At 37.1% G+C, this 131,592-nt stretch overlaps 3 protein-coding genes across 5 annotated transcripts; 1 reads left to right on the forward strand and 2 right to left on the reverse strand.

Annotated features, from left to right (window-relative positions):
* Window positions 1–8,545: 8,545 nt before the first annotated feature.
* On the forward strand, window positions 8,546–43,355 carry APCDD1 (APC down-regulated 1). Its single transcript, XM_081324229.1, has 5 exons — window positions 8,546–9,215; window positions 20,899–21,076; window positions 22,213–22,744; window positions 34,438–34,759; window positions 39,668–43,355. Exons 1-5 carry the CDS (start codon window positions 9,158–9,160, stop codon window positions 40,117–40,119), a joined length of 1,542 nt encoding a protein of 513 aa, XP_081180355.1. The 5' UTR covers window positions 8,546–9,157; the 3' UTR covers window positions 40,120–43,355.
* A 5,688-nt stretch (window positions 43,356–49,043) lies between these two features.
* VAPA (VAMP associated protein A) lies at window positions 49,044–83,892 on the reverse strand. Of its 3 annotated transcripts, XM_081325275.1 has the most exons (8): window positions 83,396–83,891; window positions 83,202–83,363; window positions 62,476–62,628; window positions 58,373–58,476; window positions 56,534–56,614; window positions 52,630–52,758; window positions 50,535–50,711; window positions 49,044–49,811 (listed from the first exon to the last, which is right to left on the reverse strand). In XM_081325275.1, exons 2-8 carry the CDS (start codon window positions 83,275–83,277, stop codon window positions 49,656–49,658), a joined length of 876 nt encoding a protein of 291 aa, XP_081181401.1. In that variant the 5' UTR covers window positions 83,278–83,363; window positions 83,396–83,891; the 3' UTR covers window positions 49,044–49,655. The 3 variants fall into 3 exon arrangements, with proteins under 3 accessions (XP_081181401.1, XP_081181402.1, XP_081181403.1); XM_081325276.1 differs by having other exon boundaries at window positions 83,202–83,892; XM_081325277.1 differs by lacking the exon at window positions 52,630–52,758 and having other exon boundaries at window positions 83,396–83,771.
* Window positions 83,893–92,000: 8,108 nt separating this feature from the next.
* RAB31 (RAB31, member RAS oncogene family) lies at window positions 92,001–120,721 on the reverse strand. Its single transcript, XM_081322775.1, has 7 exons — window positions 120,452–120,721; window positions 110,426–110,505; window positions 109,319–109,400; window positions 105,136–105,207; window positions 102,103–102,209; window positions 97,627–97,736; window positions 92,001–96,045 (listed from the first exon to the last, which is right to left on the reverse strand). The coding sequence occupies exons 1-7, from the start codon at window positions 120,488–120,490 to the stop codon at window positions 95,948–95,950; spliced, it is 588 nt and encodes a 195-aa protein (XP_081178901.1). The 5' UTR covers window positions 120,491–120,721; the 3' UTR covers window positions 92,001–95,947.
* Window positions 120,722–131,592: the final 10,871 nt, after the last annotated feature.

A 131,592-nucleotide genomic window follows, 5' to 3' on the forward strand; every position in this document is an offset into this window, starting at 1 on the left:
TGCCTTGGATTATAATTCTCAGACTCCACCTCTTCCTTGAAAAGTAGAAAATTTAAAGGGATAGGACTTCGGTCTAGAGGCTATTATTCATCACCCTTGTCTCTATGAAGGGCCTACTTGAAGAAAGGCAGAACAGAAATTGGGTAAGTCACTAATAATTTTCTCTACTTTTAATGATAAGAAAACTTGAACATATCATCCCAACAATTATTAGCCTATAATAATAATCATATGGCAGCATAACATTATGGACCAGTAATTCACTATGTTCCTTTGAGGATCTAAGGAATATTCATCATTCAGTTTTCTGGATGTGTTTCTTCCAGCCATTTTGTCTGATGGGGATTTTGTGAATGCTGAACATTTGTACCATTTTTGAAAGTAGATACGGTAGCTTAGTTAATATAGGCTTGGAAGTTTTATTGTCATGATTAATCCACTTACTGTTTATTTTGCATAACCAGAGAATCTAATTTAATTAATAGTGAAAAACTACGCCAAGTGAAACATATGGATATCCTTTAGTCTGAGACTATCTGCCCTTCTAGTGCCAGGAAATGTTATGTTATCTGATTTGGCTTTTATTAATTCATAGTTTTTACTAATAAATCTCTGTGGCCTACAACCAGTTCATGAGAGATTAAAATCCAGGGAAAACTTCCTTAGGTTGACGGTAGACTTTGAAGAATTTGAAAGCAGAGTGGGCCTATGGAAAGCTACAAAGAATCAACACTGGATGGAGTCAACAGAGGAGCTAGGTCTTGGGTCTGGCAAAAGCTTGGAAGTATGGAAATTATTGAACAGACTGCGCACAGGTATAACAAGATCCAAAGACACTCTGAACAAATGGGGCTACCTGGTGGCTTTCTCCTTTGCGATTGTGGTGATATGCAGACAACAACACATATGTATACCTGCCCTTTGCATCCTGATCCTTATATACTTGACGACTTAATGACAGTGTGACAGAATGCAATTTAAATTGCTAGTCTCTGGGCAAGATCTGTTTAACTTGCACATGTTTTCATCTTACATATTGTATTTTAAATTTTATGTCATATAATATGCCTTATTTTAATTGTGCTGCTTCTGACATGAATAAATAAACTAATAAAACTCTGTCCTGCTTTGTTAATATAATAACTAATTTGCTATTCATTTGTTTTCCTGAGGGATCTGAATGCCTAACTCAGATAGAAATAGATGTAACTTTAACAATGGTAATTTGTATTTCCAAATATGAGGAACAACAGCTATGGTTTGTTTCTTTATTCCTGAAGTTCTAGGAGTATATTATTTCAGCTAATGCCATATTTGCACATGACTGGAGGTAATCTGTATCTTTGCAGATTACTCCTTCATTTTACTTAAGATTCTAATCCCGTCTTTCAAGTTACCGGTACATCAAGTTAGGAAATAGACACCACAAAAATTACTGGATCTCTACGGCACTGTCGAAGCGGATAATAAGAGAATCTGGAAAACTTGGCAGAGGTTCCCTTTGCCTTTCTTATAGTGTACTGAATCAAATGTTATGTTATGTTCTTTTCCATGTTTCCTTCTTTCCAAGGATTGAGTTGTCTTTTCCTAGTTTATTATTCCTTAATGATTCTGATAACCATCAATATTATCTCTCCATTCCTCTCTCTATACAGTGATGTCCCTTTAACACTGCCTGTATTTATGCCTTCCATTTTTCTGCTTTTGTACCACTTTGATGAAGAGTTCTTTAAACTATAATGTCATTAAAGGGCTTATGAAAGTACTAGCCTTTATTATGGATTTTTGAGAAATTAAAACGCCTTGAAGGAATCAAGGCATTTATTTTTGACTATCTAAACCTATCATAGATCAAATTTATTAGCTGACTCAGGAATCTGTTCCTTTTATTTGTATTTGTATTATCAATCCATGAAGGGCAAGATATGAAAAACAACAGAGACAGCTTGAAAAATGTATTTTTAAAATGATCACCTCTAGCAATAATTAATATATAAGCTCAAAGTACTGAAATACAGCCAAGGATGAATTGGGAACTATGCCTTCAGAGAAATAAGTGTTAATCCACTATTACCTTTCATCTTCAGGAAGATGAAATATACATTGATGTTTTAAAAAAACAACTGGAGCCAAGCATATTAAGCAAGCTTCAGCCTGCAAATCTATCTAATTTTTATTTTCAGCTGTTTATTTTGGTTTTTAATTATTTTCATGCAGAAAAGATGCAACTTCATGATAAAGGAATCATTATTTCAATTTCTATCCTGAAATCTATGAATATCTGTTATGCTCTGGGTTTTACCTTATTTAAAACTTTCATAAGATCCTCCTGTCATTAGAAAACTGAAAGTCATGTTACAGCAAATTGCTGGTTTCTGGCAAAATTGAACATTGCTGAGTGCAATGTGGAACTGTCTGACTCATGTTCAAATGGTCAAAATATTTGCAATAGTTCCTTATCAGGAGTTCTAGCACTAGCATACCATTTTTCCTGCAAATAAGCCTGACCAGGTACTGCTTCAATTGGTCTGGTAATTTGTAGTGGCACTAATGATACTTGTGGCCAATGGTTTGCCAATACAATACATTATCTGGCTATTGTAGAGACTGAGGCTGGGTAGAGGTCTGACATCCTCAACTAGAAGAGAAAAATAATATATCAATGAAATCAGTACTGCAACTCCTTTATTCAAAGGATAATAAAAAAGCAAACATTAAAATACTTAAAATGTAGATTTTACGTATTCTCAGCAGATGCTTTTGTGTTCAGATTATTGGTTGGGCTGAATTTGAAGCCATTTATTTAAAATGAAGCAACTTTCCATCTGGTAAAGAATATTTGGGAGAGCTCTGCATATTCAGTGTGTGAACATTTCAGATTCATGGAATATCTGTACATTTGAATATCCTAAAAGAAGTAACAAAAATGAAGCTTTTAAACAGAAAGGTAACTATATTTTAATGCTCTTATTTGAGACTATACAACCCATGCCCAAGAGGTATTTCCTCTACCAAAATAGAGAAACAGAATGACCACTGGTGGACAAAAAAACAATGGGAACAGGAACAACTTTAAATTTCCTGTTATGTAGTGGGTTCTTTGGTGCAGGAAAGAAGGCGAGGCAAGTGAGTTCAGGCAAACTCATGGTTTATTGCTTGCAGAATGTGAACTAAGAACTGGGCTGTAACTAGCCGCAATTTATAGTCTAGCCCCTAGGCGGCAGCCAATAGGTTTGAAGCAACCATTGCTGCCTAGGGACAGTCAATAGCAGCACTGGAGACTTGTAGTCTGGGTTGCTGGAGAGCCTTTAGCTGCTCTAGCTACCCACGTGGTATTACATTTGAGCCCAATACATAACATTTCCTACCAGCTTCCCCATTAAATAAACCTACCTTCTTTCTTCCTTCCTTCCTTCCTTCCTTCCTTCCTTCCTTCCTTCCTTCCTTCCTTCCTTCCTTCCCTCCCCTGCCCTCCCTTCCCCTCCCCTGTCATTCTATCATTATTTTCCCCCATCACTCGGATTCCTGCCAGCTTGCCTATTTACTTTGCTTCTGAGAAGCTTGCCAGGAGAGTCAATGGGAATTCAGCAGGTGGTGCAACTATAGGGCCAGAATGGCTGCTGCTGGGGGACAGAGAGGCGGGGGTGATATAAGGGTCAGAAATGGTACATATGAGAAACCTGCTGTATAGTTTCGGAAGAGTGTGTGGTTGTATACCAGAGATGCTGCATAGATTGGGGAAGGAATTTGAGGGGTGGTATAGCTCAGTAAGGATACCTGGGGTGTGCAAGAGGTGCCTGCTGGTTGAGTAAGGGGGGGAATTAAGGTGCATGGGGGTCCCAGGGGTGTATAAGAGATGCTGTACAAGTCAGATAGGGTGTGTGTGGGCGGGAGGTCAAGCAGGGTGTGTGGAGGTTACAGGGATGTACGAGAGGTACCACACTAGTAAAATGTGGTGTGCGAGGGGGCTGGATGGGTTGTAAGGATGCTTGGGCGATGCTCGCAAGTGTGCAAGAGGTGCCATGCAGAACAGCATACGTGAGTGGCCAAGAGATGCTGCATTGTCAGGGAAGGTTGTTGGGGGATGGCACAGATAAGGAAAGGTGCATAGGGTGCACAAGAAATACTGTGGGGGTTAGGAAAGCCACATGGTGGTGGCACAGTTCAGTGAACAGGTGCAGGAAGCAGCATAGGTTGGGGGAGTGCACAAAGAAGTGGCATGGGCTGGGAAGGGTTCTCAGGATTCCTTCCTCCTTTTTTTTCCTTCCTTCCTCCCCCTCCTCTTTGCAACAGGCAAATAAATGGCTGCTGATGGGTGTGGAAGGCAGCAAGGGATTGCAAGCTTGGCTAGTCATAAAGTCACTTTTTCAGTGCCATTGTAATTTCAAATATTTGCTAAACAGGATAGTTGTTAAGCAAGGATTGTTCGTGATAATTCAACAAGCTTTATTCATTCCAATTTTCTCCTCCACATTATTCTAAAAGAAAGGGGCCCATGAAACAGTTCATATGAACTAGTCAGATTTAATTCAAAACAGTTCCACCTAAATCCTACCAATATAAAGCCCAATATTTGAACTTTAATTAAACTCAATTAAATGTTCAACCTCAATCCTACCAAATCAGCTTAAATATTTAACTTATTTATGGACCAAATAAATAAAATAAAATAGCCTTAAACTATGGGTTTATCTCCTTAGCCTTGTTCTGCAAAATTATGTCTCATCTAGTCTAATTTGGAAATTTCTCAGTGAGACTTGTTAAATGGGTTGACTGTTCCCAGGTCAATCCTTCATTAAGTTTCCATACCAAAAGTGCTCTTTAATCACTTTAATTCAATTAAATTTTAAGTGAGTCAAAGAACATGGTATAGAAATTCAAAATTATAATGAATATCTGCACAGATTATCCCAGTATCAGCATGGACCGTTAACCAGTTCTTGAAGGTAGGAAAGAACAGTGTCCTCTCTAATTGTGCCCAGCTTACTGAGAAGACAACCTCCACTCATCATTTCCTATTACACATCAGAAGTTGTACCTTCCAACTTGTACCAGCACAGGTGAGGCTGTCTGGTTCACCTTTTGCATTTCATTTTATTATAGGCAACACCTCTACTCTACTTGGTTTCTGTGCATTGTGGCAGGAGCACTTTCTACCCCAATACTTGCTGCCCTCCATTTTGTTCTAGTAGGCTGCCTAAGCTTTTTTTGTTTCAGCCATGGAGATTTTTTTAATGTGTAAAAAAGACTTTCCATACCCTGTTTTTTAAGCAGATGAAATTGTCAAGATTTCTGCCAGTTTCCCCTTCTTTCTACCCCATGTAATAGAAAGAGCCTTAAAACTCTTAAACAAAACAACAACAACAACAACACTCTATCTATCAGATAGAAATGTGTCAACTACAAGGGGAAACAATGGAGGAGCCAGATCTCCTATAAAAGATCTATCAATATAAACTACATGTCTTAAAAGATCCATTTTGAAAAAAGCAATTGATACTTGCTTTCCTGGCACAGGTGGGACAGGTGGAATCCACCAAACAGGTGTGATAAGTGGTATGTCCATTAAGAATCCAATGCCACCATTTTGGCCAATGCAAAGAGGGGGTTGAGAAGTGGAGATTTCTTATGCTGGCTCCATTTCCATTTGGTTTGTATACAGGTGTCAAGTAGCTTAAAGCTGCAGGCAGGACACAGGTAATTTACTGTATATTCCCAATGCTTCTAACGCAAAATTAATGATGCTGCTAGCCAAAAAAACAACAACCCACTTATGTCCCACCAGCTAAGGAAATTCAACACTTGGAGTATATTGTGTTACAACCATACAATATGGGCGACATATGCAAGCGGGTAGTGTTGGTTTTATGACACCTCAGGGTGATCATATTTTCTCACCATTGCCCACATTCTCTCAACATGTTGATGCAAGTGCTTCTCAACAACAATTTTAGTTGTTTTCTGTATGTTTTGGATGTAATAATAAATGTGGTCATAGTGTAAATCCTGAGTTTTTCTTAATAGTTTCTCAATGCAACTACACAGTGGCAAACTCACTGCCTCGGTCCACTTCAGAAATCTACCCCAGTCCCTTTTATAACCTGATTACAAAAGTTCTTTTTTTCCTCTTCAGTCAGCTTCACAAGCAGACTTGAAACCACAGTTTACTTGATAAGAACGGAAGATTCCTTCCCCCCAAATATTTTTTTCCTTTGAGTTGGGGAAAGATGTCATCTTACATTTGCTGAAAAAAATAGAAGGCATTGTTGAAAATAAGGGACTAAAGTGAAGATTTAAATGGCTACAGACATTATTGCTGAAAAATGTGACTGCGCCTTTTCAAGATTAATTATTGTTTGGCATGGGATATTTGCAGAGTGATTTTTTTAAAAATTCTATATGCAATGTACAAACTTTTATTCCTGCTGAGTTTCTTCTCCTTAATCTTCGTTCAGTTTTGTTGCCTGTTTTCTGTTTTTCTTCATTCCTACTAGTTTGTCACATGTTTATCCCAAAAGAGAAAAGGAATGCACAGGTGGACTTTCATATTTCACTACAGTAGTATATAATTACTGTGTGTAAATTAATTTTTTAACTGGTTTGTTTTGTTTTATAGTTAATTTTAATCAATAATGATACATTTAATCAATATTTGCATTTCTGCTATGAATCTATCCTTCTGCAATGTGATCTCTGGAATCTATGCAATACATGCATATATTGATGAATAGATAAAAAATAATTACACTGACCCCTATATTCTATTGCTATGCTTATAAATAAAAATAATAAAAATAAAAAAATGTATCACTTGTATACATTTATGGCAGAGGGGAATCTTATTATTGGGTTCAACTAGAATTGGCAATCTTAAATTAACCAGTGGTAAGCTTGTCGATCGGAAGGTCGGCAGTTTGGCGGGTCGAATCCCGAGTGCCGCGTAACAGAGTGAGCGCCTGTTACTCGTCCCAGCTTCTGCCAACCTAGCAGTTCGAAAGCACGTAAAAATGCAAGTAGAAAAATAGGGACCACTACGGTGGGAAGGTAACAGCGTTCCGTGCGCCTTTGGCGTTTAGTCATGCCGGCCACATGACCACAGAGATGTCCTCGGACAAGCGCTGGCTCTTCGGCTTTGAAACGGAGATGAGCACCGGCCCCTAGAGTCGGAAACGACTAGCACGCATGTGCGGGGGAAACTTTACCTTTACCTAAGGTTGGACATTGAACAAAGATTTCCCTCTCTCTCTCTCATACAGGGCATCCAATTAATGTGACCTATCTGTAGATAAAGAAATATGGTGGGAAGATATTTAGCTTTAATTACCTGTCATGTTGCATGTACTACTATAATCCATTATCTAGAGCTTGGTTTGTTTTGAACTGCTAAGGAAGTTTGGAACTGGTTAATGCCTGATGGATTGAGAAGTTGAAAAAACAGTTCAGAAGATTAGAGTAGCAAATCATTTCTGTACTTTCTTCATACCCATGGAGATGGGTATGAATTCACCAGGAGTAAAGCTCAACTCCAAATAAGCTTCATCTATAATCTTGGGGCAAAATGTGGGTTTTCCCGCTATAACACACGAGTGGCTTATGGAATTTCTTTTAAGAATTATGTATTTATTATATTTCTACCTAACACAACCAATTCTCAGTGCGGTGCAAATAAGCGTTTATTCAACAATGCACATCTGGTACTCTGAGGCAATACTGGGCTACATATAACCCTCTAAGACTTGCTCATTCACCTCTGTGGCAACAAGAAAAAAAATTGCTTTCATTCCTTCTCAGAGGTTGGGATGATGGAAGATTGCTTCGCTAGCCAGAAACTCGGTAGGTCCATGCCCCCTGCAGACATAGTGCTCAAATTAGGGAACAATGGACCCCACCGCTGCTTGCACACTTTTCTATGTTCTCTATACGTGACACAACTCCCAGGGCAGACAGGACAGGGAAAAGCTGGAGTTTCCCGAGACCCTTCCTCTCTCCTGAACGGGCAAGGGAAAAGGAACAGAGACCGAGATTTAGTTTTATTCTCAGTAGGCGTGCGTGAAGCAAGCAAGGCACAGGGCTGTCTTTTTTTCCCCCAGGAGTATAGTAAAATTTATTAGCTTAAAGATGCCACAGCACCCCCGCTGTTGTTCTTTTGCAGCAAAAGGACTACTACCTCTCTGGAGGAAGGGGGACCCCTCCTTTTCAAAATCTGGCTCTAACGTCATCCGCTGTTAGGCCCCGACTTGTTTGGTACCCACGATCAAAGGAGGGCTGGAAGCGGGAACGCAGCCTGGGCAGGAACTGCCGGATCCTCCCTTCGAAGCCTCTCCGCTCTTTGTAGTCTCCTTTCAAGTCAACCGGTGTCCGGTTTCAGGCGGCAAGCAGTTCGCCCCGCCCGGCCCCGCCCCGGGCCACCCAGACCCCTCCTTCTGGGGTTGCGGCTGGGAAGGGAAATATGAAGGGGAGTAGTTGTTGGTGCCGCCGCCGCCGCCGCCGCCGCTGCAGCGCTTCAGATAAAAGCCGCAGGAGGAGACGCGGAGGGAAAACCGCCTGGAAAAAAAAGGCGGCGGCGGGCGCCCCAGGCGCGATCTGAGCCTGAGCAGGCAGCGGCGGCGGCGGCTTCGGAAGGCCAAGGACTGGGAAAGCCTTGGGAGCTTTGGCGCGCGCCCGAAGCTCGCCGCCTCGGCCGGCACGAGGCGGACCGCCTCCCTTGAAAAGTTTTGGTCGGCGGGTGGGTGGGAGAGCTGGAAGACTGAAGCCCAAGGGCGGCAGCTGCCTGAAGACGCCGGAGCCTCGCGCTACTTTCTGCAGTTGGAGTTCGCCCCGAGTTGGGAGGGAGAGGTGCGAGGGCTTGGGGAGCGGGGGGGGGGAGAGGTTGGATCCCGCCAGGTGGGTTGCGCGCGGGTCTGGACTTCATCCTTTGCGCAGGACCTTCGCTCGCTCTTGCGCTGGGTTTTGCCTTTTTTACGATTAATATTGCTTTTAGCGCGTGTTTCGAGCTTAGTGTGCGTGAGAGGACTTGGGGGATTTGGAGGAACTTCAGCGGTGCGGAAGAAAGGGATTAAAGCAAAAAAAAAAGAAGAGAAGATTTTTTTTTAATTTTTTATTTTTAAGGGCGCAAAAAAAAAAAGTTCAGAATAGAGAAGCTGTTGAAAAGCTGGAAATGTCCTGTCCCTGCTGCATCTTGGTTGGGTACCTGTTCCTAGTCCTGCTCTTGCATGGTGAGTACTCAAGAAAGAAACAGAAGTGCATTTGCAATAATCTTTTACATTATTCTGATAACAAGAGTAATGCCTCAACTTCAAACTCCTATGTGTTGCTAACGCTGTTCTTAATGGATAACAAATAATTTTCCCTTTAACGATGGGTTGTCTTCTGTCATTTCAAGCCTTTTGTATTGTAGTGGAAAACAATATTTTATTTTAATATTTTTTTTTGCTGTACAAATGGTTAGAGACGTTAGCCTAGTATTTATTGGCAGTATTCTCATGACAGCCAGGTCTCTTATTTCCCTGGAAAAATTGAAAGAGGCATATTGGTGAACAATTTAAATGTGCAACATTTGGGAGGCTGATTTTTTTTAATCAAAAATGTCAGCTCCAAAAGCAGGAATTGCTGTATAGATGCATTCATGTTTTTTATCAGTTGCATATTTGATATATAAAATCCTGAATGATCTAACACAATATTTAGGTAGAGAGAAATGTGAGATTTTGCTTTGTTATCCATATTAATATAGTCCCATTTTTGCCTGTTTAGAAGTTTCATAAAAGAACTTCCCACTTTTATTTTCTTAAATGCCTACCTTAATATCACCATGGGCTTAATAGAGAGGCCAAGTTGACTTCTACATCCAAGAAGACCTTAGAAAAAAGGGTCTTAGGCCATTGACCTAAACCAGTTTTTGCTTCAGATGCATTGTTCACTAATAAAATGATGGTACATTACAGTCACAGTTCTTTTCCACTTAATGATGAAATGCCAAGATGTATTTTAATTGGGGGGTGGGGGTGGTTTAAAAGTTATATACATAAAAGTAACAACAGGATCACCCCAAGCATTTGTAGAATTTACATTCTGTTCCCAGCACTCCACAAACAAGTAAGGAGACCCATACTGGTCTTTTGTAGTTTTGACCCCAAAATTGGTATCCAAGAGTACTGAAAACTGTGTTTAAACATATACTTTCTACTTAGTCATTGCCAAATCTTTTAAATTCATCTTAAAACAGAGGCATAATCTCATACTGTAGTAATGGATTCTAGAAAAGTACATGCTATGTAAGAAAATACATTTCTTGGCCTGCCTTGACTTTAGTGTTCATTAATGTGCATTGCAATGTTATCCCACACTATTAGTGATGTAATGTACCTCTGTCATGATCCCTTTTCACTTTTCTTATTTTCTACTGTCAAGTCCATTATTTTAGTCTTTTCTCAAATGGAAGATAATAACTGCATCATTTTCGTGCCCTTTCCATTGCTCTAATGTCATTTTAGAGATCCGATAGCTATCTAGAACTGCAACTAAATTTGCAGATAACGTAATATTGTACATGTCTATAAAAGTGTTATGATATAGTTATCTTATTTTCAGTCTTTTAAAAGGTTTTTACTGTTGCTGCAAAATCTGGTATTCATATTCCCCTGATAAAATTCCAGTGTCTTCCAATAATCATAGCTGCTTCATTTGTCATCATTACTATATTATTATTTGACAGGTGATTTTCACATTTAATATTCTGTTTGTGATTTTATTGTCTATGTCTTCAATATGAGGAGAGTGTCTTCAGTGTTCAGGAGTCCTTCATAATCTGTGTTGTATTTCCCTATTCTGAATAATTTGTTTACAACTGCAGCCTGATTTTATCTAGTTTTTTTCCATCTATTACCGCCCACAGAACAATTTTTTTTCTGTTGCTTCCCTTTTGCACTAAAGCAAATTTCAGAGAGTTTGAATCAGTGAGAGGAATGTAAGGGAAAATTCAACTGTGCAGAAAGCCCATTTATTTGTTGCATTCAATTCCAGATCACTACACATGCACAGGGGAATATTCTTTAGTTATTAATCTACAAGAGGGCTTTTAAGTTTATATAGGAGCTTATGTTTATATAGAAGCTTATTAAAAACAGCTATAAACTAAAAATTGTTAAGAACATTGCTAATATTCTGCAGCAAGGCTTTTGTTCTTTCATAACATTTTTGCTTTGGTGATCTCCAATTTAAAATGTTCATAAAAGTTTGTAATATTTTAGATTATAGCTGAGAAACCTCTTATAGACACTTATGGAGTCTATTTTCAACTAGGATAAATGAATGATTGGAATTCTAGTACACTAACATTATGTTTTCCACTTTGCCCTAAATGTTATTTGATAGAAATGTTTATTCATTGGATGAATGAGTATCTGAATAGCTGTCCAGTATCTGTTAAATTAATAGAAATTAGTTTAACATCAGCATTTGAACACACCTGTATTTTTATACAGGTGTTTTAAACACATAGATGTTACCTTTCCATCTCTTTGGGACTCTCAAATGCTGAAATGCCACACATCATGATTAAAAAAATCTGTACCTTCTAGGTAACTTGTCATTTCATAGATAAAAGGCCTGCTTTTAAAAAAAGTACCGGTACTTATTTTCCTCCAATAACTCAGCACAACATATACAGACTATATAAATATGTCTGGTTGAAACAGACCGGCATGAACGCCAAGGTGTACTTTAAAATTCTCTGGTCTGGGAGTCTAGAAATCAGAACAGAAGATTTGAAGTTAGAGGCTAAGTAAGGAGAGAAGGTGTAATTATAGGGTTAGACTCATAGGCTCATCTGCTTAGAATTACCAAGCTGTTTTAAACTTTGGCTGAAATATGAAACAAATCAAGGCCAGTAGTCAGATCAAAACAGCCGCTGCCAAAAGAATTTGAAATGGGGAGTTTTGCTTGTCCCTCCTTCAGAGTACTATCAAATTGGTAACATGAAAAAAGGGAGGAGAAAGAATCAATTGTTGAGGCTACAGTAAACATAGAGGTGAAGAACATAATAGAAAATCATAACCCTTTTGCATTCAAGTAAGAACAGATAATTGGATGGGCAGTGCTGGCTGGCCTCTTCTGTGTGATTTTTTTTGTTGCTAAATTTATGTAACATTCATAATGTTGACCTTCGTTTATGAATAAAGGAATCTATAGAGTAAGGCAACTGCCACCTCTTTTTTATACAATGCAGGTAACTTAAGAATCTGTCAGTTTCTGGTATGTATCTTAAGCCTTTTGTTACTGTCATTAAAGGTCTAAACTCATTTTTTTCCCCTTGAACTAATATCCCTTAGATCAGGGGTCCCCAACCCTCGCCCGGTCTATGGACTGGTACTGGGCCGCAGCATGCCAGCAATCGGTCCGCACAAACAAGCAAAGCCCCATTCATGGGATGGAGGCAGCACACAAAACCATGCACTCTCCAATCCAGGTGGAAAAACCTCTCTCCATGGAGCCGGTCCCTGGTTGGGGATCTCTGCCTTAGATTGCGGGTTCTCAATCTGGTTTTCCCTTTCTCTCTCTCTCTTTCTCTCTCTCTCTCTCTCTCTCTCTCTCTGTGTGTGCGCATGTGTGATACAGCAAACATAGTATTAAAGGTCCTGAGGTCCAGCTTGGGAGAAATAAAAGAATATTTTAATGCTAATATATATTATGTCATTACATTTATAATTTACTGTCTCAGCAACTTTAGTCCTCGACTTGCAACCACAATTGGGACCAGAATTTCCATTGCTGAAGGCAGTTGTTAAGTGAGTCACACACGATTTTATGACCTTTTTTGCCATTGTTGTTAAGCAAACCACTGCAGTTGTTATGTGAATCACATCACATGATTGTTAAGCAAATCCAACCTTCCCGATTGACTTTGCTTGACAGAAGCCGGCTAGGAAGGTCACCAAATGGTGATCATTAGACTCGGAGTGTCATTAAAAAACATGCTGGTTGACAAGTTGACAAGATTTTGATCATGTGACCATCATGTGAGTACCAGTTGTAAGTCACTTTTTCAGTGCCATTGTAACTTTAAGCAGTTGCTAAATGAATGGTTGTAAGTTGAAGACTACCTGCATTCTGTTCTCTTTTGAGACTCATCTGTGGTACAACTATTGCTAGTGGAGAATAAGTGCTTTATTATCCATCGTATTGGCTTGAGGTGAGTTTTATACAACAGAGGTCCCCAACCTTTTGGGCACCAGGGACCGGTTACATGGAGAGAGGTTTTTCATGGACCGGAGGGGGCGTGATTTTGTGTGCTGCCTGTATTCTGCAGATGGGGCTTTCCTTGTTTGTGTAGACTGGTTGCTGGCATGCTGTGGCCCGGTACTGGTCCACAGACCGGGGGTTGGGACCCCTGTTATACAACATTTAGAATCAATTTGCAAAAGTTGAAGTCAATGTGGCTGCATAGAACAAGGCTTCTTTACTAAACTTGTCATGTACTGCTCCAAACAATCCCATTTACTATACTGTCACTTGCAAAATGTTGAATCAAATAATTTCTGAAAAAGGTAATGGGCCTGAGTTCAGTTGGTTTTATAAGCAATTCTGTTACTTTTATTATAACCCAATATATGTGATATCTGATGCAAATTTTTCAAACGCTGCTGATTGGGTGAGATATAAATTTAGGATTACCTGATTAATTAATTTAGGACAGAAGATATAAATATTACATATAATTAATTTAACAATTTTTGTTGCCTTAAGATGTGATGGATTTGTTGAATTAATTGGAGACTAGATTTATCAGACTATTAACCCTAATAATCATGTGGGAGTTTGCATATTCAGAAACAGTACATTTCCGAACTTCAGTTTCTTGCATGCAAACACACACATTGCCTCCCGTGTCTTTTTTGTGGGTTTCCTATAAGCATCTGGCAGGCCATTGTTGGAAGCAGATGGTAGAGATAATCTAAATGGACTTCTGATGTCTTTGATTTTTGTTCTAAACATGGAGAGTCTTTGTCTTTTATTTCTATGACTCATACTCTCTGAATCTTTTCCGATTCCACCATTGGTCAAAATCTTGTCTGGAAGATTATATCCGTTGCAGCTGCATAGCATCCCAGCCTTAGGATTTTGCTTTTTCTATGGAAGATTCAAGCTAAATTATTTCTTCAAGTCAACTATTAAAATTGACATTTATCATTAATGACTGATAAAACTGAAAAAAATCTTATCAAGATACTAGATTACATAGTTGTATCGAACCAGTGGGACTATATGTGGCAATTCATAATTTATTATACATTTTATGTCAAACATACAGAAACTCTACTATATATTTAAAAATTGAATCAATTTCCTTATCTACTGACATTATGTAATGGAATAAAATGTAAATTGAAAAAATTCACTGTATAGACTAAGGAAAGGAGAAAAAAGGGAGAGAGAGAGCATCATCTCAGTAACTTAGAAAAAGACTTAAAATCTTACATTTATTACTTGTTAAAGGCTTGCATCATAGGACAGAATTTTTCTGTTACAAAGATTCTGAATTCATTTTACTGCTCATTTTAATCTGAATTTCTGGAACAGAAAAAATTTGTCACATGATGCAAACTTATTATTTTATTTTGCTTACTTTATATTTCCTTTCTCAAAATAAAATTGATATTGTTATATTGAGTCTGTAGTTAGTTAACATGAAATACCGGACTGTACGGCAAATACATACAGTATATGATACCTATTGTAATTGCTTTTAAAATATATCTTTGTGAACATTGTGGATATTGTTATGAATGTTGCTTTTCTTTTCTTTATAAAGCTAGTGTATATATAACAAGTTACACAATCTAAAGTTGTCTGGGCAGCTATATATACATACATATATATAGTGTTTTCAAGTTAGTCTTGACTGTTGACTACATGGAGAAGTTCATGCAGTTTTCTTGGCAGGATTTTTCAAAGTGGTTTGCCATTACCTTCTTAGTAGGGCTGAGAGAGAATGACTGGCCCAAAGTCTTTCAGCTGGCTTCATGCCTGAAGCCGCATTAGAATGCAGTCTCCTAGTATCTAGCTCACTACTTTAACCATTTCATCAAGCCGGGTCCCCCCCCCTCTCTTTTTTTTCTTTAACAAAACATTAAAATGTATCCAGTATTAAGAATTAGAATTTGGGCTGTGGAGGCATCAAAGTAAGGACCACTCTTGAATTTTCAGTAAAATTATCATTTCAGACAGCCATTCATCCTAGAAAGTAACTTATGTTAAACTATATTAAATGTCATAATTATAATACATTCTGTCAAATTTGTTTTTTATGTTTATTATTTATGCAGTCTTGTAAGTATATAAACATCCTTGTTGATTGAAGACATTCCTATATAATATAAAAATGTGACTTAACATCTTTTTAGTTGTATACTAAGGCTGCAGGCTGTAGAAAAGCTTTTGTCTTTTGGTGATAAAATATGTGTCAACTAAATATTTGAATAATTGAAATTAAAGAATTTTCAACTACATTATTTAAACTTAAATTACTTAATTACTTTAGTAAATTACTGAATTACCTAACAAATTCTGTTACAGACTTTCATGGGACATAGTAAACTGTTGCATTCTGTTCATTTACTTAGCTGTTTATTATTATGGTTGGTCACACAGCCAGATGTTTAGACAGGATTTGGAATTTTATCAACCTATTAAGTCTTTTCCAAAGACCTGGGGTAGGCGGATGTTATTTGATGGTGTTATAGTTAAAGCTGTTCCAAGCAAAGCTGCCTTTTGCAATTGACTGTTGATGGTTTTGTCAACACAATAGTGGTACTCTAGCTATTTTGGGATTGTACCCAATGTGTCTATCACCATTGATGCTATCTTTGCTTTGCTGACTTACCACAGCCCATCTTTTCAGGCCAGATATTTTTATAATCCTTCTAGGGGTTAAATTTAAGACCTTTTACATACAGAACAAATGCTCTATCACTGTGTTATAGCTCCTCCCCTTTTATAATCTTTTTTTCCTTTAGTAAGTTTGCATCACAATCACAGATTTAAACATAAGCAAGAAAACAAGAATATAGTCATTGCTCAGCAAAAAATAACATATTTAGCCATTCTCCAGTATCTTGCAGTTTTTCCATTTTATATTAAGTCCTTGCGAAAGGACACATATTTTTTAAGGGATGTATACTAATATATATACTGAGCCACATAGGGAAAATAGGTACAGAATTTCAGAAGAGCATTAAAGAAGATTATCCTTTAATAATTTGGCTTTCATAAGTTACTGTCATTAGAGCTCCATGAAACTTTCATTAACTAGCTCCAGATGGAAAACATTTGTCCCAACATTGTGCAATCTCCCTTCTTTCTGGTTTAAGTAGGAAGAGTTACTATGTTATTAATAATTTACTAATCAATTTGTATGGCCATCCAACTCACAATTGTGACTCTCAGCAGCTAGCATCAGCTGAAAAACACATAAACAAAAGGCAATAAAATACATTTTAAAAAGGACATCTATTGTTAAGCACAACCAGTTTTAACTCAACAAGCTTGTCTAACATCCTAGTCCAATGCCTCGAAAGTAGAGCCCCTCAAGCTAACCACAATACTTCATTCTGGACCAGTTGTTGCTTCCAGGTGGTCTTCAAGGATACTTATGTATAGTTTGCATTGTAGTAGTCCAAACAGGAGGTGATCAAGTTTGAGGGATCGTGAACAGAGCTTCTCAATTCAGGAGCTGGTGCAATTAGTGCATAACTTAAGTTTGTTCAAAGACTTTCCTAGCCTTAGCAACCATTTGCTGTTCAAATAGGAACTGAATCCAAGAAGATCCCAAATGTGTAACAGTACTGTTTAGGGAAACACTATTCCATTAAAAAAAAGGTTGGAAAGTCCTCAGATCTCAGGGGCCCTAAAACCCACAATCACTTGGTTTTGAAATCTGTTCTTCCTCCAGACCCTCACAGCCTTCAACACTGGGGAAAAATCTAGGTGGAATCACTTGGTTGGCCAGGGATAAAGATGAGCAACCGAGCAGCATATTGATGTTGCTTAATCCTTTACCAATGAACCACCTCATCTAGAGGCTTCAGATACTGTAATGTGAAATAAAAGTGGGGACAGAGTTGAGCTCTAAGGAACCTCACAAAGCAAAGGCCTAAAACTAGACCTCTCTCCCTACCAATATGATTGGAATCAGCCCCAAAGGGAGGAGGAAAACTACTGTAACATCATTCCCCAGCATTCTAATATCCTATGCTGATCCAGAAGGATACCATGATTAATGACACTTATTTTACTTACTTACTTACTTACTCACTTACTCACTCACTTACTCACTTACTTACTCACTTACTCCGGGTGGCTGTATTGAAGATTTTTGACAGATGAGAGAGATGGCTAGCCAAAATTATGAACAAATGCAATATAGCAACAAATATTCTAAAGCAAGTCATTTCAGCAATGATTTAGGATGCAGGGGAAAGAAAAGCATGCATGTAGCTCAGACTTTTTTAAAACTTCTGAAAAGTTTCTGCTCCAAAAAGCATGTTGCGAAAGATAAAGCTTTATTTCAATACTGTCATAACAAAGTGAATATTCACAGGTTACATGTTTTCCTTATTTATTTATATCCTATTTGTATTAATTGTATAAATAACTCAAAGTGGTGAACCTACATAATATTACTTCCTCCTCCTGTTTTTCTGACAACCATCCTGTGAGATGGGGGGGGCTGAAAGAAAGTGACTGGCCCAGTGTCTCATCCAGCTAGCTCTCTGGCCTAAGGCGGACTAGAACTCCCAGTCTCCTGCTTTCTGGCATGGTGCCTTAACTACTAGACCAGGGGTAGGGAATCTTGACTCTTTTATGACTCATGGACTTCAACTCCCAGAATTCCTGAGCCAGCATTGCTGGCTCAGGAATTCTGGGAGTTGAAGTCCACGAATCATAAAAGAGCCAAGGTTGCCTACCCATGTACTAGATCAAACTGGTTATGTGCTAAACCTATCGAACCATGGAATCAAATAGGCCAAGTCTTGATTTCCCTTCGTGAAAATATTTGCTAATGATTGCACAGTGTCATCTTATACATAGTTATCCAGATGTTCCTTGCATAAATATTTGTAACCTCAGTGGGTATAATCTTGAGATCTATGCATATATTGGGTGTGAATATATAATATAATTTTTGTATAATTGTATCACTTCGGATATCCCTCAGTTTCAGAATTTTAGAACTGAAGTAGAAAAAAAATTAAATGGCAGTTCTATAGCTTAACTTTGAAAGGCATTTATATTTTTTTAAAATGTATTGCAGTATGAAGTGTTTTCATGGGATATTGTATTCTGTATATAAAATATATAATAGAGCATAAAGACTTGGTTTTCCTTTTACAATGATTAACAGACCAGTGCTACCTAGAAAGTAAGCTAATCTTGCTATAAATTGTCCAAATATATATGAAAGCTAATTTCTAAATACATTCTAGCATAAACAAGACATTTAAATATAAACAGAGAAAGAAATTGGGATCTGCAATCAAAAACAATTTGATAGTTTAAAAAACACTCCTGTAGAATGAGAACAAAAGAGGGTGTTGAAAATAAAGGAATTACCTCCAGAATAAGAGGCTACTTGATTTAGAAGGCCATAACTTAAGATTCGGATGGCACAGTTATTTATGGTATGACAAGGTTAAAGTAAATGTTGACTTTAGCAATCACTTTGTTAGATGTGCCATTCTAAGAGTCTGGAACAAATATAAAATAAGGTATTGGTGTCCCCCCAAGAAGCTTTTTTTTAGAAAAGTAATGGTGACGAAGCTGGACTGGTGAACTTATGGTAAAATAATAACTTTTAACTTTGGTGATTCCATCCTCAAATCTAAGGAGGAACTAGAATCAGAAGTACATGTCTGCCACTAGTTTACATATTTACAACTGAAAGAAAGATTTAAACTAGACAAGGCGGCTAGCCAATGGGGTTGGCCCTAGGTTTCCCGCCGAAACTGGGTTTCCCGCCAAAACCGTCCAGGCCAACGCCCCCTGGTGGCTGTTGCTACGCAGATGCCTGCACTTGGATACATAACAAAAAGAGCTATGGGTTTGACTCTGTTAAAAATGAATTCGAAACCCTATTGTGTGGCAGTGATGAATGTATTTCTAGGGTCTACAAAGTGTTATTGAGTTTAATTTTGGAAAGTAGATACGATACTTAAAACATGGTATGATTCACTGGGCAAGGAACTTTGGATGTAATATAAAGCTTAAACAATGGGAGAATATGTGGATGAAAGCTTTAAAATTAGAATTTAAAAGAATTTTTTTACAAAATGATGTATTGGTATTTAACAACAGATAAGCTATCAAGACTGTAGAAAGGTATTTCAAATAAATGGAAATGAAAAGAAAGGACTTTTTATCATTTATGGTGGACATGTGATAAAGCAAAGAAATACTGGAGTACGATTCATATTCTAATACAGAAAATTCTGAAAGTGAATATAAAGATAAAACTAGAAAATTTCTCTTGGGTTTAATAGAAAAAAGACTTCGATTTTTTATTATTATTTTTTTGGAACTTTGATGTTATATATGTGGACGGCAGCAAGATTACTCTATGCACAAAAATGAAGGACACTTTGATCCCCACAATAGACAAATGGTTGCAAAAGCTGATGGAGTTAGCCGAGATGGCTAAATTGACTGCTTTGATAAAAGAAAAAAAACACAAGTACTTTTGTTTCTACTTGGAAACCACTTCTGGAACTTGTGCTTGAGATGGGAAAAAAAATAAAACTTTGATTTTGGGTTTTACTGATTAGATAGTTCTATTGTTATAGAAATGGCTAGTTTATACTGTTATGTAAAAGTAAAAAGTTGAGGTTTGATGTTACTTCTTATTCTACTGCACCAAAGGGAGTTGGAAGTCAGTGCCTTTTTTTCTTTTTCTTTTCCCTTTTTCCTCCCCTACTTTTCCTATTATTTGCTTTCGTATTTTTGTATTTTATATTATAAACTAATTTTTAAAAATGTGGCAAAAAAAAGAATTACTATGAAGTGCAAAAGGCCCAGCAGATGCTCCTGATGCCTTTGAAGATTATTTTGTAACTTGGAAGGGCTGTTTGCCTATGAAATTTAACCCTTTTTAAAAGGCATAAGCAGGTGTCTCTTTTCTTTCCTCGCTGTTTCTCTTCCTTCTTTTTTCATTTCTTCTTCATTTTGCTGTTTCTGCCAGGAATGAGGGTGTGTGTGTGTGTGTGTGTGTGTGTGTGTGTACGCACGCATGTGTGTGTAATGTGTAATATTGATTTGTGCATGACAAAAAATAGTTGGAATATACAGGTAAGCTTTCATTACTTTTGTAAAAAGGGTAATTTATTTTACTGGTAATTAATTTGATTTAATAGCCATTAATTTAGTCAATATTTACTCCTTTCATCACAGCTCTACAAAATGCTTGGGAAGCAGGAATTATAGCTGTTGGCAGGTATCCATATTTGCATACATAAAATCAAATATGACACTTGTACTCATTTATTGACAAAAGGGATTTTTTAGAATAGGCTTCAGCTGAATTTGGCAACCCCAAGTTGATAAATTTGGAAGCTAGGCATTGCACAAAGCTTTTTTTTCAGTGTAGTGATAGCATGCATGTAATTCCTTGTATGTAGGGTCCAAGGATTAAAATCTGTCAGTCAATTAACTTTTTGTAATATCTCTACAGTCTTTTAAAATTTGCACTCATCATAATCTCCATTTCAAGCAGATGGTCAGCTTCTAGAGGCCTGCATTCACACGTGAAGATGTCTCTCATTGCCAACAAGTGGAATTTATTTTTTATACATTTATTTTTTATTAATCTAAATTCCCCAGAATGTTTATGTTTCATCTTTCATTATCCAGGGCTGGGAGAAGGTTCTGCACTTCACGACAGCAGGATTTCTCCTCAAACATTAGAAAAGAACGCATGGCGAACTTTCAAGGAATCACAGTGTCATCATATGCTGAAACATCTTCACAATGGCGCTCGGATTACTGTACAGATGCCACCCATAATTGAGGGACATTGGGTCTCGACTGGGTAAGTTTATAGGCAGACAAAATGATCCTATTGGAAAACACTACAGGCTAAAATAACTTGCAATCAGTTAAAGGATTTGGGAACATTACTTTTTTTCTTCCCCTTAATGATAATAGCGTCTGCCTCTCTCTCTCTCTCTCTCTCCCTCCCACCCACCCCTTCCCTCCCTTTCTCCCTGCCTCCCTCCCTCTCTCTCTCTCCATAAGTATCAAAGTCAGTTCTTATTGTAACGTGGCTGTAGTGATTGGCTGCAGAATTTTGTGACCACAATCTGTGTTTAAGCCATTTTAAATATTTTCTATTGTCCTTACTTGGAACCTGCAGCATAGCATAAAATTGTTCATGTGCTGTTCTCTTGTTGGAACTTAAGTATTATAGGATCTGGTGAATAAATTCGTGATTTCATGTTTTGTCTTCTGACATCTATACAAATTCATTAATAAATTGAAATTACCAACTTTCAGTTGACAACCCAAGCACGTGTAAATGTTTAATTGACACTATAGATGTTCTTTTAGAGTAAGATTTATTTTATAGTCTTCTTTTATGGGGTACCCTAAATTATGTATTTAGGATTACAGCTCCTTCAAGGCTAATCCAGCTGTCCTTATTCAGACAAAAGCCACAGTTAAACTTAATAGGACAATTACTTTCAAAAATACCAGTCTTCATTCAAGTCCGTAAAAGATTCTGATAGAAGCTACAGAAGCTCATTTCTTAGGTGAATTATTTCTTATTTATAATTGGCAAACAGGCAAGTTGGTTCATTTCATACATCATGTTTTGCATTTATAGTCTGTATACAACTATTTGATACAGGTGCTTGTTTAATATATTAGTGTAGCATATGTTACATTATTAATCTAGAATACATTTAAGCTACTGATCTAAAATTTGGAAGATGGTTCAGTATTTTGATAGGAATGTGGATGAAGCATCTTTACAGAAATTCCATTAAAATATCTCCATACAGCATACCATGAATTCTTTATATATAAAAAAGGAGAAAAAACAACAAATAAAGAGAAATAAAAGGCTCTTATCAGAAGGGTTCTGTTAAGAAATCAATTTTGACAGTAACTAAGTTGTATAATTTCATTCTTTAACGATGTGTTTTTTTTCCTGTTTGACTATAGTTGTGAAGTTAGAGCAGGTCCAGAATTCATCACAAGATCCTACAGATTCTACCATAACAATACTTTTAAAGCCTATCAGTTTTACTATGGAAGCAATCGATGTACCACCCCAATCTATACCTTAGTTATCCGTGGTAAAGTCCGCCTTCGCCAAGCATCCTGGATTATCAGAGGAGGGACCGAAGCGGATTATCAATTGCATAACATTCAGATCATCTGCCACAATGAGGCAGTAGCTGATAAACTAAATCAGTTGGTGAATCGTACCTGTCCTGGATTTGTAGCAGAAGCTAAACCTTGGGAGCAGAATGTGAGCTATGATTTATGGAGAGAAGAGAATGGCTACGAGTGCACAAAGGCACTGAATTTTGCTATGCATGAACTTCAGCTGATTCGAGTAGAGAAACAGTACCTGCACCATAATTTAGATCACTTAGTAGAAGAACTGTTTCTTGGAGACATCCACACAGATCCTGCTCAAAGGATGTATTATCGCCCATCCAGTTATCAACCTCCACTCCAAAATGCCAAGGTATGTGAACATTTCAGTTGTATTTCCAAGACATGTAAATGAAGTATGTTTTTAAATTACTTAGCCCAAAACTTAAGTCCAGATCCCATGCAGGCTTTGTCTGTTTCCACTCGTATTCCTTATCAGGGTTGCTTATCTTGTCTGTCAGTTATGCCTTCTAGACTTTATTATCCTCACTGTTACATCTTCTTATCTGACATTCAAAGTGCTATTTTCTGTTTGCTGGCTTATCACCCGTGTTGCCACTTTTTCATGTCTTTCTAATTTGCACCTTGGATGCAGACTTGTAAGAACAAATCTGTTTTATGTTTTTAATGTTTTAATTGGAAAGAATGTTGCAATGTATCATTTTTTTTCAATATATTTACAGCAGTGGCATCTAGAGAGGGAAGTGGGGTTCAAAATATTAAAAGCAGTATCATGACATAGGCCCTGAGTCTTTAATAGATGTAGTGCAGAGTACTACATACATGTACAAAAGAGATGGAGCTTGCTGACAGAATGCAATAATATTGCTTTTGTCATTTTGATGAAAACAGCAAGATACTGAAGACATTGCTGCTTGGCAAAATAATTTCCTTGGTGGCAAGGAAGCATTGATTCATACTCTCAAAAGTTTCTGCTCTTTAAAATCTGTCTGATAGTTACAAGGGAATACATTGCAAAGTTTCCTGAATAATTGAAAAATATACTGTGTGGCCACCCACCCACCCAAAAGGCAATTTCATATTTTATATTTTATTAAAAGTGAGGTATTTTATATGTATAGGAAAGATAAAAGTAGAATAAAGATAATGACAAACTTGTTTTCTATAGATTTTCATAATGATTGCGAAAAAGAAACAGTAAATAATGTTCATTGCTTTTCAATATTTTTAAAGTACATTTCATAAGATTTTTTCAAGGCCTAACTTTTTTTCACTTTTATGTACTTTATATATTTAATTTGCTTTATAATATTTTCTCCTTGCTCTTTATCCAAAATATATTCAGAATGGCTTAAGTGTGATTAGTAACTGTCTCCACTCTGCCCCCTCCTCCCCCCCCCCCCGAAAGGAAGAAGCAAAGCAGGGGAAGCAACTCAGGCACAATTTGTTAAAATGTATTAAACATTAATCTGCCAGCACAGCTGATAGTATCTTTTCCCTCAAAATTGTAAAAAATATGGAAATTATTAAACGGAAACTCCAGTGCTTTCATTTTGAAAGGGATTAATGTTACAAAGCAGCAGAATATGGGCAATCCTCCTCAATGGACAGCATTTGTTTGTATCGGGTGGGGAAGGATGGCCCCTTTATGACTGGTGGACTTCAATTCCTGCTGGCTCAGGAATTCTGGGAGTTGAAGTCCACAATTCATAAAAGGGCCATTGGTTCCCACCTCTGATTTATATTTATTTTATTTATTTATTTATTTATTTAGTTATATTTATATACCGCCCTATTCCCTGAGGACTCAGGGCGGTTTACAGGGAATTAAAAATCCAAAATACAAAAATTAAGAACCAAATTAAAAAATATTAAATTAACCCTGTAGTCAGTTAAAAAGAACCCCAAATTAAAAATTCCTCCTCAGTCTGGGCCCGAGAGCTCGAAGAGCCAGGTCTTCAGGCCCCGGCGGAATGATCGAAGGTCGGGGGCAGTTCTCAGCTCCACCGGCAGCTGGTTCCAGAGGGCAGGCGCTCCCACCGAGAAGGCCCTATCCCTGGGTGTCACCCGCCGGCAGTCTCTTACCGGCGGGACCCTGAGCAGACCCTCCCTGTGGGAGCGCACTGGGCGAAGGGCATTTGATGCCGGCAGCAGGTGTTCCCTCAGATATCCCGGACTCAGGATATATTATATAATCTTCAAGCATGTTTGGGTCTCGATCATTTCATTGGAGGGAAATGGCATCCATTTAGAACAGGGGTGAGGAACTATGGCCCTTTTATGACTTGTGGACCAACTCCCATGACTGGCTCAGGAATTCTCGGAATTGAAGTCCACAGGTCATAAAGGGGCCATGGTTCCCCACCTCTGATTTAGAAGATCATAAGTCACAATGAAAAAAACCCAATTATAGCAGCTAGAATTAAAGGGGCAACTGTTTATAACAGAATGGAATAATACAGATTTAGGATAAGCATATCCCCGTGTGAATCAAAGAATAAAATTCTTGTCTTACAAGTCTTGACCGAAATGTAGCATCCAAGACTGAGAAGAATAAAAAATTAATGAAAGCAATTCCTGAAAATATTTAATAGCATTTTCTCTCACATTTGACCAGCTACTCTTTGCTATCAATTTTTTTCTTTTTGCCTTTCGTTAATACTGTAATAATTACTACAATGCCCACATTACAGTGCAGTAACACAATAGGTTTTGATATTTGGATGAAGTGTGATTATAATTAAAGCCCCAGAAAGGTTCCTGCTAATGGGGAAGATTTTTACTGAAAGAAATAAAAAAACATGCCTGAGAAAACAGAAATGGAGGGAGAGAATGATGGCAATCAACAACAGGGACAAAAGCTTAGAGTTCCTCAAATGGTGTACATGTGTCCTTCAAAATAACATGAGGATCATTCCAGCATACTGGCAGTTTGGCTTATTGATCAGGAGGATCAGAAGGACCATGCAGGAGGAATGTACTTCCGTACTACAGCTAGGGTAAAGAGGCCTACCAGTTGCCTAGTTTGATATCTATTTGAGGGAGAAGGGAACTTGGGAGGTGCTGACAAGAATACAGAGAGTGGTACTGATGGTCATGAGATTAAGACTGTATAGAGTAGTGTTTCTCGACTTTAGAAATGCTAAACTATCTGGACTTCCCAGCTAGATGGAGGATTTACTTTTCTTTTGAGTACGGTGTTACAAAAAGCTTCTCTAATATTTATTATGATTATGTCTAATAATCATTATTATGACACCTTTCCTAGTAATATTTTTTCTTATCTTGGAGTTTTACAGCAGGAAAAACTATTTTATATACATATATACATACATGCATGCATATATACATGCATGCATACATACATACATACATAGATACATTTTGGAAAGCCTGATGTCCAAAGAAGTCCACTAAGAGTATTAAGGTAGTAACTCAGTATTAACCTATGCGTGATCCTGGAATTGGATGACTCTTTCTTGCAGAATGTGCTTCATAAAAAAGATGACAACTGAAGAGTTAACAATAGGTTTAAAGAGGCATTTAAACATTTTAGCTGTAGTGAAAACTGAAGCCACAGCCCCTCAGTGAGCTATTCACAAGACATACATAGAAATGAGAATATATTGTTAAAGTTTCACAGTAGAGCTGTACATCTTTTCTGATGACATCTCAAAGGAATGTACATTGCAATTGTAACCACATTTGAGATCAGAGTTGTCATCAGCTAATTCCAGCAGAATCTTTCAGGGTTACTTCAAGTTTACTCTTTAAACATTTTCATATCATGAAAATATGATCATAATCAAAGTGTGATTGAATGAACTTATAAAATATTGATAAACAAAGCAATGTTTTTTCCTTGGTTGAACTCAGTGGTGGGATTCAAATATGTGAACAACCAGTTCTCTGTGTGGATGCCGCTTCCGGAAGTCCATTCTGGGCCTGGGCAACAAAAAATTAGCTACCGGTTCTGCCGAAGTGGTGCGAACCGGCTGAATCCCACCACTGGTTGAACTGTATTAATCCTTCTGAATGTTTTCTAGTATAAATTTGGACAGTGCATACTTAAGTGAAGCATATGGTATTATTTTAGACCATATAATTTTATTGTATGAAGTGTTACAAATTGTTTTATTTTTATGAATATGCAATAAGAGAACAGAGGAACTGGCTGTCTGGCTCAGATCCAGAGCCCTTTGATGTAATGTTCCATTTCAAGCAAAAGTGCAGATAAAGTCTTTGGGTCAGACTGTGCAATTAAGTCAAAGGGGGGGGGCTTATTGGGCAGCTTTCCCCAACAAAGCATCTTCCAGACATTTAACTACAAGAATGCTTAGCCAGCGTAGCTAATGGGAAAATTGGGAATGCTGTGATAAGACTTAAACAAAAGTAGAACATCTATTTGAAGTAAAATTGCAGTTTGAAGAAAGAATTCATGTGGCTGCAAAGTGCATCTATTACTTTACCCATGTCCTACTTTTTAAAATATTAAACTTGCCTCTAGGATGTTTTTACCCCAACAGTTATGAACATATATCTTTTATGTATATTCTTCTTATTGGAGGTAATTATTTTGAAAGCATATATGACACTGTTTCATGGAAATGTGTCATATTCCAGTACCTCTTCTTGTAAAAGAAATAAAATAAAATAACCTTTGCAGAAATATTTATCAAGTGAACAACTGCACTTTGATTACTTATGAGGTAAGCATAAAACGAGACTAATGTTAAATATAAAATGGCTTGCATAATTATTATCCTTCTGTCTTGAATTTCTTTTTCTCATTACCCACAGCAACACTGGTGAAAATCAACTCTAAATACTAGACTATATTTAAAAGTTCTAACCTTAGTTGCTTCTGGAATTTGAAAACAAAGACATTAAATCAACTTCTTACATCAGGTTTTTGGCCATCAAACACAAAAGCAAGAATGTCTAGTAAAGCTTGCTTGATAATCTGTTTTTAAATTTTAAATATAAATATTAGCTTACTTATATAATAAAGAAGAGAATTTAGAAAATTTTACAATTGAGGGGTTCCATAGCCCAGTTGCCATAAAACAGCTGGAAATCGGTCTTGAAATAGGATCAGAACTACCATGGTACAGGGTCTTCACCTCTTCAGATGGTCTGTCCAACAAAATGCTATGTTCAATATTGATAGATTGAGGAGAACCAACAGGATTTCTATCTGTCTTTTTCCTGACACAGATCATTCCACCAGGTGACCAAAATGAATTCTTTTTGATAGCTGAGTCTGAAACCAGTTTGAAAGGAATCTAGAAATCATTTTTACCCAAGAGAATCTGTAACTGATCAGTTACCACCTACACAAACGCCTAGCCTAGCAAGAGGGTATTGACTATTAGAGTATGGAACTGTTTTCATCTACTGGGTCCAGGTTATGTTTCTTCAGGAATAGCTTGATCACTGTCTCTTAAACAGATGGACGTCACACTCTGTCTGAACGAGGCATTTACAACTCCCTGCATCCATCAATCTTGAGCTACTTTAAATGAACTTTTTGGATTATTCATTTTGTATTATTTTCTATTGGTTAGTAAATGCAAGGGCCTTGTTAATAAGGGACTTTCTCTAGGGGATGCTGATGTTTCTTTCCAAGATTGGCAAATGCTTCACTGTTGATACTTTAGATTTATTTAATTTGAGTTGTTCCTGACCTTTTTGGTTCTCTGTTTCCTATATTGGTGATTCCCCACAATCAGCAGCCCAACATAATGGCCAAGTCATCTGTTTTACTTTTAAAAATGGAGAACAAAGTTTGAGGGTCTACATGTATTCCCACTGAAAGGTATACTGATCTCTTGATTTCCCATATCTTCTAAGACATTGATATCCCAAGACATAAACAAATAAATAAATATTAAATATGGAATAATAAAACTGACAGCCTGAACATCTTCCTTTCTGCCATTTAATTAGGACTGAGTAATTGGTTTTCTTCACCAGTAGGACTTCAGGGAATTCAATCACTACTTTAAACCTGTCCTAATTTACACTTTATGAAGTCAGCAACCCTGAGTGGCTGTGCTTGTAAAACATGATAAAAATAGTCTGTGGGAGCAGCACTTATATCAACATTGTTTCAAGCTTGGGAAGGGAGCACATTAATGTGTTGTAAAGAAGAGCCCTAAAGTGTAGGGTGTACTCTATGAAAGTAACTTAGGTCTTTGTCATGTTTGTCTTTGCACAATTTGCTCAGCAATTTGAAACGGACAAGGAATTAGTAACCAGTTCAGCTACTTCTGTATAGAACTAATATAGCACTTTTATGAAGTGCCACATCATCCTACTGCTTTCTGGACCAGTTGAGTTTCTGGACCCTGTTCAAATGAGTAAACTGCAGTAATCCAATATTAAACTTATTGGCTATGGAGCATCAGCTCAAGTTATTAAAAATGCCATTTATATAACACAATTGCTAAGTATCAGTGTCAAATTTAGATGGAACACCAGGCAGAAAACTTGATTCTCAGGGGAAAGAGTCAGGGGCATCTTCCCAATTTCAAAATTCGGCTCCCAGAATCAGCAACAGCAGGTCTTGCCTCGTCTGAATTCAGCTTCAGCTTTTTCTCCAACATCCAGGTCCCTTTTAGCCTAAAGATATTATAGAACATAGGAGATAAGATTTGGTGGAGCCCACAGATTGAGTCCCAAGGAGCCAAGCAAGAGTATTGCAACAACACATTTCAATACCTCTTGGAATAGTATGTTGGAGAGAGATATGCAAAATAAATTGTTCAGGACAAAGCAACTCAGGTAAATCAAATGTTGCCATTTAGTTTTCTCATTTGAAACATTATTTTATATTAGGTATGGAAATTTGTATTAACAAACATATCTGGTATTATGTTAACTATTAAATAACTAAGTGGATAAGATAGATGATCATTTGCCATAGAACTCTAGAGATGTTATTGTTTTCAGGCAGTGATTGGGTAAGCAAGAGATTACACCTAATAAGGTGATTACAAAGCAAATTGGCAAATAAGCAAATAATTAGATGGTGACAAAAAATCTCCTGATAAACTATTGTTACTGCACAGATCAAAATATTGTAATTCACCAATATATTGTTTCAGGTGACAGTATATTTTTAATCTCACAAATTAGTTGTGCTTAAAGCTGTGCTGTAGTCTGTAATAGTACGTTAGCATTTCGAACTATTAAAGTATACTGAGGATCTAAAGGAATGTTTTTTTAAAAATACCCTGCTCAAAATTAAGTGAATCTACCCCCAAAATAATTCTATAATGGAGTAGTATTGGCTACTCCCAAATGTCTCATAAAGCTAAAGCTTATCATTTGTATTATATAAAATACAAAATATAGAGTAATTCTGACCTGGCATATCCTTTTTCTTCAATTTTTGTAACTCAACATTTTATGAGCTTCAAGGTTCACAAGCAAGTACTTATTTTAAAGCAAATCAAAGTCAGCTCAAATTAAAACCATTCTCTTATTTCTCTTACCTGTTTGTAATTCTTTAGCTTTTTAACTAAAATACAAATCAATTCCTAGTCAACAAACTGGAACTTGACATAGGTTATTGGATAAAAGCTGATATACATCAGAGCATCTGGACATTTTTATTGAAGCATGCTGAGATGTAGATAAAAGGACAGGAAAAATAATTCCTGAAACATTTTGTCTCACTGAATCTGAGCAAGGCATTTATTATTATTAACCGGGATAATATTGTCTAAAATAGAAAAGTTATGAAAAAAGCAAATTACATGTATATTTTTATTTAAAGTGCTGGTCTTACAACAGATATTTTTAAAAAATTGGTTAAACTCTGCAATTCTTGAACTGCATTTTAATTTCACTGTTTCATCAATTAAAGGAGAAAGTATAAGCATAGAGTGAAAGGGGATAGGAATAAAAAAGAGTTGGCTTCCGGTTTGCCGACAGCCATAAATGGACGCCTGGAGGACGGCTCCCGTCTTCCACGTCCAGATTTGCATCGCTGGGGGATCCTAAAAGGACCGAAGAGTCACCCTGGAGGGGTGTCCAGACAGAAGGGGCTTTTGCAGAAATGCGGGGGGGCAGCAACCCCCTCATTAGTGCCTGCATTCCCTTTGTACCGGCGGACAAAAGACTGACCATAGGAATATGGCCAGCTCCTAGGCTGTAGACAGCCCAAGTCGAAGCTACCATCAGGCAACATTAAAGCAGCATGGAAGAGACGAGAGTAAGATTCCTCTCTTGTACCTTAATCATCTTCTTTTCACCTAATTAAGCTGCTAAGTACTTTTCCCCCTGTGAAGAGGGAGGGGGAATTTAACCCTCCCTTCAGAAGGCGGCAAACAAACTCAGGGGTGTTTTTTTTTAAACAAAGAACGTTTAAGAAAGAAATAACAAAAGAAAAGAACTCTTAAAGTACTTGGGGGACACCCAGTGGCTAAATGTGAAATTGCAATTCTGACTTTCTCTTTTAAAAAAAACAACCAAGAAAATATTTAAGAAAATAAGATAAAGAGTAACCTTGAACATCAGATGTGAAAGCTTACAATGGAAGAGTTTCAAACACAAATTCATGCTCTGTGGGAAATATCTTACCAAACTTATCAACTCCTTTCTACAGCTGGCGATGAAATAAGAGATTTTGGGAAAGAATTAGAAAGTATCTCGATGAAACAAACTCAAATTCAAACTGTGACTACAACTAATATTTTACTGGGACAGAATTCAATAGAAGAAATTGAACAATCAAATACACTGACATAAGAATTAAATAGTCAACAAATACAGGTTTTTGAAGATGGTGATGGAGAAAATATGGAAGGAAGTTTATTTGAACCAGGGCAATTGTTCCAAGAGGTGAAAATAATAAGATTTGGTGCTGTTGGCAGATTCTTTAATTCTTCAATGGTGGAGTCTGGAGGTCCACTTCAATATGAAATAGTAATACAAGAATGCTTTGATGACCCTGAGGCAAAGAAGTGTAAAATGGCATGGCAAAGGAAGAAAGCAAGAATACGAGTGAAGAAATATGAACATTTTTAGGAGGCCAAATAGATAATATTAAAATAGACAGGATGGTACTGGGACCAAGAGAATGTTTTGATGAGTAGATAAAAATATTGATTAACTAATAAAAAATAATAATAAAAATAAAAAATAAAATACAAATGTATGAATATTAACATTGAAATATTGAGTTTTTCTAAATGATATGGGTTAAGATGTATACATGCTAAAATGATAGAATATAACTAATATATTTGGATGCAGAGACATGGATGTTTTGAATGTTAAAATGGAACAAATTTTGGTTAATTTTTAATATGTGGAAACTATAAATGAGAAATAAGAATATCTTATTGCCCTCCTTTTCTTTTTCTTTTTTCTTTCCTTTTTTTCTGTTTTTGTTTTTTCTCTCTTTTTTCTTTTTTTTTCTCCTCATGATATGTATTTTAGTGACTACTATTTTAAATATTCTATAATTGTTATAGATATGGAAATGAGGTAAATGAGAACTGGATTATACTACTAGATATTGAAGAGAATTGTATAAAGGAAAAAGAGATTTTTTAGTGATATGAAATTGAGAAATCTTAAACGTTTTAATTTTAATACCAATGTAAAATTAAGCTAGAAAAAATAGATAAGGTGTTTGATGTTTTTAAGATGGAATGTTAAAATATGAAATATACTAAAAGATTGATGGATATATATTCAAAAAATAAAATAAAATAAACTATTAAATGTTTTATGAATAGCAATAAGAAATATGTTAATCTAGATAAGAGATAGTATATATCGAACAAAAAAGAGAGGAAGTATTGGTTATAATAATGTGGAGATCTGTAGTAATATGTATTTGTTTGAAATGGAAATATTGTAACTCGGATACCACGTTGCTTCTTAAAGATATTATTGTAAATGTTGGAAAACTAATAAAATATTATTAAAAAAAGGAATAAAAAAGAGTTTACTTTTGTTCCAACTACTTAAAACTAAATTGCATTTCTTAAGCCTTTTGAAAATGATTCATAGACCATATAATTTCAGATTGCGTGCATCAGAGCTACAAAATACAATAATTCTCCTTTTTTTGTCAAAATATTAATTCCTGATGCATATTTTCATTTAGCAGTTTATTCATCATTTTCAAATTAGTAGGCTGATAAGAATGTATGTTATGAAGAAGTGGCTTTGAGTAAGATTTGGGATTTAACATAGTATTTCATTTTATAATCTATATTAAATACAAGAAACTAATACTTTGCATTTAGGATAATTAACTATAGAAAAAGGAGGATCATTCTCCATATGTAAAATGCTATATTATTCATCTGTGAAATGGGAAAATGCAGATGAATAAAACAGGATTAATGACATAATTAAGAGTAAGAACTATATAAAGTATTAATCAAGTGATAAGTTTCGATTTTTGTACTAGAATATAAATTTTGCTTAATAAGACTTTATAGATTTCAGATTCTCATGCTTTTCCAGATTCCATATACTTAATATAGCAATACATTCAGTTTCAAATGCAGAATCTAAGCAGTTTCACGTAAATCAAATGGATTGCCTAAAATAGGTTTTGAGGGGGGTTTTTTGTTTTGTTTTTTTGTTTTTGAGAATGGATTCTTGACCTTTATCCTCACATTTCAGTAAAAGGAACAAAATTACAGAGTAGCATTTTTAACAGCCATCAGAGAATAAACAATTTTAATTTACATTTTAAAAAATCCATTAAATTAAAGTTATCAATCATAGCCTGGTTTTCTTGAAGGTTGACTTAGAAAAGGCACAGAATAAGTTTGGGAGAGAATTTAGCAGTTGTTAAACAAACAAGCAGTGTTTTCTTGAATTGAGGTACAGTTTTGGCAAAAAAAACCCAACCCTTGTTTTCGCTTAGGCTTATTTCCCTAACCTAACCCTATGCAATTTTACATGTATCAAGGAATTTGGATTACATAACTTTGTTCTATAGAGATGGACCACTATAAGGAAGAAAATACATCTCTTGCGTAGTTGTAAGAAAGATCAGAATGTTTATTTTCACCACTATTAACATACTAAGGCTTGTGAATGCTCAAAGGGATTTTTTTTAATAAAAAAAGTCTAAAGATTTATTTCCAGCATGAAATAGTTTTCTTTTTTAAAAAATTTATTAAATTTATTATTTAAATTTATTGGACACGGTACAAACGGAGACATACCTTCTTGTCTACAATATTCATATATGTATATATACACATAAAATACACTTAAGATACATATCAATTATATATAATAATACAATACTTAGAACAATTAACCAATCTATAAATTCTAATAGAGACCTTCCTTTTGTTCCCGCCAAAAATAAAACTTATTCCAAATTTTGTAGTAACCTGATTGATCCTTATTTTTAATTTCCAAAGTTAATTTATCCATTTCTGCGCATTCCCAAATTTTCCTTATTACCTCGTTTTCTACTGGAATTTCACTCCTTTTCCAATTCTGGGCAAATGACATTCTTGCTGCTGTAATAATATGAATCATCAGATACAACTCTTCTTTGGGGTATTTCTCTTTTGTTATACCCAATAGGAAAAATTCTGGACTAAACTCAACTTCTTGTCTTAGTATTTCTTTTAGCCAGGTCCAAATCATTTGCCAAAATCTTTGTGACTTGCTACAGGACCACCACGTATGAAAATATGTACCTAATTCTTCGGAGCATTTCCAACATTTGGGAGATACTGTCTTATACATTTTGGCTAAACGTGCTGGGGGAAGATGCCATCGGTAGAACATTTTGAATAGGTTTTCTTTGTAAGATGAAGCCAGTGTTATTCTTTTATTTCTGTCCCAGAGCGTTTGCCATGTATCAAGATCAATGCCACAGCATGAAATAGTTTTCAAGCACCTTGATCTCTTAAGCAGGCAAAGCTAGTATTGTCTCATTTTTTATTCTAGCCACATTTAAGCACATGACTCATATGATAGGCAAAGGTTATGAGCATTACAAAATGAATTGTATTTCATACAATTACCAATTTTTTATTTTTTTTCCAGAACCACGACCATTCATGCATAGCTTGTAGGATCATCTATCGATCAGATGAACACCATCCTCCAATTTTGCCTCCAAAGGCTGATTTGACTATTGGATTACATGGGGAATGGGTGAGCCAGCGCTGTGAAGTACGTCCTGAAGTGCTCTTTCTTACTAGACACTTTGTTTTCCACGACAACAATAACACCTGGGAAGGTCACTACTATCATTACTCTGATCCAATCTGCAAGCATCCAACCTTCACTATTTATGCAAAAGGCCGTTACAGCAGGGGTGTACATTCATCCAAAGTGATGGGAGGGACAGAATTTGTCTTTAAAGGTAAGATTCTGTTCTCTTCAGGTTCAGATTCTTTCAGCCTGAGAGGGTGATGTAATAAGGTCTACTGCAGGGATGACAAACTGCCGACCCGCAGGCCAGATGCGTCATCTGGAAGTCGCACCCACCCCATTGCTGGCAATGGCAAAACTGTCCTGATACATTGCGCAATGTCACGTGACATCACGGGTTTGACATGTCTGGTCTACTGGAAGAGATGGAATGTGTGAGGCGTGTGTTTCTTCCTTTTGGTTGTGGGCAATGATTTTAAACCTCATGAGGGGCTTCATGCACTAGTGGATTTTTGTTTTTGTTTTGTGTCAAAAAATATCAGGAAGTTACACTGCTTCTGTTTGCCCATTTGTATTGTTGTAATTTAATTACAGTCTTGGAGGGTGTGCAAGTTAAGGCAGTTAATGAAGAAAAGTTAAGATATGCATGTTATTAAAGGGAAAAGATAGCAAGGGCTTATTTATGTTTTAGGTAACAAGAAAAGTAGGAAGGAAATAGTGGTTTCAGGCAGTTTTCCTAATCCCCTGCCTTTAGCTGTATTGTGTTTATAACTGCTAGAATTATGTTTCTGTGTTGGCTGGGGAATTCTGGGAATTGTAGTTCACATATTCTAAAGTCGCTAGCTAAGGTTGAGAAACACTGTAGAGTTTTCAGGCAGAATTGTAAGCCCAATATATTTGAAGGGCACCGAATTAGAGAAGGCTGGCATAATAAAGAGAGATCTTTGGAAGCAACTTTCACAGTGTAAGTGTAGAGCTCAATACAGTCCTTGTTTAGTATGGTTGAGCAAAGTTTAGCCCCTTGATTTCAGACTGTGTGCAGGTAACTTCCTGTCAGCTCCTTAACCCATACATATCCTTTCCTAGCATTGTGCTGTCATTCTGCAGGGCAGCTACACAATCCTGAAAAAGGCAAATTTGACTTCAGGCATTTCCAACAGGTGCTGTCTAAAAGCTTAAGCACATACTTGAAAATCTTCTTCCCTTTGAATCAAAAGTGCTCCCCCACCATATTGCTTGAGATGTTGGCTTTGGGCCAGGCAAACACATTATAACACTAAGTCTACAGAGCTGATTAACAGACTTTTGTTTTCTTTTCTTTTTTTAAAAAAATCAGGTGACATGACAAAATTTAAAATGTACCTTTTGCAGGTTAATTATAGAACAGCTTCCCTGGCTAAATGGTCAGTTAACTGGCATAAAGTAAAAGTAAAACTAAACTTTTAAAATGAAATTACTTGTATATTGGTAATGGCAGGGAAAAATAAAACTTTTTGCTGGAGTTTGAATTTTTATATATGACATTGACCCAGAATTGAAATGGAACCAATGTCTGTCTGCTTGATAATTCTTTTGAGGGAGACTATTCAGTTCAGTTGCAAGTCAAAACTAAAATCATTTATATTACATCTAGTCGTTCTTCTCAGGATCAAAATAACTTGGTTCATATAAAGCAAGTTTGTTTTTCCACAAACTGGTGTTTATAGATTATCATTCCTCAGGAAATTATGCTAGATGAAGTCTCAAAAGAAGGTAATACGTTAATGGCCACCATTCTATCTGAAGCTTAATTCCCATTTGGCAGCTACAGAACAATATTTAATATTTAATTGAAGTTTTGCATCATTCTCTCTCCACAATATTTCCATAAATACTAGTTTATAAGCTTGGCTGGCCAAGAGCATTAAGAAACAAAAACATTTATCTTCAATTTTCCATCCAAGAAATTAATTTTTCAAATGGAGCATTATTTTTAATGGGATGTTATGTGCAAACACAGAGTTGTGTAGTTTGTGGAATGCATTTAGAAAGGTTTGCATTGTTTTAAAAATTAGTAGATGACTTGATCTTAACTGATCCAAAAATAAGTCAAAAATTGTAAATATAATGACCTTTAATGAGTAGATATATTCTACACTTAGTACGTATATTTCATGATCTAATTCTAAAATTGTGAAAGGTATGAATTTGTTAAATTACATTTCTATTTTAGAAAAAAAATAGGATTACACAATATGAAAACATTAATGTCTACATACTGATTATTTATAGGTAATGGGGGAAGGAAAATAAATTTATCCCACTTTGCTCTTCTTGCCAGCAAATAATAAATAATAATAAACCTTTATTGTCAAAGTACAACATGTGTACATTGAGATTAGCTGAGCCTCCCCCGTGCTCTCTCCCCCCAACACACAGTGACAACAAACCCTCCATCCCACCACACTATGTGAACCAACTACACCACACACCGGCCTCCCAAGTCAATTCTGCATAAGATTATGTCCCATTTAAAAGCCTAACAGCCCACGGATAAAAGCTATTTTTCAGCCTGTTGGTACGGCTGGCTATATTCCTATATCTCCTACCGGATGGTAGGAGAGTAAAGAGATACCGTCCAGGGTGTGAGTCATCCCTGAGAATCTTCCTCACTCTTCCAAGGCAACGAGCCCTGGCAATGTCATGAGATAAATGATAGGATTTCTGCATTTCTAAGACTTTCATATGCACAATTGTTAAAACCAAACTGCAAATTACATTTATCACATTTTTTTAAATAAAAGCTTTTTTCCTGCTACTTTGTTCTAATAAAAGAAACCATAAGGCTTTGTTCCTGATCCAATTTTACAAGAAATAACCTGCATTCTCCTTCTAAGTAGTGTTTGCAATAAATATGTATTAAAAGTGTAATAAAATTTTCAGCAAAATAACTGTATGAGATCCACACAGAAGATATGAATCCCTTATTTTTCAAAATAATAAATTTTACCTGTATTTTTAAGATTTTATTACTATAGTTCAAGCATCAGATCAAAACTAATAGCTCTAGCAATTTCAGAGTTTAATCGCCTGAGTAAGTTATCCAGAAGTTATTTGTACCTAGGTTAAAGAAAATGAGAAAATTTGGGCAATATTGCTCATGGCTTCACTCCAAGGTCTCTTTAAGATGAGTTACATTAATGTGTACTAGTCTCATCCTTGTTAAAATTGTCAGATGTGGGTAGCTAAATGTCATTCTGAGGTACAGGCCCTCTGTTGGGAATTATTGGGAATTGAACTCAAGAACCTTGCAGATGGATGACTACAGTACAATATAACATCTGTTTCTCTCTCCTCTGAGACCTTAAGGCAGGGGTGTCAAACTGCCGGCCCACGGGCCGGATGCATCATGCCAAAACCGCGCCCACCCCATTGCTGGCAATGGAAAAAAAGTCATGATACATTGAGACACGTCACGTGATGTTGCAAGTTTGACATCCCTGCCTTAAGGAAGGTGGACTTTATATACTATTCTGATGGCCTGTGAAAGATATATTTTGCCCATAAAATGTTATTGTAACATTTTATCCTAAAAGCTTACCTATTTCTATATTTCACTCAGCTCCCTCCACTGAAATCAAATGCAACTACCCACATAAAGTTTCAGGTGTCCACTCACAAAACCTTGGCAGTAATAAGCAACACAATTACGTATTTGTAAACTATGCATTCTAAAATTGTAAAAAAATGCATTGTTGAAATACTATTTGTGAACAAAGCCCATTCAAAACTGCCAGCTCATTGCTTTTCTGGTTGCACAATATCCACATATATTGGATGCAAGATGATGACCTCTGGAAACATTTGGATTCAGCAGAACACAGCTACAACAAAAATTATTATATTGTGTTTGAGGGATATCATTTATTATTCACAGATCAGTAGACAACTTTAATACTGCAAACATAGTTATGCCACTTGTTTGCATCTTAGAAAACTAGAGTATTAATCCAGTACTGTCACAAGCAGAAACTAATTCTTTTGAGTGTTTTTATATTTTTCTGCACAGCATATTTTCTATGTATATACTCAGTAGCTACAATGTGAAAATACTTTGAGGGACACAATGAAGATGGAGCTAAAACGAATACTATCTTTAGCTGCATGAAATGCATTCTGTCCCCACTGCATCAGTTTTTCAACAGTTATTCAGGGAAGGGCAATAAAGCACTTTTCTACTTGGTTGGGATTGCCCTGCTGTGGAAGCACTGCCATCACTCAGATCAGCTGTTTGTTCTTAGTCAAGTCTGCATTGATTACAGCAACCCTAACTACAATAATAGAGGCAGAAACAAACAATAATGTCCAGACATAAAGATGGACAGATGACATTTTAGGTTCTCTCAAAGCATTATTTTAAGCCTATTTCTAAAGACCGAGCATATATTGAGAATATCCATATAAGATTAATTTTAATAATTTTAATTTTAATTTTAATCTTAATTTTACTTAATAACAGGTAACATAAGTGGATTTTGCTTTTATGATATCTGAGATATTTTCACTCAGTGGATAAAAATCTTGCAAGATGTGGTAGATCAGGGGTGTCAAACTGCCGGCCCGCAGGCCAGACGCATCATCTGGAAGCCGCGCCCACCCCATTGCCGGCAATGGCAAAACTGTCCCGATACATTGCGCGACATCACGTGATGTTGCGAGTTTGACATGTCTGTGATAGGTGGTAACTTAGACACCTTTAAATATTAGCCACATTGATAGAGGATATATCTGTTAACATGTTAGTCATGAATTCTAATGGAATCTCTAAGTCTAAAAAGTGGTAACGGAAAATCAATGGTTTAAAAGGAAATAAAAAGGAATAGTTGTTTTTTGAAAGGATCTTGCTGAATACCATTGGAAATAGAATGCTGGAGCAGATGGGCAAGTGTTGGAATACCTTTGAAGCAAATTAATTTTAGGCCTGTTACAGTTACATCACTTTTAATGTATAAAAGCACAGTTTAAAGGAAAACCATAATTTAAATATAAGGATTTTGATAATGTTCACAGAATAGCATCAAGTAACGACTGGACTATTGTTATTCTTCAAAACATAATGAGCAGTTTCTTCTTTTTGCAGTGAATCATATGAAAGTTACCCCCATGGATATAGCTACAGCCTCTCTACTGAATGTTTTCAATGGAAATGAGTGTGGAGCAGAAGGATCCTGGCAAGTTGGGGTGCAGCAAGATGTGACTCACACAAATGGATGTATTGCTTTGGGAATCCGTCTGCCTCACACAGAATATGAGATCTTCAAAATGGAGCAGGATGCCAGGGGGAAATACTTGCTATATAATGGCCAAAGGCCTAGTGATGGATCCAGCCCAGACAGACCAGAAAAAAGAGCAACCTCCTATCAAATGCCCTTAATTCAGTGCACATCAGCAGCCCCAAGAATAGAAGGAACATTAAAAGAAAACATTTTAGGATGGTATAATAGTGGAGCATCAGCAAGGAATTCCTGTGCATTTGTGCTAGCCACAATAGTGGCTGTTTATACTGTGCCACACTTGGACCTTCTCAGCTAGAACATTTTGAAATTTCTCAGATCAGGGCAATATAAGAATTGGGATTCATGAGAATGGCATTTTAAAGACAAAAAAGAATATTTTCTTGATGCACTTGAATGCCCAAAACTTTTTGTTATTTCTTCATGCTTTCCTGTATTTGAATCATGAACAGCACTCATTTCTTTGAGCTTCATCCAGTCTGATCTACAGTCTGACATGACTGCACAATAGTAATTGCACTTTAAGACTGCAGTTTCTTTATTTCATGTTAAAAATTCTGTTACAACCAGAACATATTCTGCAACTTTTCTTCCATCAGCTTTGCTGTTGCAGTCCATTGAATTAAAACAAAAATCTTCACTGATTTTAATTATCAGGTATTATATTATACCTTTATCGTGCCAATACTAGAAAACTGCATCTTTAAGCTACAGTGTACATATGTATATACAAAAAAATTCAAACCATGGATGTATCTAAATATACTTTTATAGATTTTACATATTAAATGCTTAGAATAAAAAAAACTGACATGAACTTCTCAAAAATTGAAAATTTATAGATTTTGTGAAATTCAGTGATGCAGAATAACACATGACACTTTTTATATTGTTGCTCAATACATGATAAATTAATGATTTTCTGATTTCCATTAACTTGTAATTAAAATTTTAAAGTAAAATGGGGGAGGAAAGATCACAAGACTTCTCATTTAACAGCTAAGGTATTTTTTAAATGTATTTTCATGAAGAAATGTTGCTATATTCATTGCACAAACCTTGAATTTCATTTTATCAATCTGGAAAATTCATTAAAACAGCTAAGTTCTAATAAATGTCATTCTTTACAAGGAAGCTTTTAAAACTAAAAACATGTAGCAATTTCCTGAACAGTTTATAAGCAACTGGAGTCAAATTGCAAACTTGTATTGGTTGAGCAAAGTAGAGGCATTTTAGATGAAGTGTAACTTCATCTTTATTATTAGTAATGGAAAAGAATACACTACAAATATGTATCATTGTTCTTTTTAGGGTCACAGCTCCTTCACCAAATATGAGAAGTCCATAAAACACAGTATTCTCCAGATTATGTTGTTTTCTACAGGTGTGCATTTGTGTGTACCTATGCACTCACAAATGCCTACATGGTTGCCATTTACTAGTATGCATGCCAACTACTACTGTGCAGAAAAAAATAGTAATGGAACAGAGCATATGGATAAGCTAAACAACCATTATATCACAAAATATAAGAACTAGATAAATCTTACATATCTTATAGAAAAGAGTGCAGCATATAGATTATGATTTAGCCATTTTATAACTTCCTTAACTTTAGAAGTCTAACGAATTAAAAATACAAAGGGAAACTTATCCTTTGAAATAAAACTTTTAATATAATGTCATGTCAAATTGAATTTTACAAATTAACATTGTAACTTATAGTTTATTCCCTTTTTAATAAAAATGGATTATTGAAAACATTGCAAAGAATTGAATATGAAATTAAGAAAATTATCTATTTTTTTTCCAGGAATTATGTCCAAAGCTGAATAGCAATTCTGTTTTTTTTTATTAATGTTATTTTTGAATCTTTACAGCTAGCAATATATGTAGATAAATCAAAAGTACAGTAGTACATCATGATCTTTATTATTTTTCAAATGTTTCTAAATATGATTTAAAGATGTTATCACCTACCGACTTCACTTTGGAAGACAAATGTATAATTCTGCAGTAATGACAGTTGTATTTAAACCCCATTATTTTTGAGTTTTTAAACTGATAAGGTAACAAGTTAGTTTTATTTTAACTGTGAGAAATAGAAGTTAAGACTTAATGTGCTCGAACTTCCAGTCAGGCCTCTATACCAGGGGTCCCCAATCCCCGGTTCATGGATCAGTAGCGGGCCACAGCATGGCAGCAACCGTACCGCACAAACAAGCAAAGCCCCATCTGCAGGATGCAGGCAGCACACAACACCACACCCCTTCTGTCTGCAGAAAAACCTCTCTCCACATAATTGGTCCCTGGTGACCAAAAGGTTGGGGACCTCTGCTCTATACTGTATTCACTTACGTGTACTTCCCGCATAGTATTTGAGGATTTATGTGCATGTTTATTGACACAATTTCACTCTCAAAATTTCAGTTTACATACTAAGCTGATTGGCAAAACTGTTCCACTTTGACATTTAATAGGGAAGATGAAGATATCACATGTTTTTAAACTGAATCTTGCATAATGCATGTTATTGTTTAATGCTAATAAAGGGACTGAGATCTGAAATTTCCATCTCCTTCTGGTACCTGGGTATGTTTTTGAAATTTACACTGGTGCTGGCTTAAATAATTTCCTTCTGATTGTTTAGGAAAGAAACAAAATATACTAAAATCAAAGGCAGATGAAACTATAAGCTTCCATTAAAATAAAACAAAAAACAAAAAGAACCTAGAAATGAACATTCACAAGATGTATAAAAGCCACAGAGACATTCTTAAAAGCAAGCAAATTAGTATCATTTGAAATATTCCATTATTGATACTCTGGCCACATATTAATTTCCAGAAAGAAAATTCATTTATACTAAAGGCATTCGTTTAAGTAATGAAATGCAAGTAATCAGGTGTATTTTCTGGTGTTGACAGGCAAATGGATTTACACGTGTGCAAAAACTACACCTACTGTATTAAAACCAATACAGTAATCAGCAAAACTTTGGGGATTAGGTTGTAAACTGTTTTATATTTATGTATGTGCCCAGAAATTATAAGATAACACTTTTTTCTAATATTTTATCCCTATTCATTTTCTAAATTTAAAGTGCTTGGGAAACTTGAGCCCGTTATGTTAACTATTTAATTATGTTAATTCTATATTAATATCCTAAATACATGAAACTATTTATTAAAAGATTAATAATTATTCTAACTAGAACATATTTTTCTCAACTACAGCTGTCTCTCATTTGTTGCTATCCAGATGTGTTGAGATTGAAACTCCAAGCATTCCCTTAGAAATCACGATTGCCAAACCTCTTTAAGGGTGTAAGTCTATGAAAATTGTTCCGTTAGATTGCAAAATGAAACATTTTGCTGTTTTACAAAAAAGTGACATGCTATAGTGAACTAACATTAAATACATTCTAGTACGAATTAACCAATTCACCTAGAAAAAAAGGTGCATATAAAGTAATTCTGGTAGAAATTAGCTTTATCTTATTTACAGTTGAAATTATTTATATCCAACTATCTTAACTTTTAAAATAGCAGGAAATGCTCACAAATAACTTGGCATGACATTGCAGCTAACATTTAAAATTTTCTTTTTGCTCTTATATTCTTTCTGATGGGAGATATAAAACCATTTAATATTTCCTAACCCACTTTTTTTTTGGCAAAAGTTACAGAGCAAATCTGAGTTTTATAGTCATTAATCTACTACTATGCATATTGGTTATTCTGTAATGTGTAAAAAAAAGCAATATGGTGTAAGCATTGTTTTAAAATGAACACAAGAAGACGATTTATGTAAAACAACTATTAGCACGTCTGTACTAGAAACCAAAGCTACGCAGAAAAATGTTCCAGTGCTTCCAACAAGAATTAAAATGTTGCCATCTAGTGGTAGCATTTTGCCTCAAAAGATGGATAGATTTCATAGTAGTAATTATATTTATCTATCAATACTAGTCATTTATTTACAAGTCAGGGGCAGACAGCCAAACACTGTGGTAAAGGTAGAATAAAGTGGAATAAATAAAAATGCAATAAAATGTGATAAAAGGGGAAAAAATCCTCTGATCTAGCCAACTATTAGATAAAACACCAACATCTCAAAGCCATTAAAACAAAAACCTAGCTCTGGTCTAAATTTCATTTGGGCATCTGGTTTTCAAAAACATGTTGAAAGCAAATTATTCAATTTATTGTACAATTCACCTAATCTATTTTAGGACTATAATGCTGCATTAAAAAAAGATTGTGCACAAATTAGGTTTCATCAGAAAATAGAGATTGTTAGAATTATGTTCTAGGCCCGACACAGTCCTTAAGACACGTATTTTGCCTATTCTGTTCATGCAACTCCCTGGTGTATATCTAAAAAAATGTTGCTGAACTATGCTTAAAAGAGACGTGTCCATAGGCTATGGTCAAGAATCAGGATGGTGGCCATAATGGTGTGACTGACGCTGTTTTTCTAATGTAAACGTTTTTATCCATTACATCTGGGTTTTTTATGTGATACACATAAAAAACAGGAAGAGCTTTGATTGCAACCGTACAGAAATCTCTGTAAAAATAGTTAAAATGAAAATAGCAGCAAACTAGAGTTGCGACACAGAATTTTTTTTTCTATATTTAGAAAAAGGCAATGTAAGATTTGGAAAGATTTACAAACACTGAAGATGTTGGAACATATAATGTACAATTCTGTATATTATAATAAAATAAATGTTTTTTGTTTTGTTTCTTTCCCCAATAATTTATAGGTCTCAAAGTAGATGAGAAGAATAGCACTGGAAGCTCAAACCACATGTGTCAATCCATTTGTCACTCATCATCCAGTAATCCTCATTTGATCTATTTCTTCTTTTGTTAGTAACTTGCAGTTTCTCTGAATAAAGGCAAGCTTGAGACAGATGTCTTCTCTTATACAAGTAGCTCCAGACCCAAACTAACAGAATAAATCTAATTCCGCAAACTATGATTTTATCAATTCAAGTATTTTATGTTTAACAAAGCTGTCACAATAATAGAAAAATAAGCAAAACAGAATCTTCACAAAGATATAACTTTAGCTAATCTCAGATATTACCTATGTAATTTCTATTTTGGTAGCTTCCATGTAAACCACTTTCAGAATGACTAATAAATGGGGGAGCGCCCTCAAGAACATTTCCCACCAGCATCCTTTTTAGTTAGGGAAACAGCTACCATAAAAACAACAATCAAATACTCAAGATCACTGAGGCAGCAGCTCAAATCTCAGAACATTCTTTCTAAATTATCTAAACACTGAATGCCAAGGTTTATATGCTGACATTTGGGAAATGGCACAATATTACAACTGAAAAAGTGTAGATAAGACAAATGACAAAATATATTTAACTTTTCAGAGAAACGTTATGTTTAAGCAACTAGATTAATCAAATCCAGTATGACTTATTTTTTATGTTTACATTAAATGCTTATTTGAATGAGCATGCATGAAATGATGATACCTCAGTATTGCATCAAACATAAATTATTAACAGCAGACAGGAGGTTCACTATGATCTGACCTTAAATTTAAGTACTTAGTGAAAATATAGTTGTCCAGCTTCTTCAGATTTCTGAAATCAGACATTATGCATAAACAAAAGTTTGCTAATACAAAATACCTCTATGAGATATGCTGAATGAGGAATCATTACTATTTCTTGCCTGAGAACTGATCATACTACTAGAAAATAGCCTGTTAATAATAACTTTGGGTCTTACAAATATTGTTACTTTATTACAAGGGCAATAGACTTGTATTTGCTTAAAACTTTTTGCAGACAACACAGCAAAATTATGTGTAATAAGATAGCATTAGATAATCATCAGGGAAAAGGTTTTAATTTATAAATTCATACATTAGATAACGCAGGTGCTAAGAGTCAAGAACAAAATCAAACAGCCTCTCAAATTTACCCATGTCTTTTCTCAGATAATATGCCTATTCTTATGCAATTGCACTGATTCACAAAATATACTTATCTGAGCACAAATATCAACACATCCCAACATGCCAATACTTACTGAACATGATGATATTCAACTCCAATGGCTTATTTTATACACTTGATTGCATAACAGGGTACGTTAAAGTTTTATGATTGTTACTAAGAACTAATGGGGCATGCTGCATGTTTTCTGCATTGTTTCTCCTATAATCCCTCTTAGTATAGGTCTTTTAGATCACGGCTTTTCAACCAGTGGTACGGGTACCACCTGTGGTACATTGGCACCTGGCAGGTGGTACGTGATCATCCTAGAAAAGTGGTAGCAGGGGAGGGGAATGAGCTGAACCGGTGGCAGGACCGCACAAGCCTGAGCAAGAGATGGCTGGAGCTGCAGGGCTGTCAGGGCTGAGCAGAAGCGCCAGGATCAGCGCCAGGCTGCAGCTGGAGCTCGGTGCTTATCCTGGCACTTCTGCTGAGCCCAGAAGAAGCACCGATCACCTGGAATGTTGCAGCATCTCCAGGGTCTTGTGATTTACATTCAGATGCTTGGCAACTGATTCATATTTATGATGGTCAGTGTCCCAGGGTCATGTGAAGTGACCAAAACCTACTGCAACCACCCAGCAGACGGGGGGAATAAAAACCAACCCACCACCACCACCCTGCTGCCAATCCTCCACAGAAATCCTCACAACAATGAAAACCTCGGACAGAAGGAAGAGCGCTGCTGGGTGGGCAGGCAGGCATCTTGCTCGGCTGTGGCTTCTGGGGCACTTTTTTCAGTGCCATTGTAACTTCAAACAGTCACTAAGCAAACTGCTGTAAGTTGAAGACCACCTGTACTTCATCACTTTTTTCCCCCCTTTTTTTGGTCAAGTTTTTGACACTTTGCTAGGTGACTGGTGGTACTCGGATGTTAACGTATCCTAAAAGTGGTACAATGGGTGAAAAGGTTGAAAAGCCCTGTTTTAGATGTTCAGGAATTGTAATCCAAAACAATTTGTGTGCATGTAATTGCCAGCTTCCCATCACCTGTTATGAATACCAGGTTTCAATTTATTTTATAAACTTTTATAAATTTTATAAACACAACGGAAATATTTTGTACTACAAAAACCAATGGGTACCATAAATCCTTTGCAACTTTTGTGAATTTCCACTCAGCTTATAACATGTGGTGTTACTTTCCCAATATCCTTAATACCACCTGAACGTACAAAAGACTTTTGGCAATGAGAAATTCACTGGAAAACCCATTTTAATTTTACTTAAACATAATTATTTTCTTTGAAATCGATTAAACAGATTTTGGGCAGAGCTTCTTTCTCACTTTATACAAAAAGCAGACAAAAAAATATTTCAGGGCTTTTAAATAATTTTACTTTCTGTTATAATTTCTTACCATAAGCAAAGTTGCCAACTTAAATATAAAGCTTGCATCATGCAAGCTACAGGAGCCAATAATTCACTATATGTAAGATCTACTACAGTGAACACACTGCACTTTCTGATGGAAGCACTTACTAACAGGAACAAATATGTTCCTCACATTGGTGTACACAAGCAAACAGGCAAAGTTCTAACCATTTCAGGAACAGACAATTTAATCCGTATTACATAAATTCACTAAATACAGTTGGTATCACTCAGAATCACTTCTGAGAGTGAAATAGCTCAGCATTACATTTTATATACAATTATGAAAAGATTATTAAAAACTAGAAGCGCATCCACAAACAGGATTTTCTCACTTTACTTACAATAATTATTGAACCATTCCATAATATTTGTCTTTGAAAGCCTTGCCTTACTAAGTGGCCCAGCTAGGACCTTAATTCTAATTTATGATCATCAGATTATAGACTGTGGAATGCTTTTGTTATTGTCTTTATTTTATTAGCAAGAGATCTGCAAAGGTTAGAGTACTTCCCCATACTATGTTTCACCACAGTTCTGGCTATCTGCAATAAATTCTAAAGTATTTAGCCAGTGCAAACCCTTGTAGCTTTAGTTTACTTTAACAGCGAACATATATATCTTTGAAGCTTTCTTTCACAGAAATATCAAAATGTATCTAGAACTTATAGCCTGTACATAAATCTTCCTTGTAATCTCTTCCAGTGATCAACTTCCTTCAAGGAATAAATGTTCTCTCCTGATGTACCAGTTATACAATAGAGTATGAACAGTACTACTGATTTTAGAACCAATTAAGTGAGAACTGGATATGAGCACGCTTCTTCCAAGTCACCACAGTCAGAATGCAGATACCAGAAAACATGAAGAGTAACTGTATTTGCATGCTTTTAAGTGAAACATCAGGCAAGTAATTTGTTCATCATCTTCTTTGTAAATTGCAAGATGTTTATAAAAGTTTATCACAGCGAATTGTGATGGTACGTGACATAAGTAGCTCTTCCATTAAAAAAACCATTAAAAATCAAAGGCAACCAAGATGATTTATATTTTTCCTAGAACAGTTCTCAGCTACGTAAAATCTACATAGCACTGCTTCATCATATGCAAGGACATACAAAATTCTGCTTACAAGCCTTCCAAAATATCAATTTCAAATACTTTCTTATGATGGATTATGTTGAACAGCTGTATTGTGCTTTCAAAATCATCTGTTTAATGACGTGGAGATCAGAAATTAAACAAATCACAAGATTAAGTGCAGAAAAAAATGTTCAGACCAAATAAAATGAATTTTATAGGATTAAGATATGCATAGCTAAAAGGCAGCTGGGCAAAGTTATTTGCTGAACAAAGCTTAATTTCTTCACAAAATTAAATGATTGGCATTTTCTCAATCAGTATTAGCTTTGGGTTATTTGGAAACATTATAGGGAATGTTCTTCTGTGGACACTTGGCCTAATAAATCTGGATGTAAAATCAAGATATAATTGATTCCATAAATTTAAAGGAACATCAGTGATACAACAGAAGTATCTGAAAACCCAAAATACTATTTCTAAAAAGTAAATTTAAAAGTTATGTGTCCCATGTCCCAAAACAAATCAAATTCTGATCTTTTCCTAAAAAGCCAGGTAATTTTACAGCTGCTGCTGCACAATATGGAAACTGCTACATTTCTTCTGAAGCTTCATTGGCACCAGTCTAAGCCACAACTAGTGAACAATATAAATCTGTGACAAGAAGGCTGTGTATAGCACATGTTGTAAAATCTTTCTAAAAGAACAATTCACAGAAACAAGCTACCCATCAGAAAGTCTGTTAACAGTTTTATTATTTTGTTTGTTAAATACCATGGGACAGGGCTGTCAAGATGATTATTTTTTTTCTTCCACAACCACCTCACAAGGGTAAGAAATTCTGCCATGATATCAGCAAAGTAAGGTGAAGGGGGGAAAAATGTATACACTAAGAGGAACATTTCCCCACAGAATGCCTCACCATTTTCCTGAACAAGCGAATTAGCATTCTAATAATCATTCTTTCCAAGAGGCAATAACAGATAAAATTTGAAAAGGATTATTAAAATAACATTTACAAGACTTTGAACAATTTTAACTCTTATTAAAACCACAAAAAGAAAGAACAATTCTTTATTTATGAGTTTTCATAAAGGACTGAATGTGCAACTGACACCTGCTATTAATGAATTAATATACAATTTGTCCAGCAGCCGAACAGTTTGTCTTTTTATCGTGTTGTCTAACCGTGCAAGATCATTAGAGGCAAAGCCTGTATGATGCTGTACACAAAAATGGTCACTTTGGCCATACTACCAATGAAATGGTAGGTGTTTTTTTTTCTGGCCAAGAAAAAAAAGGAAGCAGCATTCTGCATGCTTCTCTCTCTCTCTCTTCTCTCTCCCTTTCTACAAGATGAATTTCCCTAAAAAGAATCCAATGAAAATGGCTGCAATTACAACAAGGAGTGAAGGAAGAGTGTTGGAGCCATTATCTCGGAGGGCCAAGCCTGATGGTCCAGGTTTATCTGAGTGTGCCACCTTTCTCAGCCTCAAGCCTTCATCCTGAAAATACATGGGAGGAAATTAATCAACAGAGGGGAAAATCACAAGACCACCTCCGGCCTGAATATAACCAGGATGCATTTCACAGAAGTATTTCAATGCTATCATAGACTTTATTTATTCATGCATTCTGCCTTTAAAGAGGGACACTTAACATAAAGGGGGCATAAAATATTAATCCTAAATAGAAAATAGGACCTAAGTAATTTTCCCATCTATATGATTACTATGATAATATGATTAAACATTTAAAATAATTGAGAACAGTGATTTGCTGGAAACATTGCTACTTATTTCAGCTTTAGGATTACAAATGGTGGCACAGAGAAACTTCTATACATTTAAGAACACCAACCCTGTTTTATAGAAAGTTCAAGAAGTGAAGCCTAAATTCATTTGTAAGTCAGAGACTACTAAACTACTAAAATAACCCGATTCACATTTAAAACACATTTTTATCTGTCTTGATTAATGAAAGCACAGCCTAATATCTTTAAATATTAGGCATGTGTATCTGATTAATTTATCATTTTAGTAAATCTAGCTACCTTAATTCTTAAAACAGGTATTTTACCATCATTATTTACTGGATTAGTATTCTATCCTTCCAGTGTAGAAAAACTATTATAAACAGCTCAGTATAAGCAATTTTTAAAACTATATTTCATGAATAAATCTGTAAAGTCCAATTTTACTGTTGAAATTATATATCTGCAAACTTACTCTCAGATGTCTATTTTCCTCTGATAGTTTCACAACATCTGCCTGAAGTCTTTTGCATTCTTCCACTAGCTTCCTTGTTTCAGTGTCATTAAGTGAAATACTATGTGATTTTGGCACTGGACCATCTTGTTTTGTTGTGTTCAGTATTGGAGCAGATTTACTTGTTTCTATTTCATTCTGAAACATTAAAAAAACAGATGTTTTTCAATATTAATGACACTTATTACTTTAAAAAAACGCAGATAATTTCCAAGGCAATAAATATGAAAGGGGTTCAAGAAGCAGAATTTAGTTTTGAAAGAAGTATTTTTTAAGTGACTAATAAAAAATAAACTGGCACGATAGACTTATAGATTTACGCTGCAACTCATTCTAAGATAAGTCTCTAAAGAATTAACATATTCATTTCCAAGGATAAAATGGATAGAAACTTCTCAGTTGAGACACCATTCCTGAAGAGATTAGGAGACCATGAATGTTTCAAAGCTTCCACACTCTTTCTATTATTTTCTAACTACACTTCACCAACTAAAATTTAAAGCTAGTCATAGTCAACATTGACATTTGGACGAACGTAGCTCTGGAAACTGGAAAAGAGACAGAAGAGGGATATTTATAAATTACATATCATTTAAATCAAAGCATCAGTGGCATGGTTAAACGTACACAGAAAGTGCCATATACATACAAAGAGGCCAATCTGCAACACCAATCAAGAAATTATTTTAAGCAGATTTTTGTCGCAATAGATGCAATATAAACAATGTTTGCATTTTTCTAACAGTAGTTACCAATTCCTACTGAAGGAACGTGGACGGAGTTATTTCTCTTCCCCACTGTTCCACCCCTATTGTGGTAGTCCCTAAGCCTTATGAGCAGACACAGACATGCTGCAGTGGGGAGGAGAAAATCCAATCATGAAATTTCAGGATCACAAAATTAAGCTTATCTATCTATCTATCTATCTATCTATCTATCTATCTATCTATCTATCTATCTATAGATATAGATAGATATAGATATATAGATAAAACATGCAATATTCCTTTGATTTAATCAATATTCTTGACATGCCTGTTTTTTAAGTAACAGCAGCAAATCTACCTAACTATGCTTAGTAAAATACATAGTTTGTAAATGAATAAAAGTATCTGTTCTCATTAACACGCCATGGCTTGGTTTTACACATGAACCAAGGTGACTACCAGATTCAAATGATCATACTTTACTTAATAATCTTTTGTTGTATTCTGCTCCTTCATGCTAAATGACAGAACAAATTGAAAAATCTTCTATTAACTACAAGTTCTTGTTTCAGCAAGAAATAATGCTTAATATCACAGTTCCCAAATGGGGCATCATAGTGAACTCATAGGAACACCGCAAGGTATTTTAGATTTCTGAAGGAAACCCTACAATACTTGACACATCTGTCAGACATTGCACAAACTGCTAGCCTAGGAGTGAAAAAATTACTGAGACACAAAGGGCACCATGAACTAAGAGGGAACCTCTGAATTAATGGATTTGAAATAAACAATGATCATTTTAAATCCTGCCATCTCCAAAGCAACTGTGACCTACTTCCTACTTACTCAAAAGTGTTAACTGAAGAATTCTGAGTTTATTTAATTTCACCACAAAACAAAGAGCAAAGGGGTTGTATGAACTTGTATAAACCTTGTTCCTATCACTGTTTATTTACCAGATAAGTATCCTCCAAACTAGTCCAACACCATTTGGCTTGATTCCAGTTGCTGAAGACGGCTTGTAGAAAGGATCCCCACTGGTTCTATCCTAATTCTTAATTATCAATTTTGCCTCTTCCAAGTGATGTATTTCATTTTCTCGCCTTCCTATGCATCTCAATCCTAGAAATTTGCAGCAGTCCAAATTTCACAGGAATAAAAATGATGCAAATTTTGAACAAAAATGTACACAACAGAAAATAAGCTTAATCATGTAGCACGGTTTTCATTTTGACTGAACTGAACATCCTTCACTTTGAGCCTCTTTTGATATTTTTCTTAGCTAGATGCAATGAACCACTTTAGAACTGGAAAAATCTTGAAGCTTTCAGCTCCCTCAAACAAACCTGATCCATCTTGTGTTTGACCTCACTGCCTGGTTCCATCATGTCAATCTTCTGTCTATTATTTGCAGGCTCCTGAAGAAAGTTTCTGTTGGCTGGAGTTATGTACACAGATCTTGATGAAGATAAAACCTGAGATGGCAGGTAAGACATACCCTCAGCACTCAGGAGATCTCTCACTGCAAGACTTAAAGGAATGACTAAAGCAACGGCTAAAGGGTTAGGGCCTGGAACCCCATTCTGCTACTTAGAAAAACATAAATGTTACATACAAGCAGTTAAGCAATAGCTTATAAAGCACTGGAACAAACAAAAATAAAAGTTGTCTTTAGACACTTGAGCTTTATAGACTAAAACTAAAATCTTAAATGCATTTTTGCAGGATTAAACCCTAGAAGATAATTTAGTCATAATGCATACTACTGGTATAGACAGAACTAGAAATTCAATCCAGGTCATTTTTTATAATTTTGGAGCAAGAAACAGTTGTTTGTACAAATGTTATGTACAAATAACTTAAAAGTAGGCTGCCACAAACTTAAATAGCAAAGATAGCAAACTCCTTTCTGGCTATTTGCAGCTCTAAGAATCTTGCACAAGGATTAATTTTTATGATTGTAAACATAAGCACCCTAATTTGGGTTGATTTTTATTTTTAAAAAGCCTCTTTTTTTGCTTGAACAGCTTTTTCTCTGAATGTGGCATCGCATAGTCTGATGTGTTACTTATCAGACTGAATGAACATTCAACATACACATAAACTAATTTATCTGGTATGGTAAATATCACAGCTATGAAAACTGGACTGAAACCTTTCTGCCTGAATATTTTGCTTTACACCAAAATGAAATCTATGAACTATATCAAAATTGTCATTGTTCCTTGTCAAAAATACACTAAGTCTAATTACACTTCAGGAGTGAGACATTATTCCATAGCTATTAACATGCATTCCACCAAATATTGAGACTTTTTTCACAAAGGCTAGCATATATATTATGTGAATGTTAATCTTCACATAACTATAATCAAAATAAAATACAGGTAGTCCTGGGTTAACAACAGTAATTGGACCCAAAATTTCCATCATTAAACAATGCAGTTATAAAACCCAACATCATGTATTTGCATCACTTAGTGTGGGTGACTGTGGCAGTCTCTACTACCATCATTAAATGAGGATCGTGGGTCATTAACTTGTGACTTCCTGCTGACTTCCAGAAGCGAAATAAACGGGGACACTGGCTGAAAGTCATGAGGCCCAGACAGCTTGCAAACAGCCTGGAAGGCAGGTAAGTGGCTGCTGCAAATCAGTACAAATGAAATTGGGCATGAGGTGGGTCCTGCTGGGGGCAGGAGGGTGCGCAAGCAGCTGCAGCAGCCCAGCACAATGACAACCAGATTGGGAGTGGCTAGTGTCAAGGAAGGCAGGACATGCAAGGACTCCTTGAAGACCAGTATAAGTACCGCTCATTCAACACTCTTATAGTTGAATGGTCATTGAACAAGTGGCTGTTATCTAAGCATTACACCATGTATAGCATGTTTTACTTGACATGCTGGCATATTCTTAAAAAATTTCAACTTTCAAGAAACCATTATAAAATATATTATTAAATTTTACTTGGAAATATTTTCTTCTTGTATTCCGTACGGAACTTTACTTGAGATAAAAATGTAAACATATTGGAAAACACTGAACTGCATACTAGGAGGAATCTGAAAGTGGCCTTTATTTCTATGACAGTAGTCCTTGACTTATGATCACAATTGGGACCAGACGTTCCTTTGCTAAGCAATACGGTTGTTAATTGAGTCATGCCCAATTTTCTGAACTCTTTGCCATAGTGGTTAAGCAAATCACCATAATGGTTAAGCAAATCGTACTTTCTCCATTGTCTTGGCTTGTCCGAAGCTCCCTGGTAAGGTCCAAATGTCAAACCCGTGACTCCAGAATGCTTCAACTATCCTAAATACATGCCAGTTGCCAATTGTGATCACGAGACCAAGAGATGCTGCAATGGTTGTAAGTGCAAGATATAAGTCACCTTTTTCAGCACCATCATAACTTTGAGCATTTGTTCAATGAATAACCATACGCTGAGGGCTATCTGAATGGCGGTATGCCTTAATCAGTAAGGTATAATATACAGAGAAGTCCCATCAGGGGAAAAAATTGAAGTTTACATTACTCCCATTTTCTTGTTACAGGTAGTCCTCAACATACAACTGTAATGGAGCTTCTCCATTATGGTTGTATGTTGTGATGGTTGTAAATCTTTGTAAATTTACCTTCTTTTTTGAGGCATTAAGCAAATGCTGCAGTCGTTAAGCGAACCCATTGCTAAGCGGCCAGTCAGAAGTTCAGGTCTACTTGTATTTGTAACTAGAGTAAATTAGCTATTCAAGTCACTTATTCTTCAGCTCTTTAGCATTAGCTAAATGTAAAGGAACTTTAGAGCTCTTCTAATCCATCTCCCGCCCATATCATCCTAGACTTTCCCAGGCCAATGGCCATCCAATCTTTGCTTGAAAACCTCCAGCGATGGAGCACTCCAGGAGACTGGCTCTTCTACTGTTTAATATTTTTCAAGATACAGAAATTTCTCCTTATTTCAAATTTAAATCTCAATTATGTCTTCTCGCCCACTTTCTATAAAGCAATATTTTGACACTAAACTGAGAGAACTGCTTCACAAGTATGAGCATGCCTATTTTGTCACTTTCCTTATAGAATGAAGCTTAATAATAAAGAAACTGCTTATAAATAGAACAAACTAGTAAAAATAATGTTAAAAAAATTAAAATGTAAATTTCCATTTAGGGTAAACAATGTGTCTAACATTTCCTGAATATTTTAAAACAGAAGTATACAGTCTGAGGCCACTATTGTGGCATGCAGTCCCCAAATACCTTGAGCATAATCCTACTACTCCAAAAATTGTTAACAATAACAAGCATTATTATTATTAGTAGTAGTAGTAGAGTAGGATATTAGTGTTTAAACTTGTATGCCACCCGACTGAATGATTCTGATCAGCTCACACAAAGTAAAATCAATAAAAGGGAATTATCTGCCTGTGAACTGATGGGAGGTATGACAATGATTCCGTAGCCTTTTCCAACCTCATGAACATCAGCAAATCCTTTTTCTGAAATCAAGTTTTCTTTTGATTGATACACAGTTCACTTCCAGAAAACCTGTGCTATGAAGATACCAGTGTGGCAAATCACATGTATGTTTTTTTAAATAGGGGAGGATCACATCTCATTGATATGTCCCTGACCTAATTTACCCAATTGAGATAAGACATCATGTACATTTTCCATCGAAGATACTGAATGGCAGATCAATGTGCTAATAAGCAGGATATAACAATGGATGTTATTAGTTTCACCATAATCTTTTTCTTTATTACAGGAATTAGATGCTCTGATCATGCTATAGGACACAATAGTTCAGAATTACAGATAGTTAGGAAAGGTAGTTCAGAATTACAGATAGTTATAAAGGTAGTTCAGAATTGCTGATAGTTCACAAACTTCCTTTCACTACCCTGAGTGTAAATTTCAAGAACCTTCATTCTTTCAAGACTAAATGAAAACCAATTTCTTTTTTCCATTTCCAGTAGTTATTTCTTCTTCTGCATATCCATTTCTCTTATTTGCTTTTGAAATGTATAAATTATAAACTTTCACTTATTACACAGGATATGTAACTAAATTCACAACACATGTTAATATAAAAGTAGCTTGCTTAAAAGTTTACAAAGTACAGTGTTTCTACATTAGAAAGAAGACTGGAAAGCTTTAGAGGTTTTATTAAAGCACTAATTATAATCTCTATTTTTAACAACATGCAAAAGAGCTAGGCAGAACATAAAACTTTTGAATATATTTTACTTACCAGCTTATCATTTTCATTAGGCATTTCAAACACACATCTCAATTTGGAGTCCATTAATTCCTCAGATTTTGCATCCTTCCACTATGACAACAATGAAATACATTATGTTACTAGATGTCATCAAATAAATTTTCATAATGTATAAACTCCGCTTCATATACTGATTTTCAAGAACTAGCATGGCTTAACAGGCAATTGGTCTTTAAGTAGGAAATATAGACTTAAATCCTTGTGACATATAAATCATTTTTCATCAAGCATCAATATTTTTTATAGTTTTCAATAGTCATAGCTTTCTTTTACATTTGAACCAAAAAGCTACAAATATTAGAATACGGGTAAGGTATTTCTGAAGCCATGGTTTGAAATCTAGTCAGGCATGTAACAATCTCCTAATTCAGTTGTAAAATGAACCTACACTGAATGAAACCAATAAAGATGTTTATGTTCATGTTATCCTGAGAAGAGGGAAGGTAACATGTGCAGAAATATATATTTGATTATATGTGCTACCACACAAGTTTTTCAACTGCCCAAACAAGTTATTTCTAAAACAATGGACAATATATACTTATGAATTCTTTTATTAGGAAAAAAAAATGACCGGCACATTCTCAGCAAGGGGGATCCTGCAAAGCTGTAATATTGTAGATTACAACCTGTAAAATTAGGAAGAAAATACAAGTCTAAATTGTTGTAATTCTTATTTTTCTATAGAGCAGAACTGATCAGCCATTTTGTAGTGTTCCTCATGATACTGTCTCAAATATTCAGATATGTTAATAGGTTCAAAATTGCTGAAGCTCCTCAAACAATATACTGAAAACACTAAAGCTGCTGTGAGAAAGATTACCATTCCCCCCCAAGCAGAAGCCATGTCAGTTCCACTACTTTGTCTCTAAGAAATCTTTCTCAGATACTGATGCTGGTTTTAAACAGATTCAGAGAAGTTGGAAAAGCTTTAGTTTAGTTTTAGTTTAGTTTTATTTGATTTCTATACCGCCCTTCTCCCTAGGGACTCAGGGCGGTTCACAGGGCATATATAAATAACGATACAAAAGTTAAAAAGAAATTAAACCAGTGCCCAGTTAAAAAACAATAATGAAGTACTAAAAAACGCCAATTTAAAAACCCATATTCCCCATCAGGCCAGACCAGCTAATTCAAATAAGTGGGTCTTCAGCCCGCGGCGGAAGGTTCGGAGGTCTGATGCCATCCGGAGCTCAACCGGCAGTTGGTTCCATAATGCCGGAGCGCCCACAGAGAAGGCCCTCCCCCTGGGGGCCACCAGTCGGCATTCCCTGACCGGAGGCACCCTGAGGAGGCCCTCCCTGTGGGCACGTACTGGGCGGAGGGAAGTTGACGCCGGCAGCAGGTGGTCCCTGAGGTAACCCGGACCCATGCCATGTAAGGACTTAAAGATCATGACCAAAACCTTGAACCTCACCCGGAAGACAACTGGTAACCAATGCAGCTCGCGGAGCAAAGGTGTAACATGGGAGTACCGGGAAACTCCCAAGACAACTCTCGCGGCCGCATTCTGTACCAGTTGGAGCCTCCGAGTGGTCTTCAAGGGAAGCCCCATGTAGAGAGCATTACAGTAGTCAAGGCGAGAGGTCACGAGCGCATGAGTGACCGTACACAGGGCATCCCGGTCCAGATAGGTCCAGATAGGGCCGCAACTGGCGCACCAGGCGAACCTGGGCGAAAGCCCCCCTAGTCACGGCCTTTGAGATATGTGAGACAAAAGGAAGTCCAAGGAAGCTGATTTCAGAAAGGCTGAGAAGGAATTCATATCTGTCCATTTACTAAAAACTGAAATTGTAGATATTTACGTACCACTGCTTCCATATCTGTAATGTTTGTAGGGGCAAAGATCGTCTGTACCATAAACTTATGTTTACTCTTCTCATTTGGATCATAATCAAAAGGCTGTAACATAACTGCATAATAGACAAAGTTTGTATTATATAAAAGTCTGCAAACTTTTTCTTATGAACTTTTAATTTTATTGTAAATACAGAAAATATAGTGTGTACTTTAATGTATTTCAATAATGAAATTCTTTTGTTATATATCAGCTGATCCTTATTTTCTCGTAATTACATAGCTGCACTTTATAATTTGAAAAATGTTATTTCAAATATTTGTCCTCTTTAATTTAATAATTTCTAATCTGAAACAAAAATAAATTCAGAGCAGACAAATAATAATAATAATAATAATTTTATTTATATACCGCCCTTCTCCCGAAGGACTCAGGGCGGTGAACAGGGCAAGCATAAAAAATACAGAGATACAAAAGTTAAAAAGGATTAAATATATGCCCAACTAAAAACAGTAATACAAATATTAAAATAACAGTAAAAAATAAACTGGTTCCATTAAGAAATAGGGATTTTGTTTTGTTAGATATTGTATTCAATGTTCTGAATTACATTAAAGATGATAAGTAGCTCTCAAATCAGAGTCCAAACAATGCTGTATTTTTTTCTGTTGAGGATAGAATGTATTAATCATTCTGCAAGTACGGATGATGGAGAAAAGAATCTTATTACATAAATAGAACACAGCACGTATCACACTGAATACAGCTTTTTAGTACACATTTTATGAAGGGCCTGAGTTGTACTGCTTCTCAACCAATTTATTTACTTTATACAACAATGTGCACTTATTCTTCTCATTAACAATTAGAAAGCCAAGTAAAACAAAATACTCTTTCTCCCAGAAGGCCAGGTAGCTTCAACAGATAAAAACAGAGCTCATAGAAACACTTGCCTACACAGAATACATTTTGCCCTGCAGAAAGTATTATGCCTGGTTCAGATGCAACAATTAAAAACAATCCAAAGTGTTTATTTTAGCTTATCTGAAAGCTTCTATGATAAACCAAAGTTTATTACTTGATATTAGTTCATATACCACTGAGCTAAAACTGAACAAATCATATTATAACTTTTAACTTACAATTATCTTACAATTAAATAAGGACCAACTGAGCCTTCCAATACAAAAAAACCGTATAATGAAATAATTATTAGATGAATTCACTAGCCATTTATGCCCTCAATATTACTAGCGTTTTCCTCTAAAAAAAAATCCAGTGGCTAGTAAACTAGTTTAAATGCTAAAGTTTTAATTCCTACTCATGACAAGGGAAGAACAGTGAAAGAATAGGTACTGCTACATGACATCCCTGTATAACGTTACTTAAGGAAGGGCATATGCTGCATATACGTATATTAAGGAAGCTGTAAAGAAAGAAGAACATTGCTTTAAAGTTGGAGGAAGAAACATCAATAACCTATGCTATATTGATTACAATACCCTGATCACCGAAAATACAAAGGATCAGCAAGCCCTAGTACTAAAAGTCAAAGAGCACAGTGGAAAAAATGGAACTAAAATTAAATAGGAAGACGACCAAACTAACAACATGTACAACAACCACTCTTAGAATTGACAGTGAAGATACTGAGGTGGGAGAAAGCTTTTTGCCTTTTAGGATCACCCACCAACAGTAAAGGAACAAGCAACAAAAACAAGGAACAAATAAGCCTCAGACTAGCATTTAGTAGAGTAGCCATGAAGGTCTTGGAAAAGATATTCAAATGTTTTGATATGTCTATGCCTACAAAAATCAGAATCACGCAAGCCATAATATTCGTTATGAAACCAAATGGAAATGAAGGCTGGACTTTTAAGAAGGGTAGGAACCGTAGTGATGCCTTTGAACTTTGGTATTGGAGAAGATTCCTGAAAATACCATGAACACCAAGAAAGCAAACACATCATTGAAAAATCAACCCAGGTAATGTTTTATACCTTCTTCTCTCTCATCACAATCAAATTTAAAATATGGACTACAAATGCAAAACTATGAGAATAAATCTCAATATGCTCCCTCACCTAGGACAATTACTCCCTTATTACTTACTCTCACACACTCTACACTGAAGATACAATTTTTCCATTTATTTACCTACAAAAAAAAAATTCCATCTCTCCATCCTATTAAATATGGGACAGCTCGTCAGCAAAATTCATTTGAACCTATAACATCATCCTGTTACAACTACCCTTTATGTAGAAGAGTTTTAATACACTGAACATGAAATATTTATTTTGATTAAGTTGCATGTCATTTTGACTGTCTACTTAGAATTAGATTTTCTCTGCCTAGAACTGACCTCACCAGATTGACAGACTTCCCCTGTAAGCCTTCAGTAGCTACAAAAATTGTGGATAGGGTAGAGGAGGAAAACTGCTTAGTACATTCACTCATAATTATCATGCTTACATTAATTAACCTAGTTACCTTACACATTTCAATGAAAATAGACAAAGATGTATGTTTTATTTTTGTCAACGACAAGTTCAAGGACATCTGCCATAATTTATAACTAATTATTTAATTAAAATATAATTGATATTTCTGTTTTATTTTCTGATTTATGTTAGAATACTGAACAAAAAGATATTTTCCACCTAAAACTAAAAAATATCGTCAATAGGAGGAAACATGTAATGTACTACAAAAGCAAAATGTGACATATTTACTAACTAATGCTTATATTATGAAATGTCTTCATTATTCTCTAAAGGCAAAACTATTTTTAACAACTAAAATATTAAGGCAGCTATAATAGAAAAGCATTAAATTACAGTACAGCGTTCTGTGCGCCTTTGGCGTCTAGTCATGCCGGCCACATGACCACGGAGATGTCCTTGGACAAGCACTGGCTCTTCGGCTTTGAAACGGAAACGACTAGCACGCATGTGCGGGGGAACCTTTACCTTTACCTTTACCTTAGCCAAAATAACTATTCTCTTAAATCAAGGATTAAGAAAATGCTAGTGGCACCACCTTGTGGATCAGTAGAGAACAGGTTGATAAAGCACTAGCAGGATTATAATGTACTTGCCTGACAGGAAGACAGTTCTTAATTTAAACTCATCTCTCCCCAAAGGAACATAAGATAAAGAAATTATAAATTTAATCACAAGTTTTGGCAATGCACAGCTTCTCTTTCTTGTTATCCTAAAGGCTGCCAATTCCAGCTCAAACTGGTGGGTAGCTTTTGCCTTTTAGGGTCAAACATCAACAGTAAAAAATGAAATTTCCTATTCCACATACATGTATGCTTTATTTGTTGGCATATGTGCACCTGCATGTATACTTGCCACAAACACCCTAGATGACTGCAAAATCTCTCTCTTACTCACACACACACAGTCACACACACACACCACTGATTTAATAACTATTTTATTTAAAAAATCCTATAAAATTATAATTGTAAAGACGCTTCTTTTATGAAATCGATTAACCCCATCTGCCTATACCAACCATTCTCTCTCAGTCAACTATAGTATTCTCAGCACAGATTTTCCTTTCCTCCAGAGGAAAGGGAAAAAACAGATAGAAGATAAGACAAAGGGGCAGCTGTACTAAAAAGGAGAAACAAGAAGTAGGAAAAAAAATTGGATATAGATAAGGGGAAAGAGGCATCAAGGGAAGGAGATACTTGTTTAGGATAAATGCACCAGACAAGCAGTTCCTCTCAACATTCAACCCAATGACTTCTATTTTTCTTGGTGAATCTAAAATGGTGCTTCTGATTCATAACATGTTATTTTGGGGAAAACTCATTATAACAAGTAAATATGATAAAAAGTAGAGAAGATCTCCATATCCAATATCCCAGTTAACCCTCTCAACAAAAATTCAGGATTATTTTCTTAATCAAACTATTAGGCAGAATATAAGTAGTATAAATGTCAACAAACAATAATGTGGTTAGTTTTAGCTGATATTTTTAAAGGATTCAATTAATAAGTATATTGTTTATTAGCTTTTAATTATGCACTTCCTAAATATTCAATACCTTTTATGAATGAAAAAAGCCAAAAAAATGAAAAAAAATTAATATTTTTACCGGATACAGTTACTGCAGTTCCTGGGTCAATAATTCCACTATTTGGCCGCACACAGTATCGACGAGGTGCTGTAGTTTTTACTTTAAAGCATATTTTTCTGTCTGATGGGTTTCGTAGTTTAAGATTCGTGGTGACTACATCTGTAAAAGGACCTGTAAAAAGTTTCAAGGATTATTTTTAGGAATTAATTCTGTAACATTTAACAAAATGAAAAATCAACAGACTATTCTTAGAAGATAGTATGTTTTTTTAAGTGTTTCAATTTGCTTTTCAGTGCATATGCTATCATTTCTGCCTGTTTTCACAAAAATAGAACTTCTTTCTTAGCAATTCTTTCGTGTAAATTCTATCAATCACTCTACTGAAGAACCAAGAGTCCACCCAAATAGAATTTTTAATATGTATGATGAAATTTTCTTATTTTTACCATATAATAATTTTAAGTACATTAAAAATTGCAATCATATTGTTGACAATATTGCTATAACTGTGCAATAAAGAATGAGGGTTAATTGGGACCAAAGTACCGTATATACTTGAGTATAAGCCGACTCGAGTATAAGCCGAGACCCCCAATTTCACCCCCAAAAACTGGAAAAAGTTGTTGACTCGAGTATAAGCCGATCCGCCGTTCTGCAAGCCTCCGCCGCTGGCGGAGGCTGGATCCGCGCTCTGCAAGCCTCTGCCGCCAGCAGAGGCTCGATCCGCCATTTTGCAAGCCTGAATACACAGGAATACCCTGTGTGGCCGCGGCTCTCGGGGAAGCCCTGGCTGTCCGCTTCCTCGCTCCACGCTGCCATTCGGGGCCCGCGCGTTCCCCGGGCAAATCGCGGCGCCCAGCAGGCGAGGAAACACGCCCGCTCCAGTCGCCCCCCCTTCCCTCAGGAGACGCGAAGCAAGTGACCGCCCGGAGCTTACCGAGGACTTGCACGCGGCCGAGGCTTCGGTGCTTCCAGGATCACGCGCACCTCTCCCAAGCCGCCGCCGTCCGGAGACCTGCCGAAGTTTGGGGAGGTTTGGGGAGGTGCGCGCGCACCTCCCCAAACCTCCCCAAACATCGGCAGGTCTCCGGAACTCCGCGCCCTGCCTGCCTGCTTCTTTCTGCTGCGGAAAGAAGCAGACCTCCGCGCCCTGCCTGCCTGCTTCTTTCCGCTGCGGAAAGAAGCAGACCTCCGCGCCCTGCCTGCCTGCTTCTTTCCGCAGCGGAAAGAAGCAGACCTCCGCGCCCTGCCTGCCTGCTTCTTTCCGCAGCGGAAAGAAGCAGACCTCCGCGCCCTGCCTGCCTGCTTCTTTCCGCAGCGGAAAGAAGCAGACCTCCGCGCCCTGCCTGCCTGCTTCTTTCCGATGCGGAAAGAAGCAGACCTCCGCGCCCTGCCTGCCTGCTTCTTTCCGCAGCGGAAAGAAGCAGACCTCCGCGCCCTGCCTGCCTGCTTCTTTCCGCAGCGGAAAGAAGCAGACCTCCGCGCCCTGCCTGCCTGCTTCTTTCCGCTGCGGAAAGAAGCAGACCTCCGCGCCCTGCCTGCCTGCTTCTTTCCGCAGCGGAAAGAAGCAGGCAGGCAGGGCGCGGAGATCCGGAGACCTGCCGACGTTTGGGGAGGTTTGGGGAGGTGCGCGCGCACCTCCCCAAACCTCCCCAAACTTCGGCAGGTCTCCGGACGGCGGTGGCTTGGGAGAGGTGCGCGCGATCCCGGAAGCACCAAAGCCTCGGCCGCGCACAAGTCCTCGGTAAGTTTTTTGTTGACTGGAGTATAAGCCGAAGTGGAATTTTTCAGCCCAAAAAGTGGGCTGAAAAATTCGGCTTATACTCAAGTATATACGGTAGTATTTGCCACTGTGGTAACAATCTTCCTTAGTTCAAAATGGAAAAGGAAAGCAAATAATGGGAAAAAGAGAGAGCTGTCTAGTGCAAAATTTTATTTTAATTGCTAAACTCAACGTTCTGAGAAAAAGCTACACACCAAGACTCCTAGAAACACTCATTGGTGATGTTCATATTGCTCCTATGCCTCAATAAACTCTACTGGAGACTGGAAGGACTGATTGGTCCTCACAGTTACAGCCATCACAGCATCCCCATATCATTACAATTGGGGAAACCCAAGTTTTAGTCCTTCTTTAGGCATGAATGACTTTAGACCAATCAATGGTCTCTCAGCCTTAGGGAGACTGTACCGGTAAAACAATTTCCATTAATTTAATTTATTAATATTTCTATACCGACCTTCTCCCGGGGGACTCAGGGCGGTGTACAGGGCAAGAATAAAACACAGAAATTTACAAAAACTAAAAGATAATTAAATGCATGCCCGATTAAAATACAATTGATACATAGTAAAAACCCCAATAAAAATGATAAAAAAAACCCCCACCAATCCCCCCTCAGGCCAGGCCGGCTTGCTCGAACATTAGTCACCAAGAAGCAATATTAATTTAAAGGACCATGACAATAACAATGACAACACACACACACACACACACAAACAAACAAACAAACAAACATCACATCATGCAAACTGTTACCGTAAATTTTGTTTTTAACACCACTAGCCAAACTGTTCATGCACAGGCTCAGTTGGACTGTAACACTAAATTATACTATAGCACTCAAGAAGTATACTGCTGACTAGCACTTGACAGACCAGCCCTCAAGGCCTTGGAAAAGAAATTCAAATGCTGCAATGTTTCTATACCTACAATAATCAGAATCATAGAAGCCATGGTATTCTCTGGAAGCAAAAGGTGAACTTTAAAGAAGCAGGATAGAAGAATTATCAAAGACTTCAAAGATTCCTGGAAATATAATAGATAGCCAAGAAAACATATTGATTGATCAATGAACAAATCAACCAAGAGTTCTCACTCAAGGCACAAATCACCAGACTCAAATTATCTTACTACTGACACCTTATGCAAAGACCCCACTGTCTGAAAAGATTTTAAAGCTAGGAAAGATGAAAGAAAAGAAGAGAAGGGGGCAATCAGCAGCAAAGTGGACAACAATGGCAGTGAGTTCACCGCTGCTTAGTGACACATTGTTATACAGAAAATCTATCCATGTGGTACCTGGAGTTAAAAACAACTTGAGGTCACATAATCAAATCAGATTGATTAGATCAGTGTGTTTTATCTCTTATCAATGCAAATGCAACGAAGGACATCAAAACCTTCTGTTTCTTTTCATTTAACTGCAGTCAATCAAATATACATCTGTACATTTACAGTCTTTAAAAATTAAGAATATACAAGTAGTGCTTGACTTATTACCACAATTAGGATCAGAATTGTGATCACTAAGCAATATACCGTAGTCATAAAGTGTGGTGTAATGTGACTGCAACGCTTAGTGATGGCAATCCTGACATTCGCCATTACCAGAATTAACCAAATTCCACCAGTCAATAGCCAAGGACCTCCCACTTCCCCCAATCAAAGCCATTCCAGGCTTGGTCCTTCTTAGCCCTTCACCACTAAAAGTTAGTTAAAAGACGGAGGAAGGCCTTTCAGGGTGCTAACCAGCCTCATAGCTGTGTTCTTCTCTGTGAGCCCCAAGCAAGGCAACAGAGCTATGTTTTCAACCCCTTCCAAAAAGCCAGCAGAATGGGGGCCTGCTTCTCCCCTAGGAAGAAGAATGTTCCAGAGGGCGGGAGGCAACAGCAGAGAAGGCTCTGTTTCTGTGCCCTACTAAGTGGAACTCTTTAATTGACCAGGTCCACAATGTATCTTCCCTTGCCTTGACTTGGTAGGATAGGCTGATGTAATGGGATGAAGATGGTTCTGTAGGTTAGCTGGCACATGTCATGTAGGGGTTTAATGGTCATAACCAACACCTTGAATTGACTGACTACCAATGCAGGTCTCACAGCAAAGGTATTATATGTAGTCTTTGGACATGCAAGATTGCTCACACGGCCGCATTCTATGCACAACCCAAGACAGCACTGAAGAAGGAATTTAAATCAAAATAGCTCCAGATTTGTTCAGTTATGTTACATGTGTCCCAAAGACAGGATTAATCTTCTGATCACTTAGATAGGTGAAAGCTTACAGCACAATAAGACATTTTTGGATATTTCTCTTTTGTTTTATTATTGTTACAACTCAGCGAAATGTTGAAAAGGAATTAGAACCCAAGACTATGTTCATCTGTCCCTGAACAGAATAAATCTCCACAGATAACACAATGGGACCACATTTGGTAGGGCTGAAGAAGTCAGCAAATGAAAGTTTGATTTCAAACAGGTAAGAATTACAGAGAAGAAAATCCAGAAAAAATATTTCCCAATTTATCTTTATGGCAGATAGTGACTTAGAATGTGACTGACAGCCCCAATCTAAGTATTGCTCCCTCCTCATCACTTGACCCTGAATGAAGTGTTCATTATCTGTCCTCTACTTCACAGTGCACATGTATATAGACAGAGACAATCTATACAGGTGGTCCTTAATTTACTACCAGTTAGAACTGGAACTTCTGTCACTAAGCAATGAGGTCATTAATGAGTCATCACATGACCATGCCTGATTTTACAATGTTCTTTTGATGCTGTTGTTAAGCAAATCCAGCTTCCCACAATGTTCTACTTATTTCATAGTTCTATTTCAAAGTTCTATTAAATCTTAAAGACTAACACTTTATACCATAGACAACATCCCCTTTGACTTGAGATAAAAGTATATTCCTATGAGGATGACTGTAGAGGCTTCATTTTCCAGGTTATTCTGCCGCAAACTTAAAGCATTTGAACAACAGTTTAAATGTCATATTCAGTTCAGAACTAAATTCAGTAAGAAATTCAACATCTTCTGTAGCCTGAACTATGACAGTGAATTATCACTTCTCGTCAGCAAGGAAAGAAACTGCACAATATTAATTACTTTCTACAAAAGATCAGTATTAGTAATTTCAGAATTTCATTTATTTCTATCTCCAAATTTTAAAAGATTTTTATGCACCATGTTTTCATTTTTGAATCCATAGGATGCTGTATAAATTTTACAGTTTTTGTTTACTAGAATAGATAAACCATAATATCATACTGTCCTAGAAAGCATTATAAATGTAGATAAAATTTAACTTTATAATGACAGTGATATGGATCCAAATATGCCCTACTAATTTTAGAAAGTCTTTTCTACTCATAAAGGGAGTGGACAATTTATGGAAAGATCACTGTCTGAGAAAAGTGATTCCAAAACCAGGTAATTTTTTTCATAGTGCTACAGCTCTAAAACAAGATCATTTCTTTTTCTGAATCTATTGTATATATGCTCTCTAAACTCAATATACCTTCTATTTCCACAAGCATCCATGGAATACCACTACTGTAAAGGTTTCTACTTTCATCAGAGTTTACAGCTGGATAGCTCTACAAACTACTCCAAGATAATAATGCCCGATATATATGCGTAGATCTTTAGAAGTTGATGAAACCAATAAAGTGCATAAAAAGGTAAAAAAAAACTAATAGTGGGGAAACTGAGACAGAGTCACTGTGGCAAGCGCTTGAAAAGGACTATCAAACAGCCCTAGCGGCTACTGTTTCTGATATAGCATTTAAATTAAAAAAGGAATTGCAAAAATTACTAATGACACCAAATCTTAACAAAAACAAGCAGATATTCACTACGCACAGTCCGCAAGCAATTTACAAATCCAAATGGATTATTTGGAAACCACTGGAAATCTGTAAATCTTTCATTTGATAGACTCATCAGAAGAAGAGAACAATATACTAGGGTTTATAATATAGTGATTCAGTTGGATAGTCCAGTATAGTTGTATAGGTATACAGTGTATACCTATATATACATATAAGACTTTGGAAAAAGTGCAGAGATCAACAACTAAGATGATTAAAGGCCTGGAGACTAAAACATATGAAGAACGGTTGCAGAAACTGGGTATGGCTGGTCTAGAGGGAAAAAACGACTAGGGGTAACATGATAGCAGTAGTCCAGTATATGAGGGGTTGCCACAAAGAAGAGATCAACTTATTTTCCAAAGAAGCAGAAGGCAAGACAAGAAACAATGGATGGAAACTAATCAAGGGGAAGCAATTTGCAATTAAGGAGAAACTTCCTGAGAAAACTTAACCATGGAACAGCGTAGTTTCACAAGTTGTGGATGCTTCATCACTGGAGGTTTTTAAGAAGAGACTAGACCAGGGGTCTTCAAACTTGGCCCTTTTATGACTTGTGGACTTCAACTCCCAGAATTCCTCAGCCAGCTTTGCTGGCTGAGGAATTCTGGGAGTTGAAGTCCACAAGTCATAAAAGGGCCAAGTTTGAAGACCCCTGGACTAGACAAGACACTTGGCTGAAAGGGTATAGGGTCTCCTGCTTGACTAGAAGACCTCCAAGGTCCCTTCCAGCTCTATTCTGATTATTTTTAAGACTATAGTGGATGAGGTGTTTGACTAGAATCAGAAGAACCCAAGTTCAAGTTTACCTTCAGCCGCAACATGCGCTCTTGCACTCATGCGTATGCGCATATGGGCCGCCTGCACATGTGGTGCGTGCGCTACCGCCTGCACTCTGAGTTGGGCTCTGGGCAAGCTCATGGAGTTCACCAAAGCCTTGTCAAATATGGTTATATGGAAAGAGTTTGAGACTGTAAGCCCTGAGAAAGTAGACAGGATTCTTGGGGATGTTAAATCCAGCCAGCTATGTATTAGTTCCATGTGATTGATTACTGATTAAAGTCTGTTGGGGGACAAAATATGTTTACATCCAGTGGTGGTGAATGAATCCTTAAAGGAAGCAGTAGCTTGCCAGCTCTAAAAGAGCGAGGTGTCTGCCCTTTTCTCCAAGTTTCATCCTCGGATTCAACAATTCTGGACAATTTTCATCCTCTCTGCAACATACTTTTTTTAGGGTTAAGATTAGGATTTAGCTTCCTTTTTTAGGAAAGACTGTTGAGGAGGTGATTAACTTGCAGGTACAGAGCACCCTTCAGGATATGGATTATCTTATCTTTTTCAGTTCTGGACCAGATGTAGCACTGGAACAGCACAGATCATACCTATAGATGATCCATGGTAGGACTGCAATGGGGTTTTCTTTCTGGCCTTTCTTGATCTCTCAGTGGCTTTTGATACCATCAATCACGTTATCCTTCTGGATTGTTACAGAAATGACAGCACTGTGTTGCAGGGGTTCTCTTTCCTCCAAAGCGGTTCAGGTTGATGTTAGCAGGAGAGGTTTAGTTCTTCATTCCTGCTTTACAGGTTTCCTCAGAGTTGTACTCTCTCTGTGCTCCTATTTAACATCTATATGAAGCCACATAGACGTTTATTAGCACAGTGTTAAGTATTATCAATATACTAATAATACGTAATTTTATATCTTTATCCCTGCCCAATCAAATTAAGTTCTTTTCCAACACCTGAAGGCTGTGGATGTCTGGATGTGGAAGAGCAAGTTTTGCTCAACCCAAGGAAAACGGAGTGGCTGTGGATTTTAATGCCATGATCCCTTGGCCCCCCCTTTAAATTTTAAGACTTTCTATCTTTAGATGGAACTTGATCACAATTTTAGGTTCCTCTTGCACTCACAATTCCTGCTTAGAGCAGGCAGCAGCCAGGAGCAAGAGTTCCTTTGCACAATTTCATCTTGTATATCAATTGCGTCCATTCCTAGATTGGGAGGCCATGTTCGGTCACTTATGCCTTGATTATATCTTGGACTACTGCAACATGCTCTACATAGCATTTCCCTTGATCATCTGGAAACTACCGTTGTCCAGAATGTACCATGGGATGGTATAGAACATTATGCCAATTTAACATCATTACTTCATGAGCTGCACTGGCTTGTCATAGATTTCTACTGCAATGCAAGGTACCGGTTGTCACCTATAAAACCGTTCATAGCATTGTGCTACTTTATTTGTAGAACCATCTATCTCCAACTATTTCTGCTATCCTACAAGGTCAGATAGAGCAGACAAGTTTTAGATCATCTCCATGAAACAGTGCCTTCTGATAAGGCCCAATAAGCATGCCTTCTGTCATGGCACATGCCCTTTAGAATAGTGGAACAGCCAAGATACAGATGACCCTCCCTCCCCTCCCTCCCCTCCCTCCCTCTCTCTCCCTCCCGCCCCTCTCTCTCATACACACACACACACACACACACACACACACACATAAATTGTACACAGTCTCTGGTGGTGTGTTGTCAAGGATACTATATGGATGTGTCCATGAAATCAACAGTACTGTATGATAATCAAGCTCCAGTCCAGCAAAGTTTTACCTTTTAATTTTATATTTCAAGGTGCAACTGTGTCCTTGGAAACTTCTGATATGCTGTTCTTATTAAGATGCTTTACAATGGTAACACTGCATTTAGAACCTTCAATATTATTATAATATGAAAAATTATACCAGAAGGAAAGGTTCTTTCCCCTATCACAGACTTATGTACTAGAATTTGACAATTCATTCTAAGAGTTTTACAAGTCCCTAATTCAGGGGTGACAAACTCAATTTCATTGAGGGCCGCATCAGCATTGCGGTTGCCCTCAAGGGGCCGGGTGGGTGTGGCCAGGGTGGGAGTGGCCTACTGGGTGGGTGTGGCTAGAGTGCATATGGCCTACTGGGTGGGCGTGGCCAGCTCTACATCGTTCTCATCAAGGGTGCCTATGGCGCCCTGGGCAGGAGTGGGACAGATCTGAGGGTCTCTGGCAGAAGGAGGGTCTCTGGGCCAGGGCCAAGGCAGTGGGGGCCGTTCCCTCACTGTTTCCAGGATGGCTTCGCGGGCCGCATGAAACCACTTTGCGGGCCGGATCCGGCCCCTGGGCCTTGTGTTTGACATGTCTGCCCTAATTGGTCAATTTTTGTTAACTCTTAATGGTGTGGCTTCTTCACATTCTAGGATGGGAAAAATTCAAAAATTGTAATATACACCCTAAAATAGAATTAAACAAATTCCCCAAAACAATCAAAAATCCCTACAAAATCTTGGGTCCACCCATTTCATATCAACACCCTCAAGAAATTATATTGTTTATTTATTTATTTATTTTATTACATTTATATACCGCCCTTTCCCGAAGGACTCAGGGCGGTTTACAGGGTGATTAAAAAACCAAAATACAAAAGTTAAAAACAAATTTTAAAAGAAATTATATGTGTCCCTGTCTAAATAAAACCCCAGTTAAAATAAGATTAATCCTCAGCCTGCGCCAGAGAGCTCGAAGAGCCAGGTGTTCAGGCCCCGGCGGAATGAACGGAGGTCGGGGGCAGTCCTCAGCTCCACTGGCAGCTGCTTCCAAAGGGCAGGCGCCCCCACTGAGAAGGCCCTATCCCTGGGTGTTACCCGCCGGCAATCTCTTACCGGTGGCACCCTGAAAAGACCCTCCCTGTGGGAGCGCACTGGACGAAGGGAACTTGATGCCAGCAGCAGGTGTTCCCTCAGATATCCCGGACCCAAGCCATTTAGGGCTTTATAGGTCATCACCAGCACCTTGAATCTCACCCGGAGGGCAACCGGAAGCCAATGCAGCTCGCGGAGTAGAGGTGTTACATGGGAGTATCGGGAAACCCCCATCACAACTCGCGCGGCCGCATTCTGCACCAGTTGAAGCCTGCGAGTGGTCCTCAAGGGCAACCCCATGTAGAGAGCGTTGCAGTAGTCTAAACGGGAGGTCACGAGCGCATGAGTGACTGTGCATAGGGCATCTCGGTCCAGATAGGGTCGCAACTGGCGCACCAGGCGAACCTGGGCAAAAGCCCCCCTGGTCACGGCTCCTATATGGTCTTCAAAATTGAGTCGTGAATCCAGGAGGACGCCCAAGTTGCGAGCCCTATCAACGGGGGGGTAACACCTCACCCCCCATCGTTAAAGATGGAATAGTCTGGTTGACCCGAGATGCCGATATGCACAGCCACTCAGTCTTGGCGGGATTGAGACGAAGCCTGTTAACAAATATCAATATAAGATGATTCCTATAGTAGCAATTTTCTCTATTATACAGCTAGTTGTCAACAGGACAAGAAGCAACAAGACAAGACAAGAAGCAATGGATGGAAACTAGTCAAGGAGAGAAGCAGCCTAGAACTAAGGAGAAACTTCCTGACAGTTAGAACAATTAACAGTGGAACAACCTGCCTCCAGATGTGGTGAATGCTCCAACACTGGAAGATTTTAAGAAGAGACTGGACAGCCATTTGCCTGAAATGGTAGGGTTTCCTGCCTGAGCAGGGGGTTGGACTAGGTGACCTCCAAGGTCCCTTCCAACTACTACTACTACTACTTATTATTATTATTATTATTATTATTATTATTATTATTATTATTGATTGTTTAACAACCACTGAAAATTATGATGGACCCAGAACAGGTGCTTTAATTTATGCCACGTAAAGCACTTTGGATCATTGTAAAATGTTGTGCCACACACTTATGCACAATCATGTAACTACATTTTGGGTACTTGGCAACTGGTTCATCTTTACAACCAGTTACAGCATCCCGCAGTCATATGACTGTGATTTAAAAACTTTTTTGCAGGTTTCTGAAAAAAAAATGTTTCTTCAAAACAATCTGTTTGCACTTAAGGCCATGACATTCATTTAAGGACCACAGTGATTCATTTAATGATTGCCACAAAAAATATCGTAAAATCAGTTCCAGTCATGTGGGTGCCCCGACTTACAACCAGAACTTCTTATGATGGGAAATCCCATCTCAATTGCAGTCATAAGTCAAAGACTACCTGTAAGGTTTTAAAAACTAGTTAAAATGTTATTTAATGGATGAATCGGGTTAGTTTTAAAACCTACATTTATTCATGTTCACTATCCAACCAACTATTTGGGCATTTACTATGTTAAAAGCTATACAAAATGTGGAATTAAAATGTGGAGTGTTACGCTGAGCTGATCAGGACTAGTAAGTCGCATGTAAACCATCTTTAATGCTAACAAATACATCAAATTAAGAGCATACTATGCTTTCAGATTTCTAATGTGCTTTTAAATATTAAATAAAATTATCTCAAAATCTGTCCTCTTCCCAAGTTATACATAACATAAATTATTTGCTTCAGCCAATTCCACATTCAAGCATTGCCACCTGGAAATAAGGTGACATTATATCCAATTATACACTTCTGTTACAATGTCACTTTCTCTGTAATTTTCTAGCAATTTAATTTTTTTCTGTCATGCATTTTGTATTCAATATGATCATGGGCTCTTGCTTCCAAATCCTACAATTTAAAATATATGCTACTACGCTGACCAGGCAAACCCCATTGACAGAGGCATGACATAGAACAGGAAACTCCTTCAGTCTGTACATTCAATCATACGACCAAATACTCAATCCCAAAGAGGCAGGAAAGCTCACAATGACTACAAAATTTAAGCCTCAAGGGTGAAAGAAAAGAAAAATCTTGCCCTGGTTTGCTCAACAAGTTCTCCTTTCTTCACAATTGCTGACAAAAACTGTTGTCTGAAGAGAAAAGAACAATCAGAAAGAAAGCATCTGATGGACTCAGTTTGGTATACATGTAGTCTTTGACTTAGAACCACTTATTTAATGATGGTTTGAAATTATGAATGTGCTGAAAAAATGTGACTTGATCCATTCTAAGTTATGACAGTCACACCACCTCCATAGTCGCATGATCCCAATTTGGGAACTTGGCAATCAGATCACATTTATTATCACTGTAGCATCTTGTGGTCACATGATCACAACTTGCAATCTTCCCAGCCAACTTCCAACAAGTAAAGTCATTAAGGAAAGCCAGATGTGCTTAATAACTATGTGATTTGCTTAGGACCACAGAGATTTGTTTAACAACTACAGCAAAAATGGTTATAAAATCACGTCTGGTCATATGATGATTCGCTTACTGATTGCACACCTTAGCAACCGAAATTCCAATCTCAATTGTGATCACAAATTGAAGGCTACCTGTAGTAGTTAAGACTATAAATTCTAGTCCTGTCTCAGGAATGAAAGCCAGTTGGGTGACTTTGGGCCAGTCTTGTTCTCTCAGTCTAATCCAACTCACAGGGTTATTGTGGTGAGGAAAACAGAAGGTGTGAGTATTAGGTATGTTGCAGCTTTGAGATATATATTAACAATGCAGGATAAAAATCCAATAATAATAATCTAGAAGACAGAAAAGGCAAGGGTGTGTGGACACATAAGTAAAATGAGATTGGAAATAGTCACATGACCCTGATGAATTAGTTTCCAGGAGAAGCACAGAGCTAAAAATCTTTCTCTGAGATTAAAGATGAGTGTGAGACTTGGAATCAAGAATATCTTCAAGGAAAACAGAATAAGGCCTCTTAGGGAGCGAGAGGCAAAGACTCTGAGTAGCTAGGGAGGATTTGTCTGGAAACCATGGTAACAGCAAAGCTAGGTGTCTCTGGATTGAAAAGAGAAAAAGTGCTGAACCATGACCCATAAAACTCTGGTGAGTTAACAGGAGCTCCAAGAAAGTGCTTCTAAAGGAGGGGTGTCAAACTGCTGGCCCACTGGGAAACCACACCCACCCCATTACCGGCAATGGGGAAAAAGCTCGGATACCTTGCGCAACGTCACATGACGTCGTGAGTTTGACACGTCTATTCTAAAGCTTTGGATGAAGGTTGCAATCTGAAGGAATAAGGACCAGCTTAATGGAGAATCAGGTTAGAGAAAATCCATATTCTCTCCAACATACGAGTTCTAGGACAATACCTTCCTGAGCATATTTTTCAGATATGCTAAATTGCTGAAAAATATTATATCTGGAAAGTAATTTGCCTCTAATTTGGAATTTGCCTCTAATTTTTCTATCAGAAGTTTATTAGTTTTTGTGCAAACTAAAGTCTTGTATGATTTGCTCCATCTTAATTTCTTTGTGCCTCAAATTCATCAATTTAGATTTGTGTCTGCTTTCCCATAGTATTTTAAATGCCTTATCTTAGATACCCAAGCTAAAACAAAGTTTTAGTTTTCCTTCTTATTTTTAATAATATTTTTAAATACTGAGACAAATGATTATGTTTTCACCTCCTCACAAGGCAACAAAGCTGCTGCTATCTGGCCCCAAACCCCAAAGTTGCTAGAACCAGGAAGTGATGCTATACAGCAGGGGTCTTCAAACTTGGCCCTTTTATGACTTGCGGACTTCAACTCCCAGAATTCCTCAGCCAGACATGCTGGCTGAGGAATTCTGGGAGTTGAAGTCCACAAGTCATAAAAGGGCCAAGTTTGAGGACCCCTGCTATACAGAGTTGCATCATATTTATTATGCTTAGTCTTGCAGGTGAGTTAATTTGCTGGGGCTGTAAGAGCCTCATTGCCCACACAAATGGAATGGTCAAAGCACTTACTTCCTCCAGCAAGTGGTAGCAATGGTAAAGTAAACCATGACCAAAAGCTATACCATGTACCCGATCAGAAGGATGATGGGACCAAAAATCATGAACCAGAAGGTCAAAACCCTCCAGCTGCATACATACAACCCAGCTACCCATTAACTACAGCTACTAAATGGTCTAAACCAGGGGTAGGCAACCTTGGCTCTTTTATGACTCGTGGATTTCAACTCCCAGAATTCCTGAGCCAGCTGGCTCAGGAATTCTGGGAGTTGAAGTCCACGAGTCATAAAAGAGCCAAGGTTGCCTACCCCTGGTCTAAACCCACTCATTTCATTCTGTATAATACATCCATAAATTGACAGATCTATTGGTTTACCAATTATTAGAAGCAACACTAATAAGAAACGTGTTAACTATGATAAGCCATTGGTGACACAGTGGTCAGAATGCAATATCGCAGGTTAACTCATTGCTCACTGCCAGCAGTTCGATTCTGACCGGCTCAAGCCTTCCATCCTTCTGAGGCTGGTAAAAAGAGGACCGAATTTGCTGGTTGCAATTTCTAATCTGATTCTATAAACCACTTAGAGCTGTAAAGCACTATGAAGCAGTATATAAGTCTAAGTGCTATTACTATTATGTAACTGCTTAGCTCTGTTCTTATATGCCAGGGGTGTCAAACTCGCAACATCATGTGACATGTCGCGACATATCGTGACTTTTTCTCCATAGCCGGCAATGGGGTGGGTGCGGTTTCACTGCAGGCGGCAGCTTGACACCCCTGTTATATGCATTCAGTATAAGACATTAAGAGTAGAATTGTATATTGCTTGCAATTTGAAGAACACAGATTAAAAGAGTTTTAATAACAACTGTTAAAATATTGCAAACATTGGAGTAGGTTATTGTCCTAAATATTTTTACTGGTTCTATGTTTTTGTTTTATGGATATTTTCCTATTTTGTTACTATGAATAACCAGGAATCCTTAAGGAATACAGCAGTATATAACTGTAAATAATAAAGTGAGACTACCTATATTGATGTAAAGATTTTAGGACAACACATTCGTCTGCTACGTATGGTACAACTTAATGAACTTCTCCACCAGCACTGCCAAATATTTAATAATTGATACTTTAAACCTACTTCTCATATTACATGTAGAACTATTTTCTTTTGTATTATTAGAGATTCAGAAGCAAGTATTTATATTTATTCTTAACATAAATTTTCCAAATTAAAATTTTGTAGACATACATTTGCTATGTAATGAACAATTTTTGCATTTTAGCAACTGAATTAAATATTTTACTTTTGTCCTCTTGAACCTTAACTTTTTGGCAAAGGAAAGTATACCAATATCATTCTTGTAAAAGCATCCGGGGAGCTGTTAAGATAGATAGGTCTAGAAGCCCCCATGGAAAAAGAGGTACTTTTGTAGTGTCTGTGAAAGCTACACCATAGTCATAGTTCTCTAAATCTAATGAGGGTATGGGCAATTCCTGGGTATGCTAGAAGGGGATTGTTTGCAATATCTTTCCATTACCCATGGCTCCAACTATGCTAGTTATTCTTACATCACTATTTTTAGTGGTTAACTATTATTTATGTTTGTATTTGCAATTATATATTTCATTAGTACTATCGCAAGCAATTATGAGCTATACTCCTAAACATATATTCAATGTCCCAAAAAAAATCTCAACATCAAGCTAACAATAATTTATTAGTTATATATATTAGTCTGTGTGTGTGTGTGTATATTAATTAATAATCTGTAACAATATCCTATATGGATTAAAAAGGTAATATAAAATATACGTTGCAACCATTCCCCTTTAATAAAAAAGTTACTTTATATAACATAAAATTAGTAATTAACTTTGCTCAAAATATCTAAAATTCTTATATTAGGTCAATCCCATTAACAATTATATGTTATTACTGGTTTTTCAAAATTATAAAAACAGGATTAAATCTTGAAACATCTTTATATTATTTAATATTTTCCAGTCTACAAGGAGATTCTTGCAAAGAGGCCAATATCTGCATTGTTACCAAAGGAAGGGCAAGATTTTCTCTTCTACTAAGAATTATAAACCAATTTTTCATGAACAATGATTATCAAGCATTTTCATCAATTTTCATGGACAGACTAAACAAGTTCTTACAAGAGTTCATTCATGAAAATCAATCTACCTAAAAGACAATTAAAAAATAAGGTGAGAACTGTACTGGATGTAATAGAATAGCCTAACAAGGCAATGAAAACAAGCTGTATTCATTTTGTTAGTGGAGACAAAGCTTTAGACAATCACCTGACACGAGTTTTTGTTATGGGGAAAGTAGGGGAGGAAGGGGTGCTGGATGTTTGCCGACTTGAGTTATCTGTAAAAATAATAAATAAATAAATGGTGCTTTGAATAAATCATGTGATATCCAGAAGGGAATAAGGTTGTCCACTGTCCCCTTTGTTGTTTATTTTTCTTTCTTGAAATTTTGAACACATAGACAAGATGAGAAAATAATGGGCCCAAAAATTACAAATGAGATCTTCAAATTCAGAGTTTTTGCTGATAATTTGGTTTTGATTTTACAAAACTTTCTGAAAGGGACTGAGTTTTTGATGAAAACATTGACAGATTTTGATGCACTAGGTTTTAAGATTAATAAACAAAAAGACGATAAAAATATGACTAAACAAGATCAAGACAATCTAATGAAAAAATCAAGTTTTAAAAATGACCTCTAAAAAGGTTAAATATTTGACTAAAAAATTGTATGTCGTTTCAAAGTAATGTTAAGATATGGAATGAAGTTAAAAGAGATAGGTTGAAATGGGAAAAATTGCAACTTTCACTGTTGGGAAGGATTTCTGTGATTAATGTTTTACTTAGAATGTTACTTTTATTCCAGACATTACCTATACCGATGACTGATGTAACATTTAAGCAACAGCAAAAAGGTATTTCCAAAATTGTTTGGCAAGGCAAGAAACTGAGAATTAAATACAAACTGCTACAGGATGCCAAAGAAAGAGGGGAGTTAGAACTACCAAATGTTGACATTGTATTTTGCAGCTTGCTTATTAATATGGATGAAAGAGTGGGTGACTTTAAGAAATAGACAGTTATTGGAAATGGAAGAACATGAATTAATATGCAGATTTTAAAAACAATTTTCTTAGTCATACCTTACTGAAATTTTTGAATTGGTATAAAGCAGAAATGTCTCCCAAATTTCCTTCATAGTTGTCATCCTAAGAAAACTTTTATTTGAAGGGAAATTAAACAAATATGGTTAACTTAACGCTGATCTGCTAAATTTTTCCCAAGGAGAATTTAGGTGAAAAACAAGAGAAAGCCTGGAATTGGAAGACTTTACAACTCCATTGGATTCCCTATCCTGTTAATGGAAAGATTTAAACCTGGCAAGATTTATGAACTTGAAAATGCTAAGACTGATTTTAATGTGGAGTTGTATGATGGTATTATTGCTAAAATGTACTAACTTTTATTTAAAATTAAAACAGGATAAATAAGTGAAAGACTATATGATAAAATGGGCAAAAATGGATAATATACAGTTGGATCAATGGGAGAGTATGAGGAAGGGTTTAAATTTAAGTTAAATTATAATCTTAAAGAACATTTTTTTGAAACTTAACATTAAGAAAACCAAGATCATGGCATCCGGCCCTCTCAATTCCTGGCAAATAGATGGGGAAGAAATGGAGGTAGTGACAGATTTTATTTTCCTGGGCTCCAAGATCACCGCAGATGGGGGACTGCAGCCAAGAAATTAAAAGACGCTTGCGCCTGGGGAGGAAAGCCATGGCAAATCTAGACAGCACACTAAAAAGCAGATAGTCAAGTCTTCCCAGTTGCAATGCATGGATGTGAAAGCTGGACCATAAGAAAGGCTGAGCGCCAAAGAATTGAGGCCTCTGAACTATGGTGTTGGAGAAGACTCCTATGAGTCCCTTGGACTGCAAGGCGATCAAATCGGACAGTCCTAGAGGAGATCAACCCTGACTGCTCTTTAGAAGGCCAGATCCTGAAGCTAAAACTCACTTTGGCCACCTAATGAGAAGGAAGGACTCACTGGAGAAGAGCCTAATGCTGGGAAAGATTGAGGGCAAGAGAAGAACGGGAGGACAGAGAATTAAGTGGCTGGATGGAGTCACTGAAGCAGTAGGCGTGAGCTTAAATGGACTCCAGAAGATGGTAGAGAACAGAAAGGCCTGGAGGAACGTTGTCCATGGGGTCACGATGGGACGGACATGACTTCGCAGCTAACAACAAGGAACATTTTTATAAAATGATGTATTCCTGGTATATGACACTGAAAAAATTGTGAAACATATACAAAGGAATTTCAAACATTTGTTGGAAATGAAATCAAACTAAGGGTAATTTTTTCAGCTTTGATGGACATGCAAGAAAACAAGAAAATACGGATATTGAGCATCTGATTCAGAAGATTTTAAAAGTAAAGGTATAATTGAAACCAGAGATTTTTATCTGAGATTCAGTGATAAAACAAATGGAAACATTTTACGAAAACTCATTTTTTATGTGATAACAGCAGCAATACTTTTGTATGCGGAAAGATGGAAGGGTTTACAAATACCTATGGTCTATACAGAAAGAAGTATGACGAATGAATGGTGAAGCTGATGGAATTGACACAGATGGTAAAATTGACAGCTTTGAGTAAAGAAAATACTAATTTTATTTCTATTTGGAAATCACTTTTGGATTTTTTTTCGAGAAACTTAAAAGAAATGTTGATTTGGGAATTTGACAATTAGAATTACACAGGATTAAAGAAATAACGCAGACAAATGCTAATCTTATAGTAAAAGTTTATTTTTTAATTCATAATTGTACCAAAGAAAGATAGAAGTCATTAAAGTTGCCATTATTGAGATGCTGTGTAAATTACAAAATAATGGGGCAACAATACAGTCTAATCCTTGTGCTGTTGACATTGAATTGGCTAGCTACTTTTGGGAACCAAATCTTATCCTAGAGCTGCTGTACTGCTGTAAAGTTTATATATTAGGAGAAGCAATAATTTATCTATGTTGTTAGATGGTTCTTCATCTACAAAAGCTGAACAAAGGATTCAAAGCTATATTTCTCCACTAGGTATTATAGGGTTATCTCTTGATCTAGGGTTATCTCTTGATCTTGCTGGTCTAAAACCAGCCTGTTCTTCAGCTAGGATATTGTATGTTTGACACTACATTGAAATGTCTTCATTGCCAAACTTCTACAGACAAAGACTCCTCTTAATAATCCCATTAGTTTCCTTTCACTGAAAATGTCAATGAATGAGCCAGAGATATCCAAAGCATTTGTATATTCTACCATTTGAGCTATGCTCAGAAACAAGAATGAATGGTGCTATCATCTTGCTTTATCCTACTGATTGTTCTAAAAATATTAATAAACAGATTGTTCAAAAATATGAATATATTTGTTCATGTTCTTAAAAATATAAACTGCATGAACCTTATAGGAAAACTGTATTTGATCCTATACCAATTGGTGAGTAAAATGTTCATATGAGAACTTTCAGAACTTTCTCTGAAGTCCTGTCCATTTAAAATACGTTATTTTCCCCAAACTGTAAAGAATTAAAAGGCAAACCACATAATAATTCAGCAAACTAATGTGCTATTATTTTGTCTTGCATACCCTTTCTCAACATTTAATTTTCCTGCTCAGGGGTTGCATAGTTTAAAACTCTGATCCCTAAAGCCCCTAACCATTCAATTTTTGAATTTCAAAGTTTTAAAAAATTGCTGCGAAGGCTTTTTTAGAATTATTATTTAATGCAAAAGGGATTATAAGAATTATATATCCAAGTCCATTCCCCACACCTAATTCATTGTTAAAAAGCACAATTCTCTTATTTTAAAATGAGTTACAAAATCTGGAATTAATTACCAAAACCTCCTACCAGAAGAAACTTTGCTCAAAATATGCTTGTTTTAAGTTACCTTTACCTTACTCTAATTTAAAAAACTACCGGCATCACTGTTTTTCTGATGGAGTCAATCAGAAAGTCACATTTTTATCACCTACCGGTATTATATAACAGTCCTACAGTATTTCACATCAGAATTTACTGTACTATAAGCATACAACCATCATCCAAGGCTTATAAAGTTATCCGAGCTGTCTCTTCCAACACCGGTTCATCAAACTGCAGCTGGCGCAGCCGTTAATTGCACCATCTATATAAGATTAGGAGTGCAATTTATAAAAGTTCAAAATGCAAAATAGCATTAAGCGTTGCAGTGGGAAAACGCCCTGAACTAAGTACATACATGACACATCAAAGGGTGTCAAAGGGTGTTTGGTGCCAAGGTATCACCACTCTTTTTACGGCCGTACCCGCACGGACAAACAGCCGCGGTCATGCGCTACATACAGCACTATATATTGCAGGGGTCTTCAAACTTGGCCCTTTTATGACTTGTGGACTTCAACTCCCAGAATTCCTCAGCCAGCAAAGCTGGCTGAGGAATTCTGGGAGTTGAAGTCCACAAGTCATAAAAGGGAGTTGAAGTCCACAAGTCATAAAAGGGCCAAGTTTGAAGACCCCTGATATATTGTATGCTGGCTGTACTGAACGTCAGGAAGCAACCCCTTCGCCAGCCCCAGTACAAAAAACAGACGGCCACAAGGTCTGAAGACACAAGACGCGTGGAGAGTTTACCGCCACAGTCCCACAACCCAGGGCCATCTGCAACTTGGGCCTCTCCTAGCCCAACAGGGGAGGGGCGGGGAAAGTCGATGGGGAAAAATTGGGTTTCACGCCTGTGACGGGGGGGGGGGCATTCCCGCCTCACAGCAGGAGGAAGACTGTGGCTCGCTGGCTGGGGAGCAGCCCAACGTCCCAGGGGCCAGGGACGGAGGAGGCTGCGGTGCAGCAGAAAAGCGACGCCTGCCAGATCTTTAAGGCAGCTCCTGCCAAGCGGTTGGGCTCTCCTCTCTCCCCTCACGGGCCGCTGAGGGAAACCAGCAACCAGAGGCGACTTCAGAGGGAAGCAAAGCGAACCACCGCCGCCGCCTTCGCCGCTCGCTACAGCAAACCCACCGGGAATTGGGGCGGGAGAGGCGGGGAGGGTGTCGTAAAGACAGAGAAGAGCAAAATGGCGACTGCGGCGCTTCGTCCTATTCCAGCCGAATCGAAGCTCCTTCTCGGGCCTCAGAAGGGGCGGGGGGGGGGAAACGAATAGCTCGGGGCCTCCTCGGGTCTAGCCCACTGATCTCTCCCCCATAACCGCGGGCTCTTGCGCGCGGGAAGGATCTGGCAGAGAGGCATCCGGTTTGCTTTCTCGGCCTTCTCGGCCTCGGCTCTTTTCTATCACCGTACCTTTGAATTTTAGGTCGGTGGGCGGATCGAGCACCAGGATCTGCTCGTGCTTGGCCAGGATTCCGGCGGCCGCCATCGCTGCTCACACGTTCGCTCGCTCCAGGAGGAAGGAGAGGGCGGGCAGGGGGAGGACGTTCCGCTGGGGAAGGAGGAGGGGAGCCTGCCGAGGAGGACTTGCAACGGCGGCGGCGGCGGCAAGGCTCGCAGCCGCCCCCTCCTCGTAGCCCCGCAAGCACGCGGGCGCAGAAGCGTGCGGGTGCAGCCTCCGCCTTGGCGTCGCTGTCCTCCCGCCTTCCTTCGCTGCCCCCTGTAGCAACTGAGTCACTCGCTCCCCGGCGCACTGCGATCAACGCCAACTCTGGCGCGGGCACGAGGACAGTGGCTGAGAAGTTCGAGCACCCGCGCGCCAGCCGTGCGGGGGAACAGCGCGGGCGCGAGCCGAGAAAAACACCGCCTCCGCGCGCTCCCTCTTCCACCCTTCTCTCTCCCAGGTCTCGTTGGTTGACAAGGCCGCTAGTTGGGGATCGGCCGCCACCGGCGGCGCCAAGCTCTCTCGCACGCTCCGGGAGTTGTCACGCGCGAGGGAACGTAAAGCTCAAAAGGCAAAAAAAAAGAGTCAGTCGGGAGGGATTTCTCTCCAGAAGGGGCAGCGCGTGACAACTTGGCTGACCCGAAAGGGCGAAAATTGATTCAAGGACGTTAGGCATCAGAAGCTTCAACGTAGCCGAAAGACAGCGGCTTCGTGGCTGAAACTCCAGGCGTAGAGCGCGTACACGAATTTCGCTCGAGGTGCATTCTGGGAATTGTAGTCTTCAAGTAAATGGGAAAGAGGAGTTACGTTGCGCGCCCTTGGCTGGCTTAAGAACTTGACCGTCGACTTTAGGAAGCGCTAGTCGGCTTAAGTGACAGTTCTCTGCCACGACTTAAAAGGGGAGAGCCTGAATTAGGCTCCACAAATCCAGATGACCTTTAGGTGTCATCAAAGAGATACATGTGACATCGAGTCGTTTTCGACTCCTAGCGACCACATACAAATAGTGGTAGCCTGAGATTTTGCAGTTCTGATAGCGCTCTAAGTAATTAGCTTCTCAATGAAACGAACGTCAAATCTCCCTTTATGCTACACTAACACAATGCAGAGGAATCTTTGTTAAGTTTCATCAAAATAAAAAGGCATTTTTCCACGCTAAAGGAGTAGAATACAGTGCAATGTGCGTTTATCTCAAGAGAAAATTTCTGATGATAAGGGCTGCAAATACCTGGACGACCGCTAGGTGACAGCAAACCTACAGAAAAGGCTAATAGTCCGGATGCTTGCAGCCCCTGTAGGGTTGCCTGTTTAATACTTAACATCAATTCAAAACTGACCAATTCGTTTGCTCTGCAGAATTGGTGTTCTTGTTCTCATAACCCTTTAACTGCTTACTTTGTTAAACACTAACATAATTGAATATTAAGGAGCAAAATGTGCAAAAAGCACCATTTACCAAAAAAATAACTCTGCCTTACTTCATCCTTTATACAATAAGGCCCACTGCAAAGTGTGCTAAGCTACAGTTTGATTATGATTCATTAAACAAACTAGAATTGGTTGGCTTTACATATTAAGACAATTGTAAACAAATTAAATTATAGCATAACAATATTCTAACTTCAGTGCTTCCTAGACTGACAGCTTTTTTAAAGTACTGCTGTGTCATATTTTATGCACAAAATGCTTAATGGCCAAAGGAATATCACATAATATTTACCTTATGATCAAGGGCTGCCATACAAAACTTGTCTGGAAGTAGGTCACACTGAGATGATAATGCAATCTAATGTTAAATTAAGGTTCCTACTGTCAAATAAAGGGGAGCCCAATGTATATAATGAAGAATGAAATGCATAGTAAAATACTGTACTGCATGTATAACTGAGCACCAGTGATTGAAACCTTTCAGTTTAGTAGCCTATTTTAAAAGATACATGACATGAGCTGGCATTTTTCTCTACACAGGTGTATAGATGTATATGCATTGACATGTAAGCTGCAAAAGGATCTGATCTAAAGTTGATCAGATAGGAAGTTGAAGATACGCAATAATTTACTGTCTGCAGATCACTGCCTGTTTTCCAAAGTATGAATTAAAAATGAGAAAATGAGTTAAACATCAAACCAAAATAATGACCTCCGGGAAGGAAAATATATTTTACAAAATGTTATCAAATCATGTGCAGTCTAATGTCAAGCAGACATTTTCATTCCAGTAATAACCAGTGTTTGCAAAATTATCAAACTGAACTGCACACTCTTTTAATAAATGTACTTCACAGTAATGTCAAGCTCTTGGCAGTTGACTGAGACCAAACAGCAATCTTTTCACAGGCACAAATCACACAGGATCTTCTTAGAGATTTACTGAAAAGAAAGGCTTTCACCGCTTGAATTATGTCTCATTTAGAACTGATTTCTCTAAGAAAATTAGCGCCTTTCATAATTTCTAATGGATTTTCTATGAACTGTCAAGGATGCAAATCTTGTTACTGATAAGGTTGCAGTTATGTATTAACCAAACTGTCTCTTGAATCCTTTAAAAGGTAAGGGTCATCCCAGATGTACAGTCATGTATTATTTGAGGTAGTCTTTAGGACTTGCATTCAATCATGTTTAATTCCATGTTTATTTCAGAAGCAATATAGACAGAATCAATATACAGTCCTCCACTTACAACCACAATTAAGCCCAAAATGTATGTTGTTAATTAAGACATTTAAGTGAGTTTTGCCCCACTTTACAATCTTTCTTATCACAGTTGTTAAGTGAATCACTGCAGACTCTGCAGTTGATAAATTAGTAACCCGGTTGTTCAGTGAATCCGGCTTCCCCATTGACTTTGCTTGTGAGAAGGTCACAAAAGGGGATCACATGTCCTTGGGACGCAGCAACAGTGATAAATATGAAATCAGTTGCCAAGTATCTGAATTTTGATCACATGACTATGGGGATGCTGCACAGGTTGTAAGGGTGATAAACAGTCATAAGTCACATTTTTCAGTGCTGCTGTAACTTTGAATGGTTACTAAATGAACTGTTGTAAGTCGAGGACTACCTGTACCGTCATATGAATGTTTCCTATCTATAGGTCATCTTATAGAGGACTCTCTTCTGAAGGTCTTCTAGACATATGCTTAGGAACATCCCAAGCTTTTTGTATTCCTTGGTTAGAAATTTGACAGTATGTTGGGTTCAGGGGAAACTTTAATCAGATATCACTGAAAGCAGTCACTTAGAAGATATTTATTTGTGAATACATAACACAGAATGAACAAACATTTATTGTGGAAAATGCCTCCTCTTTACCTTGTTTGCTTCTGCCATCAGCGTAATCAAGCATTAATAAATGTAGCATAAAAACACCCTTGTCATTTTGAATTATAGTTCTTGAAAGGACAGCTCCTCAATTGTGGAGAAATATGATTTGGGGTAAGCTAGATATTATTTTAGCACAGAGCGGCATGTAAACATAATTTCCTGTCTACGTTTAACATTATTCTGAACTTTTGCACAAATAAGGAATTCTGATTTAGAGAACGGCTTCAGAATCATTTATTTTATTTATTTGGAAAATTTATATTTGCAGGCTCGATAACCATCATATTTCTTATCATAATTTAAGGAAATACAGTGTGAAAGATGAATTATCTAAATTCATTTTTCTCTCAGTGAAACCAAAAAGTAAAAAAATCTATTCAGGGATTGTTGGGGGAAGAGGTAACACTATGCATGCTATCCTGAGCTCATGAAAAAAAATGGGATGGAAAAATCCAACAAATAAATACAATTCTGTTTTTTAAAATTAATTATCATTTATTTGTTCCCTGTTGAATTTAGTATGAATAAATAGCATAATTGCTTGCAAGCAACTCTTGTGACATGAATCACAGTGTTGGAAGTGTCCCCAGAGGTCCTCTGCTCCATCTCAATGCAGGAACTGCTAAAGCATTTTACACAGATGGTTATCGTGCCTCCAAAGACCTCCAGTGAAGGGGAACCCATCACTTAATGAGGCAATGTATTCAATTGTTTGAGAGCTCTAGAAATTCTGGCTAATACCACTATCTAATTTGAATCTACTACCCTGGTGATTTCAACCCATTGGTTCTGCTCTGATCACTGAAGGCAATAGAAATCTGTCCATTCTTTCCCTCCATATGTCAATTCTTTAGATACCTAAAGAATGCTATTATGTTTCCCATCACTTCTCTTATAAGCATATAACTTATAAGCATATAAGTTCTTTTTACCATGCCTAGTAGAGACTCATTTCCAGTCCTCTCACCATTTTGATTGTTCTTGTCTTTCTCATTTTTTATTATTGTCCTTTTTAGATTGCAATGCCAGAACTGGATACAACATTCTTAACTGGGACCTGACTGTGCACTTGGAGGAGCAGTGGGGAAAGATTTGGAAATACAGTTTTCTCAAAATAGGCCCAGGTTAAGAGATTATGTAATCCTGAGCTAGATGGGAGAAGAGGTAAGAGGTTCAGGGTACCCCGCCTGCTTTGAATCCCTCAGGAAATATATAGCTGGTTAAAATGATATAGCTTTAATTTGGCAAGATTCTGTGTAAGCAAATAAGACTGAACTTGATTGAATTTTGCTGTGTCATCTCTGGGTTTGGATTTGATCTAAATTAAAGGAGAGTAATGTGGGAGAATTAATTTATGTCCTGTCATCTGTGATCCTAATAATATATTCTAAATTATCATAAATACTTACAAAGATGCCAAGAGTTTCTAGTTGCAAAAATTAACCTAAAAATTGGGTTTGGCTTATCTGTGGATGGGCTTATTCTCAAGCATATACTACACAATAATATGTTTTTAAAGTACCATATTTCCCATAATCATCCATACACACACCTTTGAGGTTTCAGCCAAAACACCATGAAAAGTGAGTCAGTTTATTCATGGGTGATTTTTTTTATGGTATGTCAGCTAAAAGTTTGAAGGTCACTTATCTTTTTAACAGGTGAATCACACTGTTGGCTCCCATTGAGCTTGTGATATACAGAAACAACCAGATCTTTTCTCATATATACTACCAAGGCAGGTTTCCCCTATTCTATACATTTGCCTTTCTTTTTTTCATATTTCTCTGTTAAATTTCAGCATGTTGTTTTTGGTCTAGTCCTCGAATCTTTTTCTAGAGTGTTAACCACTCCTCTTAGTTTTGTGTCATCTGCAAATTTAATAATCATTCCTTCAATCTATTTTTGAGACCTTGACAATATTTCAGGAATTATTACAAGCAGTTCAATAATCATCTTGATCCTTTTAGTTCCCCAGGATGTAATTCATCTGGTCCTTGCTCCTTGCAACAGATCCACAGCTTCTTTCCCTTTCTTTTAATTCTGTTCCCAAATTATATTTTTCTTGTTTTAGGTATTTCTCCCAAGATTTACTTTATTTTAAACTGACATAATCCTTTCAGTTTCCTGCTAGTGACACTTTTTTAAAAAAAAAATAATCAGAAGTGATTTATGAAATATTTCAGTTGGCTTGTATAGTTTTATACTCTAGCTGGAATGACTGAGACTCTTCTGTTGAATTATTTATAAGCCATTGTAACAGTGATACTAATGAGAAATTTCTACATTGCAGCTTGTAACTGATACGCTCTACATACATTCAGGTGTTTTTCTGTCCTTCCTTTTTTCAGTTCTTGTACTCTTTTTTTATTACTTGTTTAACCCTACTTAAATAGCCTTTAAGAATATAAGCAGCAATTTGGAAAAGCAGAAACAGTGCTGCACAGTGTTGCTTTCAGCGTCCAGGTCCTCCCTGTGGTACAGTATGTTCAAAGCATTATAAGAAAAAAACATTGTGCCAAGGATTATTTGGCCCCAATGCAACTATCTATCTCAATACTTGGAAGCCTTGCCAAATTACATAAACACAATGTCTGGGTGAACTGGTGGATATGTATAATACTTACAGGATTTATTTCAGGAGCCTGAGGATCTAAGCCCTTTACTGAATAGAATGAGCACAAAAATGGTTTCTCTAGATACATTGCCATGAGCCCTAACAAGTCCTAATTTATTTTGAAGATATTTCTTTGCCCCATTTTATATGGCAAATATGAGTCATTTCACTGTTACTATAGTGTCTAATTTTTAATAAGCAATGTTTTACTTCTGTGATCCCAAACACAAGAGAGGTATTCATCTGTTACTTTAGTCACTTTCAAAGCCTGGATCTATGATTCTGCTGACTGATATAATATAAAACCAAGGCTTTTATTGCTTGGAGATCCTTCAGCAGATTGGGTAATCATCTGGCAGAAAGTCTTCAGCTGCATTATGCACTGCAAGGTTGGGATCTCTAAGATACCTTCCAGCTCCATTTAGCAGTCAGGCCTTTCAAGAAAAATCCACTGTCATTAACCATTAGTATGACCTTTTAGCTATTTTATTTTTCAATATTGCAGCAAAACAAAAATACGTCTATACAGTACTGCCATTTTAAAAAATCTGTTATATGAGATTAGCCTTATTCTTTGTTACAGAGCTAAGTAATTCTACAACCCATGAGCCATTTTCTTTGGGCTAGATGCTTTCTTCTCCAAATGGGAGCTTCCAGACAGAAGGTGCCATTACATGTTGTTTACTGATTTTTCGTATCCAACTGGATGGTCATTATGGAACAAGAATGCTGGATGAAGCCTTTCATTGATCCAGCAGTTACCTTATCTTTTCAAATCTCATGTTAAGGGTTTTATATTCAACTTCATATCTATTATTGTCAGTGCTTTTTTGTAAAAGAAAAAGGTGCCGGAACTCACACGTCATACAACCCGCCTTGCCTACCCTACAAGGTTCCATCCAAAAAAGGTGCCGGAACTCCGTTCTGACCGTTCTATGAGAAAAAAAGCCCTGATTATTGTATTGGGCAAAATGGAAGAAGTACGAGCCATGAGGTCACTTTTTATGGTCTTCAGGAAATTATTTAATTATTACATGTATTTCTGTGTGCCCAGGATCCTAGGCTCTGAGTGAATTAAAAACTACTTATTATAAAATTCCATAATAAATCACTACCATGCCAATATAACAACTTGGCAAATTACAATATAAATATTGTAAAACAAACAAATCAATTCCCAAAATGTGTAATTATAAAAACATATGGCCCAATTTCACTGTATAACTAACACTATAAGAAATAAGAATTCCCCAATCAGATCAATCAATCCAAATCACTTCCCCATGGCTGCTTGAATAAATAGTCTTGGCTGTCTCCTGAAAGACCAATAGATAATCAGGCAAACTTTTAGTGGCAAGGTATTTTACAACTTTGATGCTATCACAGGGTAGAACTGGGTGTGGGCCCAAGTACCCATGTCACTTCAACTGTACTCCAAGCATCCCTTCTGGAAATGTGCATGGAAAGAGCAGAATCACTTTGAGAATAGTTCCTCAAATAGTTGGAACCAAGCCATCATTTTATAGGACAAAACTAGCACCATTAATTGCACTTGAAAAGCTATTGTTAATAATGGGATTGCAAAACAATTAAAATTGTTTTACATTGCAAAACAATTACACTAACAGTCCAACCACATTTTGTACCAACTGCTGTTTCTGGATTGTCATCAAAGCCCCACTTAGTACATACAGTAATCTTTCTGAAGTGATGAATCACTATTATCACTCAGTTCAGGTGTACTGGATGAAAGCTGTCCTGGCCATAATCTCCACCTGTTGTTTTAGCAGGAGTCGTAAGTGCAACAGAACCATCCGGTTGTGGATTAGCTACTTCAGAGAAAATGTTCCTCTGCACTTCAGAAAAAGTGCTATTATCTATTCTAGGATAATAACTAGATCAAGATTACAGCTCTTGTGTTTTAGACAAAGAACAGCTCTATTTGCTGAGATTTAATCTGAGCTTCTTTCATGCTATGAAGGAACAACAGACTCCAGATCAAGACTTACAAAGCAATCTCTGGCCTGTTTTGGGATGGAAATATGCAGATGTTAAATAGCAAGGAGCAGAAGGCTAAGCCCTGTGATGCTCATTAGTGCAATCATGGCTTCAATTGTTCCTTCTCCATGACTGATTTAAGTAGAGATAGAACTACTAAAACTCACTGCCTCCCGCTCCCAATTTCTGTAGGCAGACCACAAAGATTCTGTGCTTGATAGCATCAAAGATGTCTAACACCATCCAATCCTAAGAAAAATAATCAACCTGAGAGTAACCAACAGTATTTGACAATCATGACCAAGCCTGGATTTGACTGAAAGGGATATAGATTATGTTTCATTATGACTTCCTAATTGAAATCTTACTATCTTCTCCAGAATCTTCATCCAAAAAAGGAAAGTTGAAAAAACATTGTCTAATGCAGCCAGATTTAGAGAGGATTTCTAGGGGGGGGGATTATTTCAAAGCTGACAACACAATCCTCTCTCATAAAGAGTACTAATTACTTTCCATATCCATGTATAGCTGTCTCTACAAATGTTTAGGTAGCCAGGCAGAAGTGAGTTGAGCCGCAGGTGGCAGAGCTCATACCACTTAGAACCCACCCTACCTGCTTTTTCAGATTTTTCAAGATCATCCCAGATCTTAGAATATCCAAGTGGTGTCTAATCTATTATAATAAATAGGTTATTTTATCCATGAAGAATCTTGCAAGAACTGTTTTCAGTTACACTTAATTTTTGTTACCTATGAAAGACCACATCACAGAAATTACAAACATTTATTAGTATTCTTAGACATTAAATTAAAACATTGTTATAGGCTCAAATCTTGTTGGCAATTGTACAATTATTATATAGAGCAAACAAAATAGATCGAGCAAACAATATTAATAGATTATAACATTTCATACATTAATGGGTCCAGCCCATTCAACATTTGATATAACAATTCCAAAAAATGTGTACTGGATAGATTATATAACTACATAAGAAGCAAAGTGCTCCGTGCACTGAAACATTACTACAGTTGGCTATATTGTATAATGAAAGACTATAATTAAATATTGTCAACTTGGATAATAGAAATAGACGGTGAATACTTAACAGAAAAAAATAATTTGATTCTCTTGCTTGAGTGATGTAATTCTGCCATTTCAAGAAAGATATAAATTGTCATGCCATGTTATACTACAGAATAACAAATATCTAGCAGACAAGCAGGTATGCTGCTTTATGGAGAAAGTGGGAATCAAACCTACTGGAAGTACAACTTTATTTCATTTTATCAATTCTTCTCACTCCAAAAAGATCCTTTATGAGTCCTTTTGGAATCTGAAAAAGTATGTTACATGATACATATTTAAGGATCTTATTTTCTCTACCTTCATTGTTTTGGAGCAAGAATTGATTCTAGAGAATTATTTTACAGAAAACGTTTCAGTGGAACACCATAAAGCCAATTCTAAGCATCAAACCTGAATACTAGGGATTCACCTTACACACTACTCCAATTCTGATATGTGCAGAAGATTCATTGTCAAGAACTTTCTTCTGAATCTAATGGGTGCCCTCAGAAATTGTTGGTAGCAAAAAGTTTGTTTGTGGTCCCATGTCTATTTATTTTGTTTTGCTCACACAACGCTCACAACTAGCTGAAACATAATTTACTAATTTAACCCATTTCCTTAGTTTGTATCATATTTCCAGTTATAAATAAACCACATTTCCACAACATATTTTGGTCTAGCATTTTATGCAAATCCCGGTGTAAACTGAAGTTAAGGATTGTTCTGTGATGCAAATTTTTCTCCTGGTTAAGAGGGATATGAAACATGTTCATTTCCCACTCAACATTTTTATAGCAGGCTTTGTTTTGTTCAACAATACTAAACACAAAACTAGAAATCAAATTAATATAACCTGCCAACTTCCAAGTCAAGTTCATACATCAGTTAAAATGGAAAGAAAACAAAGATGCAATTGAATGAATATATACTCAAGAAAATAACACATGGCATTGTATGGGCTTACTACTACATAGACATATCGCCTTGTGATTTTTTTTGTTATCTATTCACTGAATTGCACAACTTCTGAAGTTGCCATTGTAAAATATTGATACTAAGCTTTGTTTTCTTTCCATTTTAACTTTTATGTATGAACTTTACTCTCAAATATTTTCTTTACTTATAAGCCAATGCACTGCACATAAAAGTAAATATTCAGCTGAACTTCTTCACTCTCCACTTTACTCTTCCACTAAAAATTATACTGTTTTCTCTTTATTCTTATGTCAATCTTCTTACCATAGCAAAATTGGATACGAATTTTGGCAGAAAATTTCAACCCCCCAAAATTTATTCACTAATTATTCTCAGGAAAAGATAATCACAATTTTCTTTTAGGCTATTATTAGGCAGCTATTCTAATTTGACTGTTCTTGCTGTCAAAGAGCAGGGGTTTAGCTAACGGGTCTGTACTGTATAACAGAAGAACGAGTATTGAAGCTTCTTTATAGAAATGTGCTTCTATTCATTCAAAAGGAGTTTTCAAGGACCTTTTTTTCTGTAGCCACCCCAAAACATTATGTTGAAAATATTATTCAACATGAGCATCCTACAGGTGGCAAAAAATTGAATGTTCCCTCTCATTTTTACATAGAAATATTTTGTGCTTCCACAACTTCTACAAAATAACATTTAAACATGCAATTCTGTAATACCAAGCAATATAAATATGTTACTTGAAGCAGGTAGTCAGACTAAATGACTTGATAATCCTTCTATGATTCTACCCAGTAGATCAGTATCATAAATGCAGAATTAATTATGTACTATCAAGTCAGGATTGACTCTTAAAGAGACCATAAAGATTTTCTTCAATTGTATAAGTTTAAGGTCATGAAAAAATGCATCTGTAGAATTTCCTAATTGTCACTTTTACTATTATAAACTTTTATGATGGAATCTTTGTTAGTTTACTGCACATGTACCGGAAGCAACTTCAACATATATGCAATTTACAATAAAGGAAGCATGAAATAAAATATATCAGTACTGTAATGGAATGTGTGAATAACCTTGGGGAAGATATACTGTTTAGGAAACAATCAGACAAGAAGGACAGGAGCCCACAGTGCTTAACCAAGAAACTTACTAAAGACCTGCTTTAATGGATCAAGGAATTAACAGTGGTGGCGAGAAGTCTGTAGTGTGGTACCTCAGTGTTGACTGCTTCAAAACTCGTCGAATTTGGTACGCAACACATCTTGACATAAAAATATTGTCCTGGTACTCGTTGTCTGTTTGGTACTCAATGCACTGAGATTGTTAAAGTGGGTGGATGTGGAGAACAGACAGGAAGTTAGCCATACTGGGAAGGTCAATGCAAAAGAAAGAAGGAATCAGTTACAGAAAGCGGACAGGAAACTGACCATATTGGGAAGTCACTGACACAGGAAAAGGGACAGACAGGAAGTCCTTTCTGGCTGAAACAAAAGATCACATGGCTAAGTCACATGGTTTGTTTGGCACTCGTCAGTTTTAGTACTGGTCATACCTCCCCAAACTATTTGAGTACCAAGGAACCACTGTATTTTCAGACTTATAAGATTATATTAATGTAGCCTTACAATAAAGTAGAATTAGTTCATCTAGTCATCTGGAAATTGAGTCATGGCAACTGGAGTTATTTTCCTGTTGGTTTGAGATGTTTTGCTGCTCATCCAAGCAGCTTCCTCAGTCTGAACAAGTCATTTGAAATGTACTGACTCTTCCTGCACCAACCTCAGGTTTCCTCCCCAAATTGGTTAGCGATATGTTGATGAAGTTTCTCAGTCTGGAAATTGAGTCATGGCATCTTGTCGTGTTTCTTTGTCTGGTTTATCTGGGAGGCCTGACAGTACTGAGATCTTTCAATGGGTGGTTGGGTTTTTTTTAATTAGCTTGGTATGGTATCAGCGTAATATTCAATTTATTACAAAAAGGACTCAGATTAAAAAAAACCTTGTATTGTTCTCAACTTCCTTGGACTCCACCTTGCATCTGTATTGTTACTAAGTAAGAAATAGACAGATCAAAAATATAGATGCAGATAACTGCACTAAAGGTCATTATATTAAACTAAAAAACAAGAAAAAATATAACTATAGAACTGATGTATTCAGACTGTCAGACTGGTATTAAATTATTTCAAATTTAAATGAATTCAATAGAAAGTGTATCCTGGTCTTTTTTGGCTTTTGGTGAAATGTCTATCATTTAACTTTTGCAGTATTTAGTATATCCAAAGCCTCTGCTTCTGTCTAACTTAAAGTTTCAATGATTCAATGCAGAAGTACCTCAATTATACCTTTAAAAATAATTCTAAAAGGTCATAGAAGCCAAATCCAGTAAAATAAAATGTTCTTCCTTCACTTGATTAAAGTACTATGCATTATAATTCTGTAAAAATATACATGAGAAACATACTCAAAATACAAAAAAGATTTGTAAAAACATAGGTATTGCTTCTTTAAAATAGTCAACAGTTTAAACAGATTATTCCAAATAATCTTGAGTCATTGTTTCAACCAGTCTACTGCCTAAATGGTTTACATAATTCTGCAGAACTCAGTGGAAGGACATTTTTCTCTTACTAATCCCCTCATCAAAGAATAGTGGTACTATTGTTTTTAGAGTGTGTACCATGTCATTGGCTTTCTGAAGTCTGTGGTTCAATAAATAAATGATCTTGTTTTATTTTCAAGTGCATCAAATCAGTTCTGGTTTGTTTAACAGCATCTTCGTGTTGTCTGAGCAGTCTGCTTCCTGAGTTTGATTGTTCCACTGTTGCCATTTTCATGAGTTTCTAAAGGTGGAATCTGCCGGCCTAGAAATGTTTAAAAGCAAAACAAAAAACATATAGTGGTTAAAACCTTGCAGTTCTCTCAATGCTTGAAAATACGGTTTTCTAGCTACAATATCAGATTTCCTATGATATGGAAGGTGAATCCTATATTCTTCATTATGACCCTAATCAATTACAGGATACTTTCAGAAACTTTATTTTGCTTTTTAAATCTTTATACTAAAAAGTTAACTTCCAGCTGGTAATGGAAATGGATTGAAGTTAAGCTCAGGTGCTTTGCTTGTTTCGGGACCTATTTCCTCATCTTCTGATTACTCTATTGCTTGTTTTACCACTTAACTCAGGGGTGTCAAACTGCCGGCCCGCGGGCCAGACGCATCATCCAGAAGTCGCACCCACCTCATTGCCAGCAATGGCGAAAAGGCTCCGATACGTTGCATGACATCACATGATGTCGTGAGTTTGACATGTATGGCTTAACTGGTCAACATAAATTTTCTTTTGTCTTTCTTATTTTCAAATCCAGCTTCATTGTTTTAATTATACTTTGTAGTGGTAAATAGGTCCAAACTTAAATAGAGATAGGTAGGATACCCACCCAATCTCCAAAGTTTAATTGGAAATATTTCAATAACTGTTAAAAGCTCATTTTATTTTAGCCCCCTCCCCAAAATAATTTAGCAAAGAAGGTAATAGGCAGGAAAGGTATATGAAGTTACTTATTTCTTCAAAAGCTCTTTGTCATGTTTTTTTTACAGTCTTTTAGAAAGTCTGAATTCAGAAAAAAAAACTGTAGCATACAAAGTAAAACAGAACTTTTCAGAGACGCAGATTTAGGTTTTGATGTCAGAACACAGCACAGGATTAACATTCACATAAAAAAAAATCCAGATTGAGAATTCTGATAAGTTTCACACCACAGGTATTGCAAGTATATAGAACTTCGAGATTTTTATAGGATCTACAGTACTTCATAAAAATAATATAGAATATTATATAGTCTTTACTAATAGTCATTAAAATATTTTACAAGGAAAGATAATAATCAACAAAACAATGGTTACTGCATTTTAGTCAAGTATTTGCACTATATAAAGCAGCAACAGTTTTTCTTATCTGGAAGACTAAATGGCATAATAGAATAGTGTGACATTTGAAAAATCCTTTATGAAGACTTAAGAGGAAATCAAAGTATGTCATTTATGACTCAATGAATCTTGCCTATATAATGAAGTAGGATTAGTTATTTCTTAGATCTTTTTCCAGACCTTCAGTTCTACAACAACAAGCAAAGACTGGTTTATTCTATATACTTTTTTATCATATAGATTATTTTCCTTATGTTATAAATCTTAAAAATATTAATTCCTGATTTTATAACATAAGAAAAATAATTCATTCTGAATTAGTATGATGTGAATTAGTTTGAATAATAGCTATCTAGAAGAATAACTATATGATTCTCTATGAAACAATTATCTCTTTCATTGTTGTCCTTTCATGAGAAATAAACTAGGGCTTCCGCAAAACAGTGACCTATATAACAAAACTTTTAAGTTGTACAAGCTTAAATATGCAAAAACAAGTTCTACGTTTACTTACTGATTGCTTGAAACAGTTCTTCAATGTTAATTGCATTTTTGGCACTAGTCTCAACAACAATTGCACCTATAGATTCTGCATATTCTTTGGCATCTTTCATAGGAACTTCCCTAAAATGAAGTTTCAGAAGTTTAAATTAAGTTGTGCAACAGAATGTTTGATTCAACTATATTATTCTTCATAATTAAAGCACAGTAGATTCTCATTTCTTGTTTCTCATATGAGAAACATAATTCTTGTTCTCCTGAAATCTGTACAGTGCAATACAACACAAAATCCATGAGTGTTTTCTACCAGCACTAGGATTTGTCTACTTTTCTTTCTAAAGAAATTGTGACTGTAACTTCCAGACATCCCAGGCATTGGGCCTATTTATTACACATTTGTTCCATAAGTGGCTTATATCAGAACAACAATACATTCTTTAGGATGTATTAAAAAACTCAATAAGAGTTCAGTTAATAAATTAATGAATATTTTAAAGGAAATTGAAACCTACTTATACATAATTAACTGATCACTGAATAAAGTCTTTTATTTTCAACTATTATTCTTTGCTCAGTTTTGAAATAACTCAATTCAGGTTTAAAGTTTTTACAAATATTTTCCATATGCAGTGTTTTATAGATCGTTGTGTTAAAGAAATCAGATAATTTATGTGCTGTATGCTAATGCATTTTTGCAAACAGGACTATGTAAAAACATTCCTTACAGAAACCTTTCAAAGCCAGCAAATGCTGTTCTAGAATGACCCATGTATGAAATCCATCTTGATATCCCTTTAAATAAAATTTAATATTTCATTTTGAGAGATTAAGAATTCCCCATTTTTCATATAAATCATAAACTATTGGAAGTTTAATATTTGATTATGTTTCACGCTTTCTTTTTTTTATTGAGCTCTTTTAAGTCCAACCTACCACACTGATATTCTATAGATCATATTTTTTCAATTTCCTTTGTATTTTCTACAAGAATGCAATTGGTACTTGGTTCGGTAAACAAACTAGTGAAAAAGTGTGTACAATTCAACAAGACTTGTATATTGTTTTAAAAAAACTTTTTGGGTTTTTTACAAATTTAAAATTAATAATCTTGATAAAATAACTTAGCTTGATTTATCTGAATCTGGAGCAAAACATTATTTGCCATACTACTGATGTCTCAACTCTAATAACATTCCATCTATATTATATAGATGCATAAATACATAGTTTTTGTAAAAAAAAGTTTTAGCTTTGTATGCCCCTAATTTTGATACTACTTTAAACATCTCCACCATCAATATAAACTACAATAATCTTTCCCTTTTATATTCTCCCACTAAAAATATTTTCTGAACTTTTATCTCTCAAATGCTTTAACCTTTTTCCATTATTATGAGAACCAGGATAATGAAAGAAACTATCTACCCTACATGGACCTAACACTAAATTGAAATTGATCTAGATTAATGTTTATATTAAGTTAACACTGAAGTATTTTATAGCTTATAGTATGTAGTTTCATAAGAGTTCCTGCTTCTGGTTTTGCATTTTCAAGTTTGGTTAGACGTCTTCCTACTCTTCCTTTTCTTTTTACAAGTCTAAATATAGTCAAGCTAACCAAAACATGAAAAAGGATCCTTTTCCCAAACATCAAAATTATTTAAAGGTTTAGAATTCAATATTATTGTTTTAGGCTTAGATTAATAGATATAATTTTAAAGAACTTAAAGCAATAAAAACGTTAATGACTTATGAATACACAAAGGGCTTCACTGTGCCTAAATATCTAATGGCAGGAAATCATGTGGTTCCATAAAAAAAACAACACGGAATTGTAACTATATGGGTTTTGTTCCTACCATTTGATTACAGTTTGTAACCAAATATCATGGCCTGCAACTCTTAATTTCATAAAGCAAACGCCTGAGAATATGCTATAACACTTTTTCTTCCTTTTCATTATTTCTAAATGTTCCTCTAAACATATTGACTAAGATAAGATGTACGGTAAGTCAAATCCTGACCAACTATGAAGTAAAGGACTTCATACAGTTATTGTGATTAAGGTGTGGGACTAGAAGCAGAGAGACCAACATTTAGCCCTCATTCTACTACACAGCTCAGCTGGGAACGCTGGGCTAGCCCCTTGCTCTTATTCCAACAGAGGTTTGTTGCTGTGAGTATAAAATTAGGAGAAATTCATAGTCATTTTGAGCAATAATGCATAAATGAAATAAAATGTATTACAAATATGGAAATGTTTATTATTCCTGAAACCTGGATCCACACATGTAGGGCTTTAAAGGTAAGTACCAGCACCTTAAATCTCACCCGGAGGGCAACCGGTAACCAATGCAGCTCACGCAGGAGGGGTGTAATATGGGAGTATCGGGGTGCTCCCATCACTACCCGTGCAGCCGCACTCTGCACCAGCTGAAGCCTCTGGGTGGTCTTTAAGGGCAGCCCCATGTAGAGAGCATTGCAGTAATCTATACGGGAGGTAACGAGTGCGTGGGTGACTGTGCGTAGGGCATCTCGGTCCAGAAAGGGGCGCAACTGGCATACCAGGCGAATCTGGGCAAATGCCCCCCTAGCCACGACTCCAATATGATCTTCAAAACTGAGTCGTGAATCCAGGACGCCTAGATTGCGTGCTCTATCAACGGGAGGTAACATCTCTCCTCCTATAACCAAAGATGGAACCTCTTGGACTAAACGAGATGCCGGTACATAAAGCCACTCAGTCTTGGCCAGGTTGAGCCGGAGCCTGTTCTTTCCCATCCAAATCTGTACCGCTTCCAGGCAACGGGACATCACATCGAGGGCATCACTGGGTTGATTCGGGGTGGAGATGAAAAGCTGTGTATCATCAGCATATTGATAATACCTCACCCCGAAGCCACGGATGATCTCTCCCAGCGGCTTCATATAGATGTTGAACAGGAGAGGCGAGAGTACCGACCCCTGAGGCACCCCACAACTAAGGGGCCTAGGGGTTGACCTCTGTCCCCCTGCCAACACCGTCTGTGAACGGCCCGAGAGGTAGGAGAACCACCGCAGAACGGTGCCTCCCACTCCCAACCCAAGACGACGCAGCAAGATACCGTGGTCGATGGTATCAAAAGCCGCTGAGAGATCTAATAGGACCAGGACAGAGGAATAACCCCTATCTCGGGCCCGCCAGAGATCATTCACCAGCGCGACCAATGCCATCTCCGTGCTATACCCGGGCCTGAAACCCGATTGGTACGGATCCAGATACTCAGTTTCCTCCAGAACCAAAGGGAGCTGCCATGCCACCACGCTCTCAACGACCTTCGCAAGAAAGCGAAGGTTGGAGACAGGATGGAAGTTATTTAAAATAGCTGGGTCCAATGCAGGTTTCTTAAGGAGGGGCCTTACCACTGCCTCTTTCAAGGCGGCAGGGAAGTACCCTTCACTTAGTGAGGCATTGATAACTGCTAGGATCCAGCCTCATGTAACCTCCCGAGAGGTATAGACCAGCCAGGAGGGACACGGGTCCAACAAACACGTGGCGGCACTTAATTTCCCCATGATCCTGTCCATTTCATCGGGAGTCACAGGATCAAACTCTTCCCAAATGTTCTCAGCCAAACTCATCGTTTTCCTCTCGTCAGATACTGCCCAGTCAGAGTCCAGACCAGCCCGAATCTGAGCAATTTTGTCCACCAGATATTTACTAAATTCCTCAGCCCGTTGGTTCCTCTCCCAGAAGATAATTCAAGCTACATGTAGTGGAGGTGCAGATCTGTGTTTTTATTGGAGTAGTAGTTGAAAGAACTTGAGGAAAAGCTCAAGTTTGTTTCTACGCAGCAATGCTGAGGAAAACTATGAAGGCCGTGAACATGGATTGGAGACAAATAACAGAAACTGAACTGTTGCCCTTCCTAACAGTGTGAAAGGGATGGAAGGAAAGGATGTGGTACATGGGCAACATAATAGGACTAAATGACAATATCCAGCAAGACAGAATTCTAATAATATAGAGCTATGTTTTTCAAATTTGGCAACTTTAAGGTGCATGGACTTCAACTCTCAATATTTCCAAGCTAGCATGCTGGTTGGGGAGTTCTAGCAGTTTAAACACCACAAATCTTAAAGTCACCAAGTTTGAAAAACATTGGTATAAAGGAAGGCAGGGCACCAGAGTGAGATCATGCTCAAATATTTTTTTAAAGGCATGCCAGTTTTGAGGATTGAGTTGCGAATAAATAAAATAATTTGGACAAAAAGTAGACAAAAGTAGACAGTATAAAAAATGTTTAAATTTCAGTAGTATACTACTATTATTTTGAAACTGTAGACATGTTTATTTCTTAAATACATTTCAATAAATACCATTTGTTATTATTTGCATTGGTTTAATTTTTTAATTTTAAAAATCTTATAAAAACAGTATTTATGTATTTGTCATACTGTAGAAAAAGCAATGGAAAACTGCAAAAAGTAAATATATCAGAATATATACCTAATATCAGAAAGGTCACACTTGTTTCCAGCAATAGCCATTACAATGTTTTCAGGACCATGTTCTTTTAATTCTTTTACCCACTTCTTCAGTGTATGAAATGAATCCTAAATTAAATACATAAGTCAAAAGGAACTTTTGAAATATTGAAAATATTTGAAAACAATGTATAAAACCCATAATGGTACAAACAATCTAGAATACCAAGCAAAATGAGATATGTTTGCAACATGCCCAACAAGCCAACAAATGTTGTACAGATACCCCGTGCTCATAACAGTATTTGTTCATAGTAAAATCTATGCATCACATGCTTCCTCCCTCAATATAATCAGAAAATTATATAAGTATGCAAGAAATAAAGAAAGCACTCATGTTTTTGGAACATGCTTATTAATGAAAGGCTTGTTCATAGTAAGTAATAATTAACACCTTCAAAAGGAACCTCTGGGGCAATATACTTAGCTATATAATCCAGTTTTTAATTAGACAAAACTTACACAAAAATGTTCTGGGAATCAAAAATACATATTCAATTTTTCAGTATTTTGTGAAAGGTAGCAAAGTATGGGATATAAATAAAAAGAAATGCTAATGATAAGTGTGTGTATTATATATATACACAAACATACACATATACATACATTTATATACATATATGTATATACATATATTCTTTGTTAGCAAGCCAAAAAAAAATTTACACAAATATGAGCTGCCACTGCTGTGGCTACTGCCTGTAGATGGCCTTGGGCTAGGTCTGAAACAGGAAATAAGTTTTGTCCCGTGTCTGGGACCAAGCAAGTGTATTCTGAATGCTTAACATTTAACATATGTATATACATATATATTTATATACATACATATGTATATACACACACACATTCTTAGCTTACACAGCAGACTGAGAGAGACTTAAAATGCAATAAGGCTAACATCATATTTTAAAGTAGGCAATCTAATTTGTTATTGCTATTTATCAAAATCAAAAATGATTTTTAGTTGCAATACCAGATTATAACACACTTTATCAAAGAATAATAATGAAGTTTAAAATACAGTACAGAATGAATAACAAAAAATGCAAATATAGTTTAGTATTTATAATAAACATTGTGACATTAAACTTTATAACTACATTAAGACTTAGTCTAACAGTATACATTCAAAAATGTGGATTGTCTGGTCCTCTAAGTTTACAATACAATAAAGCAAAAATGGCCATGATAGCCAATATAACAAATCACATCCATCAGCAAATCTTTTAATGCATTCAGTTTTAGAACCTGCAAATGTATCTATTTCCAAGCCCAGCATTTCTTGTGTCATAAATCTCATAAAGTGGTTTGTAATATTTACTATCTTTAACTGCAGGCAGATAGCAACTCTTCTATGAAGCTTACCTTTGAAATATGCAAAAAACATGGCTTGTACAGTTAAATTACTGCACTGGTTAATGACAGCAATGAAGTTAAATATGTTAATAAATGTCATGCTTTAACAGAGCAAAGAGGAGAGTGGATAAGTACTGTAAAATTAATCTGCTTTTTCTAAAATGATAATAACATTTAAACATTTCATATATTGCACCAAACTAGCTATGTCAGTTATCATACAGCGTTTTTTTCCTGTGCTTAGCAAGAGAAGAAATATATGCCTCAGTGTATTTTTGAATTTGTTTCTTTTCCAGTCATATAAATAATTTTGTTAATTTATTCTAGTTAAATCCTTCTCTTTGTCTATTCTTAAATGAGTAGCAAAAGTGCCTTGAGGGAGACCCAGAATTTTTAAAAAGAAAATTAATTCTTAGAATTATTTTCTCATTTCTACATCCACCCAGTGCAAAATGTGTGTACTGCAACTATGCTATGGTACCTCAACGTGGCCCTGTTGCGTGTTTGATATGTGTTCTTTCGACATTGAATGAAGCAGGCCAGGAGTATATACCCAAAGGGTACTACTATCTGGGGCTTCGAAAGCACAAAGATCACCCAAGTTGTTTTGCTAAGGTAAGCAGGTGCCCATATTAGGCTGTATTAATATTCAGGCATATGATCACTTTGATGACAATGGCAAAGGCATAATTTCATATTATCTGAGAGAAGACAACCACTCATACTTTACTAAGAAAGTCACAAAAATAAAGATTGTCAATGTTGTGCTGGATTATAGGCCCCTCAGGGTAGTTGGCACTCAACATGCTACTGAAGAAAACTTGAGAATTTTTCAGAGTATGTGTATGACAAAGTTAGATTAAAGGCTTCCAATTGTTGATGTTTCAATGCAGAAAAAGGAAAGGCAAAGGTGCAAAGGCAGAATAACAATGGAAACATGTAAGAAGCATTAATATGGGGAAGCTCAACAACAACAAAAATAATAATCAATTACATATTGACATCTGGGGGAAATTTGAAAGTTAGACAGAAAACCTTACTGTTTTCTACTCAACCCATGAGAAACAAAAAAGGAACTATATTGTACATTTCATACAAGTCCGCCAAGCAATATTTTTTTTGTAGTTATGGGCATTTGTTGATTTTCAGTGATAGAGGAACTCACAAAGACCAAATTTCACAAAGTGAAATTCCAAATTGAGAAGCAGGACTTTAAACCTGCCTGAAATGAATTTGATTATTTTATGAAGCGACAAAAGCAAAGTTCACACTGCATTTATGTGAGTGATGGACAAAAACATCTGTTTACAGCCCTTGGAGCATTTAATAATGTGTCTGCTGAAATCCAGCAGAAATAATGTAAAAAGAAGCATCCCAAAGTACACTTAGTGTCATCTTTAAAACCGCTCAATCTCAAAAGATTGCCTACTCCAGTTTAAAAGATTAAAAGAAAATAATGTATCTTCTAATTATCTTGACTTAATACTATCTAAAAATCTTATGAAAATAGGACTTATTAACTTTTATGCTGGATTGCTCTCTAAGCCAACACAGTAGGATGCTGACAGAAAAACTCACTGAGCAATTATTAAGTTGGATTTTTGAATAAATGTCAATAATGGGACAACAATAAGCTCACCTGCTTAGTTATGTCATAAACTATAACAGCTGCAGCTGATCCACGATAGTACATAGGTGCCAGTGAATGAAACTATGAAACATGGAACAAAAAAAAAATCAGAAAGTTATATCTCGCACTTATGGAAATCAGAAAGATACAGCAGTGTTACATTCATATCTCTTCTTTCTCTCTACCCTTCCTCCCATATTTACAGCCGTAAGGGATTGATATCTCTAAGTGATTGATATCAAGTAACAAAAAGCATTAAAATAAAATCATAGTACCCAGAATACTTTCTCCTATGCAATGAGGTAGGTCAATCCTCATTAACCGCACATGCTTTCCTGAACTGTGATTTTCAAGACTCTTCTGAAGCTCTATAAGGAGGTTAACAAGTCTGAACATCAGGGACAAAATGTTCCACAGAACGGGTCTACCACTGAGAAGACCTGACATGAAGATTCCTATAGGTGCCACTCCTTAAGTGATGGGATCTTAACAAGTTTTTCTTCCAGTTTTTGCAGAATAGATAGATCCAGCCCAGAGTAGAAAGTCCTGAAGGTATTTAAAGCCTGTCCATTCAGCTTTTTAAAAATGGTAACATTGATAGTCATATTGAAGTGAGCCAGCAGTGTGCTGCAGCTGCCAAAAAAGCCAACACAGTGCTAGGCTGCATTAACAGAGGGATAGAATCAAGATCAAGTGAAGTACTAATACCACTTTACAATGCTTTGGTAAGGCCACACCTGGAATACTGCATCCAGTTTTGGTCACCACGATGTAAAAAAGATGTCGAGACTCTAGAAAGGGTACAGAGAAGAGCAACCAAGATGATTAGGGGGCTGGAGTCTAAAACATATAGGGAACGGTTGCTGGAATTGGGTATGTGTAGTTTAATGAAGAGAAGGGTGAGGGGTGACATGATAGCAGTGTTCCAATATCTCAGGGGCTGCCACAAAGAAGAGGGAGTCAAGCTATCTCCAAAGCACCTGAAAGCAGGACAAGAAGCAACGGATGGAAACTAGTCAAGGAGAGAAGCAACCTAGAACTAAGGAGAAACTTCCTGACAGTTAGAACAATTAACCAGTGGAACAACCTGCCACCAGAGGTGGTGAATGCTCCAACACTGGAGGTTTTTAAGAAGAGACTGGACAGCCATTTGCCTGAAATGGTATAGGGTTTCCTGCCTGAGCAGGGGGTTGGACTAGATGACCTCCAAGGTCCCTTCCAACTTTATATAATTATAATTATAATTATTATTATACTCCTCCTAAAATAGTAGCATCACATTGGTGGATCTAGATATGCCTACAGCTATCTTGGCCCATTATCTACCCTGGGAAAAAGGTACTTTCCCTTCCTTCAAACAAATCTTTCAAGATGAAGAGAGAATGATGTGTACTCAAACAAACAGACAGAAAAGGAGTGAAAGAGATAAAGAATAGCTGCACCTGAATGTGCATCCCTCAATCCAGTAGTTTTAAGATTACTTGTTCCTGCCACATCCAAGGATTACATCCAGTATCTTCTAGCCCTAATTTGAGACCCATCATCATTTTAAGAGCAGCTGTTCTAGGGAGAGTGTAATTCTTGCTAGACTTGCCAGAACCACATTTCTAATTTTCTGTAACTGAAGGAAGCACAGATTATTTTTCAAGCTATAGAGCAGGGGTGTCAAAGTCGCAATGTCACGTGACGTGTCGCGACATATAGCAACTTTTTCCACATTGCCGGAGCTGGAGTGAGCGCAGTTTCAGCATGACGCATCCGGCCCATGGGTCGGCAGCTTAACACCCCTGCTATAGAGAGCTTGCTAAATAATCAAGAATTCAAGAGAAGGTCAGAGAAAAACATCTCGCCATTCTCATTCTCATTCTCATTCTCTCTCTCTCTCTCTCTCTTTCACACATACAAACAGTCAGGCATGAACAATCAGGCCCACATGTGAAGTTCCAATTAAACTGATGGATCACTACTCATGCCTATGCACAGGAATGTTCTCAATAATAATTAGCACCTGCTTGGAGTTAGGTAAGTGTCATTGGAATTCAAGGGAAGTTTGACTTAGTTCGGTTGTGGCTCAAACTGTAATGGAAGGCTTAGCGAACTAGATGTCATTAAGTGAAATAAGAACTTTACTTGCCATTATTAAATAAAACTATATTAGCAAGGGGGAAAAATTATCTCAACCATGATATTAATTTACAGAGCAATATACCTACTTGATCATACCATAACAATTTATACATATAGATATAAACTACCGGTAATTAGCATTGTTAAATTAGTGATATAATTCCTCTCTTAAGTAACTTTCAAAACTTTCAGACAATATGGTCAAGCCAAGTGATAAGCTGAACAGTAGTTTTGTTAACAGGAAAAAATGGATTTGAATCAATAGCATGATGTAGCAAATAAAAAGGCTAATACAATGCAAGCTGCCCCCTTCACACCATAATGAGATAGATGGCTGGCTGACTGCAAGAGGTCAATCATCAGATTCCATTTCAGCCCACCAAAAGACAGCAGAAGAACTGAACCAATTTTGAAATCGATGAATGTACAATGGATTTTAAAGATATAGAAGAAAATTCAAGTTTGTATTGCGGGTAGAACTACTTCACCTCCTTTCCTTTGAAGCCAGTTGCAGGAAATAAGAACATCATGTCCACAATAGGGTGAAAGAAAGACATGGGAATAGTTCAGAGATTGGGCCATTAGCTGAAGCCTAGAAGATCCTGAGAATGCAGAAATTAGAAGATGCTAGTAGTTCAGAATTTTTGCCTTTCCAGAAACCTGGAACTAGAATTGACTGCATATTATTTTGATACTGAAAGCGTCAATCTATTGATGATTTAATGCTCCATTTGTTTAATCTCTATTATGGAATCGTTTCTGTCGGAACAGGGTAAACTGGAATATCTTGAAGTGCGGATTTAGTCTTATCCTTCTATGCCACACATCAAGACACAGAACTGGCAACTTAAACTAGTGGAAATAATTAATTACCGTAGTTGGGAAGAGTATTTCTTCTTTCGAAGGTACAGCACTAGAGTATTTTGAATATGTTTTGGCAGGGACAAGCAGGAACAAGCTGTTGCAAATGATGCACAAAATTCTTTATAGTCCCAAAGGTGCTTTTTCAGGAGGCAACTGGACTTTCTTGTTTTTTCTTTGAAGACTTTTCACTTCTCATCCAAAGAGCTTCTTCAGGTCTGACTGGACGGTGGGGAATGGAAGGATTTATATTCCTTTTGGACAGCTGGTCATTTGCATTCTTTTAGAGTGTCACTGAGACCATTTGGAGGTTTATAGGTGTCCTGGGGGTCACCTGAGTAGTGCAAATGTGTGTGGAGCCTTCTTGGCTGCAGGATGTTTTCTGTTCTGTGTTCCTTCAGTGTTGAAGACAGGCACAGGCTGTTGGGGATGAATCTGTGTTGTCAACATCTCAAACTGACTCTTTTAACGGCTCTCTAAAAGAAGGCAAATGACCAGCTATCTGCAAGGAATATAAATCCTTCCATTCCCCACTATCCAGTCAGAGCTAAAGAAGCTTCTTGGATGAGAAGCAAAATGTCTTCAAAGGAAAAACAAGAAAGTCCAGTTGCCTCCTGAAAAAGCATCTCTAGGACAACCACGACTGGATGACTGAGAATCTCCATAGACAAAATTCCTCATAATGTTGCAGTTCGAGATTTTAATGCATTGTTGATGATCCAGTTTGCTCAGCAGATTCAAGAAATCTGAAGATTGGGATGCTTTTAAAGATTTTAAACAGAGTAGGACAATAGTAGTCCTCCATGGAAAAAGACACATTTTAAAAATCCAATGGTAGTAATTTGGAAAGGCAGACTGAAGAAATTTTGAATATGTATGCAAGAAATCATACTTAATGTCTTTAGGTGGCTAAGATGGAACTTGATCAATTACCCACTTTTGAAATGGAAGACCCATTAATGTGTATTAAGGAAACCTATTGGGAATGGAGAAAAAACCCCAAATTGTTTATTGCATAAGCCATGCCAGTGGTAAATTCATTTTTGTAACTGAATAATTTAGATTACTGTGATGTTTAAAACAATATAAACATACCATGCCTTCTTACCTTCAGTATCTATGTTACAGATGCTGGCTCTCCCTGCTTTATTAACAATACAGAATATGGCATGCAATTGTCTTTAGATAAAAGATTCATACTCACCCTCTCCTGACCTGCTGTATCCCAGATCAGAAATTTATGAAGCTCATTACCACAAGGAACTGTTTTAGTCATAAAAGAAGCTCTAAAATTTGCAAGAAGAATTGTACATTGTTTAAAAATAAGCAGAGTTTACATTAAATTACTGTGCATGTATTTGAGAAAACAACATTTTTCAGGAATCTACCGTAATCTTCACAAGAAGAAAACAAAGCATTTCTCCTTAATGTTTTGAGAAATAGCAAACATTTTACAGATATTTCAAGCAACCTAAAGGTTAAATATAATGATGCATATATGTGTATAGCGCTATTTTTAAATAGGAAAATAAGTTATTGTTTTCTAGAAAGAATTCACATTTGTAAAATTTGAGATGCTAGAAGAATTAATGAAGATGATAGCCATTTAAACCACACTATCCTATCTTGTTAAAATGTGATGAATTACAAAATGAAATTGTTCTTTCAAGTGAAGCAAATACATGCCTAGGAAATTTCAACTGATTCATCCTAAATATTATAATTTGATTTTCAGTAACATTCAAGTAGATATAAGCAGAGATTAAGTAAAAGAGTAATCTTTATTCTAAGCTATATTTAATTCTAAATAACAACAAGAAAAAGCCAGATTCATTTTTTCCCCTGCATGGCAGTGTTTAAGACTTCCTGCATAAATCATTATCATCATCTGGATAATTATTTCCCACTTTTTCAATTAATTATATAAAAGTATAAATGGAATACTAATTGAAATTGGGGCAGAGGTCAAGTCTGTGTGTTTGTGGATGCCTAAGACTCACAGTTCTTATCCCTCCTGTTTAACACTGAAGTGGTAACTAAAGCATCGTTAGGCAGACATCATTTAGTAGGTTGATGATACCCAGCTGCATATTTCAACACCTGGTTGACCAGGTGTTGCTGTTGAGGTCTTCACAGAATCTGGAAGCTGTTGAGATCTGGATGAGAAGGAACTGACCTAACCCTGACAAGCACAAGTAACTATAGCTTTATGATTTTTCCAATATCAGATATTTTTATCTTCAGTTTTGAATACTTTAAATTACGAAGGATTCATTAGTGTTTATTTAGCTTAATTGTACATGGTACTTACCCAATAGTAGGGCTAATATTGTGGTCAAAATGATCCTGAACAAATCGACAAACTATACTTGATTTGCCAACTCCAGTATCCTAAAATTTAAGAAAGGAAGAATCAGCCCAAGACTGTCCTGAATGCTCATCTGCTTTAAATGAAGAAACCCTTTAAATGAAGAAAACCTTAGATTTAGGGTATATTTACTTAAGAGGCTGTACTGTACTTTGTAAGTAAATGGCTGAAGGATATCAGAATATGGAAATGCTGCACCATTCGCTCATCCAGTAATAGGGGATCTCCCGAAGCAGTAGCTGAAATTTTCACAATTAGGCCCAAAATAGGTGTGTGATGGGGAAAGTCAGAGAAGCACAACTTTCAGTCTCAGGAAATAATACATCAGACTAGTATTTGACAGAGATGAGAGAAGGTATAAGAAACAAACAAAAAAGAAACTTCATTTGAAAGCCTTGCCTGGGTATAGGTAGCCAACAAATTCTGTTCTATCACAAAATTCCCCTATTAGTATTATTGTTCTTCCCGTTAATTCTAAACACATACCTTCTCTGCCAACATTGACCATGTGTTAGAATACTGACTTTTGCAGAGATGATTATTTTTCAAGGCTAACATAGTTGTATTTTCAAATATATTTAAGACCAATTTAAGAGAGCCAATTTGATGTGGTGGTTAAGGCATGTTAGAAACTAGCAAACCATGAGTTCTGGTCTTGCCTTAGGCAGAAAACCAATTGGGTTACCTTGGGCCAGTCAATCTCTCTCAGCTCTAGGAAGATAGTAATGGCAAATCACTTCCAAAAAATATTTCCAAGAAAACTGGAGGGGCTAGTCCAGGCAGTTGCCAGGAATCAAGATTGATTCAAAGGTACACATATGCACACAGACAACAAATTTAACAAATTCTAAATAGTAATTCTGGCAAAATATTATCAAATTCAACATATTCCACTGATATCTTATAAGCTGTTGAAATGATTTGTACATAATTTATTTTAAGATCTTTGGGGTCCATACCAATGCATCCTGCATGCTCCATTCGTGTATTAATTGGAAGTACTGTAGATGTATTTGTCTGACTCTAGGAAAATCTTTAGAAAGTTTGGCAGATAGACTGGGTAAAATTCAAAATGTCTGTGTGGAGTAGGCAAGAGTCTATTTTATTCCTTTGCTAATAATCTAGTCAATTCCTTAAAATTAAAGTCAATGGTGTTACATTGAAACATGCCTTTTGCTCATTACCCCAGAGTGAAATACTCTGGGGTATATTGTGTACTATGGATTAATATATGCTTTTTGCATGTTCCTTTCCTGTTGCTATTCTTCACTTTTCAAACTTAGGGTAGACAACATTTTATTTACACGGGACAAACAATGTTTAACAAAACAAAATTCAGGTATGTTCATTAAAGTGTTGCAAATTCACTTTTTTCTTTCTGTAATCAACAATTTGTTTCATTAGATAAAATTAGCCTTGTTCCAGAATTTGATGACAAGTAAAATGGTTAATATATTTATCCTAAAAGAAATTACTTATACATAGGTATCAAGGATATAAAATTTCCAGTTAAACATAGTATGAATATTTTAGATATAATTCAAACTAAAAAGATGTAGCAAATCTTTACTGAAGGTTATCCTTGGGGATAAAGAGAAGAGGAAAAATAGCTTAAAATTAGAGTTCCTTTTGCAGAGATGGGGAACTATGGCCCCTTTATGACTTGTGGACTTCAACTCCCAGAATTCCAATTCTGGGAATTGAAGTCCACAAGTCATAAAAGGATCATAGTTCCCCACCACTGCTTTATAGGATAGATTTTCAGGGTATTTTAAATTGAAACCATCTTCCTATTGCATTAATTTCAGTCTGCAAAAGTATTTGGATTATATTATTTGATGCAACCCCTTCATGGATTACTGCCTTGTCGTGGCGAAGGGGCTTGCGTAATTCAATGAAGCTATGAGCTATGCCGTGCAGGGCCACCCAAGACGGACAGGTCATAGCTGAGAGTTCTGACAAAACGTGATCCACTGGAGAAGGAAATGGCAACCCACTCCAGTATCTTTGCCATGAAAACCCTATGGACAGTACCAAAAGGCAAAACGATATGACGCTGGAAGATGAGCCCCTCAGGTCGGAAGGCGTCCAATATGCTACTGGGGAAGAGCAGAGGGCTAGTACTAGTAGCGCCAGAAAGAATGAAGCGACTAGGCCAAAGCCAAAAGGACGCTCAGCTGTGGATGTGTCTGGTGGTGAAAGGAAAGTACGATGCTGTAAAGATGTTTTCTCCATAGGAACCTGGAATGTAAGATCCATGAATCAAGGAAAGCTGGACGTGGTCAAACAAGAGATGACAAAACTGAACATCGACATCTTAGGTATCAGCGAACTAAAATGGACAGGAATGGGTGAATTTAATTCAGATGACCATCAGGTATACTACTGCGGGCAAGAATCCCTCAGAAGAAATGGAGTAGCCTTCATAGTCAATAAAAGAGTAGGAAAAGCAATACTGGGATACAATCCTCAAAATGACAGAATGATCTCAGTTCGAATCCAAGGCAAACCATTCAATATCACAGTAGTACAAGTCTATGCCCCAACCACCAGTGCTGAAGAGGATGAAATTGACCGGTTCTATGAAGCCCTACAGCACCTTATAGAAGTAACACCAAAAAATGATGTCCTTATCATCATGGGGGATTGGAATGCTAAAGTAGGAAGCCAAAAGATAACTGGAATAACAGGCAAGTTTGGCCTTGGAGTACAAAATGAAGCAGGGCACAGGCTGATAGAATTTTGTCAAGAGAATACGATGGTCATAGCAAACACTCTTTTCCAACAACCCAAGAGACGGCTCTACACATGGACATCACCAGACGGTCAACACAGAAATCAGATTGACTATATGCTCTGCAGCCAAAGATGGAGAAGCTCTATACAGTCGGTAAAAACAAGACCAGGAGCTGACTGTGGCTCAGACCATGAGCTTCTCCTTGCAAAGTTTAGGCTTAAACTGAAGAAAGTAGGGAAAAGCACTAGGCCACTCAGGTATGAATTAAATCATATCCCTGTTGAATATACAGTAGAGGTGACAAATAGATTTAAGGAATTAGATCTGATAGACAGAGTGCCTGAAGAACTATGGACAGAGGTTCGCGACATTGTACAACAGGTAGCAACCAAAACCATCCCAAAGAAAAAGAAATGCAAGAAAGCAAAATGGCTGTCTGAGGAAGCTTTGCAAATAGCTGAGGAAAGGAGGGAAGCGAAAGGCAAGGGAGAAAAACATAGATATGCCCAATTGAATGCAGAATTCCAGAGAATAGCTAGAAGAGATAAGAATGCCTTCTTAAATGAACAGTGCAAAGAAATAGAAGAAAACAATAGAATAGGGAGGACCAGAGATCTTTTCAAGAAAATTGGAGAGATGAAGGGAACATTTCATGCAAAAATGGGCATGATAAAGGACCAAAATGGCAGGGACCTAACAGAGGCAGAAGAGATTAAGAAGAGGTGGCAAAATTACACAGAAGAACTATACAAGAATGAGCTTAACGTCCCAGATAATCACAATGAGGTGGTCACTGACCTCGAGCCAGACATCCTAGAATGTGAGGTGAAGTGGGCCTTAGAAAAGCTGAGCAACAACAAAGCTAGTGGAGGTGACAGTATTCCAGCTGAGCTATTCAAAATCTTAAAAGACAGTGCAGTAAAAGTGCTACACTCAATTTGCCAGCAAATTTGGAAAACTCAACAGTGGCCACAGGATTGGAAAAGATCAGTTTGCATTCCAATTCCAAAGAAAGGCAGTGCCAAAGAATGTTCAAACTATCGCACCATTGCACTCATTTCTCATGCTAGTAAAGTCATGCTTAAAATCCTACAAGCTAGACTTCAGCAGTATGTGGATCGAGAACTACCAGAAGTACAGGCAGGATTTCGAAGAGGCAGAGGAACTAGAGATCAAATTGCCAACATACGCTGGATCATGGAGAAAGCTAGGGAGTTCCAGAAAAACATCTACTTCTGCTTCATTGACTATGCTAAAGCCTTTGATTGTGTGGATCATAACAAACTGTGGCAAGTTCTTAAAGAGATGGGAGTACCAGACCATCTTATTTGTCTCTTGAGAAACCTATATGCGGGTCAAGAAGCAACAGTGAGAACTGGACACGGAACCACTGATTGGTTCAAAATTGGGAAAGGAGTCCGGCAAGGCTGTATACTGTCGCCCTGCCTATTTAACTTATATGCAGAGCACATCATGAGAAAGGCAGGGCTAGATGAATCAAAAGTTGGAATTAAGATTGCCGGAAGAAATATCAACAACCTAAGATACGCAGATGATACCACTCTAATGGCAGAAAGTGAAGAAGAACTAAAGAGCCTCTTGTTGCGGGTGAAGAAGGAGAGTGCAAAACTTGGGTTGAAACTTAACATTAAGAAAACCAAGATCATGGCATCTGGCCCTCTCAATTCCTGGCAAATAGATGGGGAAGAAATGGAGGTAGTGACAGATTTTGTTTTCCTGGGCTCCAAGATCACTGCAGATGGGGACTGTAGCCAAGAAATTAAAAGACGCTTGCTCCTGGGGAGGAAAGCCATGGCAAATCTAGACAGCACACTAAAAAGCAGAGACATCACCCTGTCAACAAAAGTGCGTATAGTCAAGGCTATGGTCTTCCCAGTTGCAATGTATGGCAGTGAAAGTTGGACCATAAGAAAGGCTGAGCGCCAAAGAATTGAGGCCTTTGAACTATGGTGCTGGAGAAGACTCCTGCGAGTCCCTTGGACTGCAAGGCGATCAAACCGGTCAGTCCTAGAGGAGATCAATCCTGACTGCTCTTTAGAAGGCCAGATCCTGAAGCTAAAACTCAAATACTTTGGCCACCTAATGAGAAGGAAGGACTCACTGGAGAAGAGCCTAATGCTGGGAAAGATCGAGGGCAATAGAAGAAGGGGACGACAGAGAATGAGGTGGCTGGATGGAGTCACTGAAGCAGTAGGCGTGAGCTTAAATGGACTCCAGAAGATGGTAGAAGACAGGAAGGCCTGGAGGAATGTTGTCCATAGGGTCGCGATGGGTCGGACACGACTTCGCAGCTAACAACAACAACATTTGATGCAAGGAAAAGTATAGTTAAATTATTTTATGCAATGTGAACAGTACATTCAAAGAAACAAAAGCTCTGTGTAGAGAAAATTATTATTATATTTGAAACAATATTGAGCAATAGGCAATAAAAGTAAAGTATCATAAAACTGCCAAACTCCAAAAATTTTCTGCACAAAATGTTCTAGTCATCTCTGACATGATCCCAATAAAGATTGTCTGATAAACATTCTGCAAACCAGTCTATTTCCACTTGAACTTCTGATGTCTAATTAACTTATTAAATGGCTTGACGTTGAAGTGTTTTCCATGTTTTTCTTTAGAACCATGAACATCAAAAACAAGCCAGTAAACCTTTTTTTTACTAAGGTACTCGTATTACTGTTCAAACAGTAAGCAACTGATGGATGTCTTCCCACTAATGCACTTCTGATTTCTTGGATTTATAAGTAATTCTCGATTAACCCTTCAAAGTTTTGTCAGACTTTAAAAAAAACTACTTATGACCTGCTCTTGAAGTCGAGTGCTGCAATACCCCTGTGGATCGTGATTGCATTTTGGGCGCCAGGCAACTAGCTTGCATTTATAATCAGTTGCAATGCCCGTTGGATATGCTGGATTCACTTATCATGGGATTTGTTTAATTATTGTGTTATGCTTTATGATCCTGGCAAAAATGGTCAACTTATGACCAAAAAAGGTGTGGGGAGGTATTGTTTTCACTATTTGTACAGTATATTGTGGTTTGTTTTTTTGTAACCAAACCAGAGTCACTGAAAGTGAATGAGTGGCCATATAAATTCTCATAATCACACTTGCAGTAAAAATAGTATGGTCAGTAAAAACTTCTATTTATGTAGCATAGCTGTAAAATTATGTACTTTATTGCTTTATTATTAGGAGTCCTCAACAACTCAGTTCTAATAGTTCCTAAGAACTTGGTCTAGCTTAGAAAGATGTAACAGTCATGAACAGTAATATCAATATACCATGATTAAAGTGTGTTTTCCTAGACTAAATTTTATTTAAATTTTAAAAAATGTGTACCCAGTAACTACTACTCCAATAAAAAAATTGTTTATATTCTGAAGAATTATACAAGCTTGGTATCCTGTTGTTTCTCAGTCTTAGAAAATACTTCTAAATCTAACTTTACTATTACCAGTAGTGTTTTTTCTAAGATATTAGCCTTTCAAAATACTAAAATGATAACCCTATGCAAATTAATATGTAATATGTTCTGTAAAACCTAGGTAAATATTAATTTAATGAATTTCATTTCGCTTAAGAAAGATCAAAATATGCTGTTTCTAAATAAAAATACTGAACAAACTATCCTTATTTTTTATGAAACCCATTTTTTATAGAAAAAATGTTGGATTTACATTCAGAAAATAATGTTCAGCACTGCATTAGTATTTTTATAAAATATATTTTTCAATTTGAACTTTGCTAAGACAACAGAAGTATAAAAAGTTACAAAACATTTTTGTTTCCTTTAAATTCCAAACATTTTGTTTTATTTAATATCTGTAAAGGTAAAGGTAAAGGTTCCCCCGCACATGCGTGCTAGTCGTTTCTAACTCTAGGGGCCGGTGCTCATCTCCATTTCAAAGCCGAAGAGCCAGCACTTGTCTAAGGACGTCTCCGTAGTCATGTGGCAGGCATGACTAGACGCCAGAGGCGCACGGAACGCTGTTACCTTCCCACCATAGTGGTCCCTATTTTTCTACTTGCATTTTTACGTGCTTTCGAACTGCTAGGTAGGCAGAAGCTGGGACGAGTAACAGGCGCTCACTCTGCACTCGGGATTCGACCCGCCAAACTGCCGACCTTCTGATCGACAAGCTCAGCGTCCTAACCCACTGAGCCACCGCGTCCCCCTTAATATCTATACATCTCAGTATTTAAATAAAATGTATGAGGAAATATGGGGAGCTGTTTTCCTCCAAATTCTCTAAGGCATCTGGTTTAAATAATCAATAGGGAAAAAATAAGTTATGTGGAATGAAAATTCATCACAAGTTAATAAAGCTAACTACAGATTTTCCTTCCATTAGTCTAGAGAAATGAGGCAGATGACCATGCCAAGCAAATGCATATTTGAATATATTAGAAAGAACAGTGTTGATTAAAGAGGGGAAGTGCTGTTTCTTTTTCTCTACAACTATTGTCACACATTCTGTTGTATCAATTGTGTACATGCAATTATACCCAAAATCTAGTAAAAGGAAAGCAATAAACAGATTAACATCAATATCTAGGAAGCTTCCAGATCGTGAAGCATATTACCTATAAGAATCTTGAGGACAATAAAGTGATTACAAGAACGCAACGCTTATTTATCTAGAACGAATTTTGACAGGCATACCTTGTCTCATGTTCTTTGATCAAGCAACTTCTTTAACAGATTCTTTAGTTATAATACACCAAAGAATTCCTCTATCTCACGGGTGTCAAACTCGCGATGTCACGTGACATGTCATGACGTATCGTGACTTTGTTCCCATTGCCAACAATGGGGTGGGCATAGTTTTGACGTGATGCATCCGGCCCATGGGCCGGCAGTTTGACACCCCTGCTCTACCTGCTTCTCACAGCCTGAGATAGAATATATACTGCTCAAAAAAATAAAGGGAACACTTAAACAACACAATGTACTGTATTTAACAGTAGGATGTCTTATCTTGTGTTCCCTTTATTTTTTTGAGCAGTATAGTAATACTCAATGAATTTTGCATAGACATTAGCCAAGATCTATTTTCTATCCTTCCATAGTCCATTCCTGACATTAAATGCAGAGCAATAGTGACTCCAATTATCCAGAGAAATAGCAAGATTCTTCTTCCCTGAATGTACACAAATAGAGGCAAGAAAGCCATCTGCTGTGATGTTTATATTTTGACACCTACCCAGAGGGAAATAGGACTCCACAGTCAAAATTCCAATTCCAAGTCTATGAATCTATACCTACAAAAAATGAGTGGTAATCCTTATACATACATGTAACAGGTATCTCAATACAGTACATAAATAAATATAAATGCCTCCACATCAATAGGCTAGAGTTGCTCTAGTAGGCAACCCATCTCATCTAATCCCCACTGTCTACAACAGTAATTTTATATTGATTTGAAGTGACTGTCATGAAAGGCTGGGCCACCGGACCTTATTTCTTTGTTTTACAGATTCAATAGTGGAAATGTAATCTATTTCTTTGTATTTGAAAAACAAGCCCATCAAAGAGAAAACCATTGGTATTTATTTTCCTGACATAGGTGGGAATGGAGCAGAAATAGGAGAATCCAAAAGCAGAGACTAAGTTAACTTCAGTGTGAACAGAACATCTGGCTGTATAAATATAATGAGGGTACTCTAGAGAAGCATTTATACAGTAGTTGCTGCAACTTCTTAAAACAGGATGCAATCCCAAGAAAACTTTAAGGAATTGCAAACAGTATCATGAGTGCCCCTGCAAATTTAGGGGCACCTTTTTGCTGTAAATGTGAACTGATTATTCATAATAAATAGCTTTCTTAATGATGGAAGGTAAATCTAGGCAGTGTAAAAATTAAACTATTAAATCACCATGACTGTACAAAATAGAGGAAAAGAAAGGAAGATTTCCCTGGAACTAGTTTATATGGGCTTGCAAATTATCAACTAGGAGGAATTCACCATAACACTGCAGAGAATTATTCTAAAAAGAGGATATGGTTAGCCACAAAGCAAAACAATTTTTGCTGAGTTGCATCTCATGGTGAACTGCTTTTTGTACTGAAGCAATTTCTTTCCACTTACAGCCAAAAGTGTGTAGCAATCTCTTTCTTCTCTTAGCAAAAAATGTTATCTGCTAAATACAAACAAACAAAAATACCATATTTAGGACACAACACCACACACTTAACTTGTGGAAGAGAGTGGAGAACGAGGTTTGTATAGTTTAACAGTTGAAAAGAATACTTCTCAAGGGACTTTTCCCAACAAGAGAACAACATGCTAACCATCACTACAAAAATTACAACTATCTTTGAATCTGATCATTAATGCAGGTGTGGGAGTGTAGTTGCCCTACTCTTAATAGCTGGTTAAAAGAACTGCAAGAAAAATTACTCCATGCCAAAATTAAAACACTCTCTTCGCATTTTTTATTAAAAAGGTTAACGGGAAAGCTACTAGATCAGCTTGCCACACGAATTACGGTTTCTGTGATTTTTTTTTATTTAATTTGATATAAAGCAGCATTCAGCGTTGCATGCGCACTCCCATCGTTAAGGAGATTCAATGGGGGGTTCCATCACCTCTACGGGAATCAAAACACGTCTCCCAGGAGAATAGCTATAAACCTTTCCCATCAGGTAAAAAAGGGACAATAGACAAAGTAGAATGCAACTGGAACCAATCTCGGACAAGGAGGAGGAACATATGCCTGCTTAATCCTTATTTAGTCTAACTGCCTGAGCTGCCAAAAATCCCCAGAAAGCAAATCGGAAAAAGTAAAGTGAGCGGAAAGCAAGTCCGTGTATCCCAGGGGTCTTCAAACTTGGCCCTTTTATGACTTGTGGACTTCAACTCCCAGAATTCCTCAGCCAGCAAAGCTGGCTGAGGAATTCTGGGAGTTGAAGTCCACAAGTCATAAAAGGGCCAAGTTTGAAGACCCGTATCCCAACTAGAACGGGCCAAAAGGAAGACAAAGAAAGCTGTTCCGTAAGTCGCAGCCTTGCCAAGCCGCTTTACGAGCGCCCGTCCTCCCGGCGCTCGGCCCGCGCTCTCTGTCGGTCGTTTGTGCGGGACGCTGTTTTGTTTCCAATCTTCACTCGCTACCCAGAATTCAGCGTCTCTTTGCAAGATCCCCCTCCCCGCCCCCACCACCACCTCGTATTTTTTTCTTTCTTTCGGTCGCTACTCACTCCAAGCAGGCAGACTTTTAGCTCTCGTATCGCCATCATCTGTTCGGGGCGTAGCGGCTTCGCATCCTTTGAGAGGAGCGAATGAATCCTCCAGTCTCTCTCGCTTGCTACCCCGTCAAAAACACGGGCAAAGCGGCGGCGAGTTGCAGCTATACTTCTCAGCAGCCCCCAAGCCCTGTGCCGCCGGCGGTCACATGAGCGTAACCTCGGCTCCGGCTCCTCCTCGCTTTCTTTCGCCGCTTTCCTCAACACCCAAATCCAACGCTTACAAAATAGCTGCACTTCAGCGTATTTCGGAAGACGCAGTTGCCGTTATTGGAGCGGCGCGTTGGCCCCGCGGTTGGCCCTTCAGCCGTTCCAGGTTGCGAAACGAACAGAAGCAACGCTGCGTTCCCGCCCATTTTTTCCCCCTCTCCGCTCGCGTCCCGCCGGCGGAGGGCTCAAACTTCCAAGTAGAATAACAGACGAGGCTTTGAAGGGGGGATGGGGAGGAAGAGAAATCACTGATGTGATGAGTGGACTGATTTAAAAGCTGCTGGATAAAATTAAAAAGCAAAACAAGATGCTCTACTTTGTTTACACGCCGTCTTTGGATTGATATTCGTACTAACTAGCCATTTACCAGGAAGTAAGATTTCAAAGCTTCAGTATACCCCTGTAAATAAAAACAAAAACACGTCAAATCAGAGATTAAACCCATCTAAGTAGCAATGCGTAGGATAGACTTGTTATTCCTTAAGGTTATAGCCAATAATGCAAACATGGGCTAAGGAAAGCAAATTTAGAATTCTAAGCCTATCATACAAAAGCTGAATTTTGTGACCTGTATAAAGTCCATTAATTTTTCTCTAATACAACGTTTTGAAAGCTTAATCCAGCCAGTTCAGTGAGATATCAAAGGGCAATAGAATTCTCAGTAAACTAGTGTTTCTAGGATTACCAAAATAAGGAGTACTAAAAGTCTCATCTTCTACCTTCAAATAGATAACACCTATTCATATCTTCACTCAGAACAGGTAGAGAAACCACAGCATCTGACATAGCTTCCAATTACTCATTTTATTAGTTTTAAAGCCTGTCTTTTCTCTTAAGAATTCAAGATGTCATTCATAGCACTCCCATCTTCAACATTTCCTATCATCCCAACAATCTTCTGATACATTGGTTTGAGAGATAGTAAATAGCCCAAAGCGACAACCTTAAACTGGGTAAATTAATTTAATTTAAACCTCTCCAGTAGAGTCCCAAAGGTGTTTTTCCAAAAGGCAAATGAACTTTCTTAGTTTTTTCTTTGAAAACATTTCGCTTCTCATCCAAGAAGTTTCTGGGATTATGTTAATGTTAAAGGAATTATCATGTTTCTTCTCGCTTGAGAAGGTACAAACCTTAAGATAATCTTTGTGTACAAAAAGGATAAACATGGGATTAGTTATGAACAGTCTCTGTCCCTTTCTATTCCAGGAACTTTCATAACAGTCTGTATTTAAAGACCTGAGGTCAGAGAAACATTCCTAAGGAATCTCTCACTTTTCAATATGTTTAAACTTATGAAAAAAATCCAAGTCTTGTTATCCTAATGATAGGCCCTGCAGATTTTAATTTGGAAAACATCTGAGTTTTAATTCTCTAAAAAAAATTAAACATTTACTTTTAAGCTCAAAAAGTTGCAACTTTATTAAAAACAAATCAGAGTGTAATAGAGTCATAGAGCATACAACTGACTGCAAATATCTATGTTCAGTTCTTCCATCTCTCTAGTATCCAAGAGTAAAATTCTGAGATACCATACAAATAAACAAAACTATATAGTCTTTTTGTAAGTACAGTATGTGGCTTGGAAAATGTAGGATTAAGGTATAGCAATAATAGTCCATTTAAGGCAGGGAAAGCACTGTGGTTCCCCTCCCCCCCCCAAGACTTAATGCTTGCTTCTTAACTTGTGAGATTATAAAATTGTCTGACATTTCCTAGATAAATTAGGAAATCAGGCCTTCTGATTTTTGTGTTTTTGGCTGCACTTATATTTATATTCTTGTTCTGTACTTCTGCTTATTCTTGCTTTTTAAATTTTTTATACTTATTGTTATTATGCTATGAGCAGTTTTGACTCAGGTGGTAGCTAAATTGAATGGATTAAAGTAAATATTAAATTAAAACTGAACTGAGTGTATGAATATAGAATGATAAAATGAGACTAAGAAGCATTTGCTAAATAAACTGATATGTGGTGACCAAAGAGAAATGCTGATACAGCTTACATGACTATGTCATGCCAGTATGTTTATGGAAAAACATCAAAATATTAAAAGTCTGAAGTCAGAATGCCAGATTGATGACTGGGAATGCTGTGAATTCTGGAACTATCTTTGGTTTAACAAGACCACATGTTGAATATAGTGGGAGAATCTGAAAAAAAAGTTACTGAGGAAGATAACTATTAATTTTATTACAGAAAGAATGTTTCCTATATGGTACAGATACAAGCCAAATATAGGTAGTCCTTCAGGTACAACCCTAATGGAGCCTGCCCATTAGGGTCATAAGTCAAGACTGTCATAAAATGGATCACTCATTTTATGACATTTTTACTGTGCTTGTTAAGTAAATCAACTGGGTCATTAAATGAACAAACATTGGGTTTGCTGTTTGCTTTGGTTCATTAAGTCAAGGCTTTTCAACCAGTGCTACGGGTACCACCTGTGGTACATTGGCACCTGGCAGGTGGTACGCGACCATCCTAGAGAAGTGGCAGTGGGGGAGGAGAATGCGCTGAACCGGTGGCAGCACCGCACAAGCCTGAGTGAGTGATGGCTGGAGCTGCAAGGCTGTCAGGGCTCAGCAGAAGTGCCAGGATCAGTGCCAGGCTCCAGCTGCAGCTCGGCGCTGATCCTGGTGCTTCTGCTGAGCCCAGAAGAAGTGCCAATCAGCTGGAATGTTGCAGCATCTCCAGGGTCTTGTGAATTACATTCAGATGCTTGGCAACTGATTCATATTTATGACGGTCACAGTGTCCCAGGGTTATGTGAAGTGACCAAAACCTGCTACAACCACCCAGCAGACGGGGGGGGGGTATAAAAACCAAACATACCCCCACCCCACCCCCACTGCCAATCCTCAACAGAAATGCTCACAACAATGAAAACCTTGGACAGGAGGAAGAGTGCTGCCAGGCAGGCAGGCAGGTGTCTTGCTCGGCTGTGGCTTGGGGGGCACTTTTTTCAGTGCCACTAAGCGAACTGTTGTAAGTCGAGGACTACCTGTACTTCATCACTTTTTTCCTTTTTTTTTGGTCCTGAAGTTTTTGACACCTTGCTAGGTGACTGGTGATACTCAGATGTTGCCATATCCTAAAAGTGGTACAATGGGTGAAATGGTTGAAAAGCCCTGCGTTAAATGATCTTCACAATCATTAAGTGAACTGAGAGGCCAGCATGGAGCCTCTGGAGAGAATCACTGCTGCCTGCCCATCAGCAGTTCTAGCAAAGTGAGGTGGCTCTCCACCTCCAAACCACAGCACCTCTAGGCAGGTGCCTGGACTTAACTTGGGGTAGGGGGCTAAATTTGCAGGGCTTCCCAGTGTGGAGCCTCCAGTTCAGTAGAACTGCCACAGTAGAATGCAAAGGAATGTTCTGCAAGCAATCTTAAACCCTATGCAAAGAAACACAGTACAGTAGAATGCAAAGGAACTTTGCTGAATCTGCTTTCTGTAGACGCTGGCTAGTATTTCTAGAAGCAAATCCAAGGCAAACACAAACAAGCACAGTGATAAAAAAATGTTATCTTTATAAAGTACTTACAAACAAGCACAGTACTATAATAAAGAAGAAAATTTTAAAGTATTAATAAAACAGCTACAGTATTCCAGTCCTCAAGGCAACAAAAGAAGTAACAAAGGTAGGAACAAGAGATTCACTTTTCTAGTCCTCCACACGGCAACAGTGAGGTGGAAAGAAAGCACACTGGGTGCAAAGACTCTGATCTGGATTGGTCATGTGTCCAGGGGAAAAAAACATACATGACCATATAGACCTTGGAAATCACCTGCTGTAACTGTGGGTGACTTCCAATTCTCAAAGGGAGGTCACAGGACTAAAAATGGCTGCTGCTTCAGGAAAGACTGAATTTAGATCACATGACTTCAGAGGCCTGTTGGTCACAATGTTGAACTCGTGTCATAAGTACACTTTTGAGGTGTATTCATAACTTCAAACAGTCATTAAATAATCTGTCTACTTGAAGAACTACCTGAATAGACTTCAGAGAAGTAATCTCTGTATTAATATAAAATAAATAAAAAAGCTAATTTTATAAATAGAGTGGCTAAGTTTTATAGTCAGATAAAATAACAAATACTTTAAAATATCAGTCATATTTCAGATGAATTTGGCAGTAATTAAGCAAATATATATCAAATATATAAAACACTGAAATAAAACACAAATTAATTCAATCTATAAGATTTAGCAGAAAAGTATTGTGCCAAATGTCAACAATTAAGAAAACAGCCATTCTGCTTCATAGAACCTTGCAACATATTTACAACACGTATGTAGAATACAAAATGAAAAGAATATCACAACATGGTTCTTTCTAGAGCAGGGGTGTCAAACTCAATTTCATTGAGGGCCGCATCAGCATTGCGGTTGCCCTCAGGGGGCCGGGTGGGTATGGCCAGGATGGGCGTGGCCTACTGGGTGGGCGTGGCTAGAGTGTGTATGGCCTACTGGGTGGGCGTGGCCAACTCTACATCGTTCGCATCAAGGGTGCCTATGGGGGCCTGGGCAGGAGTGGGACAGATCTGAGGGTCTCTAGCAGAAGGAGGGTCTCTGGGCCAGGGCCAAGGCAGTGTGGGCCATTCCCTCACTGTTTCCAGGATGGCTTTGCGGGCCGCATGAAACCACTTCGCGGGCCGGATCCGGCCCCCGGGCCTTGTGTTTGACATGTCTGTTCTAGAGCAATCTTAGTGTACTTATTTCTTTGCTTAGAAACAACCAAAAGAAAAGATATGTGAAAAGATAGGAAGGAAATTATCAAAACAGCAGAAGAACTTTTTTGAGACAGAGAATGAAATGTTTATGAGCACCAGTCCCTGAAGTGATGTGGATGGCAGAGAGACATATTATGAAATGCATGCAACAATGTTAGCACATACATTTACATGTTTGTGTCAGAAACTGAAATACAAATGTATAAGGGTAGCATTTGTATAAAGTTGACACCCTGTCATAATTGCAGTTGCTGCAGATGGTGCTGGGAAGAAATATATTACTGGGATGTGAAAGACCCATATATGAATCTATATGGATAATGCAAGCTGTTGGAATTAGTATACACAGAATATGTTAAAGAAATCTCAGTGAAGATATGAATATCTCAAATCCATGTTTCTTATCAATAAGAAACTTTTGTCAGGAAATTATTACTAGCCAGAACTACTGGGCATAAGTACACACTGGCAAATCAAGATTTGTCTCTGCATAAGACATTAATGATCACTAGAAAAAATAAATAGAAATAGAAATAGAAAAATAGAATTCTTTATTGGCTAAATGTGATTTCTCTCTGGTGCATAAGCTCTCAGTGTACATACAAGCAACAAGTGATAACCATAATCACAAAATACAAGCATCATAAATCATAGATACAATACTCAGTGATAGGTTATTAAAGCAATCAACATAAATCATAATAAGATACTAAATAAAAGCAATCAATATAAATCATAAGATATAACAAAAAGTTATAGTCATAAGAATCTAAGGAAATAGATATGTATCTAGTCCATACATAAAAAGTATGAAATAGGTGCATGAAAAAAGCATATGGACCCTTGAGAAAAAATACCTTTTGCTCAGTTACTTCTGACAGCCAAGAAGCAACTCATTGTCATACTGGGATTGTGACACTTCCTTTATCAAGGGATGTAAACAGCCAATCATTTGCCTTTGTTCTAGTATTGTAGTTTTTGTTGCTCAAGGAAACGAAGCTAAGAGAGGCAGGTTTGTCACTTATACTCATTTTATTTATTTCTACAAAATATTATATACTGCTTGCCTTGGACTCAAGGCTGTCCTTAATTAACCAACATTCATAATTTACAACTCCCCCACAAAATAATTAATAACACTCTCAAACTAGCTAAGTATATGGCAGCTCTTAGACTGCTAACACCAAAGATTCAGTGGAATAGTCTTGAGTACCTTCTTGAAGGCTATGAGGTTTAGGATATTTCACCTCAAGAGGTGAAATGTTCCAAAGTATGAAGCAGTCATTAGAGAAGAAAGGTAATTGGGTCCCTATGCCTTTCACTTATATGGAGTGGGAGTTCTCAGTGGCTGGTCCCTGCATGAATGAAACTATTTTCTTTCCTCGCAACCATTTTCTGTCCCATTTCCTTGTTTCTCACATCAAATACACAACAAATGGCTAATACTGCTTAACTGTAACATATACCGGTAAGCATTCTAAAAAGCAAGTCATCTGAATTTTATAATGGTTACGTTTCAGTGCTTAACAGTGTTGGGCAGAGATCAAAATACTCTAATTCATTTTAAAAATATTTTCATGAACATAAAGTGCGGATCTAATCACATCTACCCAACCTACTACAGTCGGGAGGGCAAGGAATGCTGCAAATCCCCTCTCTTTTTGTATGGTGGTTCCTTCCCTTTGGAACATTATCCCCACAGAAATAAGATTGGCACCGTTTGACAGTCTTTCACAAGGCGCTGAAGACCTGGTTTTGCCAACAAATCTTTGGAAGCCAGAATGGGATGAGGCCCATCAAGTGGCTTATTTGACTGACTGTTGTCTTCAGGGGGGTTATGGCTTTTTATTATATTTATGTGAAATTTTTATCTTTGTAAGCTGCCCAAAGTCACTGAGAATGAATTAGGCAGCCATATAAATTTTCATTCATTCACTTATTCATTCCTAAATACATCCTTGAATTTAAATCAAGAACTTGCAATGGAAATTCTCTTTTTCCGTATTTTCCATTTGTAGATAATTTTTAAATAAAATTATTATATTGTATTATAAAATTAGTATCCTGGGTAATCACTAAAATCTTTGGACCACTAAGTATTTTATATTGCAACTTGTGGGTTATAATCTGGTTACATGAACATAGAGAAATTTGTTATGGTGTTCAGAATATGAAATGCTTTTTTGTGTCATTTGGAAAATACCAACTACTATACTTTACAATGCAAAGTGCAACATTCACCCTGTGTGAATGTCTGTATGTAATTAAATGCACCTTCATATGAAAAGCTATCTAGCTCCTTAGAACTCATTATGTTATAGAAAATTTCTCCTATTCAACTTAAAATTTTCTTTCTATATGGTAATTTAAATATTATTTCATATCCTGCATTTAGGAGAACAGACAATAGCTTATGGCTTACTTATGAGTCAGGTATTTGATATGTACTGTCATATCTAATACTTAATACTTTATGAGGATTAAACTACCAATTCCTTCAATTTCTTCTTCTAGTTTTTACTGTCATATCTAACACTTAATACTTTATGAGGATTAAACTACCAATTTCTTCAATTTCTTCTTAACTTTTTCATATCCTGCACTTAGGAGAACAGACAATAGCTTATGGCTTATTTATGAGAAATAGGATTCTTCATGAGCCAAAGAATCCAGACACATAGCTGATTTTGTCTCTCACAGCAGCAAGTCACCATCATTTTCCTCATCTTCTGGCAGGGAATACTTTCTTCTCTGCTTCTCCGTTCCTTAAGGTTCCAAATTTTTCCTATCCAATAAGATTTGCTATATGTCTTCCTATTAAGTCTCAAGGCCAATTTCGTCCAATAAAACCTGAAAGCACAGTATATAAATCTATACATCTTAAAACTCTTACCATGATCTTTAAGTGGGCAAAATAGTGTGATAACTTTTGAACCAAGGTACTTCAAATGGGCTAGCTTACAGAATGCTTCCAAAATCTGGGAATCATAACTGCCAAAGGAATGAAAGTTGTGGCTGCTTCAGTGCTATTGGCTACTGCTGTGCTACCAGGCTGCTGCAATCACATTAATTTTCAACATTCTGTGATAAGTTTCCCAGTCAGTCTCACAATCCCTCACTCCTTTCCCATCTAGCAGCAGCCACTTTCCTGCATATTAGAAAGAGATGGGGTGGGGTGGGAAGGGAAGGGGAGATTTTCAAAATTCCCACAAGGAAACCCATTACTAAAACCAAAGTTGGAAGATGCTCCTGCTGCACTGGTTTTTGCCTGCCTTTGGTCATTCTGTTTCTGTTTAGTTAAGGAAATATCTCTAAAATGATGACCCAATATGGCACAGGCTGTCTAGTACTTTCTAAATCTCTTGCCATGCACACGTTCACAAAACTTTCCTTCAAGCTCATAAGTTCTATGTTCTCTTCATAATCTTAAATATCAAAGTGTGATCCCTCATTATTCTACTGCTTAATGAATCTTCTGGGCACCAGTCAAATTGTATTTGCTTAGAAATGCATTATCTTCATCCAGAACAAATAGGTCACCATAATAAATTCCTGTCCAACCATCTTGCAGTTCTTGCAAGTATTGTTTCCTCACTGTTAATAGAAATGCCTTTGCTTCCTCTTCTGTTGATAGCTTTCTAGTGGGATCCTTCCTTTTATTCTATGTCCATTTATTTTATAGAGATCAGTGACAAAGTTGTTTGCTTTCCCCATTTACTTGTTCTTCACCCAGACTTTTCTTATCTGAATGTTGAGCCAATCTGCAGCTGGTAGTCCTACTGCATTAAGCAGATAAAAGCAATTTTTTAAAAAATACCATGGCTATTTAACAATATTATGATAACCAGTTCACACATAGTTTTAATAAGCCCTCCAATGGTTTAGAGAGATTTGTGAACAAGCCCTTGTAGGTGTTTCAGGGTAGTAGGGTATGAGGTTACAGATTTTAACTATTTAAATGGTAATATGTTATTGCTTATATTGTACTTTATATATTCATTTAAATAAATTTATATGGCTGCCCAACTCATAAATACAACTCTTGGCAAACGACGAAAAATAAAATATACAATAAAAATATATTTCACAACCAACTGAAACACAAAGTGGCTAGTGAATACTACATATACCAGCAGTGTCGGTTCATTTAGCTGACTATCTCCATGCATGGGAAAATAACATGTTCTTCAAGTCTTTCCAAAAGATGAGCAAAATTGGGATCAACCTAGTCCTAAGCACTTTGGTATTCCAGCATGCAGGGACAGCTTTGAAGACACTTTAAATTGTTTTATCTGTACTGAATGCAGTGTTCTTGACATAAGAAGAAGGTTTTAATTAAATAAGGGCACATGGACATAATTAATATGATTTTTAATATGAGAGTGCTCTTAGACTTTCATGATATAGTTTTTGAAGCTTTATTATTTGCTCCATTTTAAAATATTGCAATCTAGATAGTTTTTAATTATACTAAACTCATCCCTCCCCTTCTTCTCTGGGATAGGTACTACAGATTACGTGCTACCATAGAACAACTTGGCAAATGGCCCATGGTAAGATCGTAATACAGAAAATTTAATGATACCATACCCGTATCTGATTATACCAGATGAATCTAGAGTTTCCTTCTTTTGTAAGAGGAACTGTAGGCACAGTAACGCATAATTTTACAAAAAGGTTGAGGTAGCAAATGTGGCAGTCATTAATGCAGCAGTCAATAAGTGAACTATTTGTTTGCGAACGGGCATTTTTGCTGAAAACTGGAAGTAAAGGCAGTTTTTGGCAAAAAATATCATAAAATGTAGTGACATAATTGTACGATGCTATAAATGGTTGTAAATGTGGGCCAGTCGCCAAGACCCTGAAATGCAATCAAAGTTCCAGCCATTAGAACTTCAGAGCCGAGTCATAAGTACCTTGGGAGATCCATCGTAACTTTGACTGGTTGCTAAGTGTTTTATCCATATTATAGATTGTAATCCAATGGTATTGTCTCTAAAGATAGATTAGAACCGGGTGAGACTATAACATAAACCTTACTTTACATATTAGCTTCAAAATTTCATTTGGTCTACCCTTGATTTATCCTTATATTTCCAATTGGAGGACAAACATTATCTCACTACTGATTTTCATTATATTATGCCCTTATAACATTGCCTTCATTCTATTTCCATGCTACAACTGACGCAAGTTTTAACTGTTCCTATTTTAAAATAGTGCTCCCCTTTTCTCCCAATGCATTTTTTGCCAATGGGAAAAAGGCATATCTAGTACTTTTCACTGATGATGTGATATTGTGAGATGTAGGGTCTGCACAGCTCCTACTGAGCAATTTAATTTTCTGAAGGCACATCCACTTTGTTATGGTCTCTTAAGAATTATTCTCCATACCCATTTTTGCATGAGCTACAGGGGTGAGCACTGGTAGATGTCTTTCGCAAAGGCATCTCCCTAAGTCAGACATGTCAAACACAAGGCCCGGGGGCCAGATCCGGCCCGCGAAGTGGTTTCATGTGGCCCGCGAAGCCATCCTGGAAACAGTGAGGGAACGGCCCCCACTTTCTTGGCCCTGGCCCAGAGACCCTCCTTCTGCCAGAGACCCTCAGATCTGTCCCACTCCTGCCCAGGCCCCCATAGGCACCCTTGATGCGAACGATGTAGAGTCCATGCTAACCCAGTAGGCCATATGCACTCTAGCCACGCCCACCCAGTAGGCCACGCCCACTCTGGCCATACCCACCCAGCCCCTTGAGGGCAACCGCAATGCTGATGCGGCCCTCAATGAAATTGAGTTTGACATCCCTGCTGCCTGCCAGGCGCTTTCTGGTACATTTATAAGGTAATACAGCTTCCTTATAAATATCAATTTCATCTTTTTTAAAGAGAGCTAAACCTGCTTTTTAAATTGCATGCCCTTTGAAAAAGAACTAGAACTATTTTTAAAAAGTAGGACTTCCTTAAGAAAGGGCTAGACTAGTGTTGCAGTTTGATATAAACTAGAAGAGACAGCCTGGTTCTAACAACTGTCTGTGGATGGTTCTGCCATCACAGCGTATATTATATACCTTTTTTGCTGTATACATATGGCTGTATTTTTAAAAATTTTGGTCTAATTCCTGGTACTGCTCTTTGCCAACACTGGCATGCCCTT

Source organism: Vipera berus, assembly GCF_964194415.1.
Source record: "Vipera berus genome assembly, chromosome: 3".
NCBI classification, from domain to species: domain Eukaryota; kingdom Metazoa; phylum Chordata; class Lepidosauria; order Squamata; family Viperidae; genus Vipera; species Vipera berus.

Bases quoted from the DNA above. Each gene is read 5' to 3' on its own strand.
- RAB31 (XM_081322775.1), bottom strand. From the start codon at position 120,490: ATGATGGCGATACGAGAGCTAAAAGTCTGCCTGCTTGGA. The intron at 110,506-120,451 runs GTGAGTAGCGAC...CTTAAATTTTAG, and splicing joins TAAAAGTCTGCCTGCTTGGA to GATACTGGAGTTGGCAAATC. The intron at 109,401-110,425 runs GTAAGTACCATG...TGCAAATTTTAG, and splicing joins AATATTAGCCCTACTATTGG to AGCTTCTTTTATGACTAAAA.
- APCDD1 (XM_081324229.1), top strand. From the start codon at position 9,158: ATGTCCTGTCCCTGCTGCATCTTGGTTGGGTACCTGTTCCTAGTCCTG. The intron at 21,077-22,212 runs GTAAGTTTATAG...GTTTGACTATAG, and splicing joins GGACATTGGGTCTCGACTGG to TTGTGAAGTTAGAGCAGGTC. The intron at 22,745-34,437 runs GTATGTGAACAT...TTTTTTTTCCAG, and splicing joins CTCCACTCCAAAATGCCAAG to AACCACGACCATTCATGCAT.
- VAPA (XM_081325276.1), bottom strand. From the start codon at position 83,277: ATGGCGGCCGCCGGAATCCTGGCCAAGCACGAGCAGATCCTGGTGCTC. The intron at 62,629-83,201 runs GTACGGTGATAG...AACTTTTTACAG, and splicing joins CACCGACCTAAAATTCAAAG to GTCCTTTTACAGATGTAGTC. The intron at 52,759-56,533 runs GTAAGTAAAATA...CTGCCATCTCAG, and splicing joins CTAATGAAAATGATAAGCTG to GTTTTATCTTCATCAAGATC.